This window comes from Alosa pseudoharengus, unplaced genomic scaffold, assembly GCF_046254945.1.
Source record: "Alosa pseudoharengus isolate Yale_2024_CS ecotype anadromous, Long Island Sound unplaced genomic scaffold, YU_APseudo_1.1 YU_APseudo_1.1_scf_17, whole genome shotgun sequence".
Lineage (NCBI taxonomy): Eukaryota > Metazoa > Chordata > Actinopteri > Clupeiformes > Clupeidae > Alosa > Alosa pseudoharengus.
Genome location: NW_027468640.1, coordinates 28,228,673 through 28,372,851, shown reverse-complemented (window position 1 = coordinate 28,372,851; position 144,179 = coordinate 28,228,673). Strand labels below are relative to the sequence as shown.

Genomic DNA, 144,179 nt, shown 5'->3' with positions numbered 1-144,179 from the left:
GCAGTCGCAAATGTTTCCACCTAAAACTTTCTACTTTCAACCTTTTTAGTATGGCCTTGATCCTGAGACTGACTGGACTATGCTGGATGGATAGAACAGGAGCTTTGTTGCATATAGACTATAATTTATTTACTGTGTTCCCAGCACAGGCTGCTAAACCAGTTTCATAGCGAGTAAGTTTGTCATTCACCACCCGCTCCTAAACGGGCGTGCAAACAAAGACAGGTGCACTGTGCGTCACCAACCCCGCACGCTTCCGCTATCGGACAGCGCAGTAGCGCAAGCTCTGAAGTACCAAAACCAAAACATCCGACTTCTGGCATCAGGGTCAGAAAAGCTGCTAGGTACTAGAAATGGAGCCGATTTGCAACATGCGTAAAACTGTTTTGCAACAGATTTTGCCCCAAAACACATACAGTATATCTTACGCCATATATGAACTGGATAAGAGAGCAATTTGACACAATGCCACTACTGGCAGAACTCTTGCAGCACGGGGCAACCCGGATGGGACGGGGAGTAGAGTAGCCTACTTACGCTGCTGTTCTCGCCTGTCCAGTGTACCATTGCCTGGTTGTGAGTGGCATCTCCCTTGAGCACGAACGAGCTGCTGAGCAATGAGACTTTATCCCGGGCCGCCGCTCTTCTGAGTCGCCGGGGGAGCGCTTCACCCGGGTCAGCGTCCTGATGGGTGAATCCCGGCAGATATGGCATTCCATCCCCGCCGCCGACGTCGTCCGCCGCGCTGCTGTCAAGCGCGCGGTCTCCACCGCTGCTGCGTTTCAAAAATCCGCCACTGTCACAAAGAGCCGGTTCCGTTGACAGTGCCACCCAGGCATAGACGAGAATCAGAGCCCAATACGGGCGTAGGGTAAGAACGGTTCGCTTAGGACGCAGACGTGCCACGCGCTGCGCCATGATAGCGCCTGGATCCCAGTACTGACAGAGCTGAGTGCGATGCGAGTTGAAGATAGATAGCTCTACTGTAGGCGAAGAGGGAGGCAGGGAGGACGACAGAAAGGGAGGGTGTAGAGCGAGAGCGAGGGCACACACGCTCGGGAAATACAACGTGGTTCAGCCCGTCAGCCAAACACCGAGAGAATGCGACTGGCCTCAACTCACAGGTGTAAGACTGCCACCTGGCGGTAAACTTAACGCTGTGTAGTCTTCAATTACTTGCAGAATAGCATCAGTCGCCCACACAAGTGGAGTGTGTGATTTCGCCGTTGTTTACTGAAGGTCGCGCGTAATAACAGCTAATTGTAAATTATTTTCAGCTTTTTTTCCTTTTGCTTTTGTGATGTGGGAAATAGGTGTCACTGTCAAAGAAGAGTAATGAGGGCTAGGCATTTATGCAACAGGCTCGTATAATGAGTGAGAGAGACACACATGAATATTTGTCCAATGCCATCCTTAAACCATAGCTCTTACATTGTATACTCAGCTGGTTTAGAAAATGCTTGGGAAAGCCTTTCGCCTATAACTATTTAACCAGAGTTTTTATTGAGCTTGGCAGCATCATCACAAAAGGAAGCATAATGTCAGCTTCCTAACCGTCTCTATTTCACACCATTTCCATAAACATGTCACATCCCATGAGAGCCCAGGTCAAACTAACTGACTGCTGCGCTGGCTGGAGTGCTGTCTGCATGTGATTCTAATGAGATAAACTGTCACTCCGTCAGGAGAAGGGTTCGCTAAGTCTCTAGCCTGTAAACAGGCCACCTGTCAAATCCATCCCTCTCTCCCTCCCTCTCTCCCTCTCTCCCAGCTCCTCTCAGCACAGGGCAAGATAGATTAGTCATGCCTGGAAAGGCTCGAGGCCACTCATCTGTGGCTTCTTTAATGACCTCAAGCCAAGACAACTGTTCAGGTGGAGGGTTTTTGTTTTCTTATCTCCTCTGGTTTTCGTGGAAGGCGGGTGGAGAGACAGGCAGTCTCATTTCCACACCCCCCTCCATGGTCGAGCTCTTTCAGGTTCACAACGTAAAAGCGGTAGATGAATGTAATGCGTTTGACGGAGGGGGAGAGGAGGAGGAAGAGCGAGACGATGGGGGGGGGGGGGGGGGTGTTGATGGAGGCCCTGCCACTCGGCTGCCCTCTGATGTCAACAGCGTTCTCTAATTACCCTCACTGCTCTCTGCTCGGGCCTACATTTTTCATAAGGGGCAGAGAGGAGTCAGTGTGTGTTTCTGCAAGAGAGAGAGAGAGACAGAGAGAGAGAGAGGGAGAGACTGTAGGGAGTAATAGACTGACGTTTGAGAGAGAGAGAGAGAGAGAGAAAGTCAACATAGAGAAAAAGAGAGATATGCATTCAAGAGTCTTTTTGTGCATGGGAATCCATTTAATGCAGCAGTTGCTCACTTCCTCTGTCTCTTTCAGGGAGTGAGTAAACCTGTGCCTCACTAATCACTGAAGAAGTTATAGGTCTTTTTCCCTCATCAGTGCCCTCCTCCTCCTCCCCCTCCTCCTCCTCCTCCTCTATTCATCTCACCTCTCTTACCTCATCAGCACCAATGACCTGGATTTGCCCTGTGGATTGAGGGCGCCTCTGCCGCCCAGCACTCAACACACTTCGCCTTCATCCTCCTCCTCCTTTGCGTCTCTCTCTCTCTCTCTCTCTCTCTCTCTCTCTTTCCTTCATCGTGACCACTGACCTGAAACCACTTGAGGGATAAAAGTGGCGGATTGTCTTGGAGGGCTACTGGGAGCTAAATGTGATCTTTCAGCCATTGTTGACCCCCCCCCCCCCCCCCCATATCCCTCTCTGCCTCATGCTTCTAAGAGCTTGCAGGGGGTAGCAGAGCATGGGAAGATCACTGTACAAGACTGTCCTTATCTGTCAGAGGCCTGCCACAGAGGGCGTCCATGTTCCAAGCCCTTCAAGAAGCACGCTGTCGCTGGCAAAAGATAACTTAAGAGAGGTACCACAACAGATGAGTGATGTGTTTTAATTTGACCTTTTTTTGTTTGATTCAAGAGTCCTTGGTTTCACAATTTCATATGTTATCAGCTTTTACCCAGTGACAGGTGATGAAATACCATGCTGTGTGATATGCCATCTAACCCAATCCAACATCACAACAAATTTGGCTGGTGACTGACTGGTAGGAGCTGCCTTCTAGTAATGATAGGGGCCCCCAGTTTGATACAATCCGCAAAAAGCTGTCCTTGTTTGACAGTGAAGAAGTTTGAGTGAAAGCGCTTTTATGGGTTTATTTTTAGAGGTATGTCTGGTAAGGCAACAAAATAAACACCCAACGAATTTCTGTTCACAATAACTGCAAAAACACCTAAATGAACTTCACTCAATGGTCTTGTTGTTGTCATGAATTGCAAATTGAGTACAGTGACACTAATTGTCAGAGATTGAATGAGGCAGTGAGATGCTGGTTTATAAATGTCAAGCTTTGTGTTTTACAGACTCGCCCAGGGGGGAAAAAAGTTGGAAATTCTAATCCCCTTTAAGAGTGACAGGTAAGACAGACAAACAACTTAAAGGTCAAATAAAGTCTGTGTGTCATTTCTAATTTTTTCCTCTCAGTTAATGTGATAGTCTGAATACTTTCAGCACTGCCTGTTTCGCTCAGTGTTCTCCTCCTGTGGTATGGCAGTATGGGGCTCCGTAAAGTGAACTTGTTCGGTATTCATGAATTCAGAATGTGCTCATACGTTTACCTCACTGACATCATGACATACTGATCCAGAGAGAATTGAACGGTGAGCACATTCCCTTTTTATAATTACATATACTGTGCCAAAAGAAATGATGTCGAGCAGATATTGACCTGTATACTTATAGTGTAATTACACTAATAACCCAGTAGCCCTTTCTACATATACAGGGATGTGTGTACGGGTGTTTGAAAGAGAGAGATTGTGTTTCCTTTCTTTACCTTACCACACCATATGATGTGTGATTTAGTGTTTTACAGTTACATTCTGAGGGAAAGTCCACAGACACACACCGTCTACCTATTTCTGAGTACAAACACACACACACACACACACACACACACACACGGCCACACAAATCAACTATCAGCTTTAAATGACTAATGCAATCCAATCCACACTTTTAACACACACACACGCACGCACGCACGCACACGCACACACACACACACACACACACACACACACACACACACACACACACACACACACACTAGACATAGACATAACACACACTTTCACACATCACACACATCACTGAATCATTACTGACATCATCCCTTCTTGCCCATAAGGCATGCCTGAAGCAGCACTGCAGGCTGAAAAAGAATGCATCTCTTCCAAAATCAGAGAATGAACTTGATATCATGATAAAACTGCACAAATGAAAAATAAAGTGCATGTGTATAGTGCAATTTCTGGCACAACAGCAATTCAAAGCACTTTGAAATGTGAGCATGAATTCACATTAATTGCAGGAGGTGATGATGAGGGGGAATGAGCTTTTGAGATGGTTGTCTGTATCCTTTTCTCATGTACAGTATACACACATGTACACCTGTCTGTGTACACACACACACACACACACACACAATCACTTTCTCACTCTGAGTGCTCTCTTGGAACTTGTGTACAGCATTGACATGTCAGTGCCAAAAAGCTGAGTTGTTTTGTTGGCAAATGAAACAATCCCTCTGAGGGTAAGCTTTGCTTTGCTTTGGAGTGATGTGCTGATGTGTGAACACACACAGGCAAGCATACACACACACACACACACACACACACACACACACACACACACACACACACAAAGAGAGTAAAGGATCAGACAACTAAAACTGTGAGGGAAGGGAAACCCAAACAAGGCACGTTAACTGAAAAAAGGTTACTATGGATTGTAGCTACACCCTGATGCCAACAAACTGCTCTCTGTCTGAGTACTGCCAACAGGCATCTGAATCACTGCAATGGGAATGGGACATTGAGACTATCATTAACAACTGTGAATATGGATAAACTGCTCTAAAAAAGACCCCTCAAGAAATCTTAGCCCACTATTATTATTCCTTAATTGTGTTGGTAATGTGTGGTAAAGTGTTATTTGAAACCACATTCAATGTTCACATTTGCAGATATTTGTGTAATTTTCCTCCTAGCAAGTAGCCTGCACCAGTGATTCTCAAACTTTTTCAGACCAAGGACCACTTAACCAATAAAATAAAAAAAATCTCACAGACCACCTAGCTTAAAAAAAGACTAGACCTACTTCAACAGTATATTACACAATAGACCTACTCACTGAACAACCTTGCTTAATGTCTTTGCACCTTGTTTATTGTGTCAGAGGATTCATAGGATTTAAACTGGCATAGCTTACATAGTTAGTGTTTGGATTTACATACAAGTTGGTTCAATACTGCAAACAACTCATCTATATTATAATTTACCACCAGTGGTCCCCGGACCACACTTTGAGAAACACTAGCCTACACCACACCTTTAAATATAATCACCTATCACCTTTACTTAAAGGATCAAGGATCTTTTAATGTCATTCCAATATTCACATGCAGGAATGAAATTCAGTACGCTAAAGGTCCCTTCATAAAGACACACAATAAAGAGAACCACTTATCCTGGAAACCACGGCAACCAACAAAACACAACAGAGGGCCAGATGAGGGCAGAGGCCAGAAAAACCTGATCCGTAGGCATTGTATGTTAAGTCTGTTTGAAGCAGAATCTCTTTACGTTGGTGGCATGGAGGCACAGTTCTACATCATTTAAATATATGCAGGCAAATGATAAACAGTGAGGAAAAATGTTACGAGTGACAGCGCTCCCTCTGCGGATCTGACCTCATTACTCTGGTTGCACGAAGATGACAAGTTCTAGAAAATTCCCCTCTCATGTTTTATGTACAGTGGGTTGTCATTTTGCTACTTAGTTTTTCTGGTTTTCTTTTTGCTGCTGGTGACATCACTTTCACCGCTAAATAAGTCAGAGGGTCGCAGTTTCTTTTCGGCTTCTCTTCTTGGTCTTTTTTCGTTCTCTCTCTCTCTCTCTCCATGACATCAGTGTACGTTTTAGACATCTTTTGCTTGCCTTTTCATCATGAAGAGGCACCCAGTCTGATTTTTTTTAATGAATATAATGTTAATATACTCTAGTATGTAAAGCATACTCAGAGGGCCATTTTTGTGTCAGGTCTAAGGGCCTTCCTATGAATATATACGTATGGCCGCCACTACCTGGTTATTAGGTTGAATTCTAAATGACTCACCTCACTAACCCTTCACTGTTAGATTGTTGTTATGGCCATGTGCTTTATAACTGTAAAATACATACAGAAAGCGCTGTTTCAGTGAACCCTGAGGTGAAGGGAAGCTGAGGTGTAGTTTATTCACAATGGTTGTCCATGTTTATGAGGCTACACATTTTAATGTTGAGGCAGAACATATGGAGAACTAGCAGCCCTGTTGGTTCAGTTCTTCCCAGATATGAAAGCAAGAGTGCATTGATGTAAGAACGCACAGGCATTACCAAACCACATGCTTTTCTGCTCAACTGAATGAGGTAAATAATACAATCCAGACAGATCTTCTATATAAAATGCATAGAGGCAGAGGTGGAATATGGATAATTTTACACAGTTTTAGAGGGAAGTGTTGACAGCTGTATAGGAGGTTGCGGAATTGGCTGATGGGGTTCGTGTGAAGGGCTTCAATTTGTTATTCTGTGGTAGCACTTAGCCAAAACAGCTGCTTACGAGGAGATATGCTCATCTGAACGGGAGAAGAAATCAATTAGTCAGACATGGAGAGTGGAGGAAAGAGAGCAAAGATGTGGAGGAGGGGTTCCAAACATAAATGCAATTTTGTAAAATACAGTTCAGTATATTGCTAAAAATATGTTTTTATATATTTCTGCACATATGTACAGCATTTCTCCCACTCACAGTAAGTGAACTCCTAAATGTCCTTGAAGAACTAAGAGACATTTTTTTCTGAGTGAAAACCCTAGTCAATCAATTGAAAGGCTCACTGCATGGCCTTCTATAAACTGCAGAAATATAGTTAGCAGCAGCGGTGTTTATTCACACTGCCAACACTGCCAAGCTACACAACCAAACCACATTTTACCTCACAAAAACATTGAAAGACTAATACACTCTTTATATCATTACATGATTTATGACTTTGAAAATCCTTTTATTTTGCTTTCTAAACCTTTCAGTCCCTAAAACGAGGACACCTTTAACCATCTCATATGCTCATTATAAAGACTGCTTCACTTCCTATTGCCCTTGTGTCCCCAGTGTGGTTAGCCTCGCCTGCTGAAACTCCTGACACAATATGCGTCTCTCCAGACACACTCACTGGGCCCCCTCTCTATGTGACAAGTCCCAAACAACATGCTCCCTATCTTGACAAACAGATGCTCTTTGAAGACTGCTCCCCTCTTCACAAAAAAAATAAAATAGCCTGCAGCCCTGGTAAAGAAATATTGAATGTCAAGGACGTCAACACATATTCGTCCAATAGCTTGCATTTCTACTCCCTTTATGTTATGCGGTTTGGAATGGTGGACAGTCTCTCAAATAGACCAGATTGTGGTTTGTAGATTGTAAATTGAGATGAAAGCAGCCTAGAGGGGTGTCCTCCACAGACAAGAAAATAATTGTGAGCTTCAGTCTCCATTGTGTGTATATCTTTACCCTAATTCACTGAGGATGACAGATTACCAAGATAGAAAAAAAATGAATTGAATTCCTTTGAACTCTTTCAATTTTTGTATTATTCCTGCCTAATTTCTGACCTTTTTGTATTGTTGAATGATCTGTCCATGAAACCTATGGCACTGGTTCATAATCTGGAAACAATAAAACACTATTGACAAAAAATAGTGTAGATGACATGATAGGCCAACATTGACATCAACTGTGTGTGCCGTGTTAAAGGTTAAAGGCAGTTAAAGGTGCAGTCAGCAATTTTTACACGATTTCAAGTCAATAACATTTTTGTCACATTCAGCAATCATCTCACCATGACCGCTATAGCTGCCCATTCTGTGAGTACACTGTAAAAAAAACCTGGTCTCTGTAGCCCAGGCTCCAAAAACTGGAAACAAACAAACTGGGGGTAGCACCTTGCCTGGAGTTTCTCTGAGCTACCTCTCTGTCGTATTCCATTTGGCCCTTAGTTCAGATATAATGTTAGCCTGGCTAATGTCAGACCTCATCTCATTGAGATGGGGTCTGGGAACTAGACATTCATTTTTCTTGTATTAGTACGGTGTCTTGTGTAATTCTGCTGGATTTTCTGCATATTTTTTGCATATTTTGCTAGTATAGAGTCTAAGGAACAAGATTTTTTTTGTCTTCAAATTTTCACGATCCATTTTCACACTTGGATGACATCATCATTTATCTAATGCATAATAAGGCTGGTACTACTATCACTTGGGGGTCAAATGTGAGAAAACACTGATAAAGAGGGTATTCTGCCTAATTTTTGGGTGCTGATTCTGAATATCATATTTACTTAGCTGATTTTTTTGTTTTAAACCTGCTAATTAGCATTTGCGGCCTAAAACTGGCCTCCATAGGCAACATAGAACGGGTGAATAGGGTAAAAAATGTAACTCCTTGATATTCTTATGAAACTTTACTAGTTGATTATTTATGTAGAGACAATATTTTTTTGCATTACAAGTTTTCTGAAAATATATGTTTATGCATGTAATTTAACAATATCTCATTAAATATGCACTAATTTGCATACATTTCAATTACAGACATCTGAATATTGGATAGTTAACATTGAATGTAGTCAGGTCCAGGTTGGCCTTCAGAACTTTTTCTGGATTCAGAGCCTTAAAATAATGGCTTGTTCAAGCGCCAGTCCTAGGTTATGCCGATTTCAGTCATCCCTTTATCTTAGACGGATGCAAGCCATGCAGGATTGGGGGCAGTTCTGTCACAGGAGAAGGATGGGTTACAGTGACCAATAGCCTTTGCTAGCCGGGGCTTGCGTGAGAGGAACATGTCAAACTAGATGTACCGCAGAGCGGTACAAAATATGACCGCCGCCCAGTCCAGCACATTTTTTCCACATAAAGAAATCACGCTGAAAGGCCTATATGATTCTAACTGTCTCACTAAATTGCATTATCCACACTCAATTCTCACTGGTATCTGCTAGACAACAAGTACCAAAACATGATTAGTTCATAGATTTCACATGTAAAATTCATTTTATACAACCCCACCTCCATCTTGCCTGTTCATAATTCTGAGAAATTCTTGATTGTTTGTGTTATGTTTATGTTATGTGTGTGGGTGTGTGGGTGTGTGTGAGTGTGGGTGTGTGTGTGTGTGCGTGCTTGTGTGTGTGCCTGCGTATGTGCCTATGCATGCAAGCATACATATGTCTACTGTGTGAGTATGTGTCATACGTATGATTACTGTGAATGTATGTGTGTGTGTGTGTGTATGTGTTTGTGCACATGTGTGCACATTAAATGGGTTAACATGACCCCTGGAGGCAAACATACGGAAAAAAATGGTCATCCTAGGCTCTACAGTTCTCAAGATATTCACAGAGAACTGTGTCTGCCCTACCCTCCTTTCGGGGGGTCCTGTCCAGCGGGGGGGCTACAGATCAAAACAAAAAATGACGGTTCCATGCTATCCATGTGGGGGTACATGCCCACCAAGTTTTGTGTACTCCGGTCTTTCAGTGTCCCGGGAATCCTTGTTGGTGTACGTCACTAAATGTACACATAAATTATTTTATTGTAAGGCTCCCCATGAACGAAAGTACACAAAACTTGGCATGCATTCGGAGGGTGTCATAATGATCCTACACTTTTAATTTCGTGCAGTTTTGACCTTGTCAGCCAGAGATATTGTGATGAAAACACCTAATTTTTTGCTTTTTAATTTTTAACTAGGTGGCGCTATACATGAAATAAGTGGTAATGGGATGGGTTGACATGCCCCCTTAAGACCAACATACATAAAAAAGGTGGACCTCCTAGGCCCTACGGTTCTCGAGATATTCACAGAAAACTGTCTCCGGCCACCTACAGGCCAGTTGGTGTATAGTAGCATAAATTAATTTATTGTGTGGCCCCCCATGAACGGAATTCCACAAAACAGAGGGTGTAATAATGATCCTACAATTCCAATTTCGTGCAGTTTTGACTATGTTAGGTCACAGATACCTTCAATTACAACACCTCATTTTTACTTTTTTGTGTTTAAGTAGGTGGCGCTATACATGAAATGAGTGGTTATGGAATGGGTTGACATGGCCCCTTGAGATCAACATACAAAAAAAAATGGTCCTCCTAAACCCTACAGTTTTCGAGATATTCACAGAAAACTGTGTCTGCCCTACCCTCCTTTCGGGGGGTGCAGTCCAGCGGGGGGGCTACAGATCAAAACGAAAAACGATGGTTCCTTGCTATCCATATGGGGTTAGATGCCCACCAAGTTTCGTGTACCCTGGTCTTTCAGTGTCCCGGGAATCATTGACGGAAATTTGGGCATGCGAAAAAAAAAAAAGAAAAAAAAAGAAAAAAAAAAATTCTGACTAAACCTATATGACCGCCGCTTCGCTGCGCGGCGGTCATAATTATAGTGCCATGAAACTCAAACTCCTTGCAGTCAAGTGGGCAATCACAGAAAAAAATGGACCATCGCAATCGCAATGCCGATACCCTTTCTAGGCTTCCCACAAGCCCCACTAACACTTTGCGATCTGTGTCACACGGCCTGGACGTCCCCCTGCCCCTTGCCATAGCCAACATGCAAGCCTCGGGGACACCATCCCTGGTCAAGCCAAAAGAGACCTGAAAGTCCGGCAAGGAACTGATCCCTGTATTTCCAGACACCTGTGGTTTTGGTGACAGGGACGACCACATACCCGTTAAGACAAGTGGGGTGAACCAAGGGAAGTTCGCAGTTGATAAAACAGTGGTCCCAGATACAGGAAGTGGATGGGACCTTGTACCAAGCGATCCAGGCTCCTCCTTCCAGGGATCCAGTGCTGCAGCTTTTACTGCCAAAGTTGTTGCAAGTCGAAGTGCTCACTAGCCTACACAACAACTACAGCCATCTGGGGGTGGACCACAGATTTGATATGACAGAGGTGCTACTGGCCCCAGATGTGGCATGAGGTGCAAAAGTGGTGTTCTGAGTGTGGCACTGTGTGGTTGCTAAAGCAAGACAACCCAAGCCAGAACCTTCTTGGGAAATATGTTAGCCACTAAGCCTTTGTAGATAATCTCTATTGACTTTACTCTCTTGGATTGGGCTAGCACAGGACAAGAGAATGTTCTGGTAGTCACAAATGTTTTCTCAAAGTTTACCCAGGCCTTTCTTACCCCTGATCAGAGAGCTTTCACCGTAGCTAAGTTTCTAACTGAGAGAGGGTTCTATGTGGATGGCGTGCCAAGGAGAATCCACTCTGATCAGGGGCGCAGCTTTGAGGGGGAGCTGTTGAAGCACCTGTGTGACACCTACATCATAACAAAGACTAGAACCACCACTTATCATCCAGAGGGGAATGGTCAATGTGAACATTTCAACAGGACACTACATGACTTGCTCAGGACCTTACCCCCTGAAAAGAAGCGTAAATGGCCCCAGTTGCTCCCTCAGCTCCTGTACGCCTATAATACCACTGTGTACCAGTCCACACAGCACTCCCCATACGAGCTGATGTTCGGTCAGAAGCCACAGTTGTCGACCACCTACTTGGAAATTCTGGAGGTGACCACAGAGACAGTCCACCGACTGATTGGGTGGTGCAACGTCTATGCTAGTGCTAGGAGACACTTAGAAGAGGCTGCTGCATATCATAGGCATGGTGTTGTCCCATGCTGTTGTCCTCTTCAAAGTGGTTGTATGCACATCCCACCTCACTGAGGCCAGGTGCAGGACAAAAAAGCTTATCAAGGAAAGAAGAGTAGTTGTCCGCACACTGCAATCATAACACATAACACAACGTTTCAACCCACCTGATGAAGACCCTGGTGGGTTGAAACGTTGTGTTATGTTTTTAACTCAATAAATTTAGTTCTTCTGGGAGATTGCAGTATGCGGTCCTGACACTGTACCCATATTACCACCTGACACTCTAATCTTTTTCTAGAGGGCAGTGGTAGTGTAGTGGTTAAGGATCTGGGCTAGCGTGCAGTAGCCTGAAAGTTGTAGGTTCAATTCCCGGCTTTCACTGTTATGCCCTTGAGCAAGGCACTTAACTCCAAGTTGCTCCGGGGAAAATGTGATCCCTTGTAATATAGCTGACATACAGTATGTAAGTGACTTTGGTCAAGAAGTGTCAGCTAAATGTACATGTAAACTCTTTTGCAAGAACCATTTTCACGGTCGGCACAAAATCCAGGATACATGGGTGTCTACCAAGTATGAAATTGTGGAGTGTCTTGATGGAATTGGCACACACTATAAGATCAGGCTGTATGGGGAAGAGGGCCCCCTTAAGACGTTCCACTCATAATACTGCAGGACAGCATGCACAGTATGTTTCACATGAGTTCTCTGCCAGTGTAGCAGAAGTAAATATTCTCCCCGTCCCCTTCAGGCCTTGGCAGTAGATAGGTATGCTACCAGGACGGTGAACTTTAAAGCCAGGTGTGCATGTGGAAAGGCTGACCTGCAGCGCTGGCCCACACGCCCACCCGTGGGTGGTGATCATATACGTAGCTTCCTATCTGGGAGAACAATGCCGGTCATTTGAAATTTTTGGCTCATGAGTGTTTGTGGTTGTTGTTGTTGGAAGAACATGGCTTTATTCTTAATTCTAAGACTTCATTGCTTCTCTCGCACGCCCGGTCTGTTGGCTGTGGATAACCCGTTGCTTTTAAAGAGAGCAAATGCACCGTGGTTTGTCTGTTTGTTTGTACCTTATATTCTTTTGTTTGTTAATTTTGCCTACTGTTACTCAACTACCCATGCCTATGACACGTAGTGGTGTACTGTGTTGCCTGTACAGATTATAGATTATTTCCAAGACAAATTTCTCTTAAGGTAGACAACAGAATGACATGGCAGGTCAAGGAAAGCATCAAGAAAAGCAAAGATTAAGAAATCGTTTTTGACATAGGCAACAAGGGTGGAGGTGTTTTTACACTTTTCAGACACTCAAAGTTTGAAAACTATGGATATTGTTTTAGAACCAACAACCTTTCTACATTATCTGGGGGTTTTGTGTGCAAAAAGTGGAAATCACTTTTCGGACTAGATATAATCGCTTATTTTAAAACATACAGAAAAAAACACTAAAGATGGATCGTGAAAATTTGAAGACAAAAAAATCTTGTTCCTTAGACTCTATATTAGCAAAATATGCAAAAAAATAATTTTTTACATGAAAATCCAGCGGGACCCTATTTTCCAAACACAGCGTACTGTACTATATTTGAAACGTATAGTTTACGAATGCCCAGAGCCGTTTATTGGGCGCTACGAATGTCTATCAAATGCGTCTGTACGTAGCTCATAACGGCTTCGGTGTGTCGTCATCGTCTTGCTGCCCTCCCTCCGTTCTGTGATTGGTCCTAACTGAGGCGAAAATTTGCTCCATGATATCCAGGCTGCCTAGCAGCGTGAATAAAATCGCGCACGTAAGGCAGCATGGGAAAACCCATGCTAATATAATGTATGATGTTTTGGACCAAATTGGCTGCTAATACATTTTAATATCAACGCAAACACAAACAAACAAACAAGACTTCCTGCAAAATCGCTGACTGCACCTTTAAGTTGCAGTTTTGACAAAATCTCCCAAAACTTTGTTGTGCATCATGAATTAAACATTTGCGTTTGACCTATGAATTATATGCCTACTATTGCTAGCTCCAGAATACACCCATAGCCAGCATATCTCCCATCTATCCCTGCTCCAAACACATCTGATTGATGTCTGTGTAAATACTGTGCTGCTGAACCAAGCATGTTTGTCTAATCAAGAGTGTCACTGATGAGGTATGTCAGAGCAAGATGCGGTGGTGATCCAGGAACAGCCCTATGCCATGCTAAAAAGGATTTAAAGCAACACATGGCAGTTCCTTTAAATTAAATAATCGCTTCAAGCTCATTCTAATGCTACACTGATTTATAATACGGAGAATGAAGTCTCTGACATTACCAATGCATATACGGAACGCTTGATATTGGAAAATGTAATACTGTTCATTGGGTAGGATCATGACCCTTTTATAAAGGTGATGTATATCTTATGATTAATATTAGACAGTGTTTTTGTCGACATATAAAAGCCAATCACACACTGATATCTCGCGTTGTATAGACACAAGTGACTTGGCTTTGCGGAGGTCTGTGCTCTCTGCATGCCCCACCAGTTCTCTTTGTATTCCCATTTAAATGTAACCTTTAAAATGTATTATACTGAACAAAGTGTACAGAGATGTGTTTAAAATTATTTATTTATTTGCATATAAATCCAAAACCCACAGAATGTTTCATTGTAATGCTCAATTAATCATCTGAACCTGGTGTTTCCTAAAACCCTTCACTTTAATATCAACCATTCATAATTGTAAGCCGGGATTCATAAGATTTTTCCTACCATTTCCACTTACAATTCAAAATTGAAGTCGTAAAGTTTAGGCCTCATGACTAACATGCTCAATAATTTATTCAGACCTGGGAAACTGATAGGAGCCTTGCAAGATTACAAAAGCCAGGAAACTCAAACATTACATAACGTTCTCAGACTGTATTTATTGAAAACAAGCCATTGATTTCATCAATAAATATCTGTGATTCTAACCTAACAGCTACCATGTGGACTGCTTTGCATTGGATTCGCCTGTTTGTTTGGCTATATGACGTCTTTTAAGCAAACAGGAAAGAAGAAGAAGACATCTAGAATGCTAAAGAGATCTAGATCTGTACATATAAGTTATCCATTCCAAAGCATTGACTGTAATGCTGGAATAGTGAGTCAATTAAGGCATCTCAGACAATCAAATCCTTTTAAAGGACGTTTCACTCCAAAGTGCAATTCTGCAGCACAATTCTGATATATTTCCACAGTTACAGTGGAAAAACTATGAAACTTTATTTACAGTTCAAAGAAAATGAACCTCTAGCCTGTCAGTAAGCTACTTTAACTGTAGAGTGGCTGCTTCACACACACATTTTACCATATCAGCATTTATTTAAATTTAAATTAAATACATAATATTTAAAATTGAACAACAGATTAGAATGTTGGTCAAAATATAATAAGGAGAATAGTAATAATAAACAACAATATCAATTCAATCAATAGCCTAATAAAAAAAAGCAATGAAAATGAGGGGAAAAGCAATAATAAAACAATATGTCTTTTCAATCAATAATATCAATATTATTATCAATAATAATATCAATAATAAACAATAATGTCAAATTAATCAACACCCTAATGAAAATAAAACAATATTATACAAACCATAACACATAAGAAGCGCTTAAAACAACTAAGTAGGCCGTATGTTGAACAGGAATGTCTTTAGACCCCTCTTAAACGACCCAAATCTATCACAGGAACGGAGAGCGCTGATTGATAGGTGGTGTCTGTCTCCAGACTCAGACACTCAGGGATGCAGCACATCGCTCCACTCAGACGTGGGCAACTAATTCCACCCACATGGAACCACTGAGGAATAGTCTTGAATTGGACCTAGTTTTTATGACTGGACAAATATGTAATACGAAAACCACTTCACCTCTAGTGACAAGGGCATTCTCATGTATAGAAAAAAAGGAACATTTCGTTGCTGTCAATAAAGTAATTTGCAGGCTGGTGCCCTCCTTTCCTTTAAATCAAGTGGTCACCAGTCGCCACGGGAAGGCGTCATTTCCCCAATTTAGACCGATAAGCGTCATAAGCCTATTCATCTGAATGACAACGGTAAACATAGCTTGGAAGAGTCGTTTGTTTGGGTTACTTTGGCTTCCAAATTGGCCTCAAGAGTGTTGTCTTTCTTTACATAATATCATGATTGTGCCAGGCAAATGTAAAGCTACGTTACGTTATAAAGTTCTGTACGTGTTTGGATAACTTACGTTGACGCAAACAAATTGGACCACACTGTTGTCAATCTTTGGGTCATTAGTGTATTTTTGCTATCCTTAAATTCGTGCACGAAGTTGAAAAAAAGCCTTTACACAATGTAAAATTACACACAGCCTTGATACAGCATTGTGTCCTTGTTCACGTGTGTAGCATTTGACCTTTAACTTCCGCTCTACCAAACTACAGGAAGGAAATGGGACGCTTGCGCGTATTTGAATGGACGGGCTAACGGGGAGTTTGTAGACGGCTGCTGTGATTGGTCAAATTACTGGAGTTACTGCAGATTGCACTAGACTGTCCTCCAACGTGTTGTATCACTGATCATGGCGAGCTGGTGTGTACGTGCTGTAAGACAGAGCTACACTATTGTAGCATCTCCTTCACTCGTCAGGTAAGAATAATTCTCAAATGAAAATTTACTCACGTGCTTTCTCGTGTAATGTATCTTGTTACGTTAAAAATCTGTTGTCAGTGTGGTTCTGCTCGTAATGATAGCGACAGCCTGAGCCGAGTCACATGCAGATAACGTTAGAAGCTAACTAACGTTGGGTAGTCAAAGTTCCCTTCCGTTTTGCTACGGTTAATATGAATGTTATGTCTAATCTTATGTCATATGGTAGTCATGTGTTTTAACCATACGTTCACTGGTTTCGTAATTTACATACTGACTGCAATGGTCCAGTAGTTCATAGAATAATGTTACACAAATTCAGCTTGCTAGCATGCTAGCATCCCTTAAAATCACCTAGGATTTTAAAGTAGCGTCAACTATGATGGCAATTTTGCTGAGACCTAACGTTATTCAGTTGAGTTTACTTTAGCTTGCCATTTATACTCTTTGTATTAGTATTAACCTCTCATTTGAACATGTTGCAGTCGAACCAGATTCAATGTTAAAGCCAGTCATGACGTTACGACGTTCGCTATCAGTTAGCATGTTACTTAATAATCACCTATGAAAATCAGGTAGGCTGTGGAAAGTGCTGGTCATGTGATCTTTACGACCTCGATTCCTTATTGGTGGGTAATGTTACCGTGAAGTTTTCAATGTTCGAGTAGTGTCTGCCATTCATAGGGTTCTGGTTGCTGTCAAGGTTAAATTGCTAGTGAGCTTTGTTCCCTTCAACCAAGGGCTGGGACAGCACGAAATGCGGCGTAACACTATGGGTGACCAGTCGCTTCCTAATCATCACTTCTCGAGTAAATCTTTACTCATATTTGCTGATGTCGAATTGATGTAGACTTCAGTGTTGTTGTTGGTATTGTTGTATGACCTCTCGAGACCTAAACGTGTTCTGACTGTATTTCATACTACATTGGTATTTCATATTGACAATGACATATGTTCGCTGTTCCCTTTCCCATCCCCATAACCTGTGTTCTGTCATAGGGCGTCTCCAAGGCTACTATGCACAGCAGCCCACCAGAAAAGTCCGGGCTCTGGCTCAGAGGAAGAGAGTGGAGCACAGAAGCCTGAGCTGAGTCCTGCTGAAAAGGCTCTGACCGAGGAGAAGGTACAACTGGAGGAGCAAGTCAAAGAACTCACAGTGAGTGGGAACTTCATAAAGTCCACATAGAAAGCTGTTTTTCTTCAGTATCCAATATTCCAGAATTCAATATTCTGTATCCCGAGTTCCCAACCCGGCTTTTCCTGTTGTGGAAAGGTTGGGATACAGAATATTTGTGTGCAAGTGTCCATTGAATCCATGTGGCATTTAGCGGCACTCATTGTTTGTTTCACACAACATTTGTCATGTTTCCTGTTACTTCTGTCCATTTGTAATAGTCACAGGCCAACCACTGCTAAAATAGTGGTAATTTAAGTTACTGATGATGAGTTGCATAGTAGTTTATGGTATAAGGTATTACAGAAACAATCAAGGGCCCTGATATTTATCACTGAACTGAGATTTTTCGTAATCTTTCTTGAATTCAGTGCTTCAGTATTTAGTCATGTTAGACGTGGTAAGGGTAATGTGGTATTGGTCAGTTTGTTTTGTACTGCTCTGCCACGGCACTTCCAGAAATATTCAGTACACGAATAATAGTTGAAGTGTGATAATATGTCAGCTGAGCTCTAAAAACGTACACATTTTTCTACACTTTTTGGTCAGGACAAATACAAGCGGGCACTGGCAGACACAGAGAACCTTAGACATAGGAGTCAGAAGATGGTGGACGATGCAAAGCTGTACGGTGAGTATTTACAGTGAGGAAAGCGGAAGGGCTTAAGTCCCTGGCCAAGTCACTGTACCTTGCTCTGTTGATTTTCTACATCTCCTAAACCATTTTTTAGTTTATATGCATGGATACTTTTAATACAACATAGAGATAAAATACTCACCTTTTGTAGCTGCAGAAACTCAAGCTAGGTAGAATTTTTTTTTTCCGTACCAACAGTACTTGGTGACCTTGATAAACAGATATATATGATATATCGCTAATATGAATGACAACGTCCATACATAAACTATAATGATAACATAAATAACAATATCATTGGGGATCACTTTGAGTCATTTTGAGAACCATAATAAGCTGATGGCCAATCAGAATCCAGCAAATTGTAGACATTATTCATCAGCACGAGGAGAGACTTTCCTTATCATCAGCGTGGACGCTTTTATCGTAGTTATCGTTGTGGTGATTATTTCTGGTGTGACGGCCCTTTACTGGTTTGCATCCCTGCATAGACTTTGAAAGTGTGCCAGGGGTGGTATTAAAAAAAAAATTTGTCTCCTCCAGGCATCCAGGGCTTCTGTAAAGATCTTCTAGAGGTGGCAGACATCTTGGAGAAGGCAACAGAGTGTGTGCCTAAGGAGGAGGTCACATCACAGAACCCTCACTTGAAGAACCTGTACGATGGGCTGGTCATGACCGAGGTCCAGATGCAGAAGGTCTTCACCAAACACGGCTTGGTCAAGCTCAACCCTGACGGCCAGAAGTTCGACCCCTACGAGCACGAAGCTCTCTTCCAAGCACCTGTCGCGGGCAAGGAGCCAGGCACTGTTGCGGCGGTCACCAAAGTTGGTTACAAGCTGCATGGACGCACCCTCCGACCTGCTTTGGTGGGCGTGGTCAAGGCTCCCTAGGCCCTGGGGCATTGGTGCCGTGGCAACGTCCTGTTACCTGGGCAACATCTGTTCTGATCTGTTTGGGCTCTTGAAGGTGGGCATTATATGAGAGCCCATTAAATGGTGCCTGAAAGAGAGTTGGAAAAAACACTTAAAACACAGGATCAAACTGACAGCAAATCTCTGGACCCTCACCTAGAGTTAATGTTAAAAAATAGGGAGGGAGGGAACAAGCACCTACAGCACATTTCTCCTGCAGTCATCTGTCAGTACAGTCAGTATGCATTTGTTTTCGTCCAGTTTTCCAATAAGCTATGCTTATGTTAATCATAAAAAAACGCCATAATGTTATCAATCCTATACGTGGTGTATCATTGAAGTCCATAGGTAGGAGAACATCCTGGTCAAACAGAATGGAGCTGTGATGAAGCTAATAATACAGCAACAGAAACATTGAAATCTTACCAATTACAGCAGATCAGTGTACCACGTACAGTGGTTTTAGTCTTTTACAGATGTATGGCAATTTGTCATAGGGTTCAGCTGTATCATATGTGCATTATGGCCATAGTCTTGACATGAAGTTAATTTTAGGTCCTGTTCTTACTGTCTCCAGAGTTTTGTTCAGAATTGCTCTTTACCTTTTCAGATGGAAATGGAGGAAGATTCCATTGTCCCAGAGTGCACTGGGTTTATTCACATTGGCAGGCGGCATGTCATCATAGTATTTTACAAAGGATGTTTAAAGTTTAATGAAACCTTTACATAATAAATAATAAAACTCCTTGAAGGAGAGAGGTGGTCATAGTTTTTGGACAGCATCGCTCAAGACCCACGGTTTGTCCTTACTCAAAGTTGTCCTTACTCGCCAAGTCTCATGGCAATCTCTTGCTGATAATGCAGATGTGAATCCAAAAGCTAATTTCTGGAGTACATGCTAATAACAGTGTTTTTTTCCCAGTCCAGGCAGTTATTTCACGAAGTAAGATTACAAAGTTTGATGAATAACCCCAGGGCTCCCTTGTAAAAGAGATTTGAATATCTCAATGGGACATCACCTGGTAAAATAAAGGATAAATAAAAAAACAGCCCTCAGGAAATCCCATAATAATTATTTTGTTTTTCTGGACTTATAACACAGTTATATTGCCTAGGTGAGTTAGAAATGACATGGGGAAATTATCCCTAGTTTCTTAGGACTTAAGATTGATCTCAGAAAGGCATTATGTACCATTAGGTAAATAAACTTCCCTAACAAGTGATGACCGTTAACAGTTTAACTAGTGTGACATCAATGATCTTGTTTGAAAATGAGTCAAGGTCACAGACCTTATTCAACTAGAAAAATTGAGCACTGTGGTTCTACTGTAAAAGTTACAAAGCCATTCTGTCAGCTTAAGTCCTAAGGGAAGATTTTTGTAAACCATCAGAAAGATACTAACAGCTAGCCAACCTAAAATTTAATTCTCTGAAACCTATTATTTTATTATTTTTGCCATTTTAATACTGGGAAATGCACAACCAGTGGTGTCTTCAACAAAGATGTTTTTTTTCAGGTTCTGTTCAAATCACTGGCATCCAACAACATACAGTAAATCTCATTGCTTGTGAACTTCAAAAATGTATCTATATTTCACACTTATGAAATAAACATATTTAATTATGTTTTAAATATCACATCATAAATATAGCCACATCTGGAAACATTCCAAGAGACCTAAATGGCAAATTTCCCTTCCTGTAAAATCTCAAACATTGGGCTGGCAGCACAAACACCCATTACCTTATTGACATAATTCAAAGTTCTGTAATGATTACAGTATGTTTCATGTAATATCTTCCTTTTTGAAGGTCTACACCTGACCATGACAAGGGACTGTGTCTTCTGTTCCATGACTGGACTGTATAAATAAATGTGTATGCACATGTGATGAAAGTTGAAAAGTCTACTGAAATAAAATGTCAATACAGAAATATAAAAACTTCTTTCCTGGCAATACTTTGGCACATGGAACATGTACATTGGCTATAGCAGTTCTATACAATTTGAATTACCTAAGGATAAATAACAGACACCCTTACATGGTGTAAAAATTATAATAACTGCAAAGGATGCAAGGACAGTCAGACAGCAACATCAGAATAAAGTATGTGCACTTTAATACAAAACAAGAGGTTGACGCAAACAAATTGCAATGTGCAATCACAAAATGCAGGGCAGAGAACCAGCCCACATAATGGCCTCAACCACTAAACCTGCCTACCACTGCTGAGCGTACTACAGGTACATAAAAACAACTCAACTGCATGCTAGGACAACATACAGATAAAAAGCAACTTTGTAAAAGCGAACATCGCTCTCAGTTTTTTTTTCCTTACAAAAAGTTATAAAAACTGTTCTTGAAATAAAATACTTTACATTTCACAGGTCATTGTTTTGAATATCCCATTTCTTTTTCAAATATTTCAGTTTCAAAACATTATTTACATTCACTCAGATACTTCACAATACGTCCCACTGAAATAAAATGTACAATTGTATACCCAATGTAAAAGACAAAAAGGATTGTAGAATAGAGGAAATTTTGCTTATAATTATTTGCTTGTCCTATTTCTGTATCTGGCCTTGTAACTGCTGTAAAAAAAAGACCTGGTAAATGCCTACGAAACAAAGATAGGATATGTTTGGTTTGAAGCATTTTCAAAGCAACTTTGATCATGTTTAGCTACTCTAGATTCCAACATACTAAACGTAAGATCAGCTCTGAAAAGTTTGGCATGATATTGAGAACACACAACTACAGACATTTTGAACTGGATAATGGTTACCGAGGTCTCCACACAAAGTCTTGATTAATAAAGGTACCTGATTTGGACACAGTTTCCCACTCTACAGAGATGTGACCATATTAAATCTGGAAGCACCGAGTCGATAGCAGTAATGTGACTTCCTGCTTGACAATATGTTGTCTTTTTAATGAATAAGAGTTTCATTTTTGTCAGGAGTAATCAGACTGGTCAGGGTTCCTCCAGTGCATGTGGTTAAGATATAGGAGCCAGCACACCAGCAAAGAATAAATGAAGACTATTTTTTTTCTTTCAGAAAGACTCCATCACAATCATGACATGGCTGACACGAAGGGAAGAGGGCGAGACAAGTAGTGTGTCCAGCAATATTACTTATGGAAGTGATGAGAGGACGACAGCTTAAAACCATTCCCCCGCACCCCAAAATCTCGTTTGTATTCATCTGTGTCCCTGGCATGCCATCGCTAGTCAATTTGCTATTTACATTTAAATGGGGTCGAGTCAGCCACACCAAACAAGGCATACAAAGAGCGCCTGACAGCAGAAGGCTGTAAAGGAGAAAAAAGCAAGTGACTAGATTTCTCTCTCTTTAAATTGTCGATACAATGAACAACATCCCTTCCTTTGATCTTGGAACAACACTTGAGAAAGACAAAAAAAAAAGCTGGCGTTATCTGAGAAAGAATGTTTTGATAACAGTGCGACAAGGAGTAGGAGGCAGAAAGGGCTTGTGTTCTCCTTTTTGGAGAGAGATGGGAGGACCCCCCCCCCCTCCCCTAAACAGGACCTTGATTTAGATTTCAGGTTAATGCTTTGGCTGTACCTCCTCACCAACAAAAGCTACAAAGCTCTGACTGTGATCTTAGGTGTCAAGGATATTCTTTTTCTTCTTTGAAGACTGTCAGCACAGGAAATAGGCCATATTTTAATACTTTTCAGGCATAAAATCTGCCTGACACAAAGTGGAATGCAGAAACATTCTTCATCCATCTTATCTGCCCCATTTCAATCTCCTTCACTTTTCTCTGTTTTATAAATGTTTTTACTCGGTTTTGTCATTCTTTTAGTAGTGCTTCATATTCTCTATGTGGGCCACAATGTTTGAAGAGTCCCTAACATAGCAGTAGTCCATATTCCATACACAGATACACACAATTATGCACACTGGGACAAAAATATGTTTCATCTAAATGATGCCTCCATTGGAAATAGCAAAAATATATTAGCAAAGGGGTAAAGGTTTCTTTTTTACAAGGCTTTCAGGAAGGACATGCATACTTATTCTCACTAGTTTCCATTGCAACACTGTTTTCATTTTGTACACACAAACCACATACACTGATTGATGAAACCACATATCTAAGCACCTCTGCACCATAACCTAACGTGATCTGGACTATACATCTAGTCTTTAATTTCTAGCAAAGACTCCCATGTTGCTCACAGTACTCGTCACAGTGGCGGGACCTATTATTTCTCTTCTGGACAGTTCCCCCTAGACAAAGATATTATCAATGCATCCATAACAGTGATTTTACAATGTTAATAAAGCCAGCTAGACCAAGCACACACCCGACCGACAACAGTTCACGCAAGGAATATAAAACAAAAAAACTACATTGAGCATCAGCAGGAAAGAGTAAACATGCTCATGTCTTTTTTTTTCTTTTTCACGAGAAATTGCAACACAGCACTTAAACCATATGCGCCTCCAACACACCAGTAAAAAGAACATGTTCAGCCCAACACATCCAACACGATGGGCAAGGAAAACTCAAACATCGCAGCTCCACTCACTTCAGAGTCAATGGACAAGCTGTGAGATTGGAAGAGCAAAGAAAGAAACATGCACACTGTGGCAAACGAAAAGAACCTTGTGCTTCTTTGAAGCCTCAAGAGGCAACGCAGGCATCAGCATAGCTGTCGATTTGATCAGAACTATGATGGAGACCTGAGAGGGAGATGAACAAAGTTGTTGTGTTTTTTGTTGTTGTTTGTTTTGTTTTCCACAACACAAAGCAATTGATATTCAATGGTGGAGACAAAATGGCACCTTTTAGCAGTGCAGCCTGACAAGGTTAGCTGCCATATCTTGTGGTTCTCCAGGACATCATCTTTTAATGAGAATGACCTCCCCCCTTACTTCACCAACAGAATGAGGCAAAAAGTGCTTCCACATCCAAATGCTTATAAACCTTAATTAGTATGTGAGATTCCTTGGCAAAACGAATGTAGAAGGGAATTCTGTATAGAAATATAGCCTAACCTTTTTTTTTATCTCTTTGTAAAGTCTCACTCTGTTGTATAGTATAAAATATATAGGCATTTTTGTTCCTTTCAGGTTGAGGACTGGAACGGATTTCTTTCTTTCTTTTTTCTAAAAAACATGGAATATTGTTTCTGTTTCTTGACTGTACATCAGTAAATACATGGACATCTGAATAAGGACTGCATGTAGTGTCCAGCAATTTGGCCCCATTTCAAACATAATGAGACATGAGAAAATGTGGGGAAAAAAGAAAAACACCTGTCCATTTTCCAGGCTGTTAGGATGCATCCCGGGATATCCAGCCACTTTCCGTAAGGAAGCTCAGAATGCGCTTTTTTAGCACTTTGTCCAGGTAGCTGGGCAGGCGGCTCTTGGAAGGGATCCCCTGCCTCTTCTGCAGGTGGTCCTTGATGATTATAGTCTTGACAGTTAGGTAGCGCCCTGGGGTGAGGTTGAGCGAGTTGCAGAGCACCTTCTCGCGGTCAGACAGCAATTCGAAGCCTGTCAGGTTCTCGATGGCCGAGAACTCGCCGTCCTTGCCCTCCTCCTTGATGCCGCCCGCTCCGGGGCACGTGCCGCCTCCTCCTCCCCCACCTCCGCCTCCACCTCCGCCTCCCCCGCCCCCTCCCTGGCCACCTCCTCCTCCGCCACTGCTACCGCGCTTGGCCACGCTCTTGTTCTCCTTGCGCTTCTCGCGCTTGTGCCGGGCGGCCTCGTACTCGGCCGACTCGTCAAGGCGCGTGATGCCATTGCGGCGGTAGCGCTGCAGCTCGCGCACCTTGGCGCGCAGCACACGCTCCTTGTGCAGGTTCTCGAAGAACTCCTCGAACTCGCGGTGCGCCATCAGCTGGCAGAGCGGGCGAAGCTTTACCCGCTGCTCCTTCTCCTCCTTGGTGATCTTCCGCTTGGGCGCTACAGCCGCCGATGGAACCACCGTGCCCGTGGAAGCACCCCCGGCTCCCAAGGGAGCGGCCCCCAGTCCGCCTACCACCCCCACTACTCCTCCTCCTCCTGCTCCGCCACCAGCCACTGTCCCTGTGCCACCCCCCCCGACCCCGACGCCTGCTAACCCCGAGACGGGGCGCCCGTCCCGCTCCTTGTCCCGCTTGTCCCGGCCCAGGAAGGAGGGCACCAGGTTGTAGTCGCGGGCGATGTTCTTGCGGCGCTGGCGCTCTCGGAGCCGACGCACGTACATGTCCACGTGTGCCCGCTTCATCTCAATCTCCACGTCCTCGTCGTCGTAGTTGACCGACAGGCCGCTGATCAGCTTCTCCGCCTCCTGGTCGTACTCGATCTCATAGTCGTCCCGCAGCGGCATGTAGCCCAGCTGCTGCTGCTCAGCAACAGAGATGTCCAGCGGGGGCAGTGGGGTGGTTAGGCTTGGGGACAGCGGACCGCCACTTGGGCAGGTGTGGTCAGTCACGCGGTTGGGGATGTTGTCAGGTATGCAAGCCTTCCCGAGGTTGCCATGAATGTACATGGTAACATAGTGGTCCATGGCCTCCTGAGGGGTCCTGCCTGGGGCAGTCATATCCTCCTGTAAAACATTTGATTTTCAAATGAATACAACTATGAGAGGTCGAACGCATTCTTGAGATTACACTGTTGCTTGAAGACAAAAAACAAAGCCGTCTGTTATTCCTAGTAATTCATTCATAGTAGTTTCTCGCAATTCATGCAACATCATGTTAAAGTAGAGCTGCACAATCACTGATATCATAACTGGTTTTAACACTATAGGAATTAGCTCATTTTTCGCCAGATAAGTAATTTTACTATCTTTCAAACTATCCGCCAAACTACAAATAGCTTCCGTCTGCCTATTCCAAAAGAAATAGTCAAAAAGTAGGCCTAAGTTTCTTCGAGGGAACTCCTGCATTATCATTCGATGTTACGAGAACTTAACGTAGAGTAGGATACCGATAATTGACCCAACGTTCGCTGCATTTTGACAGCTTTCGTTAATGTTATTGCAACCACCAATACAAGTCGAACAAACAGTACTGTTGCTTCGCCATTTCAGAAAATTCACAGCTCTGATAATTTAATAATTTTTAAATGAGAGAAATATGCATTTTACCCAGTTTCCAAAGCCATACTGCTCGATCGCATCGAGTAGCGACTGCTCTTCCCTGCTCGTCCATCCTCCCTCCGCTTCGGGACCCCACAGGGTAAAGTGCCCGCCATCTACTAACTGGTAGCCGTGCCATCGGCGGTGATTACCAATTTCGGCGCCTGCAGAGAAACAGTCCGGACAAAGTTCTATATCCTGGCAATCGGTACAGCGAAGCCGCAGATTTGTAACGTCTGCTAGGCAGTTCACGCAATACTTCTTCCCCAGGTCGGCCATGTTGCTGGCTTCTGCTTGTTGTTGGAAGCAGCAGTGCCTCGCAGGGAGGGCATGCGTACTAGAGTGTCTCCGGTCAGCTAGTGCTGCGTCTCATTAATATTAATCAAAACAGCGCGAACGTCTCTGATAGGCCAATTCACCCAGTTTCCAGGACAACTCTAAAACATAATGGTTTCACTGAAGAATCCTACGTCCTGACTTGTCATTTAAGGTAGGATAGTCGGTTCTTTAGCTAACATAAACATTTTAATGACACATTGAGTTATACTTTAACATTTTGCTTTTTACTTTGTAGCCTATCAAGTGTTTTAAATTGGGTTTTTATATTTCAATGTTTCTCTAGGTTGTTTCAAGGTTCGCCTTAACATGGAGGAGGAAGTGGCTGAGACTGTAGCAATAGGTGAAACCGACGTAGATTTAAATAAGTACGACAATGCTCAGTCTAATACTGCGGAAGCTTCAGAGGAAAACTCTGGAGTAGAAAAAGCACTCAACCCAAATGAGAATGCCACACCCTCTGATCAAGTTGAGAAAGAACATACAGACACAGACCAAGACCTAAGTCAGATCACAGGAGAGGAGGGCCCATTAAGCCATACTGCAGAAGACTCCACAACAAAGGCTTTTGAAGTTCAGGAAGAAAGGGAAGAAGAAAGCATGGGAGAGGGAGACATAAATGCTGGCTTACCAACTAGTGAAGCATTTGAAGAGGGGGAGGGTCCTGAAATGGAGCCCCTCATCGGTGAACCACTTACGCGTGAAGGAAGCATTAAAGGAGAATATGATGATATCACTGAGAACGACAATGGGCCTCCAAGAATAGATCCAGGGACACCAGAGGGAGAAAGAAGCAGCTCTGACTCTGAGAGCCCTGAGCAGGTTGAGGAGGAGGAGGCAGAGGTTGAAGAAGACACTTGCATTGATTACATGGAAGTCCTGACAGAGCTTCAGAATGAGAAGGAAAAGTTGAACCAGCACAATACCCAGATGCAGTATAAACTCATGGAGTACTTTCGACGGAAGACCGGCGACGAGGCCAAGCCTGAACGGGAGAGAGACAAGGCTGTGTCAGACCAAGAACAGCGCTACCAGAAGTACATCGACATCATGGAGGGCCTGAAGAACCAGCAACGTCGTGACTCAGAGCTCCACCAGCAGCAGGCTGAGGAACTGCGTCAGCAGGTGCAGGCAAAGCTGGGGCAGACGGACCACGAGTGGCACGCCTTCATGGAGCAGAAGCGTGCCGTGGCCGTGGCTGTACTGAGCCGGCGCCTGGGCAAGCAGGCAGCGCAGGCCGAGGTGGAGCAGATTCAAGTGGCCGAACAGCGTCGTGAAAGCGAGCTGGTGGCCGTGCGCCTGGAGAACATCAAGCTCAAGAATAAGACAGGCAAGCTTGAGGCGGAGCTGCGCTCCAAGGAGGAGCTGGCCGAAGGCCTGCACCTGATCGACTTCGAGCAGCTGAAGATCGAGAACCAGACGTACAACGAGAAGATCGAGGAGCGTAACGAGGAGCTGCTTAAGCTCCGCAAGAAGATCACCAGCACCGTGCAGGTGCTCACGCACGTCAAGGAGAAGCTGCAGTTCGTGCAGGTGGAGAACCAGGCCAGGCGCGTGCAGTTGGCCGACGTGGAGGCCCTGGTGGCTCGGAAGAGGGACGCACTCACACGGACCAAGCAGGCTCGTGACGGCCTGCGCATGGACAACCTACGGCTACGCCAGCGCTGCGGTCTCCTGGGGAACCAAATTCTGCTGCGCGACTTTGAGGAGAAGGTGGACACCTCAGAGGCCCTGGAGCAGAGGCTGGAGATGCTAAAGAGGCGGCATGCTGAGCTCATCCTCAAGTGTGCTGGAGTCAAAAAGAAACTGGAGCAAACAAAACTGGCAGAGCACTGACACCTACTGGCTCCAACACAAACTGCAGACAATTATAACATGCTAAACACTTCTCTGAGCTTATGGAATGTGATGAATATATTGAATATGTTTCCTCTCTTTACTTGGGTTGTTACCGTTTGTACAATTGAATTGATATTGATGATATTTTAATATCTTGAGTATTGCAGTACTGTATTTTTGTGACAGTATGACACATCAGGGTGTGTGAATAAAATGAAGCATTTTTTTTCATGGCTATATTTATAAAATATGAAAAAATGAAATCAGGGAAAGGAGTGTCCCTCAGACCACTACAGTAGTATTTTATTTCATGAATTTTCTGTTGTCAACTCAACACTGAGCATAACTGGGGGCTTTGAACTACCAGAATGCCCTACATGCACTATGCCCTACATGCACTATTGCATATTGCATATTACATAATACTATTTTGTCCTCAAGAGTTCCTGTTAAAGGGTTCATTTTGTGAAACGGGTTTTAATCAAAAGTAAATGTCTTTTCAATTTATCTACAGCATTAAAGACATGATCACCCTCCAAAAAATCACATTTGCCCACCTCAGACATACATTTTTTTCCACATTGAAATATAATAAATGTGACAGAGTGCTACATTTCATGATAAAATGGCTCAATAAGTGTCAAGTTATTGACTTAACATACATGCCTTCAATTAGAAATATATTTGCTTAGCAATCGTAGTGTTAAAACTGTAATGGAAAAACAGTTATTACTGTCTATTTTGCGTGACAGGGTGGTTGAATTAAGCTTGACGGATCCCATCATTGTAATGAAAAAACAACAAATAAACAATGTAAAAGAATGTTAGAATTTTTCTCCTTAGTTTCTTGGGTGCTCTACAGGCAGACATTATTATTTTACAGACAAAACAAGTTAATGTATCAAAACAAGTACAGACAAAAAAATGTATGTGACGGGGTGGTCACCAAGTCAAACCAAGGGACGCAATAAAAAAAATCAAATATTTACCAAATAACATGATTTTATTCTGCATAAATATGTCTAATGTCATAAGGAAAATATATTTAATTCGTAAAATAACAAAAGTTTAATAAGAATATAACATGTATGTGGTGATATAGGGATATTTTAGATGTAAATGTCATGTCGGTCAACCCGGACACATGAAAATCACCAATAATAATGGCATACAGTAATTTATAACAAAACCATCTTTTTGGACAAATTTGCAAATATGATATCCAACCTCCATTCTTCTTAATATAATTATTTTGGGTCAATGCATCTCTTCCTTCTTGGTTTCAAATCTGTAAAAAAAAAGAATGCATAACACATTAGAAAATACATTTATGTGGATGTATTTATTGTCATTTTATGTGATTTTCAAAATATTCCAAATACAATGGCACAATGTTCCTTGAAACTGAAGGAGAGTGCCATGCTTCAGGAGGCAGCAGAGCTGCACAAGTGTGAGCAAACCTGACCGTCCTCATGTAGAGATGGAAGCTGGTGGTAGACCAGGTAGACTTCAATAGGCGAGAGGAGGAGCTTGTGCTGGATCACATGCTAGGAGCAACCATGAGTGAGTGCAGTGAGGGGAAAAGGAGCCTTAATTATTAAAGTAGTTGAAGTAGTTATCTGTAGAAATAATGAGGCCTATACTAAGAGTGATAATTATGCCTACCAGATATTTAATCTTCATGATAAGTGCAAAGAGTTCAGTGCAAAGGGTTCCAGTTGTCGTCTCTGTTTATTTGAGCTGTATTATGTTTGTCAACTTTTGTTCATCTTCCTTTCCCATCCCAATCCCATATTCTACCAGTGTCTGGACAACAAGGAGCTTTATTTTCTGGTGCTATTGGACTAGGTGCGCTGATCTTCTGGAATTAGATCGAAGGCCTGCGAAAACTCCGAAATTTCAATGAATTCCTTCAATGCACTGGACATATCAACACTCAATAAAGTGTAATAGTTTTACAATACTGTATAGCCTTCAGTCTCTGTGTCTGCCTTTAGTCCTACTGTATGTCTTTTCTGTTTTTGCTGCTACTGCTACTGCTCTCTGGGCTGCCTTATGCAACCATGCTGCCATCTAGTGGCCAAGACCATGTAGTCTCCTTTGGTGTGCTGTCTATACTATGTCTTTCACACACAGACATTCACATAATTAATAATTATATATCAATGCAGTTAATAGGGAGCGTTTGTGTCTGGCATTGCATTAATGTCTTTTTCCTCCCTGCAGGGAAGTGGGTTTCAGGATAATGTCTGAGTCGTTGCACTGGGTAAAGTCTCCAATGGTAAAGTGGGTTCACCTCCTGGTCTACGGAGCCCGCTCTTGGATGGACAGTAAGACATGAGGTGGCAAAACAGAGACCCACGAGCTATACACAAACAGTGATACTGTAACATAGACTGCTGTTTCTTATAAAGAATTTATTGTGAGAGAGTTGAAACAGTTGGAAAATGAAATGAAAACATAATATGCTTTCTATAAAGGGTAATGTACAGTGCATAAGTATTCACAGCGCTTCACTTTTTCCACATTTTGTTACGTTTCAGACTTGGATGAAAATGGATTCAATTATTTATTTTTTCTCATCAATACACACAATACTCGAAGGTCTCACAGTTGATGGTGTATGTCAGAGTGAAAACCAAGCCACAAGGTCGAGAGAATTGTCCATAGACCTGCGAGACAGGGTTGTGAAGACACAGATCTGGAGAAGGGTAAGAAAAAATATTTTTCCATTGATTATTTAAAAAGGGTATGAATAATTTGTATGTAAATGAGTGATATTCAGAGACGAATCACAAATCTGCAAAGGGCATGAGATGAATTTTTGTTTGGTGCCGTTCCAATGGAAAAATATAAAGATATAGCCTGAAGAAAACAAGAAAGTTTCCAGTCACTGATGATATGGGGTTGCATGTCTGATAAAGGACCAGGGGAGATGTCATTATTTCTACAGCAAATGCACAATTTGGACACATTTGTCATTCCATTAATCAAAAGAAGTTTTGGCGATGAGGAAGTCATTTTCCAGGATGATGCTTTATCTTGCCATAAAACAAACGTTAAAACCTTTCTTCAGTAAAGATGTGAAGTCAATAGCATTGCCCCAAACAGTCTGGATCTCAATTGCATTGAAAATGTATGCTGCAAACTGAAGAAAAGGTTATCGACCCCAAAACACATAAGAAGGCCCATGAGTGACTTCTCTGAGAGCTCACCTTCCACCCCCACAATCCTGCAATATTATGGCTCTCATGATATCTAAACATAACTGTCATTTAATTTGAACATAGAGCTGAAGCATCCAATATATTTTGTGGTGAATATTTTTTACACTCTCACAGAATAAGAAACCTTAAGAAATAATAATAATAGAATAAGAAACCCAGACTGCGGCCCCCTGAGTTAGCCTGTGCTGATTCCAGCTTCTTAAACTTGATACTGTCATCTTACCTTGCTCCTTTTTCACAGTAAACTGCCTATCTTTGGTGTGGACAATACAAGGCATTTAATTACATAATATTGGGCTTTGAGTGACACTGATTGACATTTTTGGTAATTTAATCAAACAACTTTAATAATTGGGAAAATATTGATCGACTATGTAAATAATCGTTTGTTGCGGACCTAATAGATGCTATGATAAATTAGCATGCTGTGAAAGAAGAAAATGCATTAGATGTTGTTTTAGGGTTTACAAACAAATATTTCCACTATCTATTATGTGAGGGGCTTCTTGCTACTAGACCGCCGCTCAGTCCTGTACTTCCTCTCCACAAAAATAAATCACAGTTGTCAATTTGTCTCCATCTCCTACCACTCCATCCCCTATAAGCAACTTTTGTATAAGCTTGAATATACATGCCTGTGTTTGTGTGCCTGTGTGCAATCGTGTGTATGCCTGTGTGTGTGTGTGTGTGTGTGTGAGAGAGAGAGAGAGAGAGGGAGTGTGTGTGCATGCCTGTGTGTGAGTGTGTGTTTATGTGTGTGTGTGTTTGCGTGTGGATGTACAGTATGCGTGCATGTGTGTGTGGGCGGGTGTGTTTATACGTGTGTGTGTGTGAGAGAGAGAGAAAGAGAGAGAGAGAGAGAGAGAGAGAAAGAGTAGCTGTAGCTCCTCTCCTCATCATCCTCTACCCTTCTCTCAACACCACCATTTATAGGCCAATGGGTGTACATCCACTAAATGTACACATTAATGTTCTATAACGTGTTTGAACGTTATCTTTAACATCTCTAACGTAACATTAGAACATTAAAAAACTTTATCTTAACGTTAATTTCTAGCTGCGTTGTAGCCTATTATGTCACTATTCATTGGCCTGTTATGTGCTAGTTTTTGGCAATCGTACATGATTGCTCACAGAGTAGGCCTAGGCTACTTATCATGCATAAATTACTCAGGACGTTTTTGACTGAACCGGTTCCGTTCAGAACTCTTTGAACCTTGGTGTTAGCCTATCTAGTGAACCAGCCCACATTTTCACCAGTTTTGAACTGAACCAAGGATGGGTCATCAACAATGGGTGTTGCATGCAAAACAAAAGTTAATGAGATGCATAAATGGGAGAATAATATGAACAGTTGTCTGGTAAAAATGGCAGAAATTAGCTGTTTAAAATGCTATAACTTCTGCAGTGTAGTGCTAGTTGACTAGTTTTGTGTAGGCCTATCATTCCTTACTATGATGGGGGGGGGGTAGGGGGTGGGCAGGTCAGCTATATAACATAGAATTGTATGACCCAGACCAAAATGACCACCAGCAGGCTTCATTGTTCTCTGCACGTGCGTTGTCTGTTGACTGCTTGATCTCGAGCATGTCGGGTGATGAAAATTCGGCAAATATAGTTCATTTTATAACTAAATATCACCTTTTAACTGAAAAAATCAACAAAATACCAGATGCAGACATGTTATTATTTTCCAAAAAGCAATTAAAAAAAATAGGCCATGATGACTTTTGGGGATTGCCTCATAGGGCCGGTTCAAGAAGTGGGGGGCAGAGGGGCTGGGGGGCAGTCAAAGGGGGGTGGCGGGCCTGAGTCGGCCCGTGGGCCTCAGTTTGGTGACCCATGTCCTAAACCATCCCCTACTCTTGGAACTTTCGTATATGTAAATGAGTGTGTGCATGTGTGTTTGCTTTTGTGTATACGTGTGCTTCTCTGTCTGTCTGTGTGTGTGTGTGTGTGCACATGCAGTGTGCATTTGTGTGTGTGCATGTGTACTGTGTATGCGTGTGTCTTTATGTGTGTGTGTGTGTGTGTGTGTGTGTGTATGTGCGTGCTTGTGCGTTTATGTGTGTGCGTGCTGTGTGTGTGTGTGTTTATGTGTGTGTGCATGTGTAAAGGAGGCGAACTGAGCTAGCATGCTAGTTGCACGTGTAAATCCTCACACCCCTAACCTTAAGAACGCTTCTAACCACTGAATTGGAAGCCTGGGCTTTTAGCTCAGTGGTTAGAGTGTTCGACTCCCATGCCGGTGTGTGTTGAGGTGGTGGGTTCGAGGGCCGTGAGCGGACGATTTACGACCTCGGTTACACATGTGTGTGTATGCATGCCAGTGTGTGCATGTGTGTGCATGTATCTTTATAACTGAGTGTGTGCCTGTGTGCGTGCATGCATGGTTTATATTATGTTTGTGTTTGTGTGTGTGTTTGCAAGCATGCGTCCGTGCATGTGTGTATGTTTGTGTGTGTGTGTGCGCTGCTTGTAGAAATGTGATAAGTACCGGCAACCCTTCGCTCAATTCCACCAAAGACTCAAAAGTTGATCGATGGCATGCACAGATCAACTGTACTTTTGAATAGATATTTCTACCATGTTTCAGGTGAACTTGCAACCTGCATGAATATAATTATGTGATATTTTGCAGTGGGTAGGCTACAATTAATTTAAATCCGTAAATTCACAAGTTTATGACTTGGGGGGTGACGACAGGAATGGCCTCATCTAGCCACCCCTTAACATTTTCTGGGGGCACAATATCAGTCCCCGCAGCAAGGGCTTATGGAGAATGGTGTGTGAAACTTCCGGATGTAGTAGGCCCCCTCCCCCCTCTCTTAGAGCAAAAGATTTTCGCGCTCAAGATTGTGTTGTGTTCGACCGTTACTACTGATGAAGACAGCTAGCTGGCAAAGCTGCTGTATTAATCAACAATGCTACATAAATGTGTCAAAATAATAATATTCTTGTCAACGACATTGGTATTTACCGGTCTGGCTTACAGGTATGATAAAGTTGGTAACTTCATTCAATAGTTTACGTAGTGTATAATGTTAGTTGACTATATCATAACGTTAAGTTAGTTACCTTAATAGCTCTATTACATTCATGTTACCTTGGCTAGTGCTAGTTATGACAATTCTGTTTAGCTGCTATGTAGCTAAGGTTAACGGTAAGTTAGTCAATGCAGTCAGCCTTGTTGACTTGGTTAGTCTAACTGTACATAACACAGTATTCGCAAATGTCAATGTCCGCTCCGCAGTAAAGTTGTTGCTTCGAAGTAGCAAAGGTCATGACTAATCAAATCTGTTGCTCAGAACTTGAAAAAGGGGGATAGATTCTAATCTAGGCGAACGTCCAGAAAGCATAACACATCAATACCGTCATCATGTATCGTAAAAGGACCGATTTCCACGCCTTTCGTTCGAAAAATGTATATTTGATTGACAAACCCTACATTTTAAAAATCTGATTTGGCTCTTACAGGGAGCTTTTAGTGCCTACAATATCCGATTTTGTTAACCGTGCTCAGAGTTTGGTGACCTCCGTGAAGCTGGCCCCCCATGTTACTCAAAAATGATTAAAAACACGGCTATTCGTTTGTGCTACGTTTGTGCCGGTTTGTGCCATACAAATTATCGTTTGTGCTGTTAAGGGTTTTAAGTAGCAATTAAACTTTACATTTTTCTGGCCAGTGACGTCACTCAGCCCCCCATACTTGTCCAAATTTCCCCAAAATAGTCTCAATCGTTTGTGCTACGTTTGTGCTCATTTGTGCCGTTAAAAGTAACATTTGTGCTACTATGTTTTTTAAGATATTCCACGTTATTTGTTACACGTGTGACGTCACTCAGCCCCCCATCAATGTCGAAATCTTTCCAAAATGGTCTCAATCGTTTGTGCTAGGTTTGTGCTGATTTGTGCCGTTAAAATAAACATTTGTGCTACTATGTTTTCTAAGTTATTATGGTTTATTTTTTACTCGCGTGAGGTCACCAGTCCCCCATCAATGTCCAAAACTCACCAAAATGGTCTCAATCGTTTGTGCTATGTTTGTTCTGATTTGTGTCGTTAAAAATAACATTTGTGCAGCTATGTTTTTTAAGTTAACACGCTTTGTTACATGTGTGACGTCATTCAGCCCATCATCAGTGTCCAAATCTCCTCAAAATAGCCGCTGATTTGTGCCATTTAAATAAACGTTTGTAGGGTAGGCTACTATGTAAATTGTCCAGCGGCCTTGTCCAGCAATTGTAGCCTAGCTCATCACCCAGCCCCTCCATCAATGTCCAAACCTAGGCCTATAGCCTACCCAATCGTTTGTGCTGATTGCGCCGACATTTCTCCTATGTTTATTACACGTGATGCCCAGCCCATCAATGTGTTTTCTGTAACTATATTTTTACATTAGCCTACCAAGTTCTATCTGCTATGCGCATGACATCAGTCTCACACACACTGGCCAAATCGTCCCAAACTGTAGCCTACCAAATGTTTCTCCTGATCTGAGCAGAAAACACAAGTGCAAGGAAGCTGTTTCTTAGGTTTATAGCTAAAGAGTAGCCTAATAATTTAGTCAACTTTATAAAGTGCTAAAAAGGCTACAAATGTACCTTTAGTTTTAGTATAGCCTACTGTCGTATGACTTTAATGTTTAAACATTATTTTGACAAACATACCAATTTAGCCTACCTTCTTGTCCATCTAAAATAACTCCTAGCTTTGCTGCCTCCTTCCTTTGCTGTTTGCAAAGTTTCATATATCCACGGTGGCCTTGGAGACTTGGGTCAGCAACAAAGCCTAAGTGCTGCTTGTGTGCACAATCCACTGTAATTCTGATGCATACAATTATTGAAGAATACATTTGTTTATCTTAGAGAATATAGGCTACAGTGCAGTGATGAGTTATGGTAGGCCAACTTGGAGTGAATATACACACACACGCACTGCATAGTACACACACGTTTCTTTAAATGGCACAAATCAACACGCACGTAGCCAAAGCCATCACAACTATTTTGAGGAGATTTGGACACTGATAAGGGGCTGGATGACGTCACACCTGTAACAAAGCGTGATAACTTTAAAAACATAGCTACACAAATGTTATTTTTAACGGCACAAATCAGCACAAACATAGCACAAACGATTGAGACAATTTTGGTGAGTTTTGGACATTGACGAGGGGCTGGTGATGTCACGCGAGTAATAAATAAACCATAATAACATAGTAGCACAAATGTTTATTTTAACGGCACAAATCAGCACAAACCTAGCACAAACGATTGAGACTATTTTGGAAAGATTTCGACATTGATGGGGGGCTGAGTGACGTCACACGTGTAACAAATAACGTGGAATATCTTAAAAAACATAGTAGCACAAATGTTACTTTTAACGGCACAAATGAGCACAAACGTAGCACAAACGATTGAGACTATTTTGGGGAAATTTGGACAAGTATGGGGGGCTGAGTGACGTCACTGGCCAGAAAAATGTAAAGTTTAATTACTTAAAACCCTTAACAGCACAAACGATAATTTTTACGGCACAAACCGGCACAAACGAATATCAGTGTTTTTAATCATTTTTGAGTAACATGGGGGGCCAGCTTCACACAGGTAGTTTGGTGCTGTGTGTTTGGTGCCTATTTCTCCCCACTCACTCAGCCCGTCAAGGAGCAATTAAGGGACATTACAATGTAGAAAGCGAATTAGCCTGAAAAAGGGTGGTAGTACAGCGAAACATATGTGGTATCATGGTATCGTTTTTTATGTAGATTAAGGGCCTGTTTACACGTATCTAGATATTTGAATAAACGCATACTTTGGTATGCGTTTGGCCCTTTCGTTTACACGTAAACAGAGATTTATCTCCCTCAAACGCATACTTTTACAAACGCACTCTAAAGTGAAGATTTCTTAAAACGATGACGCGTTCAATTGTGTCGTGGGTCAATTTGATTTAATATGTGCAGCAAAGATTCTAGAGCGGAGCTTTTGACGTGCAGTGCCTGCCTGAACATTTACATTTCACACAAACTGTAGCCTACACACCACAGTGATATGCGATTATTTTTAATATTTCGCATACTATTTCGTGCTCACCTCACACAGGTTCACACAGCAACTGTCTGTTGACTTCTGAGTTGTTATATTGTTAATTATAGAGTTGTTTAGTTGTTTACTTCATGTAGCTAAGTAAGTATCGTCTTGTGACGCTAACATAGCCTAGGCTAGGCCTACTCAATGGATTATAACATGTTGGATTAAATCATCTTCATTTCCAAACCTAGAGGATGTACATGTATGTAGAAGATAAGGTAGGCTATGTTTGTTATTCTGGCCCGCTGTGGCATGATTAATTACCGTATCTGAGTAGTTATGCTATGGTGAGTTTTAAATGGGTTTGCTATTCTGGTTAGTTTTGGCATGACGTGCGAGTTTTAGCGTTATTAGCACATTGAAACGTGTTGTGATGTTGGCTCTGCATGCTGCCAACACTGTCATTCCCCCGACCTTCTCAGTTAAAAGGCCCTGTGTGTGCGTGCAGACTAGCTGGATCATTGTCCATTAACACAAGCCTAGCAACTCATGGATACTCAATATCCTACCACACTTACATCACGGCAGTGTTATTACATGTCTTTATTAAAATGCAGATATATTCTCATGAATTAGCCTAGGCCTATTATTGGATGTAATTAAGATCGCAGGATGTGTGGGCGTACGGTATACACGCACGGCATTCTAAATCGCCTGTTTACATTGTGGATAGCTAAATAAATGTAGCCTAATGTTTTTAACCAGTCATGGGTGTCTTTTGGGTGTAAAACCAATGAGAGTGGCATTCGTCATTCCAGCAAGCAGTGCAACATAACAGCTCATCAGTGTTTTCATTACTGATTTGGTGTGGCGTTGATATAAAGCAGGCGCCAACCTATTTTCATCCAAGAGCTGCTTTGACAAAATGAACATGGGCGAGAGCTAATGTTTATAGGCTATTAGTAGGCTAGCATGTAATCCGTGCCCTCTTGAACTTTCCTCACTTTATACTGTACTAAGAGAAAGTAGCCTAGTTCTACCTCGTCGGTCCACATGTAGGCTATGAGTTGCTTTATGAGTCGCTTTTTGCCATAATTTCCCTTCGGTTTAATCAGCCTAAAACGCATAGCCTTCTGTACATTTTAAATTTACCTAAGTTTATTCTCGGATATGCAATTGAACTTTGACTGGGATAGTGCAATCTGTTGGCCTGGCGTGTTACAGACGCAGAGTTGTGTAAAGTGAACAGTGAGATGTTGGTAGGCCTTTGCACATTTTAATCGTTCCTTGCCACGATATAACATAACTGACAACTCATCTCCATCTCATATTGTGTATTGTTGGCCTATCATAGCCTACTGTGTTGTGCATGTAATTTCTGCCAAACTGATAAACTAGTACTGGTAAACCAAAGCGTCTTTCCTCTCCTGCTATTAGGCTAATTGAGGGGAGGAGGGCAACGCAGACAAGTAGATGACAATTGCAGGTGTCTCCAACACCAATCCTATGGAGACAGTTAGCTGCCTTTTATTATGCGAGGGCATAAAGAATGAAAACGAGCGCAGATTCAGGAATGATAGCGTAAGTGAGTGGTTGACATGACATGGCTTTTTTGGTCTATTGTGTCAAAGATGAGTAACGTTAGGGTACAACCTGGGTACAACCAGGACGATTGAAACGCGGGATGACATTTTTTTCCACTTATCGGGCAATAATATATCGGCCACCGATATATCACGCATTCCTATATACTTCAAATATTCAGGGTCGTACTTACTTGTGTTTACTGCTAAAATTATGCTAAAAGACCGGTCACATAAACATTAGATATGTCCATGGCAATGACTGACATGCAAATAAAGTCTATCAAAATAAGTTCAAGTTCAAGTAGTTTTATTGTCATGTACTTAATTATAAGTAATGAAATTCTTAAGCTCAAGAGCCAGCTCAATTTAAAAGAGTAAAAATTGAAAAGCAGTAATTAAGAAGGTGTATTTTGTGTGTGGTAAGGCAACACCCACTTTTGGGTCCCGAACCACCAGTTAAGAAACACTGGCCTAACCTACAGACCATGTAAAATAAACTGGACGAGGGACACTTGTGACAGCAACACACGCGCACTGTTTCTCTCCCTCCCTCACACATTGCCTGATGGAGGACGTCCTCCACACAAAGTTTCTTGGCCATCACTACATTAGGCCTATGCGTAGGCATAGCGTAGGCTATGGAACATATTAGGGGTTTGCATGGCGTGTCATCAGATCTGGACATCGTCATATTGGAGATACTCGCCTCATTAGAAAGCATTAGGCACTGAAGTAAATCCCTAACATCGTCAAGGAAAATGGTTAATTATTGCCGTGTTTTAGGTTGTACTAATAGCTCACACTGAGAAAAACATCTGGTGTAGGTATCGACTTCCAAAAGTTATTAAAAAACCAGGGAGAAGGGACAATAATGGCAGAAGTTATCAGAGGAAGGGGGGTGCTTGTGGTTGAACTTGGTACTTCGTCTCCCTCACCCAACTCATATGGATCTGCGCTGCCAATAATCTGTAATTTCTCGAAATATCGCGCCTTTTCTTGTGGTCCAAGTCCTGCCCTATATGCCTTTGCATCTTAGACGTATTTTGATGAGCTTTTCTGTTGTTTAGACACGGCTACAATCACGTAAGATATCCAAAGTGCATAATACTCCATTGTACTTCATTCACTGAGTATCGCCAATATGGCCGCGCATGCTGGGTTACCATAGTTACCGGCCAGAACGTGACGTCGGTGCAAACCCCTAATAAGAAAGCATATAAGACTAGGCTATGTAATGCAGACATGGGGGACTCGAGTCACATGACTTGATTTTTTAAGACTTGAGACTTGCTTGATCAACATGTATAAAAGACTTGACTTGACTTTGACTTGCTATTCATGACTTGAGACTTGACTTAGACTTGAGACAAATGACTTGAAATGACTTGACTTCTTTATTTTTTCATAGATATTAAGGAGTTAAACTTTACGATTTTAGAAAATCTGTTTATGTGCTATTGCATGCGTCACGTAAGCGAACCTGTCATTGTTACCAAGTGACGTGACAGACCAACAGCAAGTGCCAGATCAAATGAGATAGACTGAGGTAGGCGAACTTGCAAATATGGAAGGCTCTACTACGCTCTGCAAAACATAATAATGCTTGGCTACACAGATGATTTATCTGACAGCTCAAAGGAGAAATGAACAGCAGTCTACAAGTGTGCAAATTAGCGACATAACCACTACCACGTCGATTTTCATCAGTCAGAAGTTAGTCGTTAACCTAATGTCATTTAAGGCAGGTTAAGTTAAGAGTTGGCTTTGAATCTGTTATGCTTTTTAGTTAACACGATATTAGGTTATGTGTGAAATGGCAAAGTGAAACATTTTCTTGTCTAAGTTTAATCTTGATAGCTAAAATGTTGCCAATATAACCTAAAGTAAGCGCCTCTCTTTCTCCCTCCTTAAACACATCCCTGTTCCATACGTTACAGCCTAGTAGTAACAACAGTCAGTAGGCCTAGCTAACTGCCAGCAATCAGCATAGAAAAGTACCTTACTTTAGATGTTAGGCTTATGTATAATATGATACAGCATTGACGTCCTAAACCCTACTAAAACCCAGTGCGCTGTCGCGCTTGTCAAAGTTTGGCAGTGACGTCGGCGGCAGCGTTTGATTCATTGATTAGTTCACTTTTTCAACATTATTGGGTCCCTGGAGATGACATGTATAACTTGAACTCTTTGAACATATTTTCATGATTTGATGTAGCTTACCTAATATTTGAGGCATATTGAAACAATAATAGGCTATTTTATAATAGGTCTACTTGAAATAGATTTATTTTTATTCATATACATTTCATCTTATTCTATAAACCGTTCAGATGTATGTGGCTTGAATGAATGCAATGTCTATTTGTTTGTTACAAATAAAACTCCAGCAGTTCATAACTAGCCTACTGTAGCTTTTACTGTAGCTTTTTTTTTTTAAATGAAAATGTGGGTAAATCATCATGAATTTGTATGATTTGGCTATGACTTGACTTGCTTGACCCAAGCTATGACTTGACTTGACTTGACTTGCTTGATCGTCACAAAAAATGACTTGGACTTGCTTGAGACTTGAAGGTTAAGACTTGTGACTTGCACATGTGTGACTTACTCCAACCTCTGATGTAATGTCACAGCAATGTAGGCTAACAACGCAGCCTGGACTACTGCCACTCGTAACAGCAACAAACAGGGGCTCTCTCTCCCTCCCTTGAAAGTCCTAAAAACTTCTCAATACGAACCTCTAGATTTGGCATTGGACTGCCGTCAGATTTAATTTGAAGTCGTTGTTAAGTAGTTTACTTAAATCCTTTTGTAGGCCTACTAACAATTCCAAATCTCTACTGTCCATAAAGACACTTGCTAATAAGTATAAGTATATATACTCTTGATCCTGTGAGGGAAATTTGGTCTCTGCATTTATCCCAATCCGTGAATTAGTGAAACACACTCAGCACACAGTGAACACACAGTGAGGTGAAGCACACACTAATCCCGGCGCAGTGAGCTGCTTGCTACAACAGCGGCGCTCGGGGAGCAGTGAGGGGTTAGGTGCCTTGCTCAAGGGCACTTCAGCCGCTTCCTACTGGTCGGGGTTCGAACCGGCAACCCTCCGATTACAAGTGCTACAAGCGCTAACCAGTAGGCCACGGCTGCCCCCCATGTGATCTGATCTCAACAAAACTCATTTGCACCTAACGACTGATAAAAATAACATGCCTTTCTAAGGTGCAGACAAATCAGGTTGACAGTGACCATGACTATACCTAATTTGATTGGTTGATCATCTTTTTTATTTACGTGTTGCTTAGTGCTAAGGTTTCCAACTCGGGCTGGGAGCCACTTGGAAACGACTGGAGTGTAACACTGTGTTTCACCACATTCACTAAATACAATTTATGGGGGCGTTGTTTCACTCATTGCAAGATCAGAAATGAAAACGGGAGATGACAGCAAAGCAAGAATAAACAAATAAAATGATTAAATAAAATGTTTTGTTTACAATAATAGTGATTGTCGGGAGAGACAGGGGAAGCCTGACTTCCCTTAGCTTTCAGGTTAAAACACCTGTGCACAGCAACAAATCATAATCAAATGTAAAGTTGATTTGCTGACTTTCACCTCTCAAGTTTGTGTTGCTAACCTACCTAGGCTATGTCATTTAGTTAATTTAGGCCTACTGTTGGGTTTAATAACATTTCAGAAATAAGCTACACAACCACGCAGACTTTTACATCTTGAGAGAGTTCCTTTTAGGTAACTCTTCCGTTAGCTCACGCGTCATGTCTATTGTTGTACATTGTAATGTAGTGCTCATCAAAATGATAGAAATTAACATTGCAAGGCATTTATCTCTTCTATGATCCCAGAAAATGTATTTTATTTATTTGAACATTTTTATTTGAACATGTATTTTATCTAATAATATAGAAATCATAATGAATTGCATCCATATATCCTTGGACTATAGGCCTATAGGCCTCAACAGTCCCGCCCCTCCTCCGAGATAGCTTAGTTTCCTGAAGTAAGTTTCCCCATTCATTTCTCCAATCGATGCCTGGAAAAATCTGTATAAAGAGTTTTAGACCATGCCTTAGGCTAACCAGCTTCAACGTGACTCATAAAACATATTTCGAGTGAAAAAATGAACAGAAAATCCGACAAAAGGCAAAGGTACAAGACTGTATTTTACATTACATTACATTTGGCTGACACATTTTTAACCAAAGCAACTAACAACATGGTAAACAGTTTAAGCTTTTTAAAGCAATTCTCTCAACAATTCTAGGACCATTTAAAAAAGGTAGAGTACAACAGTGTCAGTTCTAGTCAGGTGGTAAGTGCTAGGATCAGCAAGGCTAGTTGTAAGTAGCGCTACGAGAGGAGATGTTCTTGAGTTTTTTGAGAGGGATGTCCCTGCTCTAGTAGGAACTGGTAGTGCACTCCACCAACGAGGAACAACAGATGAAAAAAGTTTGGATTGGCCTGAGCATAGTGGTGGCATAGCTAGACGCCGTTCGTCAGAGGAGCGCAACGGTCTGGAGGTAGCAATGCCTGTATGAGGGCATTCAAGTAGATGGGAGCAGAATTGGAGACTAATTGGAGACTACTTTGTAGGCAAAGGCTCTGCTTTTACCAGCTTTTACAAGTTAGTATGTTGGGTAGTGTAGTACTTTTCCGTTAAATCACGAATAATTTTTTTAAAAATCAAAACAAGGTTGATGCCCCATTAACTTTTGGCCTCAATATGAGCATGTACAATTGCTTAGTCATGTTGTAGCTGGTTTTAAGTCTACCATGGACGGTTACAATTTTATGGCTTATACTTCAGTTGTCAAAGGAGAAATTGTATTGTATTCTTACTTCGGGAATCAGCTGTGGGCAGGACTGTTGAGGTCTATATGCGCAACTATTTTTCTCTTATCCCAAAACTGTGAGAATGAAAGCTAATTTAAAAGCTTCTTAAAGTCACAGGCACTCAATTAGAACTACACACCACCACTTTAATGACATTAAAAACACGTGTAATAGTTTAAAAATCAATATAAAGTACTCATATTGCTAAATATTTTAGCTATTACTATGAATTAACAGATTATTAAAAGATATAAAGTTTATGAATTCCAAAATATGAAATAGAAACATATGACAAGGCATAATTTTGTGTGTGTGGAGAGTCGAGCAGAGACTAGGATCACCACTGATGTGAATGATCACCATTCCCCATTTAATTTCTGTTTTATTTCATTTAATTCCCCATATAGTTAGCCTAACTTCTATAACTCATTGTCTGTCTGTCTATCTTTTAATTTCTTTATATTTTATTCTCTCTCTTCCTTTCCATCCAACCATGCACCATTGTCTATCTTAATACCTTCTCCTTCCCCAACTCTTAAAAGTGTCTGCTAAATCCCATTTACTTTACGTTCTGAATTTCTTCTGTATATCCCCTCGATCACTTACACGCTTTCCCCCTCTTTTAAAATATTATATATTATTTATATATTAAAATATGTTTAAGTCTTGGCTGTATTTTTTTGAAGCAAATAACATCACTCTTAACAGCCGTCAGTATTTGATAAGACATATAATATCCACTGCATTTTGTCCTATCCATTTTGTTTCTTTCTATTACACCTGCCAGGGAATCTGTATTATGTGGCTAAGCTGCTGTCTAGCAGGTAAAGCATGTTTAAATGACTATAGTCTATATTTTAAACAATTTATTAGCTAGAAATGATGCCACATGTCTACATTCAATGCTATGAAGCTACTTCGAAAGTTTGTTTAGATCTAGTGACACTGCCGTCATGGAAACGGAACGTCACACTTCGGTACTCTATTGCCTGCACTTACACGCTTTCCCCCTCTTTTCTCCCTTAACCTGTCTGTACGTCCTTGTTTGTTTCTGCCTGTGTTTGCTTTCATCACCTTCTATAGCCTATTTCAAATGCCCTCACAATGCTTATATTTTTCCTACCTTTCCCTATGGACATGTTAAACATCATTTCAACTGAATAATATTTTACCTTGTATTTATAAAACTGTATTATTTTTTATAAAAATGGATCGTTTTTGGTTTGCAAGCACTATATTCCCCTCATGAAATGAAAACAGTCTACATATATTTTTTAACATTATGAGATCCTTTTGTCATTTGGAGCGACCACTCGTCATGTGGTGTGACCAATAATAGCAAATTTTGTTAAATTCAAAATAAAAAATAGAATTTCTGTGGTTAAAATATTATATATTATTTCTATATATTAAAATATGTTTAAGTCTTGGCTGTATTTTTTTTGAGGCAAATAACATCACTCTTAACAGCCGTCAGTATTTGATAAGACATATAATATCCACTGGAATTTTGTTTCTTTCTATTACACCTGCCAGGGAATCTGTATTATGTGGCTAAGCTGCTGTCTAGCAGGTAAAACATGTTTAAATGACTATAGTCTATATTTTAAACAATTTATTAGCTAGAAAAGATGCCACATGTCTACATTCAATGCTATGAAGCTACTTCGAAAGTTTGTTTAGATCTAGTGACACTGCCGTCATGGAAACGGAACGTCACACTTCGGTACTCTATTGCCTGCAGTTATTACATTTTCAAAGTTTTTAACCCAGACAATAATGTAATAACTTTACAAAAAAGTAATACAAAGTTATTACATTATATTCAGAAAGGTATTACGTTATTGGCAAGTTATTACATAATTGGCTTTATTACATTAAAATTATTACGTTATTGGACATTATTACATTATTGGACATTATTACGTTATTGGCCGTTATTACATTATTGGCTGCTACACGGCCGTTCATTTAAAAATGCCATCGTTGTGCTACATGGTAATACCGTGTATCAAGTTTTATCAAGTTTTAATCACAAAACCGGTATATCGCGACACACCCTACTTTCAAATAGCAAATCATAAATTGAGCTCCACTGTAGTTAGTTTTCATTTGTCTATGGGTCTTTCTGTCTTGTATGTCTTACTAACTCATGTTTTTAACACTTTTAAAATATAGCTTTTATTCAGGTAAGTTAGCTGAAGCGGCACCTCCAGTAGGATGGCAAACATCAGTAAAACAGGGGAACTCAGTAAGTATCATTGTCACTTTTGAATATGTATGAGCCTATTGTATATGTGTACACTGCATAATCTTTATTTACAGGCTCAAAGTCCAGTTAAAAAAAACATGCATTACATAAAGAATACAAAAATAAATACACATAAAAATAACTGTCCACAATGATTAAAACACATACTGTACCTGTGTATTGCACTGATTAAAAAAAAAACAAAATGTGTGTTGGGGTGGCATGGTTCACAAAATCCATGGTTCGGTTCGTATCACGGTTTTAGGGTCACAGATTATGGTTCTGTAGGGTTGTTGTTGTTGTTTTTTCTTTTAATCTTTAACACTCCAAAAATACCATACTTCAGCATGTGATATAGCTTAATTATCCACAATTTAGGCTACAGTATTTAAAATAGTTATATCATGTAATCATGCAAAAACGGAAAGAATTTGACTTGACTTTAAGCACATCATTGAAACCATCTCTGAGGAAAGCTAGGTGAGATTTTGATACAGCAAGAGGGAAGACATTGATGATTTCAACATGCTTTTCATTTATTTGGGAAAAAGTATAATGCGTTATTGCCATCTGCAGGAACGTTTGCACCTTTTCTAGCACATTGAGATTGGCTGAAATATTATGGAATATCAATTGAAATAACAGATCACATAGGCTTTGTTGGACAATGCTTTGACAATTTGTCCTCATGTTTCGTCATGCAGTTCTAGACAGTGGTGCCGAAGTGTTGGCGAGAGGGAATTAATGTTATGGTACGCATATTAGTTTTGTTCTGGTTTACCGAGTGTATGGTTTTAAACAGTGTTTGAGATTTAACATTAGTAAGCATTCATTTAGGATGATAATCCATCTGTAATGCTAACGTTTTGACAAGCACACCAAATTTGCCTACCTTGTTCTTGGCCATCTGAAATTACTCCTCTAGCTTTGCTGCCTCTATCGTTTCTGTTTTCCTTGTTTACCAAAAATGTTTTATATCCATGATGGCCTTGAAGTCTTGAGGTAGTGATTTAGCATAACATTGTGAGCTGGTAACGATACATGCGTGCACTGTCATTCTCTCTCCTGCTCAACCAAGAGGAGTGCATGCGCATAGCTCTGCATTAAGTTGATTTTGATAAGCATGGGCGGGGGGGTCTAGGGGTGAACGTAAGTAAACCCTTGTGGAGCAAGGCTTCAGCAGGAGAAAAGAGGGAAATGGTAGTGGAGAAAATGCATAGACAGGAGGAGAATGTAAGATGTACTAAGGCAGTGTCGCAGGCAAAACAAAGGCAGTGGGTGAACTGGGAAGGGGTGGAAAAAAGACGGATTAGATGGAAAGATCTATGGGGCATGGAAGCTGGTAGGATCAGATTTATGTTAGGTGCTACATATGATATGCTCCCATCTCCCAAGAACTTAAGTCAATGGTTTGGTGAGGATGATAAATGCACACTTGGTGGAAATGCACACTTGGTTTCCTTGTTGGAAAATGGAGCGGGTTGGGAAATGAAGGTTGATCTTGGCCAGCAGATGGCGGTACCTCCACATAGTGAGTACTAAACTAAGACCCGACTTAATTCTGTGGTCGGATTCAGAGAAGATAGTTTACTTCATTGAACTTACTGTTCCTTGGGAAGACAGAGTGGAAGAGGCCAATGAGCTGAAGAGAGCGAAATACACTGAAATTCATGGGTTTCATCAGGTCCCTTCCCACAGGTGTATACAATCATGCACCTTGATTATGAATGCAGACTGCATGGTACTTGATTAATACACCTGTTTAAAGGGACCTGATGAAACCCATGAATAGCAGAGGAGGCAGCCAAGCGAGGTTGGAGTGCACGATTAACCCTCTAACCGCCCATGTAGCAAAATTGCGACAAGCGTCATTACTGAATAAAACAGACGATAGACCGTACAGTGTAAAATCTCATTTGTACACTTGACCACTAGTTGGCAGACACCCAGAGCTTCGATTCAAGCTCAACCTTTTTTTTCAAAGTTTTCAGGAAGCATGCGAAAAACACGCGAGAAACACACGAAGAAGATGTGCATTTCCTCCATAACGCGGAAGCGATGCCGGCCATAGTTTTGCACAAATTGAAGCAGAAATACACCAAATGTTGAATAGAAAATTCACGTGTGATGAAGTCTTGGATCTGTTATTCACCTATTCTGATTCTGAAGGAGAATATCTGCCTTTTGGAGAATATGATCGATCGTCTATTGACTCATAGCAGGGCTGTACAGTGCGACATATATGTCGCACATGCTACAAAAAAATTAGTTTGTGCGATGGATGATTTACCAACGTAGCACTGGTGCTACAGTAGGCCTATACAGTTTTACTTATGGCAATACAATGCATGCGTGTGAGACTGACAGGGAGGCTACAGCAATTACCTTCTACTGTGATCAGTGCAACTGGCTATACCAGATGTGATAGCGGCGCGTAGGCTACGTAAAAAAAAAAAAAATAGACCCGTCTTCTGTTTTTGTTCGTCGCGAACGGAGCTCTTCGTTACGCGCCCGGTGTAGGCTCCCGGTGAAACGCTTGTTTGTTTGTTTTAAGTGCGTATGTATAGACTACTTCTGTGAGAGGGGAATCGATGTAGGCTACTTTGATTTCAACTTAGTTGCAGTCTACGCGATTAAAAACTATGTCTACTTGTTTGTAGGCATAGTATCCAAACAATCCAACTCAAACAACACCTTGCAAAATTATCCTCGCGAATCAAACAAGTGAGAGCTATGTTTAGCCTAAAGCGAAAGTATCTTACGACCGGGCTGAGGTGATTAGATTAGGCAAGCAGAGGTAGAAGTTTGTGGCAATCGCCTTGTTGCTTTGCATTTTTAGTTCAGTTTAAAACGAACAACTTATCCAAACAACACCATTCAGATCTAAAACTTAGAAGAAAAAAGTCCACCGGGACGTTCGCTTCTATCTGTCAAATATGAGCCCACTTCATGCGCAACAGTCTCGCTTAGTGCTTAATAACCTTTACAAGATCGGTTCCGAAAAAACCTTCACGACACTTTAATTAGCCTACGACTGCGTTAGCCACAGACCTTCAGCTATCTTTAGTAGGCTACCTATTGTAGCCTATGTGTATGGAACAGTCTAGGGATGCATTTGACATGTCAGTTAGCCTACTCATTTGCACCACTGGTTAGATGTAATTACGGTATTTCACTCGTGCAATGAATGACAATAAGGTTGAATGTAGGGTTACACTAATCTAAAAACTTAGAAATATGAACTAAACGTGAATTAAATCTTAGTGGAATAAAATCTTCAGCATATCTTCTACTTATTCAAAAATAAATGAACTGACTTCCAATGCATGAATAAGAAAAATTAACAAAAAAATCAATGGCATGACCTGTCTTCCTGATACCCATTGAAAAGTCTAACTGCATGGAACTGTCATGGATTGTTTTTTTGTTTTTACGAAAACACAACAACCAAATAACATATCATGCTGATAGCTTTTGTTCATCTCAAACACAATGTAGCCAGGTGAGATGTTTACAACTACATGACCTTTTATCAATCCAGTTGCAGTAGGCCTAGATCCCAACCACAATTGATGAACTGTGATAAACTGATTGTTTTTAGAGATTTTAGAGGTTTTATATCGATGCTACAGAATTTGTGGCTGGTGCTGCAAAACTTTTAACCTCTGTAGCACCAGTGCTACTTGCAAAAAAAGTTAACGTACAGCCCTGCTCATAGTCACGGTGCGTCTGTGAATGGAGGTACGTCTTTGCAACAGTGTCCACTAAGCATACCATGCTTATTTCGACCGATTTCGACCCTCTGCCCAACATAGCTGGCAATAGTGATGATAGTGTCCGTAATGGACATGGTATAGACAGCAGGGGTTGTAAAAATAGGGCTCTGAAGAACTACAAAGTCACCCGCGATATGGAACTGATTTGACCAGGCTACTTTATTGTATAGTAGCATAGGGTTTGTGATTATAATAATAGTTTACTATTGTTGGTTTACATGTGACTGTATTCCTGTTCATTTATTATGTCGGTGAAATGACAAAAAAAGAAAGTAAAACTGCTCAAATATGTTCAACATCTAGTATTTACTGAAATGTGCATAATTCACTGATGATGATTTTCACATTTACAGTAGGACTTTATCTCTGACCACTTGCAAGCCATGGCCTTTTGAAATTTTGATGTACAAATCCAATTTATTCTTTTTAAACCCTGGCGGCTAAAGGGTTAAGGCCTATTGAAATTGGTGCATAGGGTTTGTGGCCAGATCTGCTATTGGCTTGCTGTCTGAATTGGGCATTTGTGGACGAAGTCTAAGGCAGGTGGTTAGTAACATGTCCTTGGCAGGAGAATGAGCAAGTGAATGGTTGTGGGTAAGGAGAAGTTACCCTTCCTGGGGCGCAAGCTATGTTAAGCTAACTGGCTCATTTGTTTGGTGTTTGTGACGGACCGTGCTTAGGTCGATGGTGGTTGGTTAGGGTTTTTTAGGGTTATGGTTCAGTCCACATCAACGGGACGGACCAACCTAACCAACCTAGACCATGCCTAGGTTGGTTAAGAGTATTTGGATATTTTATTGTGGTAATATGGTGGCAACATGGGGCGTAAGCTAAGGTAAGCTATCTAGCTTTTGTGTTTGTGATGGACTGTGCCTAGATTGATGGTGGTTGGCTAGGGTTTTTATGGTTATGGTTCAGTCCGCATCAACGGGACGGACCAACCTAACCAACCTAGACCTAGGCTGGTTAAAAGTATTTTGGGTATTGGATATTTCAATGTGGTAATATGGTGATAGCATGGAGGGGAGTGTCTCCAGGACGCTGGTTTCACTGTTAAGCCTTCATGAGGTGTCGTGGGCCTAATTTAACGAAACATCGGTGAATGAGGGGGCCCACTTGATAACCCCAATGACATGCCGCATACTATATACTGCTGTTGGATGGGCCATTTGTCTTGTGTTTGTGACCATTGGTTGGCAGATTTGTGGTTAGCATGTTTTTTTTTAAGTTAATTTGAGTAGGGGCTTCTGAATGTGTTTTTACCTTGGATTTTGGCACAAGGGATTATAACATCTAATCCTGTGTATTAATGTAATAATGTGTTTACTGAAAAAAATAAATAGCCTACTGTCATGCAGTTAATTGGATACTGTGCAGAGTTGGGAAGTTATGGTAGGCAAACTGTGTGAATACACATACAGGGGAAATTCTCTCTCTCGTTTTTGAGTAGCCTAATGGTATGTAGGGGACACCGGGGCTGGTTGGAACACTTTTCACTCTCTGCTATATTTCTCCGTCTTACAATGCGTTGAAATTGTCAAATTGTGATTAACTGAAAGCTTGGGATCTCAGCTACAAAATGTATACATTCAATGTCAACAAATTATCCCTTGTTTTGAGTTATATATGATTAAAGTGGTGTTGTGCACGTGTGCCAACCTGCCCCATGCACGGGGTTGGTTGGCACATGTAGTCGGGGTTGGTTGGAACACCTATGTTATAGTCCTTTTATAGTCCTTTGCAGTACCCCTTGTGCTCATCTAGATCACTGCCTGTAGGGCTTTGCTGATGTCTTTCCTGTGTGTTTTTCTTCAGTAGGGCCCACCGTCAAGACCAATTTGGTCCCTACCGATTTTTTTTTACTTCAAATGTTTAAAAATTTCTGAAATGCTTCCAAATGTAAAACTATGTTCAGTAATTACAATAACAATGCTAAAATAAAGATTGATAATGTTTTTATGTGTAAAATACAAAGTTTATAGATTTGTCACAAAATAGCCATAGGGAATGTATGTGCCAACCAACCCCAAAATCAGTGTGCCAACCTGCCCAGCCCACATTAGGTCAAACTTTTTTGCACAAATGCTGTTAGCCTGCTAATATCAGTCACCTCACGTTTTCAAACTTCATTTTAAGATATAGATGAGTCCCCTAGCAATCAATTATAATGAATATTTTTTATCCCTAACTATTATCCTTCTAGGATTTAGTGGGAGGTGTATATTCTAAGTTTTGACACTACAAAATTAAAATGTTGTTCTCACCTAAAGGGTTAATGACCTGGAGACCAGTTACATACGTGAGTTTACTCTACTCAATAAAGGCCGTCAGTTTAGTGTTGGAATTTTGTTGAAGCTCCCTCTAGTAGCCTGGATATTAACAGTGTTTCAACCTTCCCCTGTTCCAACCAGCCCCGGTCTCCCCTACAGTGCGTACGGCCGTACACCTGCAGGCGCGCCTGAGTGTTGCCACTAGCATAATGAATATGTGTTGCACAGTGCTTGCACACAGTCACAGTTCTATCAACCGTTTTCTTTCCGCTGTCATCATAGGTAAAAGGAAATCCAAAATATTCCCACACACCAGACGTATGCAACGCTGGCACATCCTTCAACTCCGGGCTGCCTTCGTTATCTCTCCCACTTGCCATTTCTACTCCACCCTCCACAATTCTGCTTTTGCACGAAAGGAGAAAAAAAACTGTCTGAAGTCACATCCCGGCATGAGTAGGGTTGCCACATTTATTTGATTTGTGAAAATCAAATTGGCTACATGTTGGTACTCCCTCTGTCCGTTGGTGGCCTCGTGCATAATGTGTGTGGTGAATACAATGTTGAAACATTTCCTATAGTTTCTTACCTATATATTTGCCCTAATGCACTCGTTGACCAAGACACACAAACTCACTTTGGACTGCTTTCAATGCTGTCCCTTTCTATATTAGCCTACAGAGCAACTAGGACAGGCGCGTATAACTACAAAGTGGGGTCTGGGTCTGTGGCTGCGCGGCAGTTGCTAGGTAATAATGTAACCTCTATTTTTGCTGCCAATCAACAAAAAGCATGCCTTTTATGTCCTAGTCTGACGGGATGATAAACACAACCAAGAACAAAACCGTTAATTTTCACCAAAAACCAGGACAATTTGTGTCCCGGGTATATATTTTTAATTATCCGGGACAGTCACTCAAAAAAGAGAACAATCCCGGGAAATCCAGTGCATGTGGCAACCCTAGGCATGAGGCTACATTGCACACGCCATGAACCATCAACCGTACAATTCACACATGCTCTAAACCGAGACTAGCGAACCGAACAGTTTGGATTTTTTTCATGAACCGTGCCACCCCTAGTTGTGTGATAATCTTCCAACATATTCTGTCTATGTAATCACTTAGGTATTGTTGCAGTTTTACAAAAATGAAGCTGCAATTGTTTTGGATCATTGTAACACACAGAAAGCTCTTTATATGGGGTAAGATGTATTTCATTGTTGCCAAGGCTCGAAATTAGCAAGTGCCAATGACAAAAAATGGTGGAAAATGTCTGCTTATCAACTGCAAGAATAGGCTACTTTAGTCTGTCATGTTAAATTCGCTTGCCATATCAACTCCGCTTCGCATCGGTGTTCTGACATGGTCAGGATTTATTTCCTGATAAGGACAGACAAACAATACATTTTATTAGGCTATACAGCCAAAACGAGAAAAGGAAACTTCACGAGTCTTACAGTTTTTTGGTTACCCTTTTATGCATCTGCTGAGAAATCAAATAGATTGCCACACAAATTGAACTTTCAGATTCAGATATTGCATAGAAATGTATTACTTGCTTACTTTCATTTTCAATGATAGCCATGGAATGATATTAAAGACATACTTTTCAGAACCAATGAGGGAACTGGAAGTGGTCGAACGAAACCGTAAAGCTCTCCGTGCGCTGTTGAAAATATAGCAATTGATTATAGAACCCCCAGCGTTTCCTCTACATTGTTTTTAGCAGTGGGGGCAAGCCATCTGCGTCCTTAACCTCTACGGTTCTTCACTGTTGTAGAAAGAAATGGCTGATCTTTAACCCATTCGCGCTGGATGCTGCATGACGCAACATTGACCCTCCCGCTGGATGCTGCGTAGCGCAACATTGACCCTCCCGCTGGATGCTGCGTAGCGCAGCATGATTTTTATTTCATGTTTCTAGGTGCTACACAGGCTTAGATATTACATTTTGGTAGACGTTGACAATTTTTAGTATGTTTTCAGAAAACCCTCAGGAAATAAGCACACTGTCCCCACCTACTCACACACACACAGTCACTGATCCACTCCCCTTCCGCCCACACACACATCTGCACTGTCATCACTCACATACATCATACATACAGTACTCTGCTTGCAATAGTAAGTCCCTTCACCATACTTGCAGTACACTGCCCCCCCCCCCCCCTCCCCTACATACACAGCACATTATTTAATCAAGAAGCTTCTCAAACACAAATCCCCAACATGCTTACAGCACACTGCCCCCCCCCCCCCCCCCCCCCCCCCCCCCCAATACACAGCACATTGTCTCATGAGGAAGCTTCTCCAACACACATATTGCACACTGCCCTCTCCCCACATACAGAGCACACTATCCCATCTCCCTTGTCATCCCCCTAACACACACACCAAGACCCCTGGCAGTTGGGTTAGCCCCTTGAGCCGTGGATCTGCCCAAGGTTTCTTCCTTAGGCCATCCTTAAAAATATTCTTGTTTGCAGTAACAGCCAAAAAAATAAAAAAATGGGTCGGTAGGTAGGTCAATATTTTTTTTTTTCAAGATTCAAAGTAAAAAAAAAAGTACAATTTTGGTCATGGTGATTACTGTACGTAGGTATGAATTTAAACAAATGTGTATATTGTGACGTAACTGACTGGGTCCTCAACCCATGCCTTCAGGCGCATCACTGCAAACCTCAATCTGATGCAGGTTATGTAGACCAGCCTTTCTCAAACTTCTTTGACCTGAGGCCCAGTCATGGCCCACCCAACCCCAATCCCTCCCAATCAAATTGTCATTATCATTATCACAATCATTATTATGCCTATATTGTTATACATGCACTTTCACTTAAATGTTTTGTGACATGCACATCAGAGGACTGCTTTACTAATGTAAGATATAATTAGTTTCATTGCTTTTGCATGGTTGCATGATGCTTGCATAAGAAAAGAAATGCTTCTCAAAACAGCAACAATTATATGGGTGCTATTGTTTTGGGATGTTTCCCTCATGCAAGCATCATACATTGGTATGGAGAAAAAAAAAAACATGTTTTTTAATGAAGTTTAATTTGAATGCCTGAATGTAAGGATTCAGGAAACACAATACCAGCTTTTTTGGCGAGCAGATTAGGCGTAAATCACTGATCTGTTGATCTTTAACAGATAGAAAGAAGGCTAATAGCTTTTGTGCCACGTTATATTCAAATTTGACTATACAATACTCAGTGCTATACAGTGTATTATACAGTCTCTGCTCTGTTTCTATGGAAGTTCCAAAAATCAACGTCGTTCTATTAAAGAGCAGTTGGCAGGTTGAATTTAACTGAATTAATGCTTAATCTTGTCTGAAGAGGTCTTTTAAAAACACATATGTAGACATTACTATGTAACACAAAACCTAAAATAGAAATTTTAATGAAAATGTGCTTATGTCGTTAAACAATTAAATAGCATTCAACAGGTTGAAGCGGAGCTTTGATACCAACGTTATTGATTAGTTTCAGTTTCTCTCGCGCAGACGCGTACGCCTGCATTGAATGAACGCTCATACATACCACCACTTTATTATATGGCTCCATGTTTAATGACCTCGATAGCAGAAACGTTTGTTTTCTTTTTTTGTTGGCCCGCGGTATCTTGATCAACTTCGAGCAAATTATCAGACGAAGCACCGGGCCTAATTTCACTCCACGACTCCGCGGACCAGCAGTCTCTACGTTGCGGACCCATATTTTGAGAAATACTGAATAGACCACAACCAATTTCAATTCTTCAACAAGGTCACCGTTAAACCAGAGGGAGAAGGGATGGGAAAAGATCTGGGCACAGTTCTTCCAGAACTTCGTGCCAAGTAATGAGCGTTGTCGAGATGTTTGTGTGAATGAAACGAAGCGTATAGGCCATAGTGTGACATGCGTAAACCAATGGTGTAGAGATGATGCCACAGGGTTTTATTTAAGAGAGCCTACGTTTGTATGTAGGCAATTTATATTCACAATACTTAGGCCTACTAAAATAAATAGTATTTTATTTGTATTGGTTGTGTAGAGTAAAAAAAAAAAATCGGTCGGTCTTAACGCAAGTTTACAACCGGCAAGTCGGTCGGACTAAAAGGGGAAAAAATAAATATTTGGGTCGGTTCTAAATTGACAGGGTCGGTCGGGTTACGGCAAACGAAAATATTTTTAAGGATGGCCTTAGTAAGGGAGTTTTTCCTTGCCCCTTGCCACTTAATCTACTAAACCCCTCTTCTACTGCACTTTTTATCCCCCCCCCACCCCATAAATGCACAAATAGGCTGACACCAGACATCATTTCACTGCATTTCTTACATCCAGTAACTATATGCATGTGACAATAAACTTCCTTGTATCCTTGTTAGAGATGCGCGGTTCGTGGTTGCAGCCGCGGACTCCACGGTTAAACCGCGGATCGGGCGGATGACGTGAAGAAATAACATATATTTTTATTAAATTCGGGCGGGTGGCGGTTGAACCAATCAAACGCATCATCCATATACATTAAAACAGGGGTGGGCAACTAATTTCCCCAAGGGGCCACATGACAAACTGGGACTGTTGAGGAGGGCCGGACCCAAAATACCGAACTCAAGTCTGAACTCAATTCTGTTCAATTCTATTCTGTTCTTGTATAACATTAAGTAAATCATATGGTTTTGTTTACTAGTCGTAAGAACAGATGAAAATGTGAGGGAGACAAAGGAAAAACAGCAATGTCCAGTATTTACTCCTCATTCTCGAAAATGATTTTTTGACATTGACATTTTTTTCAGTTTTCAAAGACTACAATAGTACTACAATAGCCTATCTATATAATTAGGCTAGGTCATGAAAATGTGAAGGAGTCAGTACAACCGATAGGCCTGTGCCACCATTTCATCAACACTCAGCAATATTTCATCATTAAATCATTACCATCATTAAATTAACTCTATGCAGAATTAGACTACGAAAATGTGGAGCAGACAATAGTAGGCTGTCATTAGTTAATCAACATGCACAAAGAAAACTATTTTAAAAATGTAGGCTATGTATTTGCTTTAACTTTATGCACATAACTGTGATTGGTCAACTCGCTCTGTGTGTTGAGCCGGCTGCTTCAAGCAACCTGTGGGTAGTAGCATCATACTAGTTCGCTAACATAAGCTTTGCAAATAAACTCAGACATATTTTGGTTACAATTACGGGGTTATCCGATTGTAAACTGTCTATCTGCCAGTAACGCTTTGAAATGAACACTTCGTATCGTCAGCGAGCAGCAGTAGGAGTTCGTTCTAACAACCTTTGCGGTGGTGAGCGACGCAGACATAAGAGACACAAAACTTTGAAAGGTTTACGCCGACGTAAAGGCAACTGCATTGTGTCGACGCAGAAGCATAAATTCTATTCACCAGCACATCAGTGAGGGTGTTTACGTCGTATGCATCCACGCACAAATGTATGGGCGTACAAATAGCAGTCGCTTTCAAAATAAAAACAACAATATTGATGTGCATGCATTATCTCTATGCTAGGCTCTTGACTATTGTTCTTTCACGGACCTTACGCGGGCCGGTCAGGGAAAGCCCACGGGCAGGATGTGGCCCGCGGGCCGTATGTTGCCCATGTATGGATTAAAACAACCAGCGGATGGCGGGCAGGTGCGGTTTTGAAAATTGGTCAAAAAACGTTGGTGCGGATGGATGGCGGATGGATGATAAGTTTTGCTATGCGGTTACGGTTGAAATAATAGCCCATCCGCACATCTCTAATCCTTGTATCCAATATCTTAACATTCCCATATATATATATTTTTTTTTTACTATTTCAGGACCTTCATCGTTTATACAGATACTGCATTTATGGATGGATCTGAACCATTAGTATATCATGGGAATGAAGTAAGTTTGCCAGTTTTCACCATATCTGAGGCACTCACTGATACTCTGCTTGCCACACACACACGCACACACACACACACAAGGGCTGTAATAATACACCAAACTCACAATTCGGTTTGTATCCAGACTTTTGACCCACTGTTCAATATGTACCTCGATTTTGTGTGTGTGTGTGTGTTTGTTGGGGGGGGGGGGGGGTGTTGAGGGGGAAAAAAAACATTTTTTTAAAGGAACAGGCCAACCTTTTGGGACTTGAGCTTATTCACCGTATTCCCCAGAGTTAGATAAAGCCCTCCTTACACTGACAGACTTTGGAAAGATTTGGAAAAGATTTTTGAAAGACTACAGTCTCAGACCCTCTCACATCTAAAGACAAGTAGTAGAGTTTTAAGTCACAGACTATGATTTTGCAATGACTAGGGATCTTGCAGGGTCAGTAATTACAAGACTGCAACTAGATTCCTTTAAATTATTACCCATCGTGCAATAGATAAACAGGAACTAAAATGATAGCCTACTAAACTCAAAGTCATATTTTCGTGTTTCTGCAGCATTATTTCATGCGTGACATCCCTAACCGATATAGAGTTGTTCTGTCATGTGGAAGAGCCGACTAAATATGTATAAGAAATGACAAATATTATGAGAATAACAAATAATCATATAGGCTACAGCTGTCGCCTACTTTGCCCCTTCCTGTTTGGTGTTGGAGAGAGGTCACTATTGGTTTTTATAGTTCACGTCACTATTTGCATGAGCCACGACTAGAAAGACTTGCGATAATATCAAACATGTTTGATATTGTCGTAACGGCAAAACTAGAAAAGGACTGACTCCGACTAACTTAAAACCGCTAAGATTGGCGGATTATCGATACATACCCTTCTCATCTCTCTGCTTGTAATTACTCGGTCTGACACACCCACCACTAGGCTCCAATAGCCTACACCTCCCAATAGTGACAAAAGAACTCCGACATGTTCCTATTTACATGTTGTGTAAATGTCAAATAGTTGAAAAACAATGACGAACAATTGACAAACATTGTCAAATAAGGCAGCCATTTTGTACCTACTGTTCACATACAGGGTGTAAGCACTACGGATGTGCGGTTGGCAGTTACAGGCACTCGTCTATTATTTGAACTTATTGGCAAAGTGAAACTAACTTCACCATGGTGTCAGTCAACGACAAGACAGTTATACACAGTAAGTTACTTTCACTATTGACTGACAATGGGTTACCATTGAAAACATAGGCTGGAAAAAGCAACACTAACCCTAATATTTTTTGAATGACTGAATAAAACAACGTTTATCTTGCAGAGGAGTTGCTTATATCTTGTGATTTCAGCTGTGTCTTCAGCTGTGCTCTCGCCTAATCACTTTTAACCGTCATTACCAATTTGCAAATGCATTGTGAGATGTATTTCGTAATATCTTTATTGATGTTTCCTATTGTAGCCTAATCGTGTAAATAAAATAACATATAAACAACTCGCTGTAGACTTCTGACCAGGTTTCTCTTGGTCAGTGGCGTAATGCATTTTAGGTGGTGTACAATAGCGATTTTTAGACAATGCACTAGGCCACTCCCTAGGTTGTTTATTGCACACCCCAGAGGGGTATTTCACAAAGGCAGAATTAAGACATCCAAGATAAGTGATAAAGTGAGGTTTGACATAGCGTTGTCTGGTCATCCTAGCTCAACTCATTTCACTAATGCCAATCCAGGATGAGTAGGAGCGACTATGTCAAGCCAGGTGTAAGTAATTCAGGATGTGTGCGTGTTCTCGTTTCTGCTCCAAAGTGCCCACGGTTGGAAATACCTTCGAAAACTTGCCCCTCCACTTCCAATCAACTACAGTAGGCTATTCATCAAACGTCTATCAATAAAATAAGCAAACAATGAGTACCTAGGCCTATGTTAATAACTAGAACCAGCTTCGCTGCGCGGCGGTCATAATAATAACCATATGGTAGTAGGCAGACAATCTGTTTTGTTTTGCGAGCAAATACATTTAGCAAATAGTTTATAAATGGAATAAAGCTCCTTAAAAATTAGCACGGAGGTCTGATGTGAATGACAGCTAGCTGAACCAATAAGACAACATAATTACCATTAGAATTAACTTAGCTTGGCTGTTAGCCTGGTCAAGACCAGGCTAGGTGCAGAGAATAAATCCCCATGGTAACTTATGTGCCATCTCTTTTGTGAAAACAAGTCAAGGCTAAATTCATCCAGGATAACCTAAAAATCCCAGCTTAATTCCTTATCTAGGTTTTGTGAAATACCCCTCTGGGCGCATTGACTGTTGGTGTTTCTGGTAAGGATTTGAGATGGCATTGAGTAGTTTAAAAAAAAAACAAGATTTCGAAATGCCTTGCATTGTTTGTATCGGTTATTAATATTTCCGTACGGTTATTAATATTTCCATACTGTTAAATAAATGCCTAATTGGTTGTCCATTTGTGAGAAACACTTAAGACAAGTTAAAACAAACTGACTATGAGCTGCAAACTGACATTTTAAACGAAACGCCGACACCACGCGTATGTCGTGTAGTAACAGTGGATCAGCACCGTTACTGTTTGTACTCACCGCCGCCGACTTGAGCTTCCGAAGAGTCAGGAAGTCATTCATTTTCAATGGAAGCCAGCGTCTCTCAGCTGCCAGAAGCGTCAAATCCGTCGGCGTCGCGTTTTGGGCGTCTTGAGCGACTTGAGCGTCAAGCAGAAAGTTGAAAGTCAGTCGACTTTATGGTAATGAGCTATGATGCGGTTCAGCGTCCAACGACCAGCAACCAATCGAATAGACGGAAGTATTAAGATAGAACACGATGGAACATAAAATGCTGTCATGTCAGAGCGGCCAAAGCAGCCAAAGCTTCCCTGGACTTTTTTGACAAGCGTCCTTGACAGAGCGACCAGAGCTTCTTTGGAAGCTCAAGTTGGTGGCGGTGTGTACGTACAGTTAGGGTATGAAGAAGTAACACCGGAGCTTTCAGGTGCTGCCTGCAAATCACTACGCCCAAGTACCAGTGTTTCGCCTGAATGTAAACATACTGTTAGCCTAGAAATCTAGACGCGCCTGCTAGTCTAGCAACTCTCCGTTGGCTTGTGAGCTCCAGAAATCGAAACTTAATCAGGCATTGAAATCGTGTATAGAGTCGTTTGGTGGGCTTAACATAATGATAAATGGCAGAGTTGCAACAGTTTGGCTTGAATTCCCTGCTACTTGAAAACAAATATCCTATTGCGTCCTATTGTGTGCAGAGGGAATTTGAAAGACAACTGATTATCCCGCCCCTCAGACTGAGCACTGCGAACGGTGAGTGCCCAGACCATACATTTTAATGTGGGTCTGGCTCGCCAGGCTAACATACTGTAGTACCAAGTCTGTATACACGCAAACACATACAAAATGGCTGTGTCTCATTTGGCATTGTTATTTGTACACGTCACTATACAAATCAGAATAGTGTTCTTTTGTCACTATTGGGAGGTGTAGGCTATTAGTACCGGCCATTTCGAGAAACCTGTGCTAAGCTAGGCTAGCGGTAGGTGCGTCAGACTGAGTAACTACACGCATGGAGATGAGAATGTATTGACTTAAAGGAACATACCACCCAATGTCAGTAGTAATATATGTTCTTACCTTAACTTTCACGAGTTGAGTCATACTTCTCCTGTGTCGGTACGTGCACGCAAACGCTCTGGTGCGCGGCGTGAATGTGTTAGCATGTTGCTATTCTAGCGGGCTCAGAGGTAGCCATAGAGGGAGGAAGATAGCAGTAATCAAAAACTTCCACGTTTTCCCTACTTAAATACAGTTGCACGAGAAGTTGATAAAAATGTGTAAGGTCACACAACATGAAACGTGGCGATTTTCCAAGCGAATAAACAGGAGAACTTCAATGTGTGGCGCAATAGCACTTGGGAGTACTTTGACATTAGCGTAAAAGGCTTAATATTAATTAACACCTAATTGTAGATCCTATCCACCACAGAGTTTAGAATCCATGCTTGATCGACTCCTCAGCCTCCACCTCCCCTCTGAGCGAGAGAGAGGCACACACACTAGAGATGCGCGGATGGGCTATTATTTCAACCGTAACTGCATAGCAAAACTTATCATCCATCCGCCATCCATCCGCACCAAAGTTTTTTGACCAATTTTCAAAACCGCACCTGCCCGCCATCCGCTGGTTGTTTTAATGTATATGGGTGATGCGGCGCTGCTAACGTGAGGCTAGAAAGCTCTTGCCTGAAAGACTGATCCAATGCAGCAAATATAAAAAGCTAAAGTCCTACATTGGCTATTTTGTAGCCTATCCCCAGAATATCAGCAGGAAACTCAGTCTCTGTCTCGCAAAACAGTCTCCAAATAAAACGCACATCGGCCTGTAGCCTATAATTTTATCATTGTAATAAAAAACGCAATTTGGCACATAATTTCAACATGCTGCTATCTGGCCTACTAATTAATTCCTATTGTACTTTATTTTTTGCAAAAAGAAAGAAATCCTTGATAAAATAACAAATCATTCACATTATAGGCTACTTTACGCACTGTCATGTCAGGGTGACGCTATGGGTTACATGCAGCTATTCCGACATGCCGCTACTTAGACATTGGCGTCTAATTGTCGAAGTGGCGATATTAACATTAATTTTCAAGCGTCCCACTACTGCGACAATTTTTTTTTCCATTGTCGGAGTAGCGACACTTGACCTTTTTTAAAACGTCCTGCCATTCCGACACGAGTGGTGTAGCCAGGATTTTTCAACGGAGTGGACTATTGCGAAGTAGGCCTAGGGTGGGCCTTTATTTTTTATTCCAATATGGGCAGTATAGCCTAGGCCTACAGTAATCCCAACTTTAAACAACACTCGATTTCATCACAGATGATTCATGGCAAAAAACAATAAAAGGCTACATTGATAAATAACAGGGGCAACAGGATTGGATTCTATAATAGCCTACGCACAATAACTTCAACCGAAAGGTTAGTCGCGTTTCAAGGAGTCCAAGAGTGCGCCTCACACACACCAGCTCCGTTGAACAGTGTATTTTTAAGAGCTAAAAAAGTTGATTAGAGAGTCACATTTGAAATGTCGGGTAGCCTAAATTATAGTCTATAGCGCGTGCATCTCAGAGGAAGAGATTTTGGAGAGAGAGAGGATTTAACCTAGGTGATGATTATTTGTGTCTGGTGGTAATTAGACTTGAGTATGGATACCTACGAATTGTTTTGAATAAAAAAAAAGATAAGACAACAAATGAAATGTGACCCTGCAAGGCGAAACCAGTCGTTTTGGTAAAATTTACAAAGTTATTGTACTCGCACGAACAGCCATAAACTAAACTTTCCAACAATATGTATATCGAGGGTATTGCAAATAGTATTGGGTATTGGATAGTCGCCGACCCTCATTAGATGTGGATATTTGGAGGTTAGGATAGCCTTCAAGAAACAAGGTTATCGCAGTTGCTGTGAGACATACGGCCCTTCTCCAGTCTCTCTCAAAATCAAAACACACCCAATTCACGCTTGGACTTTTCGATTATGTTTCTAAATGTTGGGACTGATGGACACTGAACTCTGGGGGTTATTTGAACGTTCGTTGTGAAGTGGTTTACTGTAAAAGGAGCGTCGGATATCCCGCCTGTCTTTGCACAATTATAGGGCCATGATAATGCATGCGCTAGCCTAGAGTCGAGAGAAAGAAGACTAAATAAATATGCATGTTATGTGCAATTCAACAACTGCACGCATGACATATAAAATATATATTCCTAGCCTACATTATTGTGTAGTAAATTGAGTTTATCCAACCTGCTGGCAAGCCAAAATGCGTTGCACATGGCTTTATCATTGTCCTCTAAAATGCAATATAAGCAACTTGAATATATCGCACATCCAGTTTGAACACCCTGATGGACACTGAACTCTGGGGGTTATTTGAACGTTCGCTCGTGGTTTAGGCTACTGGAACTTGACTCTCGCTAGGCGAAACGAAATTCATCTGGCGAGAGTCAGGTTATAAGAATTCCGTCCGTCTTTGCGCAATTGGCCATTGATTGACGGCCATTAATTAATTAATATAGGTGGCCTGCACGCACAGAGTTTGTTTGATCCATGGAGTTTCCGATCGTTTTCCCCTAAGAGCTTAGAGAATAAAATGAGGAGAACTACCTGTGTTTTACATAATGTGTAACATTTATTCACATGGCCAGTTCAAAATCACCTGAGGTTTTGACTGAAATGTGTGCCGATATCAATTATTGGGAAAAACATTGTTTGGAGTGGATGGCGGGTGGACTGTTGATGTAGCTGCAGGTGCAGATGACATGACTACAGCTCATCCATGCATCTAGGATGTTGGAATTTGATAGGATACAGGAACTGCAGAGATAAACTGAAAATGAGGATTGGTAATGTCGGAATAGCGATACTAAAAATAATCGGAGTAGGGGCATGTCTAAATAGAGGCATGTCGTAATAACGGTATGTCGTAATAGAGGGTTGTCGTAATAACGGGATGTCGTAATAAAGAGTGAACCCCGACGCTATGAAGCTTGTTCTGAAAACTCCCATTCATTTTGACTGCATGGGAAGAGAGCGCGTCTTTTTCAGACAGACAGCGCAATTCATTTTATACCAGCAGGTTGATCGGACAAACTGTGGTGCCTCGATATTAAAGAAACGCCAACTCTATTCATTCCGAAAGTCCACCGCACAACAGTGCAACGTGCATGTTCACATTTTTAGTAACACCGCCAAACTTGCTTGCTTGCCTTACACATCTAAGTTTTCCGACTATTTTTCTTACCTTCTTTTTTCCGCTGTGGATGTTATTGAGCTTGTAGAAGTTTTAGCTCTTACGTTCTGAACATCTCGCACTGTAATTGCCCGATGTTATTTCTGAGTCATATCACTCCATAATCCAGTGGTTCTCAAACTTTTTCTTTCATTCCCCACTTTGATCAAGGGGGCATTTTCGAGCCCCACCTGTCCATCATCGCTCTAAGAAAGTGCATCAAGCTTAAAATTGTCAAATTTATTGAAATAACGACAAGTTCTAAATATGTCCTCTTCAATGTCCTCTTCAGCAGAGTTAAAATCAGCTGGTGCTGCAGATATAATATAAATAAATACATAATGTGCCACTGTAAATTAAACACACATATTTCTGTTTTCCAGCAACATATTAGCAAGCACAGGCCATTATTTTACAGCATTGTACAATATATTCAATGAAATAGCCTACCAACATGCTGCATTAAATGGATCCATAATCCAATCATACTGAGCACTGCTGGTTGGGAAATATTTTTGAAATAAACTTTGCAGGGATGTGATGTAGGCCTACTGTTTAATACATGGGATCACAAGAGTGGCTCCCAAATCAGACGTTTCAGCGATTTCACTCAGATTCTCAAAGGCATTAATACGGTCGCGCCTGTCCCATACCTCAAGTTTTTTGGTGAATGCAGTAATCTTATCTGCTACGTGAGGTAGGTGCTTGTCTTTGCCTTGTAACGGGAGATTTAACTCATTGAGCTTTCCAAATATATCGCTAAGATAGGCCAGCTTTATCAAGAAATTATCATTAGTGAACGTGCTTGCAGATTCGTATGCGCTCTTCCTCCAAGAAGAGGAGACCTCAAACATGCGCGACAGCACTACCTCGGGAAAGCCACCTTGCCTCGCTGTGAAACAGTAGGCTACAGCTGTGTGGTCAGCTCCCATCTCCTCGCAAAGTGCGGGGAACAGACGTGCTTTTAAGGGCCGGGTCTTGATGAAATTCACCACTCTCACAACCTTGTTCAAAATCTCATTCAGGTCGGGACTAAGCTGCCTTGACACGAGCGCTTCCCTATGAATAATACAGTGCGTCCATAGCGCACCGGGTGCTACCTAGGCCTAGGCTAGAGATAAAAAAATAAATTAAAAACTCCTGTTTTCACGTCAGTTCAGTGGGTCGCGACCCACAGTTTGAGAAACGCTGCCATAAGCTGTCTCTCTTTTAAATGCCTATTCCCTGAATGGTAGGCTACAATTACTATGTGTTTTATATATAATATCGAAACAAAATAACACAGGCAGTCTCATCTACAAAATGTTTACACTAGTGCTGTCAAACGATTAAATTTTTTAATCACGATTAATCGTTGAATTCCTATAGTTAATCACGATTAATCACATATTTTATCATATGATTAAAATTCTATTATTTTGCATTTCTGAACTTTCCAGGAGTCCATATTAACAATAAAGCAATTATTGTGTATCTTGATTGGGATTCAAATGAAAGCAAAGCAAGTTACTTTATTAACCCTTAGAACCCGATTGACGCAAAGTGCGTCAAAAAACACACCCTTTCTTCTCTGTTACATTGCTCCGCGACTGTTCATCGCAACGAGACGAGCAAACCTTTATTGCATGACAGAGAAGAAGTGGGGCTTTCCAAAGAGACTACGCACGTGTCTGTACGATCAAGTATGAAAATTGAAAAAAATCATGAAATTAAATCAAATTGCATCATATTTACAGTCTATACTTCTCTGCGTTCACCTGTGCACCCATTACTCTTGTTTGAATTACTCGCGAACCCGTGATCGCATAGATATGGCAAGCATATCAGATGAAAGAGGAGAAACAGGGCTATCCATTGGTACCATGGATATCGATCTTTCTGGCTTATAAAAACAGACGAAGTGACTGCAAAATATTAACGTCATGTACACAAACCAACGATGCACACCCATTACTCTCGGAGTAATTACTCGCGGACCCGTGATCGGATATATATGCCACGTATGTTAGATGAAAGAGGAGACACAGAGCTATCATTTGATACCAAATACATCCTTCTGGGTTATAAAACAGACGAAGTGACAGCAAAATAATAACTTCATATAGCTGGACTTACCCCAAGTTTTTGTCTGTTTTTGTGGCAAAGCATGTTTATAATTCAACGCTATCGTGTGTTTCTCTACATGTTCATAATCCGGTTTTGCGATCCTAGCAAATTCCTGCATGGCATCCAATTCAAGGCTCACATTGCATCCCAATTTGTTCAACAAAGAAACACCTTTTTTGCCTTTACTTTGTTCATGGCAATGCAGTAAAAAGTTGAGAATCATCATGTGTGCATACACCATAGTCACACATGCTAACAGGCAAACTTGGGTCAAGTCAGGTCAGATCACAGAATGGTCATTTTTCATCACTAAATAAAAAATGGCATTTATTTCCGTAAATCACACACCAAATATTTCTGTAAATTGCTCAGCCCCAGAGTATCCCTCCAACATGGCAATTATATTGCCCGTTTCAGGACAGTCTGCCCTACACACACATGAAATGCATGTAGAGCTAAGAGCTTGCTGTGGTGAGATACAGGTCAAAATATAAGAATTTTTATTTTTTATCAAAATAAAATCAATGCTAGTACTAATACATGAAATGATGGAAGATCTGGATAGCCTAGACTCTGCTGAAAAAAACAATATATAATATGTGTGTGTGGCACTTACAATGACCAGAATAAATCCTTATGAATAAAGGTAGTGAAAATGCCCTAAAAACAGCTTAGGGTTCTAAGGGTTAACTGAACTTTAAGACGTAGGTCTATTTGATTATTTCAAATCAAATTTCAAAAGATGTGCAGCAGACCTGAGGCAACACAATATATTCTTCAGAAATATAGCTGATATAAACTGAAATAAATGCTACCGCAGAAGTACATGCACAAATGTGTGCCTTATGTGTGCACAATGTGTGACTTATGTTTAGTTGATGTTATGACATGTAAAGTTAAGCTTGCTGAACTTAATTATAGTCAGCCACGGGCAGTTTGACTGTGCCTGCCAGCCTATCGATACATTCGTGACACTCCTCTTAGTAAACTGGAAAGAGCAAAACATAGGAACATGGTCACATTAATCCCATAAACACACAGATAACTCTAACACCAACCGTATTTTGTGCCTTTTATTCACGTTTGTTTCAAGATTAAGACCCCGTTTACACGAGCATGTGTATTTTTATAAACGAAGACATTTCCCTACGTTTGAGCCTTTCATTTAGACGCAAACGGAGAATTCGCCCCTTAAAACGGTTATCTAAAAAAACTCCGGCCAAAGTGATTTTTTTGGAAAACTTTGTTTATGCGTTTGGTTGTAAACTGTGGTAAACGGAGTTTGGGCAGCCAACGTCACAGTATGCGACAGAAGTACACCAAATGTGCGACCAATGTTTACATTTACATGTTCTCACGTGCGACTTTTCAGGGTTCTGATTGGTTAATGTGAGCTTGAGCTTATCGTTAGACTGCCACTGTGGTTTGGCATGCTCATGACAGCATGTATGTACACGGGTTCGTGTAAACACATTTAAAAAAAAAACAGTCTCGTGTAAATGCAGTTTTATTTGCAAACGTAGATGGCCAGATATTCGTTTAGGAAAATACCCTGCTTCGTGCAAACGTAGTATTAGTAAGTTTACTATAAGCCCTTTTCGCTCCCCACTTTAATGCAGCACAGGTTTCATTCATCTTTCCCCTAAAAGGGGGCGTGTACGTGCAGCACATACAATGTTCCATTCCATTCGTCAGTGCGTATTGTTTAAATAGAACCAACTTGATGTTGACTTAAACCTGTGCTAGGAAGCACCAAGAAATTATTTGCAATGGCTGACTTAATAGACGATGACGATAACGACCCAGAGCAGACCCAGAACCATATTTGTTTGAACCCGAATACACAGAGGAGGAACTAGCTTTTATGGATCGTGAAAGGCAGGAAAGATGAGTGAGACGGTGAGAGAACACGGGCGAACAGCAACTGGTGGAGAGCCTGTGCTGTCGAGAATGGGATAGTGTTGCCATCGGTAGCGGGGGTCATAGATCTAGAAGACCCTGGCTGTGCCACAGAAAGCGATGCGTTTGCAGCAATGATGTGGTGTAATCCTCCGGTGAGAAATGCTGAGAGCAAACCCTTCACAATGCATGTTATAACCATCATTGTTCACAATCTGTTTTACCACTACCTGCTACTTTGCTAAGTCAGCTCAAACTAACGCCAGCAGGGCAGGTTGTCTCTATTTACGGAAATGCGTGTGTAGGATCTACAATTAGGTGTTAATTAATATTACTACAAGGATACAAGGACGTTTATTGTCACATGCATGCATATAGTTACTGGATGTAAGAAATGCAGTGAAATTATGTCTGGTGTCAGCCTATTTGTGCATTTATGGGGTGGGGGGGGATAGAAAGTGCAGTAGAAGAGGGGTTTAGTAGATTAAGTGGCAAGGGCTGCATAAGAAAGGTGGGGGAGGATTGGGGGGGGGCACCAACAAGGAGCACCCAAGAGCAACAGGGGCAAGGGGGGGCAGAAAGGCTAGGCAATCAAGGACATGGGTAGATAGATGGAGGAGAAATCAAAAATAATAAATAAAAAGTTCTATGGAGATGTGCAAAAGTTGAAGAAAGTCAGATATGTGTGTGTGTGTGTTAGTGTGTGTGTTTTTTGACGTGTGATGAAATAAGAAAATAAATAAAAGGTCTGTAGCATAGGGAGCGGGATGTAAAAGTGCTAAAAGTCATGTAGGTGTGTGTGTGTGTGGGGGGGGGGTCATGAGTGCTGAGGAGTGAATGAGTGCAAAATCAGTATAGTGTGAATTCAGAGTTGGGAAATGTTTGAGAGTGCTGAGGAGTTAATGTGTACAAAGTCAGTATAGTGTGAGTTCAGAGTTCGGATGGCCTGGGGATAAAAACTTCTCCTGAGTCTCTCAGTTCTGGCTTTGTGACTACATAGGCGTCTTCTTGATTTCAGCGGTAGGAATAATCCATTGTTAGGATTAGAAGAGTCCTTCAGAGTCTTTTGGGCTCTTAGGAGTACTCTTCTGGAATAGATATCTTGTAGAGCAGGGAGTTGAGTTCTTATAGTACGTTCAGCTGAGCGCACTACTCTCTGCAGAGTACTACAATCTCTAACTGTGGAGTTCCCATACCAGGTGATGATGCTACCAGCTAGAACACTCTCAATCGCTAAAGTGTAGAAGGCCTTCATGATGGATGTAGAAACTTTGAATTTCCTTAGCTGACGAAGGAAGTAGAGTCGTTGTCTGGACTTCTTCAGACCATATTGAGTGTTAACAGTCCATGTTAAGTCTTCAGTAATGTGGACACCAAGGTATTTAAAACTTGTGACACTCTCTACAGGTTGCCCTCTGATCATTAGTGGGGTGTAACTGTAGTTCTGCTGCTTCCTTCTGTAATCCACTACCATTTCCTTGGTTTTATTGATATTCAGTGTCAAGCTGTTAGATTGACACCACTGTGCCACCTCATCAACCTGATCCAAGTAGAGCTGTTCATTGTTGTTATTAATCAGGCCCAAGATCACTGTGTCATCTGCAAACTTGATGATGGAGGTATGACTACTGTTGGCTTTGCAGTCATGTGTGTAGATGTTGTACAGCAGTGGACTCAAAACACAGCCTTGGAGAGCACCAGTGCTGATGGTTAATGAGTCAGATGTCAGACCCCCCACTCTAACCACTTGTGAACGGTTGGTGAGGAAGTCAAATATCCAGTGACACAGGGTGGTGTTCAGTCCTAAGGCCTTCATCTTTGTGACCAAGGTGAGAGGTACTATCGTGTTGAATGCTGAACTAAAGTCAATGAACAGCATCCTCGCATAATTCCCATTCCCCTCCTCCAGGTGAGTTAAGGTGGTGTGCATGAGGTTTGAGATGGCATCCTCTGTAGACCTGTTGGCTCTGTAAGCAAATTGGAGGGGGTCGAAGGAGGCAGGGAGGGATGAGCAGATAATGTTTTTCACAAGCTTCTCAAAACACTTCATCACTGTAGACGTCAGGGCTACTGGGCGGTAGTCATTCAGACATGATGGACTTTTTCGGTACTGGAACAATAACAGACTGCTTGAGGCAAGTAGGAACTGTCTCTTGAGTGAACACAGGAGCTAACTGAGCAGCGCAGGATTTCAAAACCCTGTTAGAAATTCCATCCGGTCCAGCAGCTATTCTACAATTAACCCTCCTAAAGGAATTGCTCACATCGACCTCAGAGACACAGAAAGGTGCATCCTCATTTGCTTCACATGCTGCAGCTAGTGCAAGATAGTCTGTGTTTTTCATGTCAAAGCGAGCATAAAAAGCATTAAGTTCATCAGGGAGGGCTTTACTCACATTCATCATAGGAGGGGACTTTCTTTCAAAGCCAGTGATGGTTTGGAGTCCTTTCCACACTCGTGCTGGATCACCCTCCAAGAAATCAGCTTCAACTTTGTCTCTATAGCGCCGCTTAGCATCTTTAATAGCTCTACGTAAACTATAAGATGCTGCTTTGTAATCCGTCATATCCCCTGAAATAAGCCCAGCATTATAAGTCATGGTGCGTGTCTTTAATGCCGTTCTCACTTCTCTATCCACCCATGGCTTCTGGTTAGGGAAGCTTCGGATCTTTACAGTTGGGATGATGGAATCAGTTAGCATATTGATGTAACTCAATTATACTTCCGTAAACTCATTTATGTCAGCAGAGTTCGTCTTGAACATCTCCCAGTCAACGTTGCTAAGGGCGTCCTGAAGCCTGGCTTCCGATTGGTCAGTCCAGCGCTTGACCTCCTTCGTCACTGGGGGGTCCGTCTGACTTCTCTGTTTGTACATAGGCAGTAGGAAAACAGCGGCATGATCTGATTTTCTGAAAGCTGGTAGAGACTTAGCTTTGTAACTGTTCTTGAACTGTGTGTAGCAGTGATCCAGTGTGTTGTCACCACATGTAGGGAAGTGAATGTGTTGAATAAATTCAGGCATGGACCGGTTCAGATGTACTTGATTGAAATCACCGGTCACAATAAGCGCAGCTTCAGGGTGTGTGTGTTGTTGTCTAGGCATAAAAAAAAAAAAGGTTTGGTTCCTGTTGGTTGACTGTTGAGGCCATGGGTCGGTAGGGAATTTTTTTTTTTTTTTTTTTTTTTCCAGTGGCAGTAAGGGATAGGTTGAAAATCAATCCCTCCAGGATTTCGCGAGGTTTTTTGAGACTGTTGCGACCTAATATGCCTGGATGGAAGTTGCGGTGATTTTAGCTGTTTCTTGTGGAGAAATTGAAAATTGCAAAAATAGTTTAAATTTAAGGCAATTAAGGTTAGTAAGACCAAAATCACACTGATAATCTTGATGCTTATTAAAAAGGATAATCCAAGGTAAACAGTAAGGATTGGCATCATGTCATATGTTTCAATACATTCATATATTTTGTAATTCATATTAAGTTCATATCTTTTTAATAAATCATAGACTGTGGCCTGCATAATTACTAATATGCAAGTAAGTATCTAGTAATTTCATATTGATTTAAACTATTTGACTACACTTCTGTTTAATGTCATTACATTGGTGGTGTACGTCTAATTCACTGCCTGCTCCTTTAAGGACGTGAGAGTAGCCTAATTACATTTCTGAGTGGATTGGAAGGCTTGCATCTCACTGTTCGGCTATGAGTGTAAATCACTTTTTGCATAGTGCATTACCTGTGGATGCAATTGGGAATGTCTTCTATGTCATTAGTTAAAATAAATGTTAAAAAAAACAACTCGAATGAAATCATTCTTGGATCATAGAAGAGGTAAATGTCTTGGTGATTTTGGTAGCACTACTCAAACTAAGCCCACAAGCTAGCAAACATAAGCTTGACATAAACATGACATAAGCTAAAAGGACATATCCAGGTAAACGTTTGCCAATGGGTTGCATAGCCTACTCAAATGTCAGTAAACCAAGTAGGCCTTAATTAACTTACTTTCATAGCCTAGGTAGGTTAGCAACACCAGGTTGAGAGATGCAAGTAAGCAGATCGTTAACGTTAGCCTTCTATTTATAGTCATCAAAACTGCAGAGGAACGAACACTTAGGGCAGTCTTTGGTGTCATATGCAGAAGGTGCAGAAGTAAGTGTGCCACCTGGCTTAATATTCTGCGCGAGGGACTGTTGCGGTAGGTGACATTTCACAGTGAAACTACGATGATTGGTCAAATTTGCGAAAAAGTTGCGGTGTTTGGACAAAATTGCGAGTGCCTTGGTAAGTGACAAAAACAATCGTCTTCGTGAACAGCTGTGCATAGGCTACTTTGTAACAGAGAGAATACGCTTATCCCTATACACAACGCAAGGGGTAATTAATGTAATTATAGTTCGCCTTTTATTTGTGGATTTATTTTATGTAGCCTAGACTATTTAGTGTTATTTCTTCCCCAAGCTCATAAAATAAATTTGGGTCGCACATAAATTGACAGGGTCGGTCGGAAACCGGAACCCAAGAATTTTTTTTTTTATGCCCTATTTAACACTTGCAATTGTGAAACCGCAGCATCTGTGTTGGCTTGTGGAGGAATGTAGACAGCGTTGAATATTACCGAAGTAAACTCACGGGGCAGGTAGAAGGGTCGACAGACGATTGCTAGATGTTCTAAATGAGGCGAGCAGGACTTTGAGATGACATTTCTAGGATCACACCACTTGCTGATGCAAACACTGCCACCTTTCGATTTTCCAGATTCCTCAGTCCTGTCAGAGCGAGCAGCAGAGAAAAACTCCACCGGAGTGATGATACTACCGGAGTGATACTACGCTAACGTCGAAGTACCCCCAAGTGCTATTGGTTTATTCGCTTGGAAAATCGCCACGTTTCATGTTGTGTGACCTTACACATTTTTATCAACTACTCGTGCAACTGTATTTAAGTAGCTAGCATAGCAACATGCTAACACATTCGCGCCGCGCACCAGAGCGTTTGAGTGCACGTACCGACACGGGAGAGATATGACTCAACTCGTGAAAGTTAAGGTAAGAACATATATTACTACTGACATTGGGTGTCGTGTTCCTTTAAGCCCTCCTTACACTGACAGACTTTGGAAAGATTTGGAAAAGATTTTTGAAAGACTACAGTCTCAGACCCTCTCACATCTAAAGACAAGTAGTAGAGTTTTAAGTCACAGACTATGCTTTTGCAATGACTACGGATCTTGCAGGGTCACTATTTAGAAGACTGCAACTAGATTCCTTTAAATTATTACCCATCGTGCAATAGATAAACAGGAACTAAAATGATAGCATACTAAACTCAAAGTTGTATTTTCGTGTTTCTGCAGCATTGTTTTATGCGTGACATCCCTAACCGATATAGAGTTGTTCTGTCATGTGGAAGAGTCGACTAAATATGTATAAGAAATTACAAATATTATAAGAATAACAAATAATTATATAGGCTACAGCTGTCGCCTACTTTGCCCCTTCCTGTTGGAGAGAGGTCACTATTGGTTTTTATAGTTGGTTAAATAGTCACTATTTGCATGAGCCACGACTAGAAAGACTTGCTATAATATCAGACATGTTTGATATTGTCGTAACGGCAAAACTAGAAAAGGACTGACTCCGACTGACTTAAAACTGCTAAGATTGGCACCTTACACTTAACGATCTAGTTGACGGGAGCGCCCAGCGATTCCAGTACAACTCCCATGATTTCTGTCCGACTTTGGAAATTTAGTCGCCGACTGTGAAAACAGACCAAAATTGTACAATGTAAGGCCGCCATTAGTTAAGTCTGGGGAATATGGTTAATAAACTCCCAAAAAGTCAGCGTGCTCCTTTAAAAAATAATAATCGTTTGACACCCCAATTTAAACATACGATTTCTGAAAACTTCCAATACAAAAAATATTTGTCTTTCTGTGAGTAGAAAGCTGGGCAAGTTTGATGGTGATATCTATTAGTTCAATTTATAATTTTTTCAGAAGTGTTTTTGTGCTCTGTGTGGATATTTTAAAAATCTTTGTTGGGCTCTTAGGTTAAAATAATTAGAAGAAACCCCAAACCTAAAGAAACCTCAAGTAAAATGCTGTGCTTTTATCTACCCTGTAACGGTGTTATTGAATATGTGCACTAAGCCATTGTGTCTGTGTTTATTTAATTTTTAACACAAACTATCGCGGAGATATGCAGTCAGATTAGATCAAATTAGGCATTTGATTGTGACTGTGTCAGGGCTTTGAACCAGAATTTTTCCTCAATTGATTTGTTCCGAACAGAAACAGTATTTTAACATTTTCGGTTCAACCCTAAAATTGACGTTCCTGAACCGGTTAGAACAAAAAAAAAATTCCCGAACCGGTTAATAACGTTCTATGTCAGCTGCAGGACATACAAATAAGGAGGCTGATCATTAGGACTTTAACATTATATTGTTAGTCTCATATTTCTCTATCCTGTCATCAAACATTAAAAAAGCACTATAGGCTACATTATGTAAGCGGCATAACTGTAATTCTGACATGCCTACATTTTTTTCAGTATTATACATGAATTGAGGAAAATGTCTGCCATGTTGTTTATTGGCAAACAACTGAACACATATCCATTATACTTCTCTTACATAGCTCTATGGGTGCAAATGACAAATAGGGCAGGCTACATAGCTGTCATTGAGAACTTCAATTGACCAAACCTGGTCAGGGCTCAATCAGGGCACTTGTTTCTCTTATGTCATCAAACAATACAAAACCACAAAGCATTACAGAAGCATCACTGTAGTTCTTACATCCATCAAAAAGCCTATGGAACTCACATAGCTAAATCTGTGTAAATAACTGAATTATGGTAGGCTACATAGCTGCCATTGTGAACATCAATTGGCCAAACCTGGTCAGGGCTTAATCGGTGCATTTTTGTCTCTCTTATGTCATCAGACAATGCCAAACCACAATGGTGTGTACATAGCTGTCATTGTGAATATTAAACTTATAAACAAATGCCCAAAACCTTGTCAGGGCCCAGAGGGAAATGACAAAAGATTCTGCCTGTACAGGTGGCGGCAAGCTTCTCTATTACATTTCTCCCGATGAGTGAAGTCCAGAAGTTAACCTAATCATGTGGGTTTCCAGTAGATTGTTCACAAGGTTGTGCACCCAGGTTGTGATCCTTGGACATTCTAGATTTCTTTTATGTACAACAACCTTTTACAACATCCCATGTCTGATTTCTGAAAAAATGGGGGATTTTCTCCCTGGATAAGATCTTTTGAATTATGCGCCGGGCACAGAGAAGTTTTTAAGGGTGTTAAAATAGTGAAAGTGAACTCAGACACCCCCACGCATCTCGCTTCAGACTACGCACTTAGATCGCTTAAATAGAGCCCTGAGACTTAAAGATCTAAAATTGCTACCAAAACAGATGTGTTAGGGGCAAATATAGCTGTATTGATTGGGGATACATTGTGCCAAATGAAACATTACAATTGTCCTTGTCTTGTTTACAGATACAATATGGATTTGTCACTTCAGCTGTGTTCTTAAATGCTCCTAAGCCACACATTGGAATTGTGATTGATGGAATGGCTTTCACATTGTTGCCCTCTACATTAATGTGGAAGCGTGCTGCAGGTTTTTTTTTTTTTTTACTAACAACACTGTATTCTGAACATATATAGTTTTAATTCTGTGCTATTATTCAAATAGCATTCACAATATCACATGTTGATTTCTTCAAAAGCTATTAATTCAAAATGTATGTTTTATATAGGAGTGGTAACATATGTGTCGCATATGTCAGCACTGCAATGCTGTTTTACAACTCAGGATAAGTACACAGCGGTAAATAATGAATGGACTGTATACTGTATAAAAAGTGTGTGTGTGTGTGTGGTCATGGGAATGGCTTGTGCAGATCAACTCCACTCATCTAAAGTACTTTACTCCAAATCAATAAAGCAGCAGTTGCCATTCCAAAACATGTGAATGTATTTAAAGTTAGTCATATAAGATCAGTGTGACTGTTTTCTTGAAATGTTCTAGTGTTATAATGGATCACAGTTAATTTTATATTCCTATAGTTTTATTTGACTGACTTGCTTTACGAGCATTGTATTTTTTGTTATTCTCAGTAAAATTAAATTCCAAATTTAGACATATTGGTGAGGTGAATACATTAAGGCAGTGGTTCTGATTCTGGTCTGGCTTTGGGACCCACAATTTCCCATGTTCATTAAGTCGCGACCCTTATATATTTTTTGCGTTCAAGCCGAATATGCGGATATGGTGAGCTATATGGTTAGACGCACAAAGTGCCTTGTAGGCCTACTTGTTTGGAACATTTTCATGTTTGGCATTACATTTGTGAAGACTTCCACTCCTGATATTACCTTTAAAAGTCCTCGACAGGTTTGTAGAGGTGCTTTGTTTCCATGTAGCATTTTAGTGTTGATGGTCTCATGCTCTCATGTGCCGGCAATTCACTACACACCACACACTGGGGTTTCTGTCCCATGTTGTCCTCAATTTAACTGAATCCAAATCCTACTTATATCCAGGGCCATAGCCTACTTGCATTTACCGCTAAAATGATGTCTAACATGACCTGTCATATAAACATTGTCTATGTCCATGGTAATAACTGACATAAGAATTAAGTTTATAATAATAAAGGTTCAATATTAGATCTGGGAGGTATTCCAGAAAGAAAGTTTAACAAACACTGAGATGGCCCCGGCCGTGGCGCGACCCAGGTTCGATTCCCGCCCCGTGGTCCTTTCCGGATCCCACCCTGACTCTCTCTCCCACTCGCTTCCTGTCATTCTTCACTGTCCTGTTATTAAAGGCATAAAAAGGCCAAAAAAATATACTTAAAAAAAAAAAAAACACTGAGATAAAACTTAACCTCTGTGTTTTCTGAACCTGTGGCGACTAAACCCGAGCTGTCGATTCCAAAACACCGGTTACCAGTTAGTTCAATCAACCCTGTGTTAGTTAACCTAGAGTTGTGCGCGTTCACGGTCAACTTATAAAGGCATCATCTATTGAGAGTCGAAACCATGAGTGAAACCGGTGAAACGAAGAGCACCGTATTTTTCAGAGGCGGAGTAGCAAGTTCTCCTTGAGGCTTACGAGGAAAAACTATAATAACAAAAAAGAGCAATACTTAAGCGTCTGCCAAGGAACGAGACCTTGCTTGGCAGAGAATAGCCTAACTGACCGTGTAAATTTATGCGTAAGTTTAGGATAGCCTATTGATGTCAAAAGCACAATTAAATAATTCAGTGGACATTACGTATTGACTGCTTTGAATGCTGCTTTCTTAAACTAGCCTACCTTGTCACAGACTGAGTGGGCGATAGACTCCTTGAGAATCCCAAATGTAATTTTCTATTTTAACTTGGGTTCTGCAGCTGTGGGCCAAGTTAAACCTTGTTTGTGCTCCAGCATTGGAAGGGTGATGAGTGTCGGAAGGCATGGGTATCCTCTATCGCCCAGTAGCCTACCCATCAAGTTCTCCTGTAACTGCATTAAGTTACAGCCTATACATTAATTAGTCTGTAGTGGATCTGATAATATTCTAGTAAGGTATAGGCCTAACGCACCCTGTTGAAATGTGTCGCTCAAATTAGATTCCCGGTACATCCTGGCATCGTGTAGGCCTACTGGGCCCTGCCATTTCACCTCTACGTTTGTGATGATATGTGAAGCATCACATAATCATCTGGCAGTTATTAAAATAAAAATGTGTTTTAAACACCAACACCATTAAGAGAGCATCCAAAAACAGAAGTGGCCTATAACCTATTCATTAGACCTTATGTGAGGACATTCTGAACAAGCCAAAGCCCGTTAATTGAAAGCTCACCGGCAAAGACAGCTTATTGTCGGTGCAAATTTGGAAAACTTAATAAGCGATGCTGACCTGCCAGTTGGTGAAACTACACTTTAATGATCCTCGTGGGTTTGTGGCCAGGAAAACGAACGAAGTTGCAGGAACTGCTTTAGCGCAAGGCAAACTTTACGCACCGACCAAAAGCTTGCCGATATGCTCTGCGTCTCCAACACTACAAAATGTCCCAGTTGGAGAGCGATCGTCGATGCACATAATTTGGAGAGAGGCAAAAAGTGTAGCCTATTAAAAAAATATTTTATCCCAAATGCCATCAGCATTCTTAACCAAACTTAGTGACAACACACATACCTGCCTGAGCTGTTATGTAGCCTATATTTAAACTTATTTATTCATTTTCTATGTTTTCCCTTTTTTGTACTGTACTTATTTTAATGATATCTTCAATCTGTCTGAGATGTTGTTTGTCCATTTGTCTATGTCTGGAGAGCCAAAGACAAATGTCCACTATGGTGTAGGCTAGCTAGCCTAGGCCTACATTAAAGATTTATTTTATTCTATTCTAATCCACAATGCGTAATGTAGGGATGGAGAATGCTTTTCAAGTAGCCTATAATTAGGATTCAGCTGAAAAACTGTTGCCCTCTTGCAAAACTCATTTGGAAAAGAAAGGATATCATGTGATGTTGTGGTCTTATCGCCCTCTCACGGTGAATTGCACGGATGAATATTACATGATTTTGTTCTTCTTTGTCAATCGGACCTTCGTCAAAAAGTATAAAAATAGCAGCCTGGCTGAACATGCACTGAAATAACCGAACATAATTGAACATAACCTGAACAAAACATACCCCCTACCAGGTTAAGTTCAAAGCCTATGTTACCATAGTTACTTACATAGCCTGATCATTTTTGAACTTTTTGGAACTGAAATCCTAGGTTTACCACTTACTCTAGGTTAACATACCCAGTTAAGTTCAGAGCCTGTGTTACCATAGTGACTTACATAGTAGACATCCCAACCTGCAAAAAGTCATTTCAGGGAGGTATCTCGGTATTTTAACCACAAGCTCCGCGACCCACCTAGAACGGTTCCACAACCCACATTTGGGTCCCGACCCACCAGTTAAGAAACACTGCATTAAGGCATCTATAGCCACTGAAAGACCAATATGACTCATTGTACTCATTGTTGTAAGCCGTTTATCTTGCTGTAGTTGTACACTCTCACTGATCTCGCTGAGAGAGAACAGAGAAACTGTTTCAGTGTGTCCCTTGAGAGCCTCTGTTGCATATACTTTCTCAAAGGAAGTTTGCACACAAAGAAACTTAACATTTCTTGTATTTACAGGAACTAAATTCATTGGTTTTGCTCTACGAAATTGAAAGTCTTTTTGGAGAACAGGAAGTGTATGTGTCCTATGATGGTGGATTCACTTACACTATTTTTTATGTAGCATCTACTACAATGGTAAGACTGGATATTATTTGAATTACAATTTCACAATATATCCAATTGACACCCATTTCTAAACGACTACCAGGGGCGTAACAGGTAGTCAAATTGCACTTAAACTGGTGCATTAAACTCTTGCCAAATTGTTTCAGAAGTGCAGCAAACACATCTTATGAATGAAAGTTTTAAATGCAGTTCTTTACTCACTTCCAAAGAAAATACACATTTCTGGGTCTTTGGTGATTCGGAGACATGTGTCAATGGGATCCTTTGCAGATTATAATATCTGTCTTTAAATTGAAAGTGACAGAGAAAGAGTGTTGAGCAGTTAAATATGAAAGGGCTTTTATTATGACCGCCGTGCTAGCGATTTTTTAATTTTTCCCAGGTAATTTTGTATGAATGATTACCAGGACACTGAAAGACCGGGCAACACGAAACTTGGAGGGCATGTAGCCCCACAAGGATGACACGGAACCAGTGATTTTCGTTTTGATCCGTCGACCCCCCCCCCCCCCCAAAAAAAAAAAGGAGGGTAGGGTGGACACAGTTTTCTGTGAATATCTCGAGAACTGTAGTGCCTAAGAGGACCAAACTTTTTTGTATGTTGGTCTCAAGGGACCATCTCAAATATCCCATAACCACTCATTTGCGGTATAGTGCCACCTAGTTAAGAATGAAAAAGCAAAAATTAGGTGTTGTAATCGCAGGTATTTTTGGCTGACATGTTCAGAACCGCACAAAATTTGATGTGACACCGTTTCGTGAAAATGAAACACACCATTACCATCCCTCACACCCCCACAAGCACACACCAATACCCCACCCCACACACACACACTCACACAGACACAAAATCCCCCCCCCACACACACACACACAGACAGGTACATCACCAACATACACAGGCCCCCCCCCGCCTCACGCACTTACAATCACACACTCACAGAGTAGCACCCACACACAGTTACCCCCCCCCCCCCACACACACACACACACACACACTCACACACCAATACCCCCCCCACACACACACACACACACACTCACACAGACACAAAATACCCACACACACACACACAGGTACACCCCCCACACACACACACACACACACACATAGAGAGGTACATCCCCGCAACACACACCCATTACCCCCGATCCCCCCAAACACACACACACACACACACATTCATAAACTGCACACAAACACACACACACACACACTCACTCACTCACATGAGTTGCAAGAGTAGGGGATGGAGTAGGAGATTTTGTAGGAGTTTGGACCGCTGTGCGGTACATCTAGTATAAAAAATAGTTTAAAAAGTAACTGAAATTGGGAAAGAGAGAAGGCAAAAGTGTAAAAAGTGCAGGAAGAGAAGATGTGAAAGAAAGAGGGGAAGAGAAAAGTGAGAGATCCAATTGAATGGAGATAGACACAGAGAAGAAGCTCCTTTTAAGTAACTAAGTAAGTATTTATTTCTATAGCACATTTTCTATGCAAAAAAGTGCACCTCAAAGCGCTTCACTCACAAACAGCATAGACGGAGTGGCAAAGTCGCCAGAGTAGTGAGTGTGGTACAAAAATCATGTTAAGTTACTGCACAGTCAGTAAGAGCACAGGTGCTTTGCATGCACTGTAATTTCCCAACAGGATCGACACAAGTTCACCCAGGCTAACATAGGAATGCAATTTCCGATTTTACAGCAGATTTTAGGTGGTATATACAGACTGCCAGTTTCTGGAAACACTGTGGCTCTGGTGCAGGATGAACAGTACAATGTAAGAGAACATCATGTATGTTTCAAATAGCAGAAAATACAGCCCAATATTGGACATGTGACAACCCTGTTGTTTTTCTTTCCCAAGTTCTATTTCCGCAACACTGAAAATTGGGCTACCTCTCAATTGTCAGAAAGCTTTCCACTTAGAGACCCCCTGTACATGCTTGAAGTCATCCTGGTGGCAGGCTTGAGGGGCCACCTCATCGTATGGAGTCCACAAATGCTTCTTTACTCCCCAGATGATGGTACAACTCGCTTGGCAGTTAACTGAAGAATTTGATCAAAGTTACTGCAGAAACATAACATTGTAAATACTGGACCTGCTGATCATCATCATACTTAGTTTTGTATTTGCAGGTACTGTACTTGTGCCTGTTTCTGAATTTGGATATGAAGACAGTGCAGTACCACCGCCTGATGTAATTGTTAAGGGGGTCACAACAGGTATGGTATTTAAAGCAACACTGCACTAATTTACCACTTTTTGAGTGCATTTATCAGGCAAGTGATATCATATTCAAGTTCATTTCATGGTCATGTGAAGGACAGATAAACACGTCATGTCAACACATGTCAACAGAGTTTTAATGAAAACTCTGTGGTGCCGCTTTAAATACTATGGGCCCTATTGTACACCCGGCGCAAAGCAAGACGCAAGGCTTGTTCTTATCTTAAACCCAATAAAGTGATTAATTTTTCGCTATGCGCTCCACTTTTATTAAACCTTGCACCCAGGGGTGTGGCAATTAATGATATAAGGTGTGGTCTGGCGCATGATCCAAAAAATCACTATCTTACACCCTCTAAAGATCATTACACTACTGACCAAGAAAAACCTGGTCTATTGTGAAAGGCACAGATAAAGCACAGCTGAAGACAGTCATGAGATATAAGCAGCCCTTAGCAACCAGTCCCAAACAACTCCTTTGCAGGATAAATATCCTTAGGATTTTTATTCAGTCATTCAAGCATTATATTACAGGCTATATTTCGATTTCAGACTACTGATTTCGATTTCAGGCTATTTTTGATAACCCCTTGTTAGTCAATAGTGAAAGTAAATAACTGTAGAAATGTTTTGTCATTGCCTATGAGACCATGGTGAAGTTAGTTTCACTTTGCCTATGTGTTAAAATAATAGGCGAGCGCAGATGCATTTAGGCTAATACTCTGCTAGTCACACACAGGTTTCAGTAAAGTAAGGTTTAGTGGAATCCCTGTGTTCCATACACAGACTTGCGTGCAAGCAGATTCCTTCAAATGCGCTGACTGTCAAAATACCGACGGGCTTTTTGATGTTGTGCCGCTGGCTCTTAAAGGGAATGACAGACGTCTCTCATTAGTTTGAAGGATATTATGCTCAAAATACACCCATGACTGATTAATACCCCTTTTCCACCAAGGCAGTTCTGGTGCTGGTTCGGAGTCAGTGCCAAGTCTCCAACCGGTTCTTTGCTTTTCCACACAAAAAACCTGGCTCTGGGTCGAGAAAACAGGTTCCAACTCAGCACAAACTTTGAACTGGTCCAGAAATAAGAACCGGTTACGTCAGGTGCTGGGAACGGGGTTTTCATGGCGTTTCGAAAATAAATGGCCTGGTTTTGTTTCTCAGTTTTCAATCGTGATCTATTTCAGTTCTACTCATCATAGAGTTCCCAAAAATCGCACCTAAGTTGTGTTAGAGTGTCTATTTTCGTAATTTTAATAATATAATATAATAAAATATTGCGTTTTTGGCACTCAATGCATGGGAACAAAAAACAGACATTGGTTCGGACCTTGGTCCGGACTTTCAGGTGTGAAAACGCCCTAAAAAACGTTCTGGTTGCGCTGTATGAAGGTGACAACATGGCAATATATCAGTGTAGCAGTAGTGGATAAGTTTGATGCTGATTTGTTTTTACAATATTCACCGTCTATAGCTGGTAATGGGGCCATAGCTGTTGTCACCAGTGATGGAGGACTGTATTATGGTCGACTTGGCTTGAAAGCAGTTGTCGTAAAAGTAAGGGCAGTGTTTTTGGACACCATCACATTTTCATTGGAATAGTGTTAATATTGTGTGTTGTATACCTGCATTGACTCTCTGTATGCATTCCTTTCCATAGTTCCCAACAAACATCTTAGAAAAATTTGGACTGTATCCTGACAGAGTTATGTATTTTGATCAATATACAGACCTCGTATTTTTAGAGCCCATGTTTGACCAATACGAGAACCGAGTTAATTTCAGACACAGCCATGTCCATGTGCAGCAGCAGTTAACTCAAACATCAGCCCCAGTGATATCTTGTCCTGTAAGTAAAAACGTTTACTGTGTTAACGAAAACATTCAAATAACATACTGTTGATATCATGGTCCCTGATTGAAATGCCAGGCAAAGTGCAAAGTCAAGCAATGAGCAAAACATCTTGTACTTGAAGTAAAGCAGAGTATTAAGTTGACCCACTAATGTTTGTGCATTTAGGTAGAGCGATTTTCTGGCGATTTTGATGGGAAGTTGTTTTACATTGACAAGGGAGACTCTCTCAAGCTGAGTTTGGACTATGTCCCAACTCCCAACTGTCCATTTTTTCCTGTGGTAAACATTTTGTTGGTCCAATACAAACATGGAAATAAAAATGAGTGTAAAATATGTTCTAAGTACAGTATTACATTAGTAATTTCAATATTAATTTGCATTTCTAGGTGACTTTAACAAATGCTGATGCATTGGATACTCAAGAGTTGATAGTGATGGATGGGACAACTCCAGATGGATACAAGACATTTATAATGGTAAGAATTGTTTTTGGTTTTTTGAAGAGGAAATACAACCCTGTTTCCAAAAAAGTTGGTATGCTGTGTAAAATGTGAATAAAACATAATTCTATTATTTGCAAATCATGTAAACTCTTATATTGAATTCTGATTAGTGCAACATTGAGGATTGGGGGCAATATTTGGGTGGAGGGCGGTTCAAAACTTTCAGCCATTGTATTATACAAATCCATTCATTAACTTATATTTACATTTTTGCAATAACAAGGCTGTCTGTTAACTTCTTTTGCTCATAGCATTGGTTCTACAAAGGGGTTTATGGGTGAACATTTTAATGTTATCATGTACATTAGATGATGAAATCCCCAAATTCTTTGCAATGTTTTGTGTGTTCTTAAATTGTTCCATTTTTTTACCAACACAGCTTTTCACAGAGTGGTGAATACCTCCCCATTTTGCTTTTTAAAATACCCAATCATGTTGCCAACTAATATAAGCATGTGTGAAATGTTCCTCTTAGTGTATTATTTAGCATTACACAATTTTTCTAGCCTTTTGTTGCCCCGTCTCAACTTTTTTGAGATATGTTGCTGGCATCAATTTCAGTATAAGCCTTTACAGTATGTTGTTGCCGTTTGTCGTTTTTCATAAAATATTAAAATTCATCACTTGGTATGCTGTTGGGTTTGCAATTAAATAAGGGTTTTCATCACATTCTTTTTTTACTTACATTTTATACAGCATCGCATGTCATTAGCTTTTATACTGCAAACAGATTTATTTTAATTTTTTCTGTTTTTTTTTGTTTTGTTTTTTAGAAAATTGGGGTTAAACTATCAACAGCAGCTGAAGCTGACATGTAAGTGTGATTTGATTGTTATCAGGACTAGACTGTTATGAGTAACATATCAATGGCATAAAGGCTGCCACACAATGATTCATTAAATTGCTTCAAGACACACTATGTAACGCAACCTGCATTAGTTTAATCGGCAACAAATTAACGTGATCAACGAAATTCTTAATGATCAACTATGGATCGTTGATTAATTATGCCCATCCCTAGCCGCCATTGGATTTAATCAAAAACACTAAAAAGTTTTCACAGGTCACATATTTCATCTGATCTTAACCAAAATTGGCACAGACCTGTTGGCTGTTGCTGTCCCTGTCAAGGTTGCTATGGTCATGGACACCTCAACAAGCACAGGCGAGTTAATGAAGAGAGGGAAGGAATAGTGCTATATCAGTATAGTCTGAGGTTAAAGATTTAAATATAAATATAGTGCAAGGCAGTTCAGTGCAATGATAATGTATTAATATCAGTATTGTAGTTGTAAGGTTGAAGTATTATACATGAAGTAGATGAGCAGAATAGTGTTGACTGACTTTGTTCAGTGTAAGGGTGGGAGCTATTTCTGAGCAGTCAACAGAGTGACTGCTTGGGGGAAGAAGCTGTCTTTGTATCGGCTGGTTTTGGCAAACAGTGCCCTGTATCGCCTACCAGAGGGAAGGAGGTTGAACAGTTTGTAACCAGGATGTGAGGGGTCTGCAAAGATTTTTGCTGCCCTTTTCCTGACCCTGGACCGGTACATGTCCTGGATGAAGGGAAGGTCAGCTCCAATGATCCTGCCTGCAGCCCTAATTGTCTGTTGCAGTCTGGCCCTGGCCCGTTTGATGGCTGACCCAAACCAGACAGTAATGGAGGTGCAGATGACAGACTGAATGATGGCTGAGTAGAAAGTGGTCAGCAGCTCAGGGGCGTGCAGAGACCTTTGAAGGGGCAGGGGCTCAAATTTAAAAAAGGGCACATGGAACAAAATTTTCAGAAAACGTGTTAACTTTATGTAAACTGGAACTTAAGTTTTACATTCCCTAGCCTATAAAGCTTTAATCTGAACCTGAGCTGGACATTTATTTATTTTTTTGCATTTTAATTCTAGCATTATGCTATTTCAATGATGATGGTGGGACAGGCTATTATATGGTTTAGCAATTTGCAAAGTAGTCTAATGTACTGATAAACATTTTATAAATTTTCATATTTATTCATTATGTATCAAGAAGAATGGGTGTAAATAGCAGACAGAGCTGTAACACATTTTTCTAATTTCTCTCCTTGGTTCTGAAAATTCAATAGGAGTGCATACTGTAGGCCTACTGTAGCCAGGGCACAGACAGATAGGTCTTTTCAGTTTTCATTAGGCTATTGTCTACACAGAGATCATAGGCTATAAGGCTACATCTTATTGATTAAATTCAAAGCTAATTTTAATAGCCTACAAATCTAGACGCACCCTAGCGGCAGCAAATATGTTATTGCCTAGTCTGGCTTGTCAGGCTATAATTTTAATGTTTACCACAGTGAACTACCACCATTAGCAAGCTGGTGTCTTGCAGATTCACGTGCTGTGCGTGTGGCCACTGAGTGAACGTAATGTAGCCTACTGTAAACAGAGAACGACGTGTGGAGTTGGGTTAGTTAAACAACTGCAGTAGCCTATGTCATCGGCTTATGACTATTTAGAAAAGGTTTGCCTACTCTGTTTTATGAACTAGGTCTACTAACCTAAGCTACTATAACATAGTCACCTAAACAGAATATGTTATGAACGTTCAGCCTTAGATTTTCGAAGCTGCCAGGTTATTGAAATGATGGACCATGACATGGTTAAAACGGGTTTGATAGCCTACTTCATTAAACATGAAACAACTTTAAACATTTTATTCTCTATCTCTAAGCTGAATACTATTGCATGTTCAGATAGGCTAACTGCCAAGTGACCTTACCGTGCTCCCAAACGTCTCCTGCAGCACTGTGCCTGCGTGCACCTTATGAGAGTTCACTGAATGTATGACGTCACAGATTGGTGGCCCCAAGGCATTTCAATTGACACAGAAAATTTTTATTTTTGTAAATTTCTAATTTCACAAACTATTAATGAGACATTTTAGCGAATATTCACGTTGGAACTAGCGGAAGTATTACAAATTTTAAAAAGTAAAAAACGGGTCTTGTCAAAAGGGCACTTGGACATCAAAGGGGCAAAAGGGCAGGTGCTAGAGCCCCTGTAGCCCCCCTTCTCTGCACGTGCCTGCAGCAGCTCCTTAGGCAGGTTAAACTTCCATAGCTGTCTCAGGAATTATATCCTCTGCTTGGCCTTTTTCTTGATACAGTCAATGTGGGGAGACCATTTTAGGTCCTGTAAAATGGTTGATCCCAGATGCTGTTGACTCGCTCACAGTCCTTGATGGCCCTGTCAGTGCTTTGTAAAATATTGCATTAAGACCACAAAAAGTTTACACAAAATAAATGGGAGCATCTGAGCTAACGTTCATTCCCAAACACCCACTACTGCACCCTAGTTTCAGTCTTCAATTTCTTGCATTTCAACAAAGGTGTTTCAAGTAAGGAAGAACATGGTTTAGGCTTCAAAGGCTTAAAGTAAAGTAACTGATCATATTTGTAAAATGTTTTGCTTGTATAAAGGGGGAGTCTTTAAGCATAAACTGCTCACAATGTAGTTTGTGGCAATGTACAGAACAAAGACCTCTTTTATTCTTACTATTCTTTCAATTCTATGGAAAACAATTCTATACACACACAGATCCACTCACACACAAACACAGGCACGCACACACTCACACCCACGCATGCACACAGGCACGCACACACACAGGCATGCACATACAAGCAAGTTTCAAGAATGGAGGATGGAGTAGGAGATGGAGACAAATTGACAAGTGTGATTTATATTCACGGAACGGATGTACAGGACGAAGCGGCGGTCATATTTTGTACCGCTATGCGGTGCATCTAGTTATTCACATTTTATCACTGAATGCAACCCATTACATAAACAGGAAACATGACATATTACATGGCCATGAGCTGTACATCATCTGATTGCTGTATTCCTGTATTGAGCTCAGAACAAAACAGTTCAGTTTTAAAGGAACACGCCACCCAAAATCAGTAGTGATATATGTTCTTACCATAACTTTCACGAGTTGAGTCGTACCTCTCCCGCGTCGGTAGGTGCACTCAAACGCGCTGTCGCGCGGCGCGAATGTGTTAGCATGTTGCTATGCTAGCGGGCTCTGCCGTGGCCGTAGAGAGAGGCACATAGCAGTATTCAAACACCTCCACGTTTTACCTACTTAAATACAGTTGCACGAGTATTGATGAAAAATGTTAGGGCACACAACATGAAACGTGACGATTTTCCAAGCGAATAAACATGAGAACTACAATGTGTGGCACAATAGCACTTGGGAGTACTTCGACCTAGCGTGGTAATATTATTAACACCTAATTGTAGATCCTATCCACCACAGAGTTTAGAATCCATGCTGGATCGACCCTCAGCCTCTCCCTCCCCTCTGAGCGAGAGAGGCACACACACTAGAGATGCGCTGATGGGCTATTATTTCAACCATAACTGCATAGCAAAACTTATCATCCATCAGCCATCCATCAGCACTAAAGTTTGTTGACCAATTTTCAAAACTGCACCCGCCATCCGCTGGTTGTTTTAATGTAGGCTATATGGGTGATGCAGCGCTGCTGACGTGAGGCTAGAAAGCCCTTGCCTGTTCTAGAAAGACTGATCTAATGCAGCAAATATATTAAAAGGCAAAAGTCGTACATTAGCTAGGCCTATCCCCAGAATATCAGCAGCAAACTCAGTCTCTGTCGCGCAAAACAGTCTCCAAATAAAACGCACATCGGCCTGTTGCCTATTCTGCCAGCTTGTGACAATATATCGTCCAAAATGCTTGATTGCATTGCATTCTCCACATTTTTAGCTACATTTTCATGTACCACATCAGCATTTTTGTTCAGTGAATCTTTTGTAAATTGCTTTACAATTACCGTCGGGCCCTTGTCAGCAGACTTCGGCTTGCCTCTTGCCATATTCACTCCTTGTCTTCCGATGTCATTTCTGAGTCATCTACAGATGTTCACCTCCCTAAATAGAACCAACTTCAACCTGTGTTATATCCTAGATGAGACTGCCTGGGTTATTTTGCTTAGATATTAGCCTATATATAAAACACATAATTGTAGCCTACCATTCAGGGAATAGGCATTTAAAAGAGAGACAGAGAGTGATATGACTAAGAAATGACATCGGGTGATGGCAGTGCGAGATGTTCAGAACGTAAGAGCTAAAACTTCTACAAACTCACTAACATCCACAGCGGAAAAAGAAGAAAAATAGTCGGAAAACTTAGATGTGTAAGGCAAGCAAGCAAGTTTGGCGGTTGTTACTAAAAATGTGAACATGCACGTTGCATTGTTGTGCAGTGGACTTTCAGAATGAATGGAGTCGGAGTTTCTTTAATATCGAGGCGTCATATTTGTCCGATGGCCTGCTAGGCTATAAAATGAATTGCGATGTCAGTCTGAAAAAGACGCGCTCGTGCAGTCAAAATGAATGGGAGTCTTCAGAACAGGCTTGTCAGTCAACCTGACATAACAGTGTGTAAAGTAGCCTATAATGTGAATGACTTGTTATTTTATCAAGGATTTCTTTCTTTTTGCAAAAAATAAAGTAGCCTACAATAGGCATTAATTAGTAGGCCAGGAGCATGCTGAAATGATGTGGCAAATTGCGTTTTTTATTACAATGATAAAATTGTAAAAGGACGTGACCGAAGCTGAGGCAAGCCAGGCAATAGGCCTATAGGCCCGACGGTAGGCCTAATTGTAAAGCAATTTACAAAAGATTCACTGAACAAAAATGCTGATGTGGTACATGAAAATGTAGCTAAAAATGTGGAGAATGCAATGCAATCAAGCATTTTGGACGATATATTGTCACAAGCTGGCAGAATAGGCAACAGGCCGATGTGCGTTTTATTTGGAGACTGTTTTGCGCGACAGAGACTGAGTTTGCTGCTGATATTCTGGGGATAGGCCTAGCTAATGTACGACTTTTGCCTTTTAATATATTTGCTGCATTAGATCAGTCTTTCTAGAACAGGCAAGGGCTTTCTAGCCTCACGTCAGCAGCGCTGCATCACCCATATAGCCTACATTAAAACAACCAGCGGATGGCGGGTGCAGTTTTGAAAATTGGTCAACAAACTTTAGTGCTGATGGATGGCTGATGGATGATACGTTTTGCTATGCAGTTATGGTTGAAATAATAGCCCATCAGCGCATCTCTAGTGTGTGTGCCTCTCTCGCTCAGAGGGGAGGGAGAGGCTGAGGGTCGATCCAGCATGGATTCTAAACTCTGTGGTGGATAGGATCTACAATTAGGTGTTAATAATATTACCACGCTAGGTCGAAGTACTCCCAAGTGCTATTGCGCCACACATTGTAGTTCTCATGTTTATTCGCTTGGAAAATCGTTACGTTTCATGTTGTGTGCCCTAACATTTTTCATCAACTACTCGTGCAACTGTATTTAAGTAGGTAAAACGTGGAGGTGTTTGAATACTGCTATGTGCCTCTCTCTACGGCCACGGCAGAGCCCGCTAGCATAGCAACATGCTAACACATTCGCGCGGCGCGACAGAGCGTTTGAGTGCACCTACCGACGCGGGAGAGGTACGACTCAACTCGTGAAAGTTACGGTAAGAACATATATCACTACTGATTTTGGGTGGCGTGTTCCTTTAAGAAAATTTGGTTGCCTACGAAGTTGTAAGTTATAAAGCTTTTGGCAGCTAATGGCCACCTTACACCAAACAACTGACAACTGACAAGATTTGGGAAAGATTCTTGAAAGATTGTAGTCTTTTAACAAATGCCCCCCATTCAAACTTTACTCGAAAGACTTAAGAATCTTTCCCGAAAGACTCCAATCTTTCAAAAATCTTTCCCAAATCTTGTCAAAGCTTTTCCCGAAAGACTCCAATCTTTCAAGAATCTTTCCCAAATCTTGTCAAAGCTTTTTGGTGTAAGGAGGCCATAAGATGGCTAGGACTAATAGTAGCCTAATGTTGCAAGAGATGTGTGTGACGCTATTTTTCATTTTAGATTGAATTGTAGGAGGACTCAATTTATCCGAGTTAATGATACTAGATTTTCGCGACTCATGGGTTAATTTAAAGACACTGGTGAAAGATCTGAGTGGGTCACGACTGAAACAGCCTTATTGTTGGCAGAGAACCTATCATGATACACTGCATGTTTGGGGTCAGGGACGCCAGATACCACTGTTAAGCCTTCTGGTGGTGTTGTGGGCCTAATTCAATGAAACACTGATAAAGAACAGTACCTGATTGATGACCCCAGTGAAATGCTCTCGAAGGCTGTTCTGTTGGTCATGCTTTTCCCCCACAAAAGTTGATTTGTTAGTGATTTGTTTTTGAAAGTAAATAGGTTTGGTTGTTGATTGGCCATTGTGTGAAATCCCCTACCTGTAACACTAGAAATGTAACATCTATGCTGTGTATATTTGAAAAAATAATGTGTATAAATTGTGGAAAAAGTGAAATGATTGATACTATCTGTAGATAGCAATGTCATATTTCAATTGTCATCTCATTTCAGAGAAGAAAAAGGCCTTGTTACGATCTCTGTGGACTTGATGGAAAGAGAAGTATCTTGCAACACTGTGAATCCTCAGGTAATTGTGGGTACCTTAAAGGAGAAATCCACAGATTTTTCACATAGATCTCCGTTTCTCAAGGTCACCGAGTACTGTTGGTAAGAAAAATCACAGCAATAATCACACAATCAGTTCAAATCCAGCAAAACTTAGTTCAATAGCAATACACTCTAGTCACACAATCCACACAAAGGGGGAAATGGGGAAGCCCCCAACCTAGGCAGCAGCTGGTGCTGAAAAACCCCCAGTATCCCACAAGTCCCTCCCCACAGTCCCTTTTAGTAAAAATTGTCCCTACTGGTCGGCTGTCCCGCCGACCAGTATAAAAGAAACAGTCCAAGCTTGGGGTAGCCGAATACAACGATTAGACAAACCCACAATTTAGGCCACCAGCACAAGTTCACAGTCCAGCCTCCAGTGAGGAAAATGGGCCGCGTTGTGCAGTTCAGGCCACAGCGAACGCTCCCTGGCCCGGCGATCCGTCTCCCCCATAATTTCCGACTGCCCTTTTTATGGAGAGGGAGAACCTATCCCTTTCCAGAGCTCATTTCAGACCCATTAAGCAATCATACATCATTGGCAATTAACCAGGTGTCCCACACGATCGTAGTTTAGTTCATCAAAACAAAAGCCACAGTCCCATCATACACAGAATGGTCATTATATCAACAATCAGCTAGTAAACATTATACAGGATATACACAATATAACATCAGTACCCAGTAATCAAGCCCAACCCACCATTGTCCATAGCCACCCACGACATTTTCCTCCCCCCTTTACCAGTGACCACTAAGCTAATGTCCGAACCGTGCAGGGGGCATCCCAAAGTTACCTCTGTTGGAACGCCTAGGTTCGAGCACAGTATCCCCACTCTCTGCACCCCCCACTGAAGTAAGCAATGGCCTCACCCCACCCTGTTGCACTGAACTTGGGCCAGGTTCGCTTACCCCTACTTGGTTCTGGGAAGGGACTGGGTGCCTCATATCATACTGAAGATTCACAGGCCATTTACTTAGCTTGAGTTGCTACAGACAACACAGCCGGGCAACTACAGCGCTACACTCTGGGGACATGAACATGGGGGCTCATTAACATGCCCCCAGAGTGTAGCACAATAGCTGCCTGGAAACTCTAACTCGACAACCTAGCAACTCAAGCTAGGTAAAACCGATTGTTTTCAGGGTTTTTTCATACGGACGGTACTCTGTGACCTCGATTAACGGAGATCTATGTGAAAAATCGCAAGATTTTTCCTTTAACCCTCAGGTAATTATAATATATATATATATATATATATATATATTTTTTTTTTATATATAATACAAATACAAAAACATTTAATTTTGTTCTCAGAAAGTTCATGTCATCATGGCGTGCCCACCAGGAAAGCATATTCAGGTTATGAGGTAACCTGTAATACATGCAGGGTTTCCACACTTGTTGAATGCATTACAACGTGCTTGAGATAAGAAATATGACTGCACATCTATTTTAAGTCTGTAATTCAGCATAATTTAGTATTTGTCATAACACTGTTTTGTGATTATTTTGCGTCCATAAGTGACAACACAAATCAAAATAGCTAATTTTATTAGATTAAAGCAACTTAAATGTCCTTAAATTCTAGTATTCCACAGAAAAGACAAGGGGAAGACAAAAAACACACATCTGTTGTAGCTTTGAGTACTGTACAGGTCCAAACATTCAGCCACTTAATATTTTACCCAAAGCTTCCTAAAGGACTGCCCATAAATGCTTCTCATTGGATGGACATTTTCATGTCATAGCAGCTTTGTCTGGTAATTTTACAATCAAATTTTACATTTGACTTACTGTAGAATGGGAACTCTATTAGCAGTGATTTTTATTACACAACGTTTTGACCAATGTTGGTCTTTGTCAGGTTTTAACAGAAGCAAAAAGATACAGCACATCTTTATATTTGTATTTATATTTAAGAGATGATGTACTTAATTGCTCTACATGATGTCACTTACTCCTTGATTGGTTAGCTAAGAACAATGCCTATGGTCATGTGTATATATCCCCTCCCACTTTTTGGGTCTGTTAACACCTGACAAAGACCAACATTGTTTGAAATGTTGTGTAATTAAAATCACTTCGGGAGCAGCAGCAACAGTGTGTGGTTATCTTTCTTTTATATTTTTATGGATCTGTTTTACCCTGCACCTGTTTAAATTGGATGTGCATGCACTCTCTGCAACATTGAGCTCTAATGGCAGACCATATTTGACGCACCATAGATGACGGTTTCTTCTCCCATGTGATTTGTAAAGCTTGTATGTAAGTAGAGTAGTGTGTCATTAGTAGCATGATACTTCACATACTGTAGCTTCTTGAGCTGTCAGGCCAGGGCAAATTAGGCATAAGTTGTAAAGGCTGGAGACTTATTTTATTATTTATTATTTTGAGAAAATCCCTCTATATGTCCTCCTTGGTTCTAGAGTGTGCCTGTCATTCCTGTCAGTAGTATGTTGTGACCAAAGTTGTATTTAATGTTTAGGTTGGGTATTCCAGGTCCCCAAAAACAAATGTTCTATTTTTTTTGTTTACACTACCCCCTTAGCAAAAAGTCTAGTGTTAATTTTGTCACCTATTTTTAATTTAGTTTTAGTCTTAGTCTTGTGACGAAATGTCCTTTTTAGTCTTTGTCATATATAGTCATTCAAATATAATTTTTGTTAGTCAAGTTTTAGTCGACTAAAAGTCTCATCATTTTAGTTAACTTTTAGTCAACAAATTATTTCTGATTACCATTTCAGTCTAATAGTGTTTCACACATCTCAATTTTCCAACAATATTGTTTTTTGTCAGTCAGTATGTTTACATGCACAGGTAAGTCGAGCTACAGTTATAGCTCAGCTGGGATTTGACCATAGACAGTAAAAGATTTGACTGGACCACTGTCATGATCTTCGTAGACCCAAGTATTAATGTTTTACTCTGCCATGCTAGATGGCGATATGCGCCCAACCACAACACATTCCCCAAACTTTCCATCTTAGCTAACTTGCTAGCGAACTTTCCATATTAGCTTACTTGCTAGCAAACTTTGCATCATCGGTATAACTAGTTAAATAGTTGACATTACTTGCTGAACATTTTGGTATGGACATTCTGGGGGATGTTAATTTGTATATGTATGAGAGAAGCTTCAACTTATGGTTATGTAGCGTTGTGGCATAAAGGTTAGGTAGTTAGCTTGCTAACTCTGGCAGAAATCTCCAGTGTTTTTGTTCCATGTAGTTTCGTGTTGCAGCCACAGGGTTGCAGCAACAGCACGTACTGTAGACTAGCCTACAGGAAAGCTGCTGCGCATGAACTCATTCAGAATATTTTGAAAACGTAACAGCTAGATATTCTGTCTTCTCATTTTGTAGACGAAAATAAAGAGAGATTTTATCTTAGTTTTTATTTCATGCAAAACATTTTAGTTTCGTCTTTTTTTATCAACAATAATATAGATTTAGTCTTTAGACTTAAGATAATCTTAGTGTTTCAGGACATTAGTGCAGTCTCGTCATCGTCTCGTCTTAGTCACCGAAAACAAGGTCATTGACGAACTTATTTCCTCTCGTCTCGTCTGACAAAATGAACACTAGCAAAAACTTTTTAGGACCCCCTGATCAATGAGTAATATGGATTCACAAGTGCAGATGTAGACTTGATATTAGCCCAAATACACCACTCCTTATCACAAATACTACCAGGGCTTGAAATTAATGACGTCCCGTTGTCCTGGGGACCATAAAAATGCTCCCGGGACACAATAGAAAGATGTCTGCGACAACTCTGGGACAGTAGAAAAAATGGCAAAGCAAAATTTCAAATTCAAAATTAAAAATGTTCCTAAACTGTTCACATGGGAATCTAAACGTATCTTTCTCGTCTGAATAAAAAAAAAAAAAAAAAAAATAGGTCTGACCTGGTGTAACTGGCAGCTGGCAAAAGCAGCGTAAGCCAGCTGATCTCTAAAAAGCGGTTTTGTACACGCAGCCTTACCACACTGTTTACTGCTCTTTGATTCACTGAACAATGTCATTTTTGGTATAAATACAGTATAAGATAGGCTAATGGGGTGGGTGCTTGCGTTTCTTTAGTAATCCGCCTTCTTGGTTTGTATAGAAATTAATATTAAGTGCAGGGGTGAAAGTAGTTTTTATTTTTTGGTGGTACTATGATATAAAGTTAAAATGCGCGTGCATATCGCGCGCCGAAAATTTCACTTAGCCTACCGGTAATTATTTATTATTTATTTATCTGTTTATTTACTGTATTATAGCATTCACTAGGACTTCTTATCACTCTAGTATCACTCTTTAACCCACCTGTATCTGTTTTTGATTATGAATAAATTGCAAACACTTCATTTCAACATTTATTTATTTATTTAGCCTAGTTACTCTGCTCGCTTCCACTTCCAATCGTTTTTTTTTATATAGGCTACTGTATATCATAAAACACGTTTCTTTGAGTCATGCCTTTTTATTTGGGAGACTGCAACATACTTCTGTCCGCTAAAACACTTTCATTATTGCTGCGCAAGATCTGGTTAAGCCGTACACGCGCTGTCTGTCTCTTGTCTCTCCAGCGAAACACTACACACATAAAACCAGAATAGGCTATTGAAACATCAACATATTTTTCTTTAGCCTGTATGTTTTTTTTTTATTTGGGAGACTTTCCAAGAAACGTCCGTCTGCTAAAACACTTTGGATACCAGTGCACGTTGGCGCAATTACTGTAGGCTACTGTACGCGCGCTATAGCTTGCTCGTTGTCTGTCCAGCTGCACGGGAGGTTTAGACACAATTCAGATACAGTTCAGAACGATGTATATTAAATATATTTTGGGGGAAACGTGTTGCTTCTGGTAATTTGACGTTAGCAGTTGTGTTGTCATGCTGAAAGTGCAACAGTATAGTTTTCTTTCCGGTACGGCGTACCCTCTCCAAATATTTTAGTGGTACTCCGTACCGGCCAGTACCGGCTTACTTTCACCCCTGATTAAGTGACACATAGGCCTAGGCCGACACAAAAGGATGGATCACTTTCTGATATTCCTAGGTTAACTTTACCTAACTAGCAGGCAGCCTGGCAAATCACATTTGTTTTCATTACATTGTGAACATTTTTGACTGATGTTGTAAGGTTACACTGGTGTTCTAAAAAAACGAGATGACACAATTTACGGTTCGAGGAACGTTCCGCGGACGTCCGCTGAAGGATGCAGGAGCGTTCGCTGCTCGTTCGCTACTAACGTTCCCTCATTGTCATTCAGGAATGTTTTCTCAACAGTGCGGAACGTTCCTTCATGGTTTAATCTTTGGTTCCGGGAATGTCCACGGAACTTTTATTGAACCATGAATCTTTGGTTCAGGGAATGTCCACGGAACGTTCTTTGACATATGTTTAAAACTCGAGCAAAGAAAAACTGCAGCCTAGGCTACTAGGCGGGCACTGGGAATGGTTTGATTTGGGAAATATATCAGCGTACGGCACGAGAGAGACTATGCACATATTGATTCAGTGTCATTTTGTATGCTACTATTTGTATGTGACCGTTTAGGCTTACCTCATGCCATCATCTGATTTTGCAATCATCGATTCCACGATAGCTGCCTCCACCGTGATAATTAGTAAAAATAACCATTTGGATATGTATACCGAATTAGACTTAGTACTTTCACGTTCACGGTGTCTTTCTTCACGATAAACTAGCCTAGCCGTTTTCAATGGGTATATCCTGTCATGTTATTGTTCAAACCACCAGCAAGAGAAGGATAACTGTTTCTACCATACTTTAAAATCAAAACAATAATAAACGCGGCAACTGTCTTTCAATGCATGCTGGGAACTAACTAAAGCTAAATTACGAAGTGTTGCAACCTCAGCACAGCTCTGGTGCTTTATTGAAATTGTATTTTAAGTCAAACCAGATGGAAATCTAAAAGTATAATGCTAGCCTATCTTTGGTTGAACCAGAGAATGTCTAATAACTCCAGAAAACTTACTCTCAGAAAACTTCCGGATTCTGAACTGGTTGCAGTTCCTTCTCTGGTTCCATGTGAGTGCGCTCGCCGATGAGTGCAGAATGAATGGAGGTCTATGGAGCTGTACCCCTCAAAATCCACTTTTCTCGGGATATAATTTTTTGTCTAGTAATTTGAATGTTGCATTCGAAAGGGGAGGCAAAGAAAATACACACTGTTGAGTTTTATATTTTTTAAAGTCACTTTATTTTTCTAAAAAGCCTTTCAAACGTGTCAATGATGTCATTCATTAGCACAATGCTAGCGTGTTATGGGCAACAACAACCCAACCTGTAAGACATGAAAACCTATTTACTCGTTCTCTCGTACTACTAAGTACTCGTTCATTCAACAATTAATAATTCATATTGAACTTGCATAAACTACAATAGAATCTGCGATTCTTCAATGACAATCAGGTGAAAGAGACAAATTTAGCCGTCTAGCTTCATAGACCCCCATTTATTTTGTACTCATCAGCGAATGCCCCCAGAACATTCCCAAAAGGTTCTCTGACAGTTGCACAAAAACAACTGTAAGAGGATATTCTGGGAACGTTCTCTGAAGGCTATACAACATAATACCTTTAGAGGACATTCCCAGAACGTCTTTTAAAGGTTTATTTTTTGTGACCTTCAGGAAACCTTAAGGGAACGTTCCCAGAATGTTGCGTGTTTGCTGGGAATTTCCAAGTAGATCGTGTGTGTGTGTGTATGTATGCATATTAGGGCTGTCAAACAATATTTATTTTCTTAATCGCGATTAATCGCTGAATTTATAGTTAATCGCGATTAATCATATATTTTATCACGTGATTAAAATTCTATTATTTTGCATTTCAGAACTTTCCAGAAGTCCATATTAACAATGAAAAGCAATTATTAGCAGTGTATCTTGATTGGGAATCAAATGAATGCAAAGAAAGTTACTTTATGAATTAACTTTAAGACATATTTGATTATTTCAAATCAAATTTCAAAAGATGTGCAGAAGTGTATGCACATGTGGGGATGCATGATAAATGGCTTAACAAACTAAACATTTTCATTATCTTGAAATAATGAAAATAGTGCATATGCAAAAAGTGCATATAGGCCTACAGCATGTTTCAATGAAGTGCATAACAAACAGAAATAGCCTTCATCTCCATTAAGTATGTTCAGTTCAGTTAACTAGTTCAGTTGAAAACGTGTAACAGTGTAAACAATGTTTAGCTCGTAGATCAGGAGTCGGCAAGTACTGTAACTTTGTCCGTGGGCAGTTTTTTCTAGTTGATAAACTACTTAGTTGGCGAGCCAGCGTATAGGCTACTATTAAATCCAGCTCCGATGGATAGTCTATTAGTCCACACGTATCCAACCGTGGGTTATGCACAGAGTAGGCTAGCAGGATCCAGTGCGTTCTGGTGTTCTTTCTCATTTGTTTAAGCACCCACCCACGGTCTGATTGGTGAATAGGCTATTTGTAAATCGATATTGTAAAATAAAAGATTAAGAAAAAAATCGGACTACCAGAATAATTTGGCTGGGCCAAATAATTTTGGTGGCGGGCCAGCTTGGGCTGCCTGTTGCCAACCCATGTCGTAGATTATAGCTTAAGTTTGAGGTATTTCGGTGGAAGGCAGTCAGAAGCCTACTAGGAAGTGTCTTTGGCTAGCCTGATGAGCCAGACCCACATTAAAATGTAGGGTCTGGGCACTCACCGTTCGCAGTGCTCAGTCCGAGGGGCGGGATAATCAGTTGTCTTTCAAATTCCCTCTGCACGCAATAGGACAGCGGCAGCGCTATGAGTCCCATGCGTTTCCCACCAGCGGAGCTAGTTGGCTAGTTCAAACGTTTGCCAACTTAATAAAAGCTTAACTCGTGTCACACTGTTCGCCAACAGCAACATCCATCTTATTTGTTTTCAAGTAGCAGGGAATTCAAGCCAAACCGCAACTCTGCCATCAATCATTATGTTAAGCCCACCTAACAACTCTATACACGATTTCATTGGCCTGATTAAGTTTCGATTTCTGGAGCTCACAAGCCAACGGAGAGTTGCTAGACTAGCCCTGGCAGCAAATGTAATTGGATGGACATGTGAGCAGTGCCTCGTCTATCACGTCATCTGAGCACGCTTGATTTTGTTTGCGACGAAAACGCTGTGCCCCCAACCCCCCGTATCGGTTGAAACATGCTCCATAATTACGTCCCAATGGAGCAGTATCAGACTCATATTCTGACTAGAATTTTGAGTATGACAACGTCAGGCTACCGCTGACCTACAATCCCTCTTATCCACCTTATTTGTGAAACACTACTTCCGTCCGGTTGTCATCTTCCATCCATTCTGTTTACATAATAACTAGAATATTCTTCAACTTATATTTCTTTCGAAATGTTGACAATTCTGCAGTCAATATGGATAATCTATATAATATTTGACAGAACAAAATATAAATTGACTTTTACATGGCTTGGGATGCGTCAAACATGGTCTACCATCACATTAAAATCAATACAGACAAAGATAGATTTCTGAATACTGAAGTGTCATGGCAACGCCCATAGCTGGCTCATGAATATCTTGGATAAGTCAGTGTTATGGTGTTATGGACACGTCTATTTAGGATTTCTTTCCATTGGCAAAGCCTGATATGCTTCATCTTGGTAAACTAAAGTATCTTTGGTTATATGATCTGCACCCAGTGTTTGCCAGATGCATAGCCCTCCATAGGAAATTACATGCCACTACACCTATATTAGTAGCTGTATTTTCATGAAAGTCACATGTGTAATACACTTTAATTATAAAATGTATAGCAAAACACAAAATAAAGATGGCTACATAACATTATGTAAAACATAATTTACTTGACATTATGCTTGAGGCTGTCAGATTCCACGCATATGAGATTTGTTTGTGTGTTTTAGTATTGACTTTGTCCATAATAAAAAAAATTTGCATGAAATGTAGGAATTCAACAGCCTGCACTAGGGGGACTTTCACCCCAGAACAGCTAAACAACTTCACTTACACAATACCAAAGTAGGTTGGCTTTTAAGAGATTATGTATTCAATCTTCTGTAATATATATTGTTATTACATATCAACACTTCTCTGCAACAGATTGAAATCTAAGATGATATTGTGTTTCGTTTCTAGGGAGGTCTATGACCCAGACCTACTTTTCAGGTCCAACAAGGCCGAAAGAGATCTGACAGTCAAGTACAGTTATTTTCATCATATGTGTCCCCTGCTGGTGTATTATGACATGCCATGGAAGCCAACCTTTGAACTGTAAGATTGTTTAATGGTGATATAGTGTTACCAATGCATCATACACTATACCTCAAAATATTATATGAATTATTTCATAATATACTGCTCAAAAGAATTAAGGGGACACTTCAATCATACACTGGATCGGTACTCTGACACTGTTCTGAGCACAAGTAAAACTTTTGAGGCAAGTGTTTTATTTTGCAAGAACTGTCAGAAATTCTGTGAATGTAGTTTGAGAATGGAGAAAATTGTGGAAGGTTTCAAAAAATGTGTTTTAACAATTGTGGAAAACTGTAAGTGTTCCCTTAATTTTTGAGCAGTGTATATTATATTTTTATTATCACCCGGAGAGAAGAAGTACTCTTTTCTGATTGGCTGGTGGGGTGGCTATTAATTCTGAATAACAGGACACCGTTCCATATCAATGCTTATGAATGGTAACTATAACAACCATAGTAGGACTACGGTTGCAGGCTTCGCAACAATGGAATCAACTGTAAACAAGCTAGAACTGTCCATGCTATCGCTGTTAGGGCCAATGGAAGTTGTACAACAAGCTGAACTTGAGCTTCTTTTTAAACGAAACCGCGTTTCCTTTGCTTTACAGTGGCAACCGGGTGATAAGCGGGATAACGGCCTTCGAGGTGTGTCCAGTTATACAGAATTAATGGACTCGGGCTGAGGCAACTCAGGCAGGAGTTTTTTGCCACTCGCCCTCGTCCATTAATTCCATATAACAGGACACCTCGGCGGCCGTTATCCCTTACATACTGACACTATCCGTTATATTCCATTTCAGTTGGGACGGGGATACATTTGTAGAGGTCGTGAAGGCCGACTTTGTGATGTATGAGGCTCACGGCATGCACAATTATAAGTACTTGCAGACGGCAAAAACAGCAAAATGTGTGTCTCAGCCTCAGAACTGGATTTCCATGCTTCAAAAAACACCATACATCTACAGAGCATGGAGTAAACAAGTAATTTACAGTTGTGGATTAAATCTTATTAATTAACAAGTGGGTTTTTTTTTGTATTTGAGGTTATTGTTGCTTTTTTTTTTTCCAGAATTACAGAAGCTGCAAAGATTATAATGGGCCACCTTTAACCAATCCAGATGCTGAGTATCAAGTCCTAAGCCAAAATTCAAGGAACAAAATTGTGTTCTCAAACTACAATGGCATGTATCTTTTTACAGCTGTAGTTGTGGACCCAGATTACAGGTATATATTCTTTGCTTATATTTTATCTTATACTTTATGTAGAACATGTTTTAAAAATGTCTATCAAATGTATTGATTAGATAACGGAGTACTTCGATATTCTCTGCTTGTTCCTCCAGCTTCTGCACCCTCACCACCACCTTTACTGTTTACGTGTATGGAGCATTTCCTAAAAGAATTCTGCCATATGGTGTTCTGTGTGCAATTTTCTTTGCAATCTTAACTACACTTCTCTTGATCGGTTACCTCCGGCAACAGAATATCTTGACAAAAGTCCTTAGAACATAATATAGTGATGACAACACTAAATGATTCCAATAAAAAGAAATATTTCCAAAAGTTGGTGTTTCATATATAAGAATCCACCAAGTTTCAGAGTTCAAATGTTAAGCTTGCTTTGTCACACGTGAAGTTTTATTTGTAATATTTTTTACATGCTGATGAATGGATGTTTTAGCAGATTAATAAACTCACTGCAGGGTAACTCTTTAAATCTGTCTCTTTAAAAAAGAAAAAAAAACATCAGTGTTTACAATGCAGTTAATGTATTTAAGCAATAGGTTACACTGATTTTAGAACAGGTAAGGGGCGTTGTTAGGCACAATGCGCAAACATAGTGCCTAAAACCCCCTTAGCTATTCTAAAATCAGTGTAACCAACAATTTTAATGCAAACTTGAAATTTTGCAGTTTTTGTCACTTAAAAGCTGCATACTTCTTTTACAAGCATCTTACACCATACTAATACAGTTGTTTATTTACAATTAATGAGCGTATGTTTTAACCTTTGTTGTGGCATCATTTTTTTTTCCACATATTCCGACGGCTAAGCACATGGCTAAGCTCGCAGTCAGGAAAACATTATTATCACGGTGGCAGTCACTAATATTCCCAGGTGCCATGAACGCACCATCAGGCTCAAATTATTCTAATGCGTTTTGTATACACTTCCAGTTAAGCGCTTTTACAGATCTTCCAATTCGCACTTCTGTCCCACCCACAGTGCGTAAGTTTAAATCAAGGCGGCCTTATGAAAGAGGCAGAATTTATTTAACTCTGCAATGTAGTTATTTTTACCCAGCTGTTGGGTAGAAAACATAACCTAACCTGCTGGGTCAAACCTGCAACTCATCCTGCTAGGTTAAATCAACCCAGTGCTGGATCAGTCCCAGCGCTTGGGTTATTTTTCAACCCAGCAGTTTTTAGAGTGATAGTACTACGAAGAGAGTACTTACATGGTAACACCATCTTGTTGACATCTAAATTTTAAAAATGATGGTTTGCTTGTTTCATACTGAATGATGAGAAAATGTTGCTGTTTCAGAGACTAAGATGTTTAGCTCCTGTGACGGACTACCGTCACTACAGTTGAGTATGCACTCTGACTGCCATACCAACGGGCCTGGCTCTTTGGCGCTCTCTCCCTTCGCTACATAGTGTATGGTGTCAGAAGTGGGATGGCTTGCCGTGAGGTCATCGGAAGCTTGCCCAGTGTGTGAGCCGTATGAGGGATCCTCAGGATAGGTTGACCCCTGTGTGAGGGACCCCAGAGATGGGTGAAGCACTTGTGTGTGGGGCACCCTGGGATGGGAGAAGTACGCCTGGTGGTTGCGCGAGGGACACCAGTGTGCGTGAAGTGCATGGGCAAGCTTCCCGAATGGGAGGGCAGTGTGACGGAGTACCGTTACTACAGTTGAATATGCGCTCTGACGGCCATACCGGGCCTGGCCCTGGCTCGCGTTGCGGTCAAGCTGCACGTTTAGTGCTCCGGAGGTAACTGCTCTCTCCCTTCGCTACATAAGGGAGGTGCGTAGCCGACCTGGGGGAACATGGATGTGTGATAGGAAAAGAAGGCCCAATCTTTTCCACAGCTCCTTTTGTTAGTTACAGCGATTTTGTTTAAACTCACTATTCGTTTGCTGATCAGTTCTGTCCGTTCCAATAACATATAGACGGAACATACCAAGATATTTTTTAGATCAAAACCAGAATACCTGCAGTGGCAGAGGACAGGTTGCTACCTTTCTTTGCCCCATTGCTTCAGTGTTTTCTGATACAGTAAATTGTTCATATGGACAAAAGCAGTGATCCTTCACTTTAAACTAAAGCCTACAGTATTATAAAGATTATAAAGAATTGAAAGATCTTTTATGGTTGACAGCAGGAGAGTAGTGGTAAAAGAAGAAGGGGGTAAACTATGAATTATGTGATGACAGTAAGGTGGACATGCGATATCAGAAATGTATAAATGCATTTGGAACATGTTTGATGATATTGTCCAATGTTTATAACAATATCAGTGGTATTAAATGGTTCCTAGACTGTTTATGCTTGTACATATTGTGAATGTGGATAATGCAGTTAAGTTGGATAATTAAGTTGAATGTTAAAAGTTACAAATGGTGAACAAACTCTTTTGAGAGGTGGATAAACTCTAATAAGAGGTGGATAAACTCGTACTGTGTACTTGCGTTTAGCCTCCACTTCAACCCTGGTTGTCAGCTCTGAATATTTAAAAACTTAATCCCAAATACTGGACTGTAGATAGTCACTGATGGTACACTTATCAGTTTCGGCTGGCCAGGTAATCTACAGTAAGGTCAGTTGGCCAATCAGTCCATTCATCTTCTTGTGCATTTGTCTGTTCTTGTGGACTGGTCACCACTGTAAACGGCTAAACGCATCACTCCATGAGGTTTGTCTGGTGTTACCCTTCTGTCACATTCTGGCTCATAAACTGGACAAAGATGGGAGGACACACGAGAGGTTTGAGGAATAACTATGAATAATTTATTTACATTAATAGAATATATGTACAAAACGTTGCAGATCTACAAACTAAGGAAAATAAAGAATAACGCAACCAACAATCAAAAAACCCCAGCCAGCATCTGGCCTGCAATCAGGCAGGCACCAAACGGAGGGCCAGCATCAGGGTCGAGAGAGAGAGAACACTTGCAGCTCCGTAGATTTAAAAGGGTTAGTCTACACCGGGCCCTTGGTGTAAGCCAATCAGCAGCTAGGTCTGTTTCCTCTCCAAACTCGGCCTGAAACTGGGATAATAGAGACACCTGGTGCCCTGGTGGAACTCTGCACCCCCATGAGGGAGTAGCGACACGGGAACCCAACTGGGGCCGTGACACCCCCCACCATAGGAGCAGAGTTCCAACCAAGAAGCAACACTGGAATCTTCATGAGAACTGACCCCAACTAGGGCATAATTCTCATGGGTTAACATTTACTGACCTCAAAACCCACCACCAGACACCTAACTAGACATTTAAAGCTAGAGATTCCCATAAATCTGCAATAATACATAATGCATTCTAACAATCCAAAATGAACCCTGAGCCATTACCACCACCGCAATAATGAGCAAAAGTGCAGTACTATTTATCATGCTAACAGGTATGTACAGGAAAGTATGTAAACCAGTATAATGTACACGGGCATGTGTGTGTGACAAACTTCTCTACAAATATGATGCTCAGGCAAAGCTGTTGGTATGATTCTGTTTTTTTTACTGCTATTAGATACTGTGGCACCACCACATAGGGTTCTCTTTTTAAGCCGGCATATTGATTAACATATAAATAGTTATTGGTATTAAGGGTAATTCCCATTATGTGTTTATGTTTTGGTGGTTTGGTTTGGAAAGGTTTGAAAGATAAAAGTGCGTGGAGTAAATATAGCCAGAGACTTTCTAATGAGGAGACACAGCAATCAAAAAATCTTCCAGAAAAGCATGGAGTTAGTTTGTAACGCCAATGTGGCCATCGACATATGAATACATTGAGCCAATCATGTGCTGTGTTGTGAATACATTGAGCCAATAATGTGGTGTGTTGTGAAGACATCGTGCCAATTATTTGTTGTGATCTCGCCGCTGGAGCAAGATTGGTGTCGTGAAGCCTTGCGCACGCGTATTTCTGCCGAAATGGATGCCCGATGAGTGCCCAAAAAGCGTTGCAATATGGCCGCCAAGTGGAGGGACTTGCCTGAAAAGGACTTTGATATAGCTTCAGACATGCAGGGAGTCTATGTGAGACCTGTTATATCTTGTGGTTTAAACCAAGTAGCTAGAAATGGTGGCTCTACCTCTCACATTCACTGTGAGAACTGGGCTGGGCACGGGATTATCCATAACCTCCGTTGACTAGTTGACTTAAATCACATGATGGTATAAGTATAAGTATATATACTTTTTTGATCCCGTGAGGGAAATTTGGTCTCTGCATTTAACCCAATCGGTGAATTAGTGAAACACAAACAGCACACAGTGAACACACAGTGAGGTGAAGCACACACTAATCCCGGCGCAGTGAGCTGCCTGCTTCAACGGCGGCGCTCGGGGAGCAGTGAGGGGTTAGGTGCCTTGCTCAAGAGCACCTAACAAAAACTCAAGAGCCGCGGCCCACTGGTCGGGGCTCGAACCGGCAACCCTCCGGTTACAAGTCCAGAGTGCTAACCAATAGTCCGGCCAGGATATTGTCATTTAAAAAGTTGCAGCCCTCAACTGATGTTGTCATGTTGTGTTTTGGCCTGATGCGCCACCCTCCACCTATCTACTAATCACAAAGTCAGTAGTGTTTCGGCATCCGGGTAGCCAGCTCTGCCAGTCAGGGGGGAGAGGGAGGGGATACACCGCTCTACAGTAATTTGAAATTGATTGCAGTACCAGTTTTGGCCACAACCTTACATACGGTTCCTTTAAGGTTTATTACAGTGCATGAAAATGCACTGTACTGTTATTCCAAGGCTTTTTCTTCTGATTATTCTTCTTCTAACGCATTTAATGCAGCTTCAACCGTTTAACGTAGAAACTTAATTCAAACTGCGTTGCGTAGGTCTTACTTAGGACATGTGGGCTTTGTATTTCATCTTTGTAACTTTTATACTTTTTAAACTATTCATGGGTTTCATCAGGTCCCTTTACACAGGTGTATTAATCAAGCACCATGCAGCCTGCATTCATAATCAAGGTGCATGATTGTATACACCTGTGGAAAGGGACCTGATGAAACCCATGAATTAGTTAAAAACTACTAAAAATTTCCCCATAGACTTAACATTGGGCTGATGACATCACAATAGAGCCGTTAAGCAATTAGAATCCTATGCCAGGTGGTCAGGCCACCTGGATCTACAGCTTTAAGCATACAAACTGGCTCTATTCATGGGTTTCATCAGGTCCCTTTACACAGGTGTATTAATCAAGCACCATGCAGGATGCATTCATAATCAAGGTGCATGATTGTATACACCTGTGGAAAGGGACCTGATGAAACCCATGAATAAAGACTACACATCCTGTTCAACTGCTTCCTCTGCCAAAAACTGTTTCAAAATAAAAGTCCTCACTACAATATTTCACTGTTAAACAATTTAACACTTTAAACTACTGAACTTTTTAAAGCAACACCAAAGATTTTTTTATACCTTAAAATAATTTTTCCAAAATCGTTTCAGTGGTTCATCAACTCGTAACAGGGTGAACGGCAATTCTGCATTCGCTTCGCGGCCCTCTATCGGCTATAACCGCACTATGTAAGTTTGCCAGATCGGGTAGCGGATCTGTAGTTCGATGGAATGAGACATAAGAAACTACAAATTTGACTTGCATCTGATGTCGCAATACATCGTACTTTTATAAGTCATGCAAAATATTCTAACTTGTCTGTGGACATCGTTATTTGCAAAGCCGGTGCTGGATAAACAAATAGCGTGCGTGCGACAGAGGGAAAGTTCTTTGGTGTTGCTTTAACTGTTCAGCCATTGTAACTGTTACTTGTCATCAACTATGACTCCTACTGACTGTAGCTAGTTAGCATGGTTAATATAGTTAGCATGTTAGCATTATTAGCATTGTTAACATTTTTAGCAAAACTGCTTAAAATGATTAGCTAAGTAACATGATTAGCATAGTTATCATGTTAACATAGTTAGCATTTTAGCATAACTGCTAAACATTATTAGCTTAGTTAGCTGAGTCACATGGTTAACATAATTAGCATATTAACATTGTTAGCATAGTGAACATTTTTAACAAAACTGCTAAAAATGATTAGCTAAGTTAGCTAAGTAATATGGTTAGCATAGTTAACATTGTTAGCATAACTACTAAAAATTATTAGCTTAGTTAGCTAAGTCACATGGTTAGCATAATTAACATTGTTAGCATGCTAGCATAATTAATATTGTTAGCATAACTGCTAAAAACTGCTAAGTCACATGGTTACCATGGTTAGCATGTTAACATTTTAGCATAACTGCTAAAAATGATTAGCCGAGTTAGCTAAGTCACATGGTTAGTATAGTTAGCATTGTTAGCATAGTTATAAACATTAAAAAAAATGCTAGAAAACATCAGCTAAGTAACTTGGTTAGCATTATTATCTTTGTTAACATAGTTAGCATAACTGCTAGCAAACATTAGAACCATTCCAACTGTCAGTTATCGTCAACTATCTACCTAAATAATTTAACCATTTAAACTATCCACCTATTTAAAGGTCCAGTATGTAGGAAATAATGGAAAATAAACTGTAACCATTCCAAAAGTCATCACCATATGTCAGAGAGTAAGGAAACACGATGAATTGAAGTAATGGCTTATTTGACAACATTACTCTAACCTGTAAAACCCCGTAAAACCCATAAAAAAAATGAGTTACGGGGCGGAATCTCTTGGAATTTTCGTTTATGTTTTGAACGATTCATTCTAGAATAGCGTATTAATAATGGGCTAGCGCATCCTCCTATTTGGGTTGCCAAATTAGCAAAGGCCAACTGTCAACAGCTGGGTCAGTTGTAGTCATGAACGCCTACGAGAGGCAGGAAATTTTCCAAAATTAAAACAAGAAACAAATTAAGTGGACATCGGAGGAGCTTCCTGAGATGGTGACGTCTTCGTCAAACGAAGAATATCAAGTCTGACGCAGAGCTGGCCATATTTCTCCACAACAGGTAGCCTAGGCTAAACTTCATCTGCATCGCTAACTTCAGCTAAATATGTTACGTTGGTTAGAGAGGTATTTTTTGTTTTCACTGTTTCCGTATGTGTAGCTGGGTCATGGTTGGAGAAACGTTAAAGCAGATGCAGGTCAACTAACGTTAGCTAAGTCTTCATTACATCTGGCAACCCAGAAGAGGTTCACCAGTGTTTTTTTTTTGGCCTACAGAACGTTCGGTAACAATCCTACATATCGCACCTTTAACTGTTCAGTCATTCCAACTATATTAAACCTCATCTACCTAGCAACCAATATAGTTTGTTTTTACTCTATGATATTTGACATCATATTTTTGCATTTTCATGCACTGTATTTCCTTCAGGAAATGCTTTCCTAGTTTTTTCTATTTTTGCTTCTGGATTATATTTTTTCTCTTTCTGCCCTTATAGATACCATGGATGATTCTATTGTAGTTTTGAAGCAGGAGTTTTTGAAATGGCTTGTTTTGGTTTGGAGTGACTGTGAGCGAATGCTTGTACATTCTTGTGAGATATTGAAACAGGTTGAACTGGTATGCCCATAATCATGAAGTGCTTCGAACGGCTAGTCATGTCACACATCAAAGACACCCTACCCCCCACCCTGGACCCCTTCCAGTTTGCATACCGAGCCAAACGATCCACGGAGGATGCAATCTGCTCTGCCCTCCATCCAGCCCTCACCCACTTGGACAATAAAGACTCATATGTGAGAATGCTGTTCATAGACTTCAGTTCAGCATTCAATACCATAATACCACAACAACTCATCAGCAAACTGGACAAGCTAGGATTCAGCACCTCCCTCTGCAACTGGCTGCTGGACTTCCTGTTGCAGAGACCACAAGCAGTATGTGTCGGGAACAACACCTCAAGCACTCTGACCCTGAGCACGGGGGCCCCGCAAGGGTGTGTGCTCAGCCCCCTGCTCTTCACACTGCTAACACATGACTATACAACCACTCACAGCTCCAACCATCTGGTGAAGTTTGCGGACGACACAACACTGGTGGGCCTCATCACTAAGGGCGATGAGGCTCACTACAGAGAAGAAGTAGACCTGCTGGCCAAATGGTGCAAAGACAACAGCCTCCTGCTGAATGTCAGCAAGACCAAGGAGATTGTTGTCAACTTTCAGAGAGGCCACAAACAACTGCCACCACTGTCCATCGACGGAGATGCTGTGGAGAGAGTGAGCAGCACAAAATTCCTAGGGGTGCACATCAGCGACGACCTCTCCTGGACCACCAACACAGCATCACTGGCGAAGAAAGCCCAGCAGCGCCTCTACTTCTTGCGCAAATTGAAGAAGGCAAGTGCCACGCCTCCCGTCATGACCACATTCTACAGAGGGACCATACAGAGTATCGTGTCCAGCTGCATCACAGTGTGGGGCGGAAGCTGCACAGATCAGAACAGGAAGACCCTCCAGCGCATTGTTAACACAGCTAAGAGGATCATTGGAGCACCACTCCCCTCCCTGCAGGACATTTACACCATCCGCCTCACCCGCAAAGCACTAATGATTGTCAAGGACACAACCCACCCTGCACACAAACTGTTCAGCCTCCTGTCCTCTGGAAAGAGGTACAGGAGCCTCCGCTCCCGCACCACCAGACTTGCAAGTAGCTTCATCCACCAAGCAATCAGGATGCTGAACACTCTTCTACCCACTCTCCCATCACTGACAGTCCCCCCACCCACCAGCCAGCCAGGAACCTAGGATCCTGTCTACCCTAACCCCCCCCCCCCCCCCCAACACCTCCCCAGGACCGCCCTGTGGAACTGCACTGTGACTGCGCAGCCTGATATACTTGAAATTACTGTATATCAATGTAAATATAAAGTACACACAAGCACAAGTTTAAACTTCATGTAAATGTTATCAATGTTATTTATCACTCTGCCACAATGCTGCTGCTACTACTACTCTGTCAGAAGGTTACGCTAGGACTATGTAAATATACAACACAACTACCTCTATTTTTTGATATATATTCTATATTTCTATATTTTGATATATGTTCTATATTTCAGTCTCGCACTTTAATGTCTGTATGTGGTATGTCTGTATATTTTTATTTTTTATTGTCTATGTCTATGTCTAAAGTATGTCTATGTCTGTATTTAAAGTATGTCTATGTCTGCATGGGAAAGTAAGAAACGAAATTTCAATTCTTTGTATGACCAGTGCATGTAAAGAAATTGACAATAAAGCCGACTTGACTTGACTGTAAATGAGAAGTTTGCAAAATTGCTTGTGTTTGTAAAATATATATGTTAAAATACAATATCCACTGTATTTCCTGGGCTTTTATAAGAAAACATGTCATTAACTGTAGCGCAATCAATGATAACCCGTGTTAAATAATAATCTCAAATTACAGAGATTGTTACAATACAAGCCAACAGAATAAGATCAAACTGAAAACAATAACACAAGAAATCAGTACCAATATCAGTCACTGTTTTCAGCTGCCATATGGCCTCGGTTCTCGTCAGCCTGCTGGGGGCCCCACTCAGCTTTGGGTCTCTCCTAGACCACAAAGAAATATCTGGACTTTTAACTATATTTGTCAAATATGAAATGATAATCTTTTCATTTTTGGTATCATGTTAAAGGTCTCTCCATACGAGGATTACAAGATTGTCAGTTGTAGAACAGTAAAGATAATGCATATGATGTTTCTGTAACCTGGGATAATTGATCAGTCATGATCATTTTAGTCATCTCAGGGTGGCCTAATCATGTAATACCAAGGATGCTTACTAGGAGGTACACTCTCCTGCATTCAAAGATGCACTGCTCAGTAGAGGGAATTGAGAAGATTGAGGTACTATATTCCCTTACACTTGTACTTCCAAGTCCCTACAGAATATTCTGTACACTCAAAAGGTATTTCTCCAGAATACAGCTTTAAATTGTGCATTCATATGCACATCTCAACATCATTTCTCATTTTCACTTCCTTTACCTACTCACTTTCCAATGCCACTCAAAAAAAAAAGATATTTTTTTACATATACCCTAATGAAATTAGACAAAACACCCAATTGTTGATCATATTGTTGAGGATTTTCCAGTCAAATGCATCACTTGCTATCACAGTATAGTGGTCCAATTTATGACATGTTGGTGTGAAAGCATTTAATGAAGGCATTATTTCACCCGTGACCTCTCAATACCTTATCAGAAGTTGCAGCAGGCCTATACTTTGCCAAAAGTCTGTTGAAATAAAGATAAGATGACCGTTAGCTCCATTAGTTGAGAAGTATTTTTGACGTCGCTTCTTTTGTAAGTGCCCCTTTTTACCCCCTCCTCTGTTGGTAGTTGTTCACACTGTGGATCTACGAACTGATTGAGGACATTCTACCAACCGATCCATGCTCAGAACGTCTGAAAATGGAGAGCAATGAGGAAGGTACCCGCACTCACACAGTAAACAGACCCAGCTCACGTACCAAGGACTCCAACCGAAAAGGTACAATTGCGCTTCCTCACCTTCCTCGTCTCCATTATGACTCTTGTTTCTGTTATTCTCTGCCCAGGCTTCATCATTTAATCTTTTTTATGCTTCATGTCTTGAAAGTGATGCAAATGTAGGCACTTTGCTATGTTTTCTTATCAGCAGGCCTCCTGATGTTGTGTTTCCTGGGCCTGCTGGGGGCTCTCCTGCTTTTGTTTGTGAAGACCTTTGTTGAGAAAGAAAAGCTTAGAATCAGCTGCAAAAACCTGCCTGAGGAGAACGATCAGTTAAAGGCCATGTACAGCACTGTTGTTGAGGAGAGAGATGAGCTACAGACACATGTGTCTAAACTGGGTGAGAAAATCTTCACTAATATCAAAACCATTTGAAGAAACCTTTTTTTAGGCTACTGTAGTAGGCTAGGCTTATAAAATGGAAGCTTCAGATATGTAAGGGATAATGTATAGAACGCCGGTCATTATTGGGAAAATAAGTCCCAACAGGGCTAACCGGACCCCGACGCACCAGCGGAGGGGTCTTGTTTCGCCCTGAAGGGACTTATTTTCCCATAATGACCGGCGTTCTATACATTATCCCGCTTATTATATGACTACTTGCCAAAACGAAAAAATAAACTCCACGATATGTCTCTTTACACTTATTTGTTACCGTTTCGTCGTGGCTTTTGCTTAGAAACAAATAGTTTGCAACACACGCTGAACTTGAATCAAACATTCTTTAGAACACAGCTGATCAACTAAACCGTCTGCTTTCACTTTTGAATGAAGTTCCAATGCAAGAAGTGACCGGAATACTTGCGGAGTGATATGATCAGCAGCACAAAACCCGTTGCCATTGACAGCGGTAATTATATGTCTGGCAATGCTTGCCCAATGCCTATGGAGAAAGCACTGGTCAGGGACAGCGAGGACGTAGTTTAGTTTAGTTTAGTTTGAATTAACCCGTAGACAATTAAGAGCCTTGGCTTTCTGCAATGTACCAGATTGTATGTAATATATATATTTGTTATGTACTTAATATATGGCATGTAATTTATAATTACTTGATTCACAGAATCCATGCTGGACATAAAATGTTATGCAGGTATGTATTTTTTCTGGTTGTGGGAATTACTCTAGCCTTTAAATATTTTTTTATTGTTTATATTATACACAACCCATTATGGGCCTTTACTTTGAAAGTAGACCTGTTATCCTCAGCAATTAATGGAAAAGTGACTGATAAATTATTGAATCATACAGAATACACATATAATCTTATCATCTCTTAAAATTCAGGAAAGTCGGAGTAGTTTCTTACTGCAGTTCTACACAAAACAGTCATACTCATATTGATGTGAGATTTCTCTTACACCCAGTTGCTGGACACTTAACAATGCCAAACTAACTACTCTTTCTCTTAGTTGATGTGACACTGGACCCTGATACAGCGTATCAAGGTCTCATCCTGTCTGCTGACGGGAAGCAAATGAGATATGAAGACATACTACAGGATCTCCCGAACAACACAAAAAGGTTTGACTCTGTGTCCTGTGCCATGGGAAAAGAGGGATTCTCTTCCGGAAGATTCTATTTTGAAGTGGAGGTCACAGGGACGACAAATTCAGATTTAGGAGTAGCTTCCCACTCCGTGGACAGGAAGGGGGAAATTCTAGTGAGTCCTGAGGATGGATACTGGGAATTATGGCTGAGAAATGAGACAGAGTATGAAGCAATATTAAATGATAACAATGTCCTCCTCTCCCTGGAAGAGGCACCACAGGTGGTGGGGGTGTTTGTGGATTATGAGGCAGGTTTGGTCTCTTTCTATGATGCAGACACCTGTCATCATATCTATTCTTTCACTAATGCTTCCTTCACTACGGAAATACATCCATCCCTCTGCATACATGTTTTTAATGAAACTCTTACCATCAAAACCACTAGTAAGTGCCACTATTAGAAATTATGGAAAGGCCTTTTCAAAAATGTTATATCCAGTATTTGAGATTAGAACTTGTAGGCTTAGGTTTGTTTTGTTCTGCCACAGAGGTCAATTATGCTTATTGTTATCGTTTGATTTTGATTTCTATCTATGCAGGTTGATTCGTATATTAACGGTATGATGAAAGTATAACCATTAGAATTTCTTTTCACCTGTTTGTTGACCTACTGAATGATTTAGCAAAAGGTGACAGTGCTTAGTTAAATGAAAATGTATTTTTTTAAATAAACACATGTCAACTGACAGATTTCAACAGACCAGTGTTAATGTTGTGCAAGCTAAATTAAAATGAATGAGTATGTGACATATCCCAGCTGCAGAGCACCTATTACTTCCATGATCAGTACACACAGAAGTGATATTATGACATCATAAGAGAACATTGAATTCAGCTACCATTCAGCTCTAGCCTAGGTTTAGGCCTTGATAGCCTACTGAAAATTTAATTGACTTACACTATCAACCATTTTTAAACCTAAAGAACATTTGAACTGATGAAGCTGTAAAGTCTGAATCAGTAATAGGCTATGTCTGACTAAAAGGTCAGTTTTCACAATAACCACGCATAGGCAAAATTAATTAAAAAAATAAAATGATCATTAAGCTTTGTGCTGACTTGCTGTCATAATGAGTTGACAATGACATCATCGCTGACATCATAGACATGTTACAAAATCAGACAGGCAATTGCTTTAGAGCACACTGTTGTGCAGTTAAATGCTTCAGTTACACTGGTTCATTGATTGCTACAGCATTTAAAACTGTTGAAGTGTGTAAAATCTGTCATCAAATATAAGCGCATTGCATCCCCTAGGACCATTTGCACCAATTAGACATTTTTAAGTGGAAGCGATTTGCCTCCAGATTCCATGCAGAAACGGATCACAGGCCCTCACGGGGCCAAATCAACAGTCAGTTTCAAGAGTGAAAGCTCATCTGACATCCGTGGACAAGGAGAAGCCAACAGCCATGGAAATCAGGGTAATGCCTAATGATATATCAGAATGTTAATCTTCTTATACTGTAAGCAAATCTAAATTTCTCTCACCCATATTTATGCTGACAATGGAGCTGGAGCTGCTAAGCAAATGAATGTTTCTGTGCTTGTATTCACAAGGTACAACAATGTATGCTGAAGATAAGAATGAAGTCGGTTGCTCCACTGATGTGTGAGTGTCCTGATTGAGGGAAATGTCTTTTCAATGTCTGTCCCACCTATACACTGGAACTGTGTCAACATAACATGGTGACCATTCACAAAGCCTTGACATACAGGTATTGTGTACCCTTAGGGACGTCCATGTGAAAGGCTGCTTTGTGGATCTGTGGCGCCAAAAGGACCACCTAATAAAAAAGAATGCCGACCTCAAACAGGCCATGAATACCTGTGAAGATGCCAATTCTGACCTGGATAATGAGAACTCTGCTCTTAAAAAACAGATCAAAAGGTAGGCTACATATGGTGCATCATGAAGATCTTTACCAACCCTCAAACTGATGTCTCAAGCTGTTTTCAGTATGTACTTTCATGAACTCAGATGATGAAGATGAAGTTATTACAGACTTCTGTTTAGGCTATATGACATAACAACAGCCAACAAACGTTTTTGTATTGTTGTAGTATGGAGCATTTGGTCAAGGGTTTGGGCCAGGTGAGGGTAGAAATGGACAGCATTCGTGCAGCATTTGCTGAGAAAGAGATGATCAGCTGTGGTCTTCAGGTCTGGATTAGCAAACTGGTGAGTTCCCACAAATATAGTCAACAAGTGTCTGTGTTTTCCAATGACAGTCCTGTAGCCTCATGTATATAAACGTATGTTACCCATAATGCAGTGACATTATATGTTAACCCTTATATACTATTCATTTTCCCCTATAGCAAAAGGAGAATGAGGCTCTGAAGGACCACCTTGAAACCAGCACCAATGAGGTAAAACTCTGTCTATAAGTTCAATGCTCTTCGCCATCGATGTCATTAAAAGTCAATGCTGCATTATCTGTTCTTGAATTCTTTGCCTGACACTTTCTGACAGAAATCTGATAACTTATTGGCCAAGGAAATGGACAAAAGACACACAAAAAATCTGACTGTGCATTTCCAGGCATTGCAGGTAGGGCTACTACAAATCAAGCAGTTTGGTGACTTTTCCACAGATTTTCATTTTAATGAGGTGTTTAGGTATGCCTTTGGCAGACTGGAGTATCACTCACCATTGTAAATGTACTGTATTTGTGTGCATAGCAACAACTTGAGCTGACAAGGATGAAGATTGCAGAAAAAGATGAGATTATGTTGAATGTGAGTAAACCTAATGTTTGCAACTCTACTTATTTCATTCCACTGGGTAGATCAAACATTTTCATCATGTACGTTTCATTTTCAATCTCTCTTCAGAAAGATTTTGTGGTTGATCAGACGAAGACCTCCATTGACAAGATGATCGGTGTTGGACAGGTGCTTCATGGCTAAGCTTTGAAAATAATAATAATGATAATAATAATAATAACAACAATAACAATAATATTTGTTGGTATTCCCTTCACATTCCTTTGCCTGTTTGAGACACAAAACATTTGACTTCACAGACACATTTCTGTACGTATTTTGTCATTTTTTTGTTTTTACTACAACTTCACAGGACCTAAAAAAGAAGGCTAATGACCTGAAGAGACAGTTGGAATTAGCGCTAGAGCATGGTGAGGTGTCTGGAGAGGACAGTTCCATGACCTCTGATGGACACCCCACTGGAGCCACCAGGAACCATTTGTCTCTGGCACAAGAGTTCAGCCTGCTGTCTGGATTTCAGGTGGGTTCTTAGGACTTTAGATATCATAAATATTTGATCCTCCATCCAATGACATATCATCATCCATTACATCCCAACTCATCTCAACAAAATGGACTCATTTAGGAGTCATTTGATGAGGAGGTGAAGGCCACTGACACGGTCAGCCTTCAGAAAGAGACCACAGACCTAACAGAGGATGCAGTCAAGGAGTTGAAAGAAGAGGGTGAGGTGATTATTCACAAGGTGGCAGCTCGCGATCTGACTGAGGTCTCTGAATCTGGGAACAGGTAGGCCTGGATTACCAAGTCATATTCATATCATCGCCAAACTAGTTTGTGATTTCATAAATCCAAATCCATTACTGACATAACCGACACAGTGACTAAAAAGTCTGGGGGCCCTAATTTGTTTGGTGGGCAAAGTGCAAAGTCTGTGAGCAAGCAGCTATTGTGTGATATATGGGAGCTTTGAGCTGACTCATCAGTATTTGCACTTCAATGTCTCGCCCATGGTATTAAACTAGCAAATAGATTTTGTCTAGTTATTAAATTAGCATTAGTTTTAGATTTGAGATTCTTTGCCCGTCAATCAAATTAGGGCTCTGGGTTGTGTGGGTTTGAAAAGCCATTACCTTTAATTTCCTAAGGGTTGACATTTCTCTCTGGCGTTTTCTACTTGTCACTGCAGCACTCCCTGGCTGAACCAGGTCTGGACCAGCTGCAAAAGAGGAGCCCTGCTCGGGGTTAGTTTTGGCCTGGGTGCTGTGCTGCCCTTCTGCCTGTTGGGGGTGGCTATGACATCTTGCTCCAACTTCATGTCGACTGATGCTCACCAAGCCATCCTGCAGCACGGCGCATTTCTGCCCCCATTTTAACTTCTCCAAGATGCTGGAGAAAAACGTCATTAGAATTGTTGACACTGTGGTGTTTCCAATGCAGATGTACAACTGGAATTTTGCTCAGCTTGTCCCAACAGGATAAAGGACATTGGCCATTATTGGCCATCCAAACATTGAGACACATTCTTGTATGTTCATACATGTTTTTACCATATTGAAATAAACATGACAAAAAGTCAACTGAGGGTTTGAAGGGTTGTCCTGAACTACCAGAATGCAGTACACAATAGTGTTTGTCCTCAAGAGTTCCCCTGCTGTGCTGTAAAGGCAGTCTGGAAGTGCTTGCCTTTTTGAGAATTGGCATGCAGTGCACTTAAGCTACCACAATCAAGTCATCATGCTTTTAAGCAAATGAATCACAAAAGTTTAAAAGTCCTCAAAGTCTTAGTAACACCAGACATATAACTGGATTATTTTATTGAAATATTAAATATGACAAAAAATATAGCCATTTTGTAAAAAGCCATATACATGAATGCACAGAATAGGTTATTAAAAATGGAATATATGTATGTGTGTATGTATGTATATAATACATAGAAAGCATTTGTAGAAATTGGCAAATTTTCAATTATGTGAAATCCCTAACCACCATATGTCTTCAAATGTTCCTTCCTGTCGTGGTATAAAATCTGTAAAAATAAGAATACATCTCACATTAGAGAATATTATAAATGTATGTGGAAATATTCCAAACACAATGGCACAATATCCAGGTCATTCAAGATTTTTGTTTTCCTTATGTGGGTTTAACTGACATAAGCAGCAAAAAGATAAACTTATACAGCTGGCAGATAGCACCTGTATCTTATACCTTCTTATCTGCGTAAAAGGTATAGGACCCTCAAAGTACTTTACACAGCACATGACCTAAAAAGAGAGTATGCATCAATCAATCTCTTCTAATATAAATAAAACCTCAACCTCTGCTCTAAACTTCTAAATTGTACCTTCGGTTGAATTCCAACATGCCATTCAATGAAGTTATATGAAAATGTACCCAATGCTTTTGCTTCTGCCCGAAACTTTGTTCGCCCTGGACTAGACCTCTCAGCACTGCTCATTGCCTGTATAAGTGGTGTATGACACCCTCCTCATTGAGGTGACTATGTAAGTTTGACCGATCCGTTCATGTAGTATAGTGATTAACCATGCCACATTTGATGAAAAACCTAAGTTACCAGGGCAATATTGTGCAAACACATTTATCTAGACTTTTGACCCTACAACCTCTAGTAAACTAATTAGTGCAGGTAACCTTAATGAGTAACCATGCAAAGATTGATGAAGATCCCTTGAGCCCCTGGGGAGAAATCGTACAAACACTCACCGAGCAGAACACAGATACAGTGCAAACGGAAAGTATTCACAACGCTTCACTTTCTCCACATTTTGTTATGTTTCTACGGAGCCCTCCGGGTGACATGGGGAAAAAAAACATGGGTTAGAAAAAAAAAAAAAAAAGTAGTGGGGAAAAAAAAACATGAAGAAGAAAAAAAAAAACGATGCACTTTTGCGGGATCTCATTGCGGGATCTCGCAAAGTTTTGCGAGATCTCGCAAAAAGTTTTGCGAGATCTCGCAAAACTTTTGCGAGATCCCGCAAAAGTTTTGCGAGATCCCGCAAAACTTTTGCGAGATCTCGCAAAACTTTTTTTCTACTTTTGGAACTTGCTGGGCTTCCTACTTGACCCCAATAGGCCCACAAACCACTACCGCCAGATGGCAATCGTATCATGATACTCTGATTGCTCTATCACTGTTGCGTGTTGTGGGTTTTCTGGACACATTACATAGGCCTATGACAAGGGAGGGAGAGGGAGACACCTGCGTGCAGACACGCACACACAGCAGGCTACAATAAATTGCCTAACAGACAGCAGCCTAATTTCGAGGTATCACCAGGGTGAGGATTTCCCCAACTCTGGTTTTCCTATCCCTACCTCTGCTAAATTATTTTTTATCTCCGGTGGGGACAAGGATTAAACCCCTTGATAGCGATGAATGCAACTTAACTGCTAGCCTACTTAAACTCTTGAAATCTAGCGATCTTCAGTGTCAATACATCAGAGTAGGCTATTCAGTAGCCTTCTGGCAGACGGCGCATATTTCTGAACGTCATCGAACACAAAAACATTGTAACATTTTCAGTCCCTCTCAACATTTTAGTGCGGGAACTTCCGCAGGGAAAACAGCGCTGAACCAAACATGAAACGCGCTCAGAGCAGCATATTGTCTTACTTTAAACACCTAGTAGTTTGCGGAGGACGAACGAGAAAGCACTCGTTTGATAAATCAGCCAGTAGGCTAGGCCTAGTAGACAAATAACTTACAGAAATAATCTGTACAGCAAAAACAAATGTTGGTGGGTATTTAAACTATCTAGCGGGTGTTTTAACAGCTGCAAGAAATAGAAGCTTATGGCCCATATGTTCTGGTTCGTAAATTATTTTCATAAAACTTCAAGTTGCCCTATAACTTCTCTCCAAACTCTTCACTGCACTGTAGCCAATTAACTGACAGTATGATAGTAAGCTATTTATTTTCTGTAGGCTTCAATAAACACATTTATTTTTTCAACTTTTACAATATTACGCACTTGGCTACTGAACGCAAATCTGCAGGAGAGAGAATGCACGCAGCCTACGCAGCGTGTAGCGCAATGTGTAGGCTATTTGTATACCAACTAACACTGTTAGCCAATTCACTAACTCAAGACTTCAGTGTCATCATATACAACATGTTACATAACAAATACAGAAAGGATGGAGGCAGCAAAGGTAGAGGAGTCATTTCAGATGGGTCAAGAACAAGGTGAATTTGTATGTTTCTCAAAACGTAGTCACCCTGCATTAGAGGAGCTGAGCACACTCACTGTTTAAAGTCATACACAACGGTAAACTAAAACTAAGCTAAAGGTAAATGTTACAAAGTTGGCAAAATTAATATAGGCTATTATTAGCTATGAAATTACTAGGCTATGAATTGTTCGTTCATTTTTTTTTTTTTTTGGGGGGGGGGGGGTTACAAACATTCAAAATCCCCCCCCCTCTGTTTTTTACACAAATCGCACCCTGGGTATCACTAATACCTATTAAATAAATGTAAAGGACACAGAACTGTAAGCTCAAATTCAAAAACGTTTGAAGTCTACCCAAACATATGCAAAGGGAATATATATAAATTGTGTTGCATATAGCCAGCTTAATTAATGTCAATTTAAAGATTATGATTAGCAGTTTCTATGCATTTTTCCATTGATAGTTACAGGAAGCCACGTTTTGTTTAAACTATTGTTGCTTCTAGCCCACGTTACCGCAGTTTCACTTGCTGCAGAGACGCACACATTGCATGATCGATCATAAGCGTTCTATCTCCGATGTAGAACTCAAATGTGTCTTGACGCCGCCGTTTGTAAGATCAGATCAAATAAAACGTTCTAAATGGAACGCGATGTAATTAAGCTGTTCCTTTCCAAGCGTCTTGGAGACGTACTGTATGTGTGCTGACTGGGCTATGTCTATATAGTTGATGACACCAAATGAATAAGTATTGTAATTATGTTATTGGTAGTCGGAGGAGGAGTTACACACACACACACACACACACACACACACACAACTCGGGATTTACTTTTCACAGTTTATTCACAAGAATTAATTAATACACCACTACCTCCCACACACAACCACCCCGCATTCATACAACCCGCTTAAACTAGCCCTCTCTATGGCCGAGTTAAACTAGGGGAAGGGACTGGCCATTAACCCCGGCCGGGGGGTAAACTCAAAGCGCGCACACACACACACGCGCGCACACACACACACACACACACACACAGTAGGCCACACTAGACTGCAATAACAAGGCAATCAATAGACTGAGCTAGATCACAGGGTCCTATGACCGGCTTTGAGAAAGTACTGGTTTAGTCCGTACAGCAGCTCCAGCCTGGAGCGTTATGAGACTGACCGTAAGTGTCCAGAGATAATTCAGAGTCCGCAAGTAGCCTAATCCACAGAGTTCGCAAGTATCCACAGTGTTCGCAAGTAATCCGCAAGTAATCCACAACGTTCGCAAGTAGCCATTCACTACAGTATGCTGCAAATGAGCAGATGTGTGAAGCACCGGGCATAACTTAATTTCGCGGCTACGTGGAGCAGTAGTAGGTTCATTGTTGAGGAGGCCCATAGTTTGAGAAAAGCTGCAGATCATAGGCAGAGAAAGCATAATGCTCTGAGAACAGTAGCCAAAGGTTTTCCTGCAGAAACAGGTGCCTTGGTGCACGCACCCCGCTTTCACTTTGACTCCCTGTATTGTGGCAAAAACTGTCAGTCAGACAGTGAATTTTGGTTTACTAAATTAGCATAATGCGGTAACAATTATCATTTCAATTCCATCTGAAATCTGCTCACTGCAGACGTTACAATGCAGACCCAAGCAGCAGCCTTGAAAGACGTACACTTTGAATTTGATCAGAGCGGCTCTGGTTCTTCACCTAACTTGGTGTGATTGGCTGGATGACCGTTCAATCAAATCAACAGACCTATTTGTGTCTCTGTGTGTTCATTATAGATATGGTTCCAACTCTTTACAGGAGCGTTTATTTCCATATTTTACTTTCAATTTAATCTGACAAAAAGTGTGGGGATATAATCGTGTTCCAGCAAAACTGTGTACATTATAACACCCACACCCCCCACGCTTGCCTGCGTGTGTGCGTGTCTGCACGCAGGTGTCTCCCTCTCCCTCCCGTGTCATAGGCCTATGTAATGTGTCCAGAAAACCCACAACACGCAACAGTGATAGAGCAATCATAGTATCATGATACGATTGCCATCTGGCGGTAGTGGTTTGTGGGCCTATTGGGGTCAACTAGGAAGCCCAGCAAGTTCCAAAAGTAGAAAAAAAGTTTTGCGAGATCTCGCAAAAGTTTTGCGGGATCTCGCAAAAGTTTTGCGAGATCTCGCAAAACTTTTTGCGAGATCTCGCAAAACTTTGCGAGATCCCGCAATGAGATCCCGCAAAAGTGCATCGTTTTTTTTTTTTCCCTCATGTTTTTTTTTTCCCCACTACTTTTTTTTTTTTCCTAACCCATGTTTTTTTTCCCCCATGTCACCCGGAGGGCTCCGTATGTTTCAGACTGGATTCAATTCATTTTTTTTCTTATCAATCTACACAAAATACTCCAACATTCCACAAAAGAATAGGCATTTGGAGTGTTTTGTAAATTTATAAAAAATAAAAGACTGAAACATTCCATTTCCATAAGTATTCACACCCTTTGTAATGACGCTTGTAATTGAGTTCTAGTGCATCCTACTTCCATCAATGGTGTCCTTGAGAATCTTCTACAACTTGATTGGAGTCCACCTGTGCCAAAAATTAATTCACTGGACATTATTAGGAAAGGCACACATCTCTTTAAATAAGTTGATGGTGTATGTCAGAGATAAAACCAAGCCATAAGGTCAAGAGAATTGTCTGTAGACCTGCGAGACAGGGTTGTGTGAAGTCACAGATCTGGGGAAGGATACAAGAACATTTCTGCAGCATTGAAAGTGCCCAAGAGCACAGTAGCCTCCATCCTTTTCAAATGGAAAAGTTTTGAACAACCAACAGTCTTCCTAATCTGGGATGAAGGGCCTTGGGTCAGATGGGTAACCAAGGACCTAATGGTCATTATGAATGACATCCAGAGTTTTTTGAGAGGATGATAGAAGCATAAAGAAGGACAAACATCAGTGCATCACCTCACCAATCAGGCCTTTATGGTGGAGTGGACAGATAGAAGTCATTCTTTGCCGGGAGTTTCCCAAAAAACACCTGAATGGCTCTCAGACCACGACGAGAAGTAAAATCATCTGGTCTAATGAAATTAAGACTGAACTATTTGGCCCTAATTCCTAACGGCGTGTGTGGAAGAAACCAGGCACTGAGCTGCACTGATGTTTGTCCTTCTTTACGCTTCCCTCATCCTCTCCAAGGAACTCTCTCCAAGCAATAGATTGCTTTATGCACACTGACTACTGGAACAGCTTGTTTTAGGCTAAAAACAGAACATTAATGTTACCATGTCAATCCCTCACAGCTCATGGAGTGAAGACAGAAAACATTATGCAGTAGGCCTAAGGCAACTTTGATGACCCAGCTGCCATGTGAAAAAGGCGATGGGACGACAGTTCAGGACCATGTGATTCAGCTGACAATTTCCTTCCATCTCAATCCGCCTCGTCAGGAGAGTTTTAGTAAGTCACCTTCGGTAACCTCTGTCAACTCTGCTGACCTTTCTTCAGAATTCAGTACGGTCATTTCGATGGCATATACGAGCACACACACAAACACACAGACAAACAGGTATGTCAAACCACACCTGAATGAACACACACACTCAAACACTTTACCTTGGTGTGAGGTCATATCAAACATGGCTGTGTACAATCTAGACCAAACCCTCTCTGGACATGAACTCTGCAGTGTGCTGATCATAGACATAATATACATAGACGCCGCATCGACCGCTGCTCCCTACTAGCGCTGACGAGATTTGGAGTCGCCATCTTGGACCGGTCATCCACTCCACTCAGTGTAATCTGTTTGGCCGGTGCAATGAGCTGTCAGCGCACTTAATTAATCATATCTCACTGAATACCGAACAGATTTTCACACGTTTTTTTTTGCTGCAAAGGTCATACATGTAGCTATGATACAGGCCACATTGTTCGAAAATACAAAATACAACCAATAGTACGGTAATGTTAAATCTTACTTGTGAAAAGTAAATCCCCCGAGTATGGTCCGCCGATTTGAGCAGGAACATGCTGCACAGTGCTGTCATCTTGTGTTTTCTGCTGCAACGCAATGAGGAGTATGACAGGTCCAAGATGGCGGCCGCATTTCTTGTTTCCAGCAGCCAATGCGGCGTCTATGTATATTATGTCTATGGTGCTGATTCCTTCCCGATAGAGGAAGAGAGGATTTGGGTTCATTAAGTGTAAACAGGACGATAGGACGACAGTTCAGGAACATATGAATCAGCTGATCGTTCATTTCCATTTCCATCTGCCTCGTCAGGAGGGTTTCAGTCAGTTACCGAGAGACCTTTACAATGAACTCAAGACACCTTCCTGAAGGGTACTTAAGATGACATGCTGAGACGTTTTCTTTCTTACATAGATAGACATATGCTTAAAGAAAGACAATAAAATGTATAGACCTACCAAATACCTCTAGACCAAACCTGTACCTACAAGCACTCAGCTAGTGACAGTGTTGTAGTCAAGTCACTATGCCTCGAGTCCGAGTCCAGGTTCGAGTCCTCAGTGTTCAAGTCCGAGTCAAGTCCAAGTCATTAAAAAAAAATTCCAAGTCAAGTCCGAGTCGAGTCCACTACTCATCCGAGTCAAGTCCGAGTCGAGTCACTATTGATCCATGTCGAGTCCGAGTCGAGTCCCTATTGATCAAGTCGAGTCCAAGTCCAGCACTAAAGTAAGCATAGCCTACATTTTCCATTGCAGATGAAATCCTTAAAAGCAAAACGGACAATCTTCTGTCTCCAAGCAGGGGTGCCATCACTTGTGTGAAAGTAGTATTGCCAAATTTCTTGCCAAACCCAATGTGTTGTATTTATTATATCGGAGAGAATACCATACCATAGCTATACCATAGCCTATAGGCCTACTCATAAAAAATGAGCAATCCACATCCCAATCACACAGGCCATTAAGTCACATTATGCTGTTACTGACTGCTGACAATTGTATAGGCAGTTTTGTAGAAGGTCATACTTCACAAGAGCTAGATGAACGTTGGAGTAAGCCTATTTTGTAAAAGGTAATGTGGATCATAAAAGGGCATTTTTTTTTATTCTGGCTGTTAAATAGACTACACAATTTTAGCGCAGTTTGGGAGGGACAGAAACAGAGCAGGGCCCGTCTTGGTAGCTTCTTTCTGACTTCCGTGACGTGAACACTGGCTACCGGCAACTGCATAATTATGTTATCACTTCACTGACACTATGGAGACATATTTCACGTCAACAATAGAGATGAAAACTAGCTTTAGGTTAACGAAGATGTAGATCATCTGTCTAATTAATTTATTTGTGCAACAGGCCACGTTCATTTCAGTGAGATGAGTGAAATAAATGTTTTTTTAAGCTGCCATCGCCATACTATTTGCTATGATATTCACCTGTTAGAAATAGAACCTTTTTTTTCGTGCAGTGGATTAGGCTATCAAATCGCTCGTTTGAACAGTAACAGTAATCCAGTTCATTTGTGGTTTTTAATATAGTTGTTTCTGGCCTATACCCACGAGAGGTTCAGTTTGTCAGTTTCACTTTCGCAGACACGTAGGCCTACATTGACACTACATGCACTCTACTAGGCAATTTAATGTTATGCTTCTTATTATATATTATGACACCAAAATTAAGAAGTATGCTATATCTTGATCGGGAAAACGTTTAGTTTATTTTTCTTTCATCCAATAATAGCCTGCTGCAAATTAACAGACAGAAGCACGGCAGGGCATGCCCCGAATGAAAATGAATGAATGGAACCTCGCTTCTCGCGTCAGTCAGGGAAAACACTGTTCACCAAGTCACGATGATCAGCTATCCAGCAGCAGTGTGTGTTGTTTAGCCTAGGCTGAGTGTAATCTTAGGTAATGTTATGTCATGTATGAGAACTAATATTGCCTGGCAATAGCCTAGGCTACTACATTGAAATAGCGGCGGCCATATCTCCAGGCATTTTGGTGTTAAAGTTAACGTTAGTTTGCTTTGCATGTGAACATGATGTGACTTGCGATGTAGCCTACGACAAGAAGCAGTAGCCTAACATTCCCTTGAACTAAAACTAGTATTACGAATAATTTAGATATTAAAATCATATAGCAAATTATAACCTAATGACATACTACAATTATAGCCTTATGATATATTACAAAAAAAAGTTGAGTCCTCGACGAGTCATCGCGAGTGCGAATGCACGAGTCCGAGTCCAAGTTCGAGTCATCAGTGCTCAAGTCCAAGTCAAGTCACGAGTCTCTAAATTTAGCTAATGACTCGGACTCGAGTTCGAGTCTCGGACTCGAGTACTACAACACTGGCTAGTGACCATGACTATGAGTTTACCTCATGAAACACTGTGTGACCCCCTCACAGTTTGCTAACTCCTCCACAAGAAGAGAAGTGGGGAAATGGAGCTGCAGTGACTTCCTCATCCTGGTTTGTACGCCTATAAAACCTGTCAAACACTGTGGGTTTGAATTTCACCGACAGACTCACTCCACATATAATAACAGAGTGGAAAAGAAGTCAAGATAAACTGAGCAGTCAGAAGAGAAGAGTAGGTGCAGAATGGAGATGACGGAGGGCATCTATCGACCTGTAGACCCTGGTGAGGTCAGCAGGCCCACCACAGACAAATATGAAGAAGCAGGCACTGATACCATTGATGTTCTCAGCAAGACTCCAAACTCCAGAGATAACCAGGAGGGCCCCGATCCTCATCACTCTAGTGAGTGTGACATTTGTATTTATGTAATTGTTATTCATTCTCAATTTTAAATTGTAATTGTAATTTGCAAATAATTTGTGTAATTTGTAATTGATGGCTCACAGGAATAATTGTTCCTTCCTTGCATATGCATTCTATCCACACAGACCTTGTTAGACTGATTGTTAACTGTACTTGTGTTATTTAATACAGATCATTTCAATCCTTAATCTACTGTTAGGCCTACTCTGTTTAGTATTACTATTAGAGATGCATCGATTGGTCGGCTGGTGACCAGGTTTGGCCAATTTTCATGTGAACGATGAGATATACTAATTTTATGCCGGTCAAATGCACTCACGGACCGCACTTCAAACAACATCCCCCAGCTGAGTTTGCAAAGTCAGAAGAAGCTAGCAAATGCCAACATTCGGGGCTGGATGTAGGCCTACAAAGAAAGTGCTACCGAGTATTACTACATGCGCAGAAAGCGAACGCTGTGCTTTGACATATTGCGTGGAATTCACTAAGATGTCACTTCATTAACACCTCTCATCACCGCCCGTTGCCTCTATGTCTCTTAAGTTTCTCCAATTGACGCATTTAACCAGAAATTGCATTACGCCTATTTTAACAGGCAAGAGTTTTTCACTGCATACATATGGCCGAGTGCCTCGCCACCCCCCGTGTTTGTTCCATGTTTTCATATGTGTTCAAATGTATCATGACAATTGTTTTTTGTATTTTTAGTTGGATAGTGGATGTGAGAACAAGAAAATGGTTGTTCCATAACACAGTCCATTTAGTAGTGTGTGAATGTCCCACACTGGGAAGCATTATAGTTTGATACTGTAGCTGTTAGACTTGAAGAAGAAGAAGCCATATTTGAAATGTTTTTTTATATATAAAATACATTTCGATGTTAAAATGTTCTATTAAAGAAAATATAGAAAATAAATCTTTGTGTGTGCTGTAAAGTGGTTAGAAAAAATGAAATCTGAATCGGCTAAAAAATTCTAAACTGCTATAAATGAAGAAGCTAAAAGAACATCATAAGTAAGCATAAGATCAATTTCTTTTATCAGAGGTTGAAAATTATATATTTGCTTGTTATTATCAACTACAGTGACATATTGTTCTAATTCTCATATTATTGCACTTTGTCTTATCCTCAGGGCCTTGGAAGAGCACTGCTGTGTTTCTGGGTCTGCTGTGTGTTCTTCTGCTCTCTGGTACTGCAGTTCTCAGTTTCAAAATGGTTGAAACCAAACAGTTATATCATGACAATCTAATCAGAGAAAAGTTACAGTTGCAAGAGAGTTACGATAACATGAGTAGAGAGAAGTTCCCGTTACAGACTAGTTACAACAACCTGAATTCTGAAAAATCTGAACTGCAGGACAGATTTAACAACCTGAATAGAGAAAAATCTCAGCTACAGACCAGTTACAATAATCTGAATTCAGAGAAATCTCAGCTACAGACCAGTTACAACAACCTGAATTCAGAGAAATCCAAATTGCAGGACAGATTTAACAACCTAAATAGAGAGAAATCCCAGTGTCAGACAAGCTACAACAACCTGAATTCAGATCAATCCCAACTACAGACGAGGTACAACACCCTGAATAGAGAAAAATCTCAGCTACAGACCAGTTACAAAAACCTGAATTCAGAGAAATCCAAATTGCAGGACAGATTTAACAACCTGAATTCAGATAAATCCCAGCTACAGACCAGGTACAATAACCTGAGTAGAGAGAACTCTCAGCTACAGACTAGTTACAACAACCTGAATTCTGAACAATCTAAACTGCAGGACAGATTTAACAACCTGAATAGAGAAAAATCTCAGCTACAGACCAGTTACAATAATCTGAATTTAGAGAAATCTCAGCTACAGACCAGATACAATGATTTGAGTAGAGACAAATCCCAGTTACAGACAAGCTACAACAACCTGAATTCAGAGAAATCCAAATTGCAGGACAGATTTAACAACCTGACCTCTGAACAATCTCAACTGCAGGACACATTTAACAACCTGAATAGAGAAAAAAAACAATTGCAGACCAATTACAATAGCCTAAATTCAGAGAAATCTCAGCTACAGACAAGATACAATGATTTGAGTAGAGACAAATCCCAGTTACAGACAAGCTACAACAACCTGAATTCAGAGAAATCCAAATTGCAGGACAGATTTAACAACCTGAATTTAGAGAAATCCCAGCTACAGACAAGTTACAACAACCTGAAGTCCGAACAATCTAAACTGCAGGACAGATTTAACAACCTGAATAGAGAAAAATCTCAGCTACAGACCAGATACAATGATTTGAGTAGAGACAAATCCCAGTTACAGACAAGCTACAACAACCTGAATTCAGAGAAATCCAAATTGCAGGACAGATTTAACAACCTGACCTCTGAACAATCTCAACTGCAGGACACATTTAACAACCTGAATAGAGAAAAAAAACAATTGCAGACCAATTACAATAGCCTAAATTCAGAGAAATCTCAGCTACAGACAAGATACAATGATTTGAGTAGAGATAAATCCCAGTTACAGACAAGCTACAACAACCTGAATTCAGAGAAATCCAAATTGCAGGACAGATTTAACAACCTGACCTCTGAACAATCTCAACTGCAGGACACATTTAACAACCTGAATAGAGAAAAAAAACAATTGCAGACCAATTACAATAGCCTAAATTCAGAGAAATCTCAGCTACAGACAAGATACAATGATTTGAGTAGAGACAAATCCCAGTTACAGACAAGCTACAACAACCTGAATTCAGAGAAATCCAAATTGCAGGACAGATTTAACAACCTGAATTTAGAGAAATCCCAGCTACAGACAAGTTACAACAACCTGAAGTCCGAACAATCTAAACTGCAGGACAGATTTAACAACCTGAATAGAGAAAAATCCCAATTGCAGACCAGTTACAATAATCTGAATTCAGAGAAATCTCAGCTACAGACAAGATACAACGATTTGAGTAGAGAGAAATCGCAGTTACAGACAAGCTACAACAACCTGAATTTAGAGAAGTCTCAGCTACAGACAAGCTACAATAACCTGAATTCAGAGAAGTCCAAATTGCAGGACAGATTTAACAACCTGAATTCAGAACAATCCCAGTTACAGACCAGTTACAACAACCTGAACAGAGAGAAAACCCAGCTACAGGACAGATTGAACACCGTCACTGCCGAGAGGGCTGCACTACAGAAGAGATTTTTTAACCTACGTGAGTGTTAAAGCATAATTAGTTGCTTTACATATCTTATGATGTGGAAGTTATTTTAATGCCAAAGCAACATGTGTGGGGGGGTTCTTCCATGAAATCCCCACTTGAATAGTAACATTATCAAGAAAACTGATGCAGATGTATGTCAATGTATCTGCGGACAACAGTGGTGACATGTAGACGTGGGAGGTATAAATTGTAGAATTAGTGATATCAGAGTATGTTTTTCTTAAATTTTCTTAAATTTATTCCGTAAATTCCGTAAAAGTCCTGGCAGGAAGCATGCATGATGTAGATCCAGGAATGCACTAATATTTTGTTCGTAGTCCAGTTTGCAACAATTATTAGTTAACACTAATTTGTAAACACTTCCGAAAAAAAATATTAAAAACTGGATATACCAAAAAACGTTGATGTAATCGCTTCCTGCCAGGACTTTTACGGGCTTTTCCCCAAATCACGGAAGAAACGTTGACGCAGCGGTATAGTAGCAGATGCAGAGGCAAGTGTTATTTAAATAAACTCCTTAAAACTCCTGGTGCACTTACAAACTTTCTAATGCCTCGTTATTGGACTAAAGGTCATAGTTGTACTACTGTAGAGGTTTCGTACCATTCAGGGCATTATTAGTGGGGTAATTTACGAGATAAAAGTTGGTTCCATTACGACTGCAGAACATCATTAGTTTCTGACAGCGCTACTCGACCAGGGTTCGACCAAGGGAAAAAAGGTTCTGGGAGGGTGTTTGGCTCGGGGTCATGGTGCAAAGGACCCTAGGGTGAAATTACTCCGAACCATCACTTTAAGCCTCCCTTTAACAATAAAACAGCTTGTAATATTCTCCTGTGACACCCCATAAAGTTGGAGAATACAAAGTAAGGGATTTATGACTGTTCGTCTTCACAAAAGGTTCACACTTTGCATCCTCCTCTTTGACTCACCCCACTGTTTTTCTAAGGAGTTTAGATCAGGGGACTGATATGGCAATGTCCGAAGCTTGATTTTGTGTTTAGCAAACCATATTTGTTTTGATCTGGACATTTGTTTTGGTTCATTGACCCGATGAATGATCCAATCACGACTAACTTTTAGGGCTGTATTTTGCACACCAACGCATGGCGTAAAAATCGTTTTCCACCCGCGCAAAGTTTAATTCGGTATTTTGCACGTTTATTTTTTAAACATTGTGCCCAGGGGTGTGGCAAAAACAACCTAGGGAGGGGCCTGGCGCATTGTCTAAAAATCGCTATTGTACACCTGAGGGGTATTTCACAAAGGCAGAATTAAGACATCCAAGATAAGTGATAAAGCGAGGTTTGACATAGCGTTGTCTGGTCATCCTAGCTCAACTCGTTTCACTAATGCCAATCCAGGATGAGTAGGAGCGACTATGTCAAGCCAGGTGTATGTAATTCAGGATGTGTGCGCGTTCTCGTTTCTGCTCCAAAGTGCCCACGGTTGGAATAAAAAAGACGCGGAAAATAGCGTCATTCACACAAAGTGAACAACCGCTTTTGATATAGACTAACAATGAAGTAAAGTTATCCTTTTTGGAATGGGGAATCATGGCTATTTCTGTAAAACAGCAGAAGTAGGCGTGGTAGACCAACTGAATGCAAATTTACGTATGCACCCACGTGTGAGTGCTTCCTTGTCTCGGCACGCAACATCATTAAAGGAACACGCCACCCAATGTCAGTAGTAATATATGTTCTTACCTTAACTTTCACGAGTTGAGTCATACCTCTCCCGTGTCCGTACGTGCACTCAAACGCTCTGGTGCGCGGCTGGACTGTGTTAGCATGTTGCTATGCTAGCGGGCTTTGACGGCAACTAAGCGTAGAAGTAATCAAAAACATCCACGTTTTACCGACTTAAATACAGTTGCACGAGTAGTTGATAGAAATGCTACGGCCACGCAACATGAAACGTGGCGATTTTCCAAGCGAATAAACTGGAGAACTACAATGTGTGGCGCAATAGCACTTGGGAGTACTTCGACCTAGCGTAGTAGTATTGTTAACACCTAATTGTAGATCCTATCCACCACAGAGTTTAGAATCCATGCTGGATCGACCCTCAGCCTCTCCCTCCCCTCTGAGCGAGAGAGAGGCACACACACTAGAAATGCGCTGATGGGCTATTATTTCAACCATAACTGCATAGCAAAACGTATCATCCGTCAGCCATCTATCAGCACCAAAGTTTTTTGACCAATTTTCGAAACCACACCCGCCCACCATCCGCTGGTTGTTTTAATGTAGGCTATGGGTGATGCAGCGCTGCTGACGTGAGGCTAGAAAGCCCTTGCCTGTTCTAGAAAGACTGATCTAATGCAGCAAATATTAAAAGGCTAAAGTCCTTTAAGAAAGCGCTTGCCACTGCAAAGAATGCACATAGTATGATTTACCTTAATATTATAGTTGAAAATACCTTCGAAAACTTGCCCCTCCAATTCCAATCAACTACAGTAGGCTATTTCAATAACGTCTATCAATAAAATAAGTAAACAATGAGTAGGCTACCTAGGCCTATGTTAATAATTATAAGGCTATCACAATTAAAATAATAACCATATGGTAGTAGGCAGACAATCTGTTTTGTTTTGCGAACAAATACATTTATCAAATAGTTTATAAATGTAATAAAGCTCCTTAAAAATTAGCACGGAGGTCTGATGTGAATGACAGCTAGCTGAACCAATAAGACAACATAATTAGAATTAACTTAGCTTGGCTGTTAGCCTGGTCGGGATCAGGCTAGGTGCAGAGAATAAATCCCCATGGTAACTTATGTGCCATCTCTTTTGTGAAACCAAGTCAAGGCTAAATTCATCCAGGATAACCTAAAAATCCCAGCTTAATCCCTTATCTAGGTTTTGTGAAATACCCCTCTGGTCAGAAGTCTATGGCGAGTTGTTTATATGTTATTTTAAGAGCGCATTGTCATTGTAGCCTATTGGCAGGTGCACGCACCATCATTCATGAACGCACACCAGCGCATGTCCATGCAAAACATTACAAATTGCACGATTACAATGGGAAACATAATTACAATAAAGATATTACGAAATACTGTACATCTCATGATGAGTAGTTATTCACCATCATTTGCAAATTGGTAATGACGGTTAAAAGTGATTAGGGGAGAGGCGAGAGACACGTATGGAGCACACCTGAAGACGCACTGTCACAAGATATAAGCAACTCCTCTGCAGGATAAATGTTGTTTTATTCAGTCATTTGAGCAATAGGGTAAGTATTGCTTTTTCCAGCCTATGTTTTCGATGGTAACCCATTGTCAGTCAACAGTGAAAGTAACTGCATATAACTGTCTTGTCGTTGACTGACACTTTGGTGAAGTTAGTTTCACTTTGCCAATGAGTTCAAATAATAGACGAGTGCAAATGCGTGAAGGCTATGCTAGGTTTTAGTAAAGCATGGTTTAAGAATGACTATTCCATACGGTCTCGCAAGCAGCCTCCTTCAAATGCGCCTTTGATTGCCAAAATAAAGATGCATTTATTTGACATATCGCGCTTTGCGCCGTTAAAGGGAATGACAGATGTGATTGACTGATTATATGACTGATTAAAAAACCTAGGAACACCTTGTTGCGCCATGCGCTCCGCGTTTGATAACGAAACCCCTCCCATTGTGAACTGGACATCCTAAATGCATTGCTTTCTGGAACCATATTCAAAACCTGTTGCCCGTAACAGCCAATTAAAATTGGCGGCGAACAGGAAGTGAAGGGATATCTCAGTAATGCTTTCACATAACCAAACTTGTTACATGGGCTCAGAACCCAATTAGGAGGAGGCTCAAGAAATTTGGTAAATTTTGACCACTGTGTGGCGCTATAATCACAGGAAGTAGGCTCATATCTCAGCAATGCTTACACATATTGAAACCAAACTTGGTACATGGACTTGAGACCCCATTCTGAAGATACAAAATAAATTTGGAGTCTTTTGACCACTAGGGGGCACTATAATCACAGGAAGTAGGTACATATCTCAGCAATGCTTTCACATATAGAACCAAACTTGGTATATGGACTTGGGATCCCATCCTGAGGACAATATATTTGGTGACCTTCGACCACTAGGGGGGCGCTAGAGATACAGGAAATTAGCTCATATCTCAGCAACGCCTTTATCTATCAAAACCAAACTTGGTACATGGACTCGGGACCTGATACTGAGGACAAACAATACATTTGGTATACTTTGACCACTAGGGGCGCTATAATTAAGAAGACTTTTACGTATCGACACCAAACTTGATACGTTGATTCGTAAACACATCCTAAGGACCCACAATCAATTTGGTGACATTTGACCAATAGGGGCTCTATGATTAGCAACACTTTCACCTATCGCAACCAAACTTGGTATGTGGACTTTGGACTACATCCTGAGGATGCACAATTAATTTGGTGTGCTTTCACCACTAGGGGTGCTATAATTATCAACACTTTCACGGATTTAAACCAAACTTGGTATGTGGACTTAGGAGTACTTATCTTGAGGACACACAATAAATTCGGTGACAATTCCACAATTCCAGTCCAATTCAAACAAGTCCAATCCAATCCAATCTAACACAACACAGTCAAGTCCAGTCCAATCCAATCCAATCCCAACTCCTGCTTAACTGCTTGGCCCCCTCATTGCTGCTTGCAGCTATATTTTCTTTATGAGATTTTCCTTTTTCTCAAAATAAATTTGCTTTCCTTCAAGGTTGGGTTTTTCCTAATATTTTCATTGTGAGATTACAATAAATCACCAACAGATTGTTTTTAGTCAACTTTAGCAGAGGTGCCAATAATTCTGGAGGGTACTGTATATATTACATTACATTTAGCAGACACTTCTTGACCAAAGTGACTTACATAGGTCAGCTATATTACAAGGGATCACATTGTCCCCGGAGAAACTTGGGGTTAAGTGCCTTGCTCAAGGGCACAACGGGGGAAGCCGGGAATTGAACCAACAACTTTCAGGCTACTGCACGCTAGCCCAGCTCCTTAACCACTACACTACCACCGCCCCATATATATTTTGATATATATAAGTCGCACCTGATTATAAGTCGCAGGACCAGCCAAACTATGAAAAAAAGTGTGACTTATTGTCCAGAAAATACGGTACTTATTATAGAAAACTAATGGGCATTACAAACTTTTAACAGTCCAGTCATACTGACAACATGTATGTCTTATACCTTACAAAGTTTGGGCAGGCTAGGAATAATACTTATAAGATAAGATATTAATGCCCAAACATGACCTCCAAGAAGGCATTTCTGAGAGTGTAAAAATAAGGGTGAAAAAATGTATGAAAACATTGAAATTCATGGAATGACCTATGTATTTATTTAATTATTCTCCACAGAAACACATGACATGAAAAGAATTACAAATCATGCAGGTATTTCTTTTTTTTTTACTCTGAAAATCATCCCATTTTGTGTTGTTGACTCTTAAACAATACTGTTTTCTTTTGTTAAAAAAAACTAAATATGCTTAATGTATTAGATTCTTCAAAATAGCCTCCATTTATGTTCATGACTGCTTTGTACACTATTGGCATCATAATAACCAGCTTCATGAAACAGTCACCAGTCTTTTTCTATTACCCCACGTGTGTTAATTCATAGTTTTGAGTTTTCAGTTGTGTTCTACAATGTTACAATAATCAGAAAAAGAAAGACCCATAAAAGAGTAGGTGTCTACAAAGTTTTGACAGGTAGCGTATGCTGTGGGGGAATTGTCCTTGTGATTGGGCTATTTTCTATGAGCAGAGTCCACCTGTGCTATCACTCTGTTCTGAACAGAAGACACAGACAGACACGTCTGTCTCATTGTCAATGAGAGATAACTTGTCCTGGCACTATAAATCACTGAAGGTATTAAGCCAACTAAGCAAACTAAATGTGTCTACCCCGTGGCCTCTTATCAAACAAAGAGGCTCACAGCAACACTAGTAACACAAAGGTTACATAGTCTCCATATTACACTTGTTACAGACAGTTTCTATAAAACATTCCTTACAAACATTTCTCATAGCATGTATCATTCTGTTTCAGACTAAATACATTTTCAGCTGTCATGTCTTCTCTGTTTTAGTGGATGTGACTCTGGATCCTGACACAGCACAGGCCAAACTCATCCTGTCTGCTGATGGGAAACAAGTGAGACATGGCGACACTCAACAATCTGTCCCTGACAACCCCAAAAGGTTCAGTCCTGTTATATGTGTCTTGGGAAAACAGGGGTTTTCCACTGGCAGATTCTACTATGAGGTTCAGGTCAAGGGGAAGACTGATTGGGCCTTAGGAGTAGCCAGAGAGTCCATTACCAAGAAGGGAAAGATAAGTCTGAGCCCTAAGAATGGATACTGGACAATATGGCTGTATAATGGTACTGAGTATGAGGCACTAGCTAGTCCCTCTGTTCCCCTCTCCCTGAAAGAGAAGCCCCAGAGGGTGGGGGTGTTTGTGGATTATGAGGCAGGTCTGGTCTCCTTTTATGATGCAGACTGTTGGTATCATCTCTACTCTTATGCTAATGTTACCTTCACTGAGAAACTTTACCCATTCTTCTATCCTGGTGTTAATAATGGAGGTAAAAACTCCTCTCCTCTTATCATCTCCTCCGTTTCTATTTGCTCTATCAAATAATGTATAATGATGCTGGATGTTTTATTAAAGTCAGATTCCAGCAGTTTATTACACGCCTAAAACTTTTCTCTGCTCCTCAAAAGTATATGCTCAGAAGAATTAATAAAGCAAACATTTGGCTTACAAGGAACCATGGCCGGATCTAGAATAGGGCTGGGAGGGGAAATGCCCCCCCAAATATTTCTTCTGCCCCACCTAATTGGTCAATTTTAATTGACAGCTATTGAATCTGCCAATCACACTTTTCTAATTTATCCCGTCTGAATCTCGAGGGTGCTGATTTGCTGGTTGGATAGTATAAATACCGGAGCAGCAGCGTTCCCTTACCATTCCACACTGTGTGCATCACTTGCTGTGTCATACTTCTGTAGAGGGCTTAGCTATATTTCCATAAAGGTTATAGGCTACTAGATGTAATATAGATTCTTGTTGCTGATTTAAATAAAGACCTTTAACTGTAGTGTTAGTGTTATTATTCTCATTTTGAATAAGGTTTGTTTTTTAGTTAATGTGCATGTTAGCTTTCTAAGGTGATCTAGCCAGTTAGTTTGTTAACATTGGTCATTCCTTAACTGTGTTGGGAATTTTACAGCGGCCACGTCGTTGCCCCTTGCGTTGGCCATGATTGGATTTGAAAATTGGAGGTTCACAGGCCACTGTGGCCTTGGTGACCCTTTCTTTCTATATTCTGCTTTGCATCCGACTATAGCGATATTTATTTAGCCTATGGCCTGTCAAATTAAGCTTAGCATTCACAACGCAAATTAATTATGTCTTTTACGCAGTGGAGAATGTGACAGCGCACGGCAAGAAAGTGCGTCCAAATTCACCCATTCTTTGCTGAACTAGCCTACTCCCGATAGCCTACTCTTCGCACAGATATTACATGTATCACATCACACGAAAGAGCTTTTTCTCAGCTTTTAAACGATGTTAGCCGCAATTTGTTGTTTGTCTCCAACTTTGGGCTTCAGTGTTTAAATTGTTCAATACATGATTTCATAACAGGCCAAATACAAAATAAATGTTACAAATATCGACTAGATATCTGTAAATATTAAAATCAGCTGACTAAGAGTTTGTTAAAGTAGCCTTAATGATCACAAAGCATGCATGTAGACTATTTGAGTTTCTTAAAGCTGAACTGTGCTTAAATTGTTCAATACATGATTTCATAACAGGCCACATAGAAAATGAATGTTAAATATAGCCTAGATATCTGTAAATATTAAAATCAGTTCTATGATTAACAGTTCTATGTAATATGTCATGTTTGCTATTAAATAAGGGTTTTAAGGTGAAAAGTAAGGCATTTGTAGGTGAAGCTGAGCGGTTTTGTTGTGCCCACCCCAAATTTCTATTTGCCCCCCCAATCTGAGCAGCCTAGATCCGGCCTGCAAGGAACATAAATATCAAAAAACAAAGCAAACAAAACAAAACAACCACAAAAAGGATTAGTAGGATTGGATGTTGTTTGTATTCTTCCAATATAGCTATAACTCTCTTTGCACTCATAAATCCAATAGATACAAAGTTTTTCTTAAAGTGTGGCCAACTCTTATTGTCCATATAATTATACATAATTTGGGTCTAGAGAGATTTTTTGTTTGATAATCTGGGATAGGTTAAATACAAATTGCTTCCAAAATATATGTAAGCCTTTCTCCTTTGAACAGTGCCAACATCTATCATTGCTATATAATGTCATAAGTTTCAGTTTTCTTGGTGTATAGTATACTCTATGATAAACTTGAAAATTATGGTTTTATTGCGTGCCGAGTAGGGATGTAACGATTACCGGTATAATGGTAAACCGCAATAAAAATGTTGACGATAATAATTACCGTTTTCGTTTACCGCGATAAAAATGTTGACGATAATAATTACCGTTTTCAAAATAGTATTTTGGATACTATTTTTTTTGAGTATTGATTTAGATTAAGTATTAGTTAGTATATTTTGTAGTATATTTAGCATATTCTTCATCTTCTACTGTCATTGCTTAGTTGTGTTTTTATATTATATACTTTAATTACTCTTTCTGCTGCTAAAGAATGTGTTTGTGTTGTCTGTATGCTGCTGAGACCTTGAATTTCCCCTGGGGATCAATAAAGTATCTATCTATCTATCTATTTCAAACATCATGATTATCACTGTTGAATACCGCAGTGTGGAAACCGTGTGTTTAATCCTTCCCAGCTTCATCTGAGCCTGCTTTTGACATACAGTAGGCCTGGTACAATGGAACAAAACTGGTACCCTACTGATTCTGTTGTCTAATTCAGTGTTTCTCAAACTTTTTCAGACCAAGGACCACTTAACCAATAAAAAAAAACTGACGGACCACTTAGCTAAAAAAAAAAAGAGTAGACCTACTTCAACAATATATTTACACAATAGGCCTACTCAGTGAACCACCTTGCTTAATAGTCTTTGCAAGTTCTTATTGTGTCAGAGGATTTATATGATTTAAACTGGCGTACATAGGCAATGTTACAGAACTGTTTGGATTTACATACAGGTTGTTTCAATATTGCAAACAACTCATCTATATTATATTTTACCATGTCTGCTCGCGGACCACTTGGGATAGCTTGCGGACCACCAGTGGTCCCCGGACCACACTTTGAGAAACACTGGTCTAATTGATGGTTTTAACTACGATTCGGATTAGGCTACACCTGATTTTAAAAGGCGGAACTTTTTCACCGCAAAATGTGCACTGTATCATGTAGCCACTCTGCTTCTTTTTATGTTCACGTCCACATTAAATCCATTCCACTCACATTATCAGGAGAATACAGTAGCCTAAAGTTTTATTTTAAATGCTTACTTTGGTCTCACTCATTGCATCCAAATAACAGAAATAGCAAACTCCAAGTTATTGTAGGGTAAGTTAAGCTATAAGCACATAGCCAATTAAACATGAAGAAAAAAGTGAACGGGACACTTTTTGAAACTATTTCAGCTTGTGTAGGCCTATCAGTGCTTTCTGAACTTATTGAACACACTTTTAGAAATACTGTGATAATACATAAAACCGTGATAATTTTGGTCACTATAACCAAGAGGTTAAATTTTCATACCGTTACATCCCTAGTGCCGAGTTGGATATGTTGTGCATTTTTTGCCAGATTGATGCCCAGATCTCTAGGTTTATATTCTCCTCCAGATCTCCCTTTCTCCCTATGTGTGTTTTCTTTTTCATTATTATCATTGACTTTTTTATATTGGTTAATTCTGTGGGCTGTAGACATTCTCGAAGAAATTGTGTAAGATGTGATCTGATCTAGATACAGCCAGGAGTCTTTATTAGTGAGATCACACTTATTTGTCAGCTCTTCCAAAAAAGATTAATCAGTGAACAGATCTATTTTCTTTCCCACCCCTCATTTTTTAATGGGTAGCTTTCACCATGAAGGCGCCGTTGTACCATAGTGGGATATTGGGTGAACTATGGCCATTACATTTTAACAATGTATGCAAGAGTTTTGTTATGTCACAAGAAAACTGTATAATAGGGGTCTCAACATCTTTAGGGTGCTTGGGGATGAACCACACTGATTTAAGGGCTATTTTGGGTTTGCTTATAAAAAGTATTTTGGTTCCTATATCTTCTCAAGTTGTTAATTCTTTGTTGTACCTTGCATTTATAGCAATAAAGTATTTTTCTAAATTTGGAAGGCCCATTCCACCTGTCACGAGTAAGGTATTTATTAATACTAATTCTCATATTCCATATAAAGGAAAAGAAAATGTAATTGAATGTATTTCTTTAAAAACTAGATGTACCGCGTAGCGGTACAAAATATGACCGCCGCTCAGTCCTGCACATCCATTCTGCGAAAATAAATCATATTAATGAATTTGTCTCCATCTTCTACTCCATTCCCCACTCTTGAAACTTTTGTGTATGCTTGTTTGAAATGTGTGTTTGCACACATTCCGCACACAAAGTAGCCTACTGGCGCTGCAAAGGTGAATAGATTTGTTTCTGGGCCAAAAAATCTGTAACATTGTTATAAAACCTTTAAAATCTCTAAACAATCACAAGTAGGGCAGTTCATCACAGTCCATCCATTGCAACTGGACTGATGAAAGGTACACCTGTAGGCTACATTGTATTTGGGAAAAGCAGAAGGTAGCAGCATAATGTATTTATTTATTTATTATTAAACAAAACAATCCCTGTCAGTTCCATGCAGTTTTCAACAGCTATCAAGAAGAGAGGTCATGTCATGGATTTTTGTGAATGTTTCTTCTTCTACATATGCATAAGTTTAGTCATCTAGTTCAAATGATATTCAGCTTTATTGTCAATGCACAAATGAAATACCAGTAGTCTAAAACAAAATGCCGTTTTTCCCAGTGGTGCAAATAACTGACATGTCCAAAGGGCCTTCATGAAATGCGTTGCGAGACTGTTCATACACATTTTAACGGGCAAAGTTGAAGAGCTACTCTCCGTTATTGTTTGTGCAAATAATATGCTGATTCATGTTCCCTTGCATTTTGCAACCATGAGGTCAATGGTTAAGCTCAATCTTTTGACGCAATCTTTTGATTTTCACCCAGCCTAGTCCATGGTAGGCGCCCGATAGAAATATTGTTTAATTTTGCGATTGAGATATCCACGCACTGGCGCCCCCCCTGCGACGTGTTCGCCCCCCGGTTTTAGAGCTATTCTAAATGCAAAAATGCATAGAGGGAGTTATGACAAAACCGTGACTGTTAACAAACTATAAGCTATATAAGGTAGGCCCTATGCTAGGCCTATTACACAACACAAATTGTCGCTAGGCTATGCTGGCGACCCAAATAAAATCTCCGTTGGAACCAATGGCTTACACCTTACAGTATCAAGCTGCCACCTCTTGGCGAAAAAGTTAATAGTTTTGCATATCAGTAGTAATACATTTCACGTAGCTGTGAATCACGGAAAGGGCGAATGAAGTGGACACTTCTAAACGGAACCCAACCCACTGTACAGTAGCTCAAGGTCTGTGGCTAAAGCAGCCATAATGAAAGCGTTATCATTGTTTGGATACTTCACACACACGTGTTTTTTAATCGCATAGACTACAACTACCAAGCTGGAATCAAAGCACATCGACTCCCCTCTCACACCCTAAACACGCACTTCGAACAAACAAAAAGCGCCTCAGTCTCACGGAATAGCCATAGGCAAAACTGTATCTGACCCTTGTAACGTTGGTACTAAATCATTCATCGCAAAGAATGATTTTTGTAGCACGTGCAACAAATATGTGTAGGTACAGCCCTGCCCTGAATACATCTCAACGTGCGCTCTAAAACATCTGGTTTAAATGGAGATTGTAGATCATCACGGGATCATAGACAGGTTATCTTTCAGGTAGCCTATATATTTTCCATTAAAAAACCATC

General features: G+C 40.7%; 7 protein-coding genes across 9 annotated transcripts in view; 5 read left to right on the top strand and 2 right to left on the bottom strand.

Moving 5' to 3' along the window:
• The window catches only part of sorcs2 (sortilin-related VPS10 domain containing receptor 2), a 234,128-nt gene extending 233,176 nt beyond the window's left edge, over positions 1–952 (bottom strand). Inside the window, exon 1 of the mRNA XM_076289193.1 lies at positions 538–952. Within this exon, the coding sequence (XP_076145308.1) occupies positions 538–918 (381 nt within the window). The 5' untranslated portion in view covers positions 919–952. The remainder of the gene's footprint in view (positions 1–537) is intronic.
• Positions 953–16,351: 15,399 nt separating this feature from the next.
• grpel1 (GrpE-like 1, mitochondrial) lies at positions 16,352–19,939 on the top strand. 2 transcript variants are annotated; one of them, XR_012987659.1, is made up of 5 exons: positions 16,352–16,461; positions 17,461–17,617; positions 18,185–18,266; positions 18,816–19,238; positions 19,794–19,939. XR_012987659.1 is itself a non-coding variant. In XM_076289192.1 (4 exons), exons 1-4 carry the CDS (start codon positions 16,394–16,396, stop codon positions 19,160–19,162), a joined length of 654 nt encoding a protein of 217 aa, XP_076145307.1. In that variant the 5' UTR covers positions 16,353–16,393; the 3' UTR covers positions 19,163–19,939. The 2 variants fall into 2 exon arrangements, 1 of the variants encoding a protein (XP_076145307.1); XM_076289192.1 differs by having other exon boundaries at positions 16,353–16,461; positions 18,816–19,939.
• A 1,342-nt stretch (positions 19,940–21,281) lies between these two features.
• Positions 21,282–26,601, bottom strand: tada2b (transcriptional adaptor 2B). The gene is made up of 2 exons (XM_076289191.1): positions 26,302–26,601; positions 21,282–25,758 (listed from the first exon to the last, which is right to left on the bottom strand). The coding sequence occupies exons 1-2, from the start codon at positions 26,569–26,571 to the stop codon at positions 24,499–24,501; spliced, it is 1,530 nt and encodes a 509-aa protein (XP_076145306.1). The 5' UTR covers positions 26,572–26,601; the 3' UTR covers positions 21,282–24,498.
• Positions 26,602–26,725: 124 nt separating this feature from the next.
• On the top strand, positions 26,726–28,725 carry cfap184 (cilia and flagella associated protein 184). The gene is made up of 2 exons (XM_076289752.1): positions 26,726–26,782; positions 26,915–28,725. Exon 2 carries the CDS (start codon positions 26,938–26,940, stop codon positions 28,462–28,464), a length of 1,527 nt encoding a protein of 508 aa, XP_076145867.1. The 5' UTR covers positions 26,726–26,782; positions 26,915–26,937; the 3' UTR covers positions 28,465–28,725.
• Positions 28,726–76,961: 48,236 nt separating this feature from the next.
• Positions 76,962–113,724, top strand: LOC143127082 (cation channel sperm-associated auxiliary subunit delta-like). Its single transcript, XM_076288385.1, has 18 exons — positions 76,962–77,045; positions 80,408–80,527; positions 82,383–82,542; positions 84,220–84,302; positions 84,553–84,594; positions 84,766–84,879; positions 84,987–85,076; positions 92,053–92,060; positions 92,569–92,644; positions 93,983–94,035; positions 101,829–101,963; positions 102,748–102,928; positions 103,017–103,171; positions 103,291–103,368; positions 110,936–111,267; positions 111,418–111,548; positions 113,493–113,583; positions 113,711–113,724. The coding sequence occupies exons 1-18, from the start codon at positions 76,962–76,964 to the stop codon at positions 113,722–113,724; spliced, it is 1,947 nt and encodes a 648-aa protein (XP_076144500.1).
• Positions 113,481–119,499, top strand: LOC143127603 (uncharacterized). Of its 2 annotated transcripts, none has more exons than XM_076289190.1 (14): positions 113,481–113,643; positions 113,794–113,982; positions 114,703–114,732; positions 115,052–116,613; positions 116,750–116,801; positions 116,925–117,080; positions 117,254–117,371; positions 117,512–117,562; positions 117,666–117,743; positions 117,875–117,931; positions 118,028–118,087; positions 118,272–118,439; positions 118,545–118,708; positions 119,109–119,499. In XM_076289190.1, exons 4-14 carry the CDS (start codon positions 116,502–116,504, stop codon positions 119,293–119,295), a joined length of 1,203 nt encoding a protein of 400 aa, XP_076145305.1. In that variant the 5' UTR covers positions 113,481–113,643; positions 113,794–113,982; positions 114,703–114,732; positions 115,052–116,501; the 3' UTR covers positions 119,296–119,499. The 2 variants fall into 2 exon arrangements, with proteins under 2 accessions (XP_076145305.1, XP_076145304.1); XM_076289189.1 differs by having other exon boundaries at positions 113,791–113,982.
• A 9,183-nt stretch (positions 119,500–128,682) lies between these two features.
• Positions 128,683–138,773, top strand: LOC143127080 (E3 ubiquitin-protein ligase TRIM21-like). Its single transcript, XM_076288384.1, has 3 exons — positions 128,683–128,842; positions 129,997–130,053; positions 138,220–138,773. The coding sequence occupies exons 1-3, from the start codon at positions 128,683–128,685 to the stop codon at positions 138,771–138,773; spliced, it is 771 nt and encodes a 256-aa protein (XP_076144499.1).
• The last annotated feature ends 5,406 nt before the right edge of the window (positions 138,774–144,179 follow it).

Bases quoted from the DNA above. Each gene is read 5' to 3' on its own strand.
- grpel1 (XM_076289192.1), top strand. From the start codon at position 16,394: ATGGCGAGCTGGTGTGTACGTGCTGTAAGACAGAGCTACACTATTGTA. The intron at 16,462-17,460 runs GTAAGAATAATT...GTTCTGTCATAG, and splicing joins GCATCTCCTTCACTCGTCAG to GGCGTCTCCAAGGCTACTAT. The intron at 18,267-18,815 runs GTGAGTATTTAC...TGTCTCCTCCAG, and splicing joins GGACGATGCAAAGCTGTACG to GCATCCAGGGCTTCTGTAAA.
- tada2b (XM_076289191.1), bottom strand. From the start codon at position 26,571: ATGGCCGACCTGGGGAAGAAGTATTGCGTGAACTGCCTAGCAGACGTT. The intron at 25,759-26,301 runs GTAAAATGCATA...AATGTTTTACAG, and splicing joins AGTATGGCTTTGGAAACTGG to GAGGATATGACTGCCCCAGG.
- LOC143127603 (XM_076289190.1), top strand. From the start codon at position 116,502: ATGCAGAAACGGATCACAGGCCCTCACGGGGCCAAATCAACAGTCAGT. The intron at 116,614-116,749 runs GTAATGCCTAAT...TGTATTCACAAG, and splicing joins CAACAGCCATGGAAATCAGG to GTACAACAATGTATGCTGAA. The intron at 118,440-118,544 runs GTGGGTTCTTAG...GGACTCATTTAG, and splicing joins GCCTGCTGTCTGGATTTCAG to GAGTCATTTGATGAGGAGGT.
- LOC143127080 (XM_076288384.1), top strand. From the start codon at position 128,683: ATGGAGATGACGGAGGGCATCTATCGACCTGTAGACCCTGGTGAGGTC. The intron at 128,843-129,996 runs GTGAGTGTGACA...TCTTATCCTCAG, and splicing joins CCCCGATCCTCATCACTCTA to GGCCTTGGAAGAGCACTGCT. The intron at 130,054-138,219 runs GTACTGCAGTTC...TCTCTGTTTTAG, and splicing joins GTGTGTTCTTCTGCTCTCTG to TGGATGTGACTCTGGATCCT.
- LOC143127082 (XM_076288385.1), top strand. From the start codon at position 76,962: ATGTTTTATATAGGAGTGGTAACATATGTGTCGCATATGTCAGCACTG. The intron at 84,303-84,552 runs GTAAGGGCAGTG...GTCCATGTGCAG, and splicing joins TGAAAGCAGTTGTCGTAAAA to CAGCAGTTAACTCAAACATC. The intron at 84,880-84,986 runs GTAAACATTTTG...TTGCATTTCTAG, and splicing joins ACTGTCCATTTTTTCCTGTG to GTGACTTTAACAAATGCTGA.
- cfap184 (XM_076289752.1), top strand. From the start codon at position 26,938: ATGGAGGAGGAAGTGGCTGAGACTGTAGCAATAGGTGAAACCGACGTA.